This window comes from Netta rufina (assembly GCF_964035555.1).
Source record: "Netta rufina genome assembly, chromosome: Z".
Classification (NCBI taxonomy): domain Eukaryota; kingdom Metazoa; phylum Chordata; class Aves; order Anseriformes; family Anatidae; genus Netta; species Netta rufina.
Genome location: NC_140126.1, coordinates 11,851,715 through 11,995,893, shown reverse-complemented (window position 1 = coordinate 11,995,893; position 144,179 = coordinate 11,851,715). Strand labels below are relative to the sequence as shown.

Below are 144,179 nucleotides of genomic sequence, written 5' to 3'. Positions count from 1 at the left end.
AGTCACAGGCACATAACGTTGGGATCCTCACAACTAGTTTACACGATTTCTGCAATGTCATGATGCCGAGGTAAGGACAAGGGCAACATTGGCCAAAGCATTCTGCCACAAGACTGAGTACCCCAAAACTCTTGTGGCTGTACTCAGTTGCGTAGTCATACACTCCCTCACTCATACTGAGAAACAAGAAGGCACACTGAAAACTGAGAGCAAGGCAGGAAAACTCTGACTAAATTGACATACAGATTGCCAGTTGGTTCAACTACAAATTCTCAGAGGTTTTCTAACATGCCCTACCCTACTTAGCTTGTGAGATTTGGCAAGACTCCAAAAGAAGTTGATATAGGCATACACAGTCTCCATTTTAAGTTCTAGTCAATTGATATTACTTTCTTCATAGGAAGATTTGGACTAGAGATGTAATCGCAGAACACTTCAAACTAAAGTTTGCAAGAAGACAAATGTCTCCATGTTAATCCTAGAAACAATAACAACAAGAAAATGCCTTTGTCAGTTGTTTCCAAATGTTTTTTGACCTCTTAGTCCTAGAGATTATGAATTTCAGATGGTTGTATTGGATGCCAAATATATTAACTCAAATAATCAGTGCCCTGGGGACCCACCTCTCTAGGAGACAGAGTTCATCAGTAGAATGTGCTGCAGGACCTGATTTTGGCAAACGTTAGTATAAAATCAAGCCCAGGGGAAAGAATCTTAGAAATCACCTTAAATACATGTATGGAATAAATTCATGGTTATACATTATTTTTCTGGCTACAATACTGCTGTCATAGGATTTGTGGAATGTTTTGTTCCCTCCTTACTATGAAAAAGATGAAAAGTAGGTGAGAAACCACGTTTTTCAATAGGATGAGCTACTGAAGAGACCATACATCTTCTGGAAAGATAAATGGAGCTGTCAGTTCACCTACAGTTATGGGAAGACTCTACGGGGTAATATGCTGGGGTATTTTAAGTCTCTACCATCTGCAAAGAAACAGCTCCAACTCATGTCAGTGGTGAAATAAGATCTAGAAGAGCAAGGAAAAGATATAATGTAGTTTCTCAGAAAGAAGAATTTGAACTGAGCAGGGAGACAACAGGCTACTAAGGAGCAACTCTATCCTGAACACAGACTCACACAGAATCACAGAATCATCTAGGTTGGAAGAGACCTCCAAGATCAACCTCTGACCTAACACTAACATGTCCTCCACTAAACCATATCGCTAAGCTCTAAATCTAAATGTCTTGTAGAGACCTCTAGGGATGGTGAGTCAACCACTTCCCTGGGCAGCCCATTCCAATGCCTAACAACTTTTTTGGTAAAGAAGTTCTTCCTAATATCCAACCTAAACCTCCCCTGGTGCAACTTTAGCCCATTCCCCCTCATCCTGTCACCAGGCACATGGGAGAATAGCACCTCACTACAGTCTCCTTTAAGGTAGAGAGCGATAAGGTTGCATTTCTCTCCTAAAGCATTGTGCACATTTTCTCTGGGGTATCATTTGGTGTTTTTTTCCAGAAGGTATTGAAACATTGTTCTTGCCAATAGAAAATTTCTCTAATTACAGATAGTCCTCAGTTCAGTCCTTCTAGATGCTTTACTGACAGGGACTGTTTGCTGGCCCCAAAGCCAACTGGCCACATATAGAGCACTCTACATATGTCACATTCCCCATCAACCCATGTAACCAGGGTAGTATCACCCAAATCCACTGCTGGAATGCACTTTCTTCTCCTCCCCCTGGATGATCTCTGAGTTATGGCCAGCTCCTGTCAGTGAAAGTGCCTGTTGGTTTCAGCCACAAACAGGGACAACGCGTGCCATGTTACAGTTCCCTGGCCTTCTATATCCTACTAACATAGATAGAAATATTTAGCACAAGCTTGGACCAAATGAAGGCAAACAAGATCAACTTAAGGCACTGATGCTTATGAGAGTAGTATTGCCCCCCCTTAGAGGGAGATTAAAAAAATCTCCATAACCATCCTATAAAGTAGGACCAGAGAAATGACTGTCTTTAAAATCTTTTTCTGTGTCTAAAGAATAATTCCTTCCAGATCATTTTAATGGCAAGAGAAATATACCATTTTAAAACTCAAGTCTTTACATTCACAAAAATGAAATGTTACGGGCATCATAAATTTTATGACATTACTACGTATAAACCTGTTTTCATATTGAGGGCAGACTGTGCCCAAGTGTCACGTATATATTTTAATGAATATTTTTATAAAATCAGTTATGTCATCAGAGATGACTTATCAACATTTGAGAGCTGAGTTAATTTTTATTTGTATACCTACATTCAGTAAAATTCACAGAAATAAGATGTGATTTACTGCAGAGTGTAGACTGACAGTTTTAAACAACTGCTTTCATTGCAGAAGTTCCATAAAGAAACTAATCAACAGTTATGTAAAACTCCAAAGCCACACATAATTAAACTTTTTACAGAAAAGTTGAATTATACATAGAGCAAATAATCGTTTTAAATTAAAATACTGTCTTCAAAACTTCTCAGAACAGACTTCCATTGAATGTTTTTGAAATTAAGTTATCAGGTTATTAAGATTAGTATTTATTATTTGTCAAGTGTCTCAACAACCCATTTGACATTATGCAAGTCCATCCAGAATACGTAAGTGGCCTTCCAACTTGTCACATGTATAGTGTTTCTCAATAACTACTTCTGAGTTCAAATCATCTTTGACTTTTAATAAAAATACTAAAAGCTGTGTAAGTGTAATTTCCATGGATTATGGGGAGATGGATTATGTAGGTTCACTACAACAGAAAATAAATTGAATAGCTGTTTGCCATATGGACATGATCATGGACAACCAGTTCTAGGTGGCCCTGCCTAAGCAGGGGTTTGGACCAGATGACCTCCAGAGGTCTCTTTCGACTTCAGCCATTCTGTGATTCTGTTTATATAAAGTAAAAACTGGGGAAAAAAAAATCCACTCTCTGAAGAGACTTCAGTCGATATTTTGGATATTCTCATGTTACGTGGATTTTTCCAGGGTACATGATCATCCAAGCAGAAGGTAGCAAATAGCAGAGCTTTACTGATACAATTGCATGCAAAATGTTGACTTACCTCCACAGGATGGACTTCATGTAGGGACTATAACCACTGAGAGGCAATTGTGTGAATTTAAAGCTTTCTAACTTGAGCATTCTGATTTCTAGCAGGATTTTCACTGAAGGGATGACCACACAATTCAGTTCTACATCCATCCTAAAGCTGTACGGTTTCTCATCCTAGGACAGCTAAGGCAATCTATAACTAATAGCACAGATGGGAGCATTGTATTTGCCTACCTTTGTTTCCAGCATCTTATCTGGCCACTTGCACACTAATGCCTGGCTGTTCACTCCTGTATCTTGAAAAAAAAATTACTTTGGCCATTAAACCTCTGGCTTTCTACGTGAAGAATAAATTAACTGGTGTTCAAAAGAGATTCAATTAAATACTCTTAACATGAGTGAAGGTTCTCATCTAACCCACTGGAGTAACATGCCAGCTGGCTACTGGAAAGAGATGAGTATCCAGAATGCACCTGTTATCTGTCTCAACCACTACCAAGGCTTTAGAGAAAACTATTTTTGAAGACAGTCCCAAGAAAGTGGTTTGTTTCATTTAAAACTTAGTACATCTTAAACCTTATGACTAAATTAATGTAAACAATTGCTTCCTGTGTCCACATATACACTTAAGATGATATTGTTTTTAACTTATGGCAGTAGTTAGTTCTGCTGAGGAATACAGCAATTTTTTACAGAAATCTAATACCAACATTTTCCTGAGCTTAATAAATATGTAATTTAAGTTGTTATTCAGAATTTCTCTATGCTGAAAATACTAAAGATAATAAAAGAAAAATCCTCAGCTTCTCAGAACCTATGGTTATTTACATTTTTATATATTGCATATGTTTACATATCTACTTTTTTCTCTCTCTCTTTTTTTTTTTTTTTTTTTTTTTACTATTCTCTTTCCATTCTCGTTTCCCATTCCTTCTCCTTTCTTTTCAGTTTAAATAATCATGGACTATGTCAAGTTAGAAGGGACCCACAAAGATCCAAATCCTGACTCCACACAGAGCAACCTAAGAATTAAACCATGTATCAAAGAGCATTTTCCAGGTGCTTCTTGAATACTGGCAGAACTGGGACCACGACCCAATCACCCTGGGAAAATGTTCCAGTGCTTGACCACTCTCCCAGTGAAGAAACTTTTCCTAATACCCAATCTGAACTTCCCATGATTAAGCCATTCCTTCACCTCCTAATGAAGACCTTCTTCTCTGCTCCCTCTCGTGAGGAAGTTGTAGACAGCAATGAGGTCACCCCTCAGCCTTCTCTAAGCTGAGCAAGTAACCTCAGCCACTCCACATAAGTCATGCCCTCAAGACCTTTCAACACATTTGTTGCCCTCTTTTTGACACATTCTAATATTTTTATATCCTCACTGTACAGTCCAACCACATAGAGCACAACCCTTCCACCTTGCCTGCCTTGCCTATCTCACATGAAGGAGTTTAAAAGAAGTTTAAAAGAAGTTGTTTAAAACCTTTTCAAATCAGCCCTGCTATCTCATGAGCAAAAATACTTTTTCACTTTTTCCCCTTTGAGAAATGTGAATTTCATCAGGCCGCAGCAGGAAGGGTATCACATAGACCATGCTGTGATTGAAAAACCCTAAATTTTACTGGTGATACCATCCTTGGAGCCAGGTATTGACAGGTTAGGTCCACCTGTTTCTTTCAATACCATTCCCTAGAACTGGAAGGGTAGCGGAGAATAATACCTGTGCTCATTCCTCCACGAGTCCCCCAAATGCCTTGAAGTCTCCTGTGATTTCCCTTGAACTTATCATGACTACATCACTACTCACATGAATAAGAAAGAGTGGATAATCATCTGAGGGCTGTATCAAGCTAGGAAGTTTCCTGGACACGTCCTTAACCCAGGCCCCAGGGAATTAGCAAGCTTCTCTAAAAGGCAGGTCTGGTTGGCCCTCTGCGCACCTCAGGGAGTCACCTACAGCAATAAAGCACATTTTTTTACTTCATGGAGGTGGTCATGATGCAAGGAATCAGCTGACCTGACCTTGGTGGCACAGGTGGATCATCAACCACCTCATCATGTCCCTGTCCTTCCAATTCCAGAGCCTCACAGATGTTTTGTAAGGGCACCTGGGAAGCCAAAGTAGACAAGGAGGAGCTTCCGATGATGCTCTGAGCACCAACTTTTCTCCATTCACCTCTGTTCCTTAAGTCACTGCCTTCTGCCTGGTAGGGAGAGGTTACTGGATCCCCCTTGTCACCTGCTATACTCCTAGCTGACATTTCTGTTCCACTGCAGGCAGAGTGTGGTTCCAGCACTCTCCTTGTGCTCCCAGATGCCCTTCTACCTGTCCACTTCCCCTGAAGCTCAGCAATCCTTCTGTCTGGATGCAAATCTCACAGGTATTCTCACTACTGCCCTTGGACACCAGCAGAAACTAGGCCTGGGTGGCTGTGCATTCCCTGGGAGCTGTGTCAGGTGCCAGGGGTTGCTGACACTGAAGGGGACATGGAGGACACAGCTTTCTGTCGTGTGATCACCACTGCTTCAACTCACTGGGGGGCAGCTTGTGACCAGGACTGAGGGTGGCAGGCCCCAGCATCCCCTCAAACACCTATGGTCCCTCACAAGCCTCAGGCTCCCCTCACAGGCCCCTCACCAGGCGGAGTTGCGGCTGGTACTGGTTTCTGGTGGCTAGAACCTGCAACAGGGAAGCCGGCACTGCCCATTTCCCACCTATCTCTCCCCACACCACCAGGGGTGCCGGCACCTGGGAGCCCCTCCAGATGTCCCCCGTGCCTCGCCAGCCTGGTGCTGCTCTCCACATGTGGCAGCTGCTGCCCCTGCAAGAGCAGAGCTGGTTTTTGTGCTGCGCTGCTGCGAGTAAGCATGTAAGTAGCCTCCTAGTTGTATTTCAAATGAATATGGTTATCCGCACTTGAAATAGCCAGCATTCAAAACACAAATGAGCTCACTGCCAGTGACCTTAATTTAATACCTGTGAGCTAAAGACTTTAATTCCAACCTCTTGCCATTGAATCACATTCAGCCTCCACACAGGCTTAAGCTTTTGCTTAAGTTGCAAGACGACTCTTGCCAATTGTCGCATTTCAGTACAAATTTATATATATATGTATGTATATGTACGTATGTATATGTGTATTGCACTCTTTCAAACTGCCTTGAAGGAAGAAATGCCATAAGGATCTATGATGATCCTGGTAGGGCTTTCTTTGCAGAAATCTCATCCAAACCTCCTATGTCAATACTTCAGACTTCAGCAATGGTTGTCATCCCTGATCATAACCGGGTATACAGGGCTCTTAGCAGGCTGCACAATGTTCCATAAGAGAAGACACAGCTCCACGGCCCCCTTACCCTAGCCAGCTAGTCCTGCTTTATATCTACCTGACATCCTTTATTTGCATGCACTCTCCTTAATACATTGTTTAAATATACAGTAAGGTTGCTGCTTTTGCAGAAATGTAAATATACAACACTAGAGCAGGTAATCTCAGCCTCAGCTCTTTATTCAGCTGCATACACTGGAATACTGTAGGATTTCAGTTCAGCAACTGAGGAGGCAGGCAGCATTTTACAATGAACTTTTTAGTCTTGCATTTATGACAATTCATAAATGAAAGAAGAAAAGTAATGTCTTTCTTAGGGCTTCATTTTAAGGAGTGTTTTGAGACTGAGTGAATACATAGTTCATTCAAAATGGTAAAATTTTACTCAAAGGGTACTTTTATTTCTAATGTTCCAGTTAAATTTTAAGGGGGTTTTGGCTTTCTTCCACTGTCAGGAAGTATTGTTTCCAATCATCATTTATTAGAGCAGTAAGTCTTTAAAACGTACAAAGAGAGGCAAAGAGGTAAGCTCCATATTCTTTTTAAAAGTCTTTTATGGAATAAATGAAAGGCAATCCAGTCTCTATCATCATGCCTGGGTCTGCCTCCCTTCCATACAAATAGCTTTATTGATCTCCGTGTCATTACTCCTGGGAGAACTACTTGCATGCGTGGGAAGCCCTCCTGTTATGTAACACACCGTGACACACAACACATAGGGCAACGACGAGCTGCACTGTTATGCAATGTACAGTACTGTCTATGAATCAGGGCTCCCTTACAATGGTCAGTGCTTCACGGCAGTTTGTTTTAGTGTCTGCTGTAGTATCTCTCTGCTGGTAACTAAATATTTTAGAACAGTTTATATTGACTCCAGGGACAGCTGTTGAGGAGAAAATTCCTTTTTTCAAGCCAAATATGGAGTTCATGGCTTAGCTCAGGCGTTGGACAGTACCCAAGAATTTGTTAGGTTTTCTTCCCCCTTGCTCTGAATTGTCCAACATCCCCCTGCCTCCCCCTTCACATACACACACACACTCACACACTCAAACACACACAAAAAAAAAAACCCTCTACAATAATAAAATTTAAAGCATATCCAGAGCACTTACTATATGCTGACATTTTCTTAAAGGGACAGTGTCTGGATAATTTAGGTCTAAATTCTGGACTTAATAAAACCTTTTTAAACAAAATGTAAAGTTAATACATTTTTTAAGATGATTTTAAACTGTCTCAGTGAGAAGAGCTGTTCATATTTTAAGGGGCCCCTAATGTCATTGTATTTCTAAGAAATGTCTCACTCTATAAAAGCTAATATGTGAAATCAAACAGACATTTAAAAAACTGACACACTAGTCTGCTCTTACTGCCTAAGCAAAGAAAAATGCAAGGAACAATAGATATATATATATATACGTAATTGTCATTTTTAATGTTTTGTCTTTATATTATTCACATGCCATAGAGATATTAGTTTTCATTACAGCACTTACGACCTGGTAACCAATATCTCTTTAAAGGAAAATAAAAGTGTTGTCCTAACACTTAAGTTACAATTGGTAATAAAAACAATATATCTTCTATTTCCGCTAGCCAAGTGTCTATCTACTTTTCCTATCACCAATCATAACAAATAAATCAACAGTATTACAAAATATGAAATATTAATCAAACTCTTCTCCAGTAAAAAAAGAAAAAGAAAAAAAAAAAAGTCTATAAAATGACGCATTTGTTACAGAAAACATCTCAGTTTGAACTTATTTTATAAATCCTGTATTATACATTTAATTTATGTTTAGTTTTAGCTTGCTTCTAAAATGTAGGCCAACATAAGAAAGATACAAATTCTATATGGTGTTTAGAAAATGCTGTTTAGCAGGACAATATTACTCTCCCCACATCTTACACTTATAAAAGTCTTTTGGGAATGACATCTCATGTCAATAAATAATGTCACAAGTCTTTTGTGAATTATATGTTACATCATTTCCAATAGAAGAGGAACTCATTTGCAAGAAAAGATAGTTTTTCAATAAAAAAGGTACTGTCAAGAGGAAGAGCAAATCTGTATCTGATAACCTCTAAGGCATGGGTGAGTCAAAGCAAATAATGCTTAATCCTAGTGATATGTAAAGTATTTTAAAGATTTGGAATTGGGAGTATCTGTACAGTTAAGAGTTTAAGAAATGCTCTTGATCTTTATTGAGAATTCTTGGTGGAGACAGTGCACCTGTGTGATGTTATTCCAGCAATAACAACTTTATTGTGACCACTTGTCATGGGCTGGGGAGCTCTGCCTGCTGAAAGGATGGGTAACAGGAGGCCTGAGGTGCTTTCCTTGGTCATGTTCTGCAGCACCAGAAAGTGCCTTCAGCACCTACTGCAACCATCATCATTGGCAGGAGGGCTCTGTTCCTCTGGCAGGAAATGAACACTGGCCCTCTAGGCAGGCAGCAGTGGTAAACAGATCTCCTGCCTGCAGCTCTGCACAGCAAGGTATTAAAAGAAGGGCGGCTGCAGAGATACAGGGTCCTAGTGTGAGAGACCCATGGAGGATACCTCCTGTGGAAGCCCTCTTCACTGCTGCAACACACGCTGAGTTACATTGGGTAAATGGCTAAGGCTTAGATCTCCAAGGCACTAAATCCAGCTTACCTCCGGATGGATTTATATTTACAGGCACCTGCATAGATAGAAAGTACTTAAAAAGTTAGATTCCCAGTTCTAGATTGGTGTTTCTCTAGCCAAGACCCTTGAGAGGCTTTCTTTACCTTTTCTCAGGGTTAGCCTTATAGTTGCTTATTGGGTAGAATCAATTGAGGACATCTCCAGATGCGGTCAGCAGAAGCAATAAATGTGATTACAGAACCACACTCACCAGAGGAGAAGATCCAATTCCTTCCTCTCAACTCCCAAGTTCTCCAACCCCTTTTCTAGAATTTTGTTAAATATTCAAGATTAATTAAAAACAAAACAAAGCAAACAAACAAAAAGTGTATGTTATAGAAGCCCATGGTTTAGGGAGCTCTTTGGAGACGTAGTTTAGTTCTCTGAGGCAGATGTCTCCTCACATCTTATAAGCTTTACTTCCAGAAACTGTGTTCTGAGCACAGAGTGGGCTATTTTATGCAGACTATTTACTCATATTGTTCTGCTCATTTTGTTTTAAAACAGAGCATCTGTACAACTGCATTTCCGGAAGAATCCAGTGCTTTCACTGGGACCCTAGTGTTAAGCATTCTGGAAGAATTCCCAGTGGACTGGTATCCCAGGGGAGTGAAGCTTCACTCAGGCCATGCTGAAGGCCTTCACAAGAAGATAGGTATTGATTTTCACATTAATAAAGAGAATAAAGGCTCATTTTTATATCAAAAGGCAAATGCTTGTAGTACTAGGTAGAAGTCAAGTGAGGTTACTTCAGATTTGGCTTTTGATTTTGGTTCCCTGTTGCTAGATCTACATCTCTGAACAAAGGAAAACAGCGGAAAGACTCCGTATCAGGTGTTGTAAGAGATTTAGCTTTTGGCTGTAATGGCAGAGGATGTTCCATAATTCTGAATGCACCCTTACCTCCAGATCTTCCTGGTAACTGCTGGGTATGCCACCAAGCTAAAAGACTTATAGAACTGTTACTATAAGCCCTGTTTAGAAGGAGCTATGTTTTATTGTTATTATTATTATTTATTTCCATTGTAGGCGTTTAAAGATTATGGCTAAAGAATTCAGTGGCAGGTTGTAAGAGAATTCTTGGTACAATAAATATTAGAAGATTTGCTTTTAGTGTACTATGCCTCTCAACATTGTTAGACAGATATCCAAAAGAGGAGAAATAAGTTAAGGCTAGATGTGTTTCATAGATCAGGTAGTCCTACATTCACATCAAGCCTAAGTACCTAATTCCTGCTCTTGTCTGCCCTTCTAACACTGATGTGGTGAAACTTTCTTCTCTCTGACACAACTTGCACTGCTCCCGTTTAGCTGAATACTTTTCATAACACCTACAGGTTATCACCTAATAGTGCTTTGGCTTGTGTAAGCAGGGGACCATGATAAAAAGGTCACAGCTTGCACATGAGGGAAAAGAAAAACATGCAAGTGTTACTGCAGTTTTTCTAAAGTGAACTCCTGGAAAAATTCATGTAAACTGTGCAGAGCTGTAATGTGAAAGGGGACATTTGTTTCTTCAGAAGGAATTATTATGGTGCAAGAATTGTCTTGGCAGATACACAGAACATATTTGCCCAGTATGTAAATAACTTTTTCTTCTGTAAAACTTCAAGTGAATAAGTAACTTTTTGAAAGGAAAAAAAAAAAAAATACATCTCTTTACCTTCTATACGGATACACATACCTGTTCCTTAAAAAAATAATGTAAAAAAAAATAATGTTAACAAAAAGATAGATTTAGATTTTTAATTCTGCCTTTTGACCTCAGTGGTTTTGTTTGGTTTACTGATCAGCACAAGTTTCAAATGTCAAACCAAAGAGCATTGCACATGAAAAGAAATCTGTTGGCAAAGGTAACTCTCCTATTGAGGTCACATTCTAGAATTCTCAGTGTGGGAAAATTGATAGTTTTTTCCCCATTTTCCTAAGAGATTAGTCATATAAATATTTTCTAATTGCAAAAAACACTACACATGACTTTGCCTATTGAAATGTATTCATTTGAGTGTCTATTACGCAGATTCACTAGATGGAATGCTTGCCTTTCGCAAATTGCGTGCAAATGGGTCATTCCCAATTGGCTGACCTAGGGAGGAATGAAACCTCTCCAGACCATTGCAGCTACCCTGACAGAAATCCCTCTTGAGCTCAAACCATGGGAGGTCTGTGCTTTTGGAGATGCTGCATGCAAATCCAGTGTTACATGTCATTGAGCCATGAACTCTTCATCTGTATGCAGTAGCACGTTGGCCATGTTAACATCCTAAATTAATGCCAAGCAGAAGCTCTGAGCTGGACCAGCTCTGTAGAGTCTAGAGTCAATGTTTTCTGCTGGAAAAGGATCATTAAGACAAACTGCACATAGCCAATGCTAAAACCTGCCTCACTGGACAGCTTGGGAGAAGAGAACAGCCCAACTCAAGCAGAAAGACGCCCTTTTACCCTAAGTTACAGTCATCTCACCAACTTTGATAGTAGGACTCCAACCGCAAATGCTCTGACTACAGATGCAGATTTTTTCCAGTTTAATCACAATGCGTCAGAACAAAGAACCCAGAGTTTTATCACAGGACATATGTATTCACTGGTACACCACAAGTCACTCATCTGCTTGCCTGAACTCAGTGAAAAAGTCAAATCTTCTTGCCTATTTTCTTTGGAAAAAAAAAAAAAAAAAAAAAATTCTATCTACACTATTTCACCTAGTTTTTTTCTCTGTACTTACTTTGTGAGTTGTCAATGGCAGGAGTGTTACATTATTTTCTGTACTAGAAAGGAAAAAAGATTTGCATTTTTATCCTAACAGCAGCTTAAAGTATACAGGCACACAAGTTTTCAAAGGAATGAACAAAACAAAACTGAAATGACTTTCTCTCATTTGTCATTTCTTATCAAAATCCATTCTTTAATGGATTTTGACACTCAGCAAGTTGGAACTACTTGTATTTTTTCATGATTGCCAAGTAGGTCCATCATATACTTTAAAAGAATTAATGAATATATCACCCTGCAGAACACTAATGCATGCATTATTCATTTTACCTCAGCTTGTTTGAAATGTTTGCATGAAGAGAAACTCTAGTAGGTACTGTTTCATTTCATCACTTACAGTGTGTGCAACCAGAATGCCGTAAAATTTACAACACTGAGCTCTTGTATGATTAATATACTTCTGCCATAAGAATATGCTATAATTTCAGTATCATTACACAGATGGGTCTCTGTAGTCTTTGTGACTTTACATATCTTGAATTTAAATCTAGCAAATGTTTCTTTGAACTATGTTTTTAATAGTATATATCAAACATGGGATACATTCTATGAGATTTGTTAGAAGAGCTCCTTTGGTAAAAGCTGGTAGAATTCTAGGTAAGAAAGCAGCCTAAAACTAAAGTGTTCATGTCTACTTATCTGCAATTTAGAGATGGATTCACTGCTAACACAAAAAGACCCATAGGAATTCTTTGTCTTGGTCTTTACCAGTAAGACTGGCCTTCAGAAATCCCATGTCCCAGAGGAAAAACAGAATGGCTGGAGCAAGGAAGCTGTGTCATTAGTGAAGGAGGATCAGATCAGGGAATACTTGAACAAACTGGAAGTGCAGAAGTCCACAGGCCCTGATGGGATGCATCCCTGAGTCCTGAGAAAGCTGGTAGATGCAACTGAGAGGCCTCTCTCTATAATCTTTGCTTGACAGTGGCAGCTGGGAGAAGTGCCTGAAGACTGGAGGATACCAAGTGTCATTCCTATCTTCAAAAAAGGCAAGATGGAGAACATGGGGAACTAAAGGACTCTTAGCCTCACCTCAGTGACTGGTAGGTAAACCATTTCCAGGCTTTTATATAATGAAGTGACCAGCCAAATGAATGAAGGAGAGAGCAATGGGTTTTGTCTTTCTGGACTTCATAAAGCCTTTGACACTGTCTCCCCTAAGATCCTCACAGAGAAACTGTTGAAGTATGGGCTGGATGAGCAGACAGTGAGGTGGATCAAAAATTGGGTGAATGGCTGCGCCCAGAGGATAGTGGTCAGTGGGGCAAAGTCGAGCTGAAGGACAGCAATGAGAAGAGTACCCAAGGGTTCAGTAATGGGTACAGTCCTGCTTAACATCTTCATTAATGATCTGGACAACAAGTTAGAGGGTACCCTTAGTAAATCTGTGGATAACACCAAACTGGGGGGGGGGGGGAGTGGGGAGTGGCTGACTCAACAGAGGGCTGCACAGCCATCCAGATGGACCTTGACAGGTTGGAGAGGTGGGCTGACAAGAATCTCATGGAGTTCAACAAGAAGTGAAAGGCCTTTCACCTGAGGAGGAACAGCCCCAGGAACCAAGATATGCTGTGAGCCACCTATCTGTAAAGCAGTTCTTAAGAAACAGGCCTGGGGGTCCTGGTGGACACCAAGTTGAACATGAGTTAGCAATGTGGCCTTGCTGCTAAGAAGGCTAATGGTATTCTTGGCTGCATAAGGCAAAGTATTGTCAACAGATCAAGAGAGGCAACGCTTTCAATCTGCTGGGCATTGGTGAGGCCATACTTGGAGTTCTGTCTTCAGTTCTGTCCTCCCCAGTACAAGAGAGATAGACACACTGGAAAGAGTCCAACATAGGACAACCAAGATGAAAAAGGGATTGGAGCACCTCTCCTGTGAGGAGAGGCTGAGAGAGGTGGAACTGTTGAGCCTGGACAAGAGAAGACTCAGAGTATGTGGGGGAGGATTTTATTAATCTTACACAAAGGGCATAACAATAATGATGAATTTTTATTTCTTTGCATTTCTCCATTCATCATGTGAGTGATTACAAAAGCTGCATTCATATTTTTAAGTAAAATATTCAATGCCAGAAAGCAGCTACACTTCCCAAGACAAACTGCTTTAGCTCCTATAACCTGTAGAACAGTCAGTCCCTTAGGGCATCATTTACCAAATTTGGCCAATCTGTTTAACGATTAAAACAAAATTAGCAAAGGTTTGTCTTATACACTGTTTGAATTGTATGTAATCAAGACTAAGCAGGCTCAGTTGTCTCCATTGGTATCTTATGTTGTTTTACAATAACCAGACAGAGGCAGCCCTTCCTGTTTGGAAATTAATGCTATATACCATAGTGAAAACTGGGGCTGAAAACTATACCATAGAGTTTTAAGAAATAACAGAACTGAAAAACAAACCAACAAACGAAAAAAAATTACCCCCACAGCATATGGTAAAGATAACAATTATATTAAGCGCATTAACTAGGGGATGTTTGATATATATATAGAGAGAGAGAAAATTTGTATTGTTCATTTAGGCAGTTATTTTATGTATTTTTATGTATTATTAATATATTTAGAACACTATTTGCATTTTATTACTTTACATATTTACTAGAATGATGAAAATTTAGCCAGGAACAGAAAAGAAGCAATGGGACAGTGTGCTCTGGCAGAAAGTTACCTGCAGATATACATTGAGTCATAAATGAGAAAGACTTAATACTGTTCTCTGTGCCTTAGTCAAGAGGAGACTCTTGTTCCTTCATTCTGGGTTTTGATAATGTTGTCAGATGCTGTAGTTAGGACAGAAAAGTGTAACTGTGTATGTTGATCACAGAAGGACAATTGGAATTTAACCAGTGTAGGTGTTGTCCATACATTTTTTTCAAAATTTGACATGCCTTAACCAGATATTCTTCAGTGAATGGTCACAAATTCAAGAAAATCATACTTTTTGGGGCAAAACCCTTTTGGGGTTTGCTCTTTTCTTTGAACTTTTCTCTTTTTTTCTTTTTTTTTGGGGGGCGGGGGTGGGGGAGTCTTTTCTTTTCTGCCTTTGATACGTCTTTGTCAATGCCCACGTTTTCATCTCTAAGACGTCTGTAAATGCACAGAAGATCAAAAGTACTTCTTGTGAAAGCAACCATACTTCTGTTGATTCAAACTCATGGTGCAAGTAAATCCTAACACTACAGTGAGGATGGAGATCAGCATGGTAGTGGCAGAATTAACCCCTTCCTGGTGCCTGTCTCATGGTTATACATTACAAGAAAAGCCAACCTCTAAACCCCACTTAAGCATTACAGGATAACATAAGCAAAAGTCAGTGTCACTACAAAATAGTCACTCCTAATTTGCAGATGAAAAAGCACAAAGCAGAGAAATAAAAGTTCCTCATCCTGTGCTCACCTAGGCAGCATTTCTGTATACACACAAGTTTTTGACACCAGATCAACTTCGTATATGTATTTATGTGGAACAAGTGACATCTAGTGGCCGATGCTGTCAATTACTATTCAACTCTCGACTAATTTTTGAGCGAGGTGTGTGTTCCAGCATCTGAATTTTTCTCCCTTCCTTCTTCTGCTTACTCCAAGTGCCAATAGCAAGTCAACCAGCTGATTTAAATTAAAATTCAAAATTCTACACAAATTTATCACCTTAATACTTTTTTTACAGAACACTTCTCAAAATAACACCACATGGTGAAAATTTATCCATCAAGCAAGACTGGACCAGAAGCCCAGCTTTCCAACCTGGAAACACTGGAATAATCCCAAAATGGGAGATCTATGACAGTTTAAAGAATAAGGCTCAGGCACAACAACTGGACTTTAACATACCTGCTGTTCTTAAAACTGATATCAGAACACAAAGGAAAGGAACACAGCACAGAAAAGAAGTGAAGGTGCCATCAAAAGGCAGCCACTGACCATCTGTGCCATATGATAACTGTTAGAATCAATATATTATATGATTATCAAACAGCTTTGGGATAGCAAGCATTTATTTTATTTTATATTGGTTTAGTACCAATGAGAAAGACACAAACCGGAAACCAGTTAAGCAATAAGAGAAAAACTACGCTAAGCTATAAACTATGTAGAACAATGTAGTTTTGTAAAAGGCTGGAACATTTTAGTTAATTTCAAAGAAATCAGTGATAAAATAGTCAAACCAAGGACTCTGGTCTCAAATACATTAAAAATATATAGTATTTGTTTTTAAAATACAAAAAAATACTTTGCCTTTCTTCTCTGACTTGAAGTATTGTCTGCACCTGTTCACCATGTATGCACAACTTAAGTATTTGCTGTAGCTGACACTTAAATGTAAGATGTTTCCGTTTTTCTGCACTAATAGTAACATACATTTTATCTTAAATTCTTATCTAATGATTTTCAAGATTTTAGGATTTAAAGTGAGAAAGTAAAAACACTTCTGACAGAGAAAAAGATAAATATGGGATCATATAAGAATAAACTCCAGAGGGGGAAAAAATCCATGAAGTTCTAATACTACATTAATATTTAATATTTTAGATTCTCTATCATTAAGAAATGTTACAAGGTACATACACAAGGCCTGACACAGCACGGAAAACAAGTTTTGTAAGAAGAAATAATGTAAGATGAAACAATATAGCTGGGAAAAGAACCAGAGAAGCTTGCAGGCTGACACACCATTCAAAGCTGAGGACAAGGCCATTTCCGACTAGAAGAAGAAAATGAGGTCTGAAAAACGTGTCTATTCTTCTCTCAGCTACATCAATTGCCTAATAAAAGATGTCAACTCTCCCTTTCATTTTTAGTCTGTTTTGACAGCAACAAGCCACCAAACAATAGCAACGACCAAATCCCCAAGAAGGAAAGATCCTTTTCTATGACTGTGTCATAGCAATTCCATTACACAGTCTACATAAGGGTTATTTCCCAGTGGTAATGAGAACACATGCTAAGCCAGAGATCTAATTTTGACATTTCTGGAACAACCTCTCCAAAAAAAAATCTCTAAATGTGTAGCAAAGCAGGAGTGTACATATACATTGTAGACGTTTGAGCAAAAATGTGTTTGTAGAATAACTATTAGCTGAAACCCACTTTTTTTTAATTCATATTTATATACACAAATGCATGTACAAATAGAGCCTTAGTACCACTGCTTGGGCCTCAGTAGCATTTAATGCTACAGGATTTTAATAAATGATGACAAAATATTAGCTTTAAAAGACATGGGGGATTTTGTGACAACTCATATTATACATCAACACCCATGTGATGCTTGGGATGGCAAAGATCTTAACTCCTCTTGCAAAATGGAGGTGTTAACTTCACCGGGCAGTCATGAGGGAAACTAGGACTCTCCTTCTCCAAGTATTAAACTGCCCCTGGAATATAAAGCTCTGAATCATATGGTTCTTCAAAAGGCTTGCTTTTAAACTATCCCCTATTTTGAGCCAAAACTAAATTTATCTTCACAAGAAACACAATCCAGTAAGAGGATAATGGTTTATTTATCAGAAAACTTTAATGAGAAAACGGGATTTTTTTCATTTAAAAAAAAAAAAAAAAAGTGTTATTCATTCCTGTAAATATCTCCACATTTTGACAGCTTGTGAACGCTGACATAAATTATTAATAGTTCTTATTAAGAGCATTGATATTGGTGTATACAACATCAGACACAAGCTGCATAAAATGTCTTGTGCCTTTATTTTGATGGCTTCTTAATATATATAAAAAAAAAAAAAAATCAGATAAACAACAACCAAAAAGCTTTTAAATGCCCAGCTCCTATTTGTGTTCCATTCCTATTATCTTTGTATTCAAAACAATTTAATCCCTGCAAACCACAGTAATTCTTTTTTTTTTCATGTTTCCATTCCTGTTAATCTTGGCCAACTCCTGCAACACAAAATGCAAACAATTAAGAAAATAACTAAAAGTAATTTGGGAAAATTCATCCACAAAATGAACTCAATAAAAGTTACACTGCAAGTTTATCAGAGTAATTCCCAAACCAACTGCAGCTATTCTTAAAAGTAAAAGCCATGTGGGAAGCAATTTTTGGAGCTAAGCAGACAAAAGGCAGCTGATTCTATCTCTGCTTGGAAATGGAAAAATATTAATGAATTTACACTGTGGCAAAATGCTTTGGTATTTCCTGCAAAGAACATAAGTCTTCAGGTATGGTAAACTTAGTGTCAAACTGATCAAAACCTGAGCTACTTCCCTGTCCTAACCTAATATATTAATAGGTAAGTCTGGCTGAAAGTCAAATCAGTACATTCTGAAGATTTTTTTTTATTTTTTTTTAAAGTGTTTGAAAGGTAAGGCTCAAATACTGACTTCTGCACCTCAGCAAAATGCCTTTTTTTTTTTAAATAGAAGCGTTGCATGTGGGAGCAATTGTAACAAAACATCTCAAAGACATATCTTACAAATACTTGAGCTTCTGAATTAGAACGGACAGGAGGCTAACATTCCTTTACAGCTATTTGCAGTGAAAACTCATTCACAGAAGGATTTGATGCAAGTTTATTGAAAACTAACGGTGGGATACAGCCTAGCAGAACACAAAACAAACACGGAAGAAGTCTAGAGATGACGTGTTCCAGGTTCTGCTTGGTAAAATAACCAGCTTTTTTCTTTTTAAGAGCTGACAGTTTTAAAAGCAATTATTTTGGAAAGAATGCGCTCACAGGAACAATGTGTTGCTAAGACCACCACTTACTTTAACTTAAAAGATGGTTGCTATCTGTAAGCTATTGTACACTTTCTGAAATGGAACAATATCACACCCATTCAACCACAGAAATTTAACTGTTCAGTCCAAAGCCACAAGGCTGGCCCCTGAATAAAATGCCAGAGAAGTGATCATTAAAAAAGCCAAGCTCACTCCTCTTGAAAATATCCTCACTGCTCCTGTCATCAACTGAGAATATAGAACTTCAGATGCCTTCTTCTTATCCAGAGGGGTACACTGCAGTTCATCAGAGAGACCAATTCAGCACATCTTCAGGACCACCAGTGCGAGTCTTCTTACCTCAAATTTTTTATTATTTCTTATGCTGAGCTCTTTGAACCATGTTCTGGTCTTCACCATTACCTCAGCTTCATCCCAGTGATATTTTGTTCAACCATTTAATAAAATCGATTTTAATAATTCTGGCTTAATCTGAGGAATTACAACATGTGTCTAAAATGAGTATGACAGTAATCCAAAAGTAAATATGGGTGTGTTTTCAGACTAAAACTGCAGTTTCTCACTCATATCATCTCCATTCAGCCATATTCACTCAGATCTGAACATGATCATAAATGAACAATAATGAACATAAAGGAATTACACCTATAAAGGCTCGGGTGAGCAGTTTTATGTTTGAAAAGATACGTTAGATGGAGCAACAGAGTTTAGGAGCAACTGCAATAGTTAGTCTACAGTTGAGGTAGCTGAAGCTGCTTGTCTTTTACAGATTAAACGTAGTAAAAGAGGACAGTAAAATGGGTCTACTCTGTGGTTTCCTATAGGATCAGCTCCACCAAAAATGCAAAGGTGACCACCTCCTTCAAAGGATAACAGAAATTAGATTGCTTAAACTCTTGCAAATATCAGATGCCATAATGATTTCACACCAAAAGGAACAAGCAGGTAAAAAAAAGTAACTGATCCCCACACTTGCTCCATTGCCCTGCAGAAAAAAACATGGTTCTGAGATCTACATACAGCATTCAGCAGCTTCATGCATAACTTTAACATATTGTTCATGAATCTAATTTTCCAAGTAGAAAGAGTGGCTTATGATACCTCAGAAAGTCTAAAAAATAAAAAACTCAATGTTACATTAAGAATTCATCTCCTGCCAGGTTCACAAAGACCTTTCCCCAAAACCTCTTCTCAAACCGAGACAGAGTTCCATTCTGCAATCACTGAATCAGAAAATGTTAAGTAATGAGGCCAGAGAGGCAGCAAATAACCTGTCTGGATAACTGTACCATCTGATCACTTTAATGTAGGTGGTTACAAATCACAGCCTCTACGTTCACTCACTGCTGCAGCTGTAGCTCTGTCCTGTGCCATCCTCTGAACAGCAAGCAGCACAGGCAGAGAAGTCCCACTTAATGGAAGTAAAGCTATACATTACTTCTTCAAAAGAAGGATAAGTAAGTTCTGAATTCATGTAAGACTAATTGTAAGCCTAAGAACGGTAACAGAAACAAAGAAAAATCCCATCTATGATGAAGCAAACTTCCCAGCACAATGCAAAAATTATAGCAATAGTTTTATTTTGCATTATGTGGATCACAATCCTCTGGTTTTAAAATTCAGGTGTAATTAGATCACCTTGTACATTATCCTTCATTAAGCTAGCATTGAGTGGGTACCTTTGGGGACAGAATGTTGATGACAAATAAGGATTGTTGATATGTCTATAAATTAGAGAAGGGTCAACTTCCTGTATTGTGTCCACACATTAACAAATCTACCATAAAACATTTAAAAGCTTAAATTCATTGTACTATGGCCTATGACAATAATGAGCTTCTGCAAATGTAAAATCAGAAAACCAAATGGTTCTTCCTACTCACATCTGTAATATTTTAATAGGGAGAATAGGCAACTGCTAGTTATTACTGCACAAGACAGTTTTAACATCTGCTTGAGCTTTTTATGTTCACTAGCTGTTAGTTTCCATTCTGCTAGGAATTTTTTAAATTATGGGTTAGACTGACCATGTAACAGAATAACTTAATTTCATGCTGTGTTAAAGTTCAACCACAATCTTCTTTCAGAAGACAATTCTTACTGGGTGTGAAGCCCCCTTCTATCCTCCAGTTCTTTTACTGATTCCTTCGTTTAATGGGGAAAGGTCTGGATAATAACCAGTTTCATGGGTTTTGTCAGCAAGAGACAGGAAAAAAAGGTCAAGAGACACGCGAGGGCTTTTCCTGGTCTGATGCCTAATTGTAAAACATCACTGTTAGTAAGTATATTCTGCACATCTAACAGAAGTGTTATCATGTATAATTTTATTTTCAAGCTTGTGTTCACATATGAACAAAAGGTCTGATCTTTGCAGTATGACTACAGCTCTGACATAAAATTTGTCAAAACCTTCTCTAATTTGTCTTGTCAACTTTGACCCCATTTTCAAAACCTATAACAAATATATATTTTTTACCCCCTGTTCATGTTACATTCCAAACCATCTGTAGCTGGCAAACAAGGTTTAAAAATTATTTTCTCTACCCTTGACCATCTAAAACTGCTTTGCAGAAGTACAACCTAGAGAGTTCTAAAAAGTGGCAAGAGGTATGAATATAAAAACTAGCAATGTAGAATTCAGGTACATTTCCTTAGCAGGTGAGTAAAGCTGTGCAGAAAATTGGTTTGCAGCGTGCCGTGTTTCAAAGTTAAGTACAAGGGCTACATGCAGTCTTATAGTGTATGGAGAAAAAATAAAATTTACCTATTCTCATTACAGGAAGCACACTTCATATGCCTGCCTATGTTCAGTTGAAGGGTATGATCTTTCCCAGGGGAATCTATCTCCAGGGAAAAGGAAACTAGAGAAAGCAAAATAGTGATGTTTCCTCTAACACTTTTTTTTTCCCTCACTCTCTTATCAACTTGGCTCTGGGGAGTCTGAACCTTGAATACTGAGTTCAGCTAACATTTCTTATTATATTTATAAAACTGGAGAAAAGGCTCTTATTTTAGAAGTCATAATGATGACTGAAATAATGGCTACAAGTTAACGTGTTAATTTTGCAAATAATACTTTAATATTTTAGGTCTGTTTTTGTTACTTCAAACATCATCTTTGGGGAATTTGGAGCGTCAAGTATTACTAACCCCATTTATGAAAGTGTGCTTGTTGTATTCAGAAAGAACCATGTATCATGCTAGTCTAGTGTAGCTGGTGTAATATTATATCCCCTAGATAGCTACACAGCAGTTGGATTATGCAAATCATTTTTTTAAATATAATTTCATTTCTTTTTTTTACAGATTTTTTTTAAGCCACCCCACACTAGTGATATTGTTGGAACAATACTAATTGCAAGTGTCACTAAATGAGTATTTGAGCTGCACATCTTAGGTAAAGACCAGAGTGCCCAGATTCCAGATTTCCCAGTATTCAGATTCCTCCCTGTAAAGTTTTCCTGCAGAATTTGGAGGTTTACAAAAAAAGCATATATGTGTCTTTAGAGCAAAAAGCTTTTTTATTATTATTATTATTATTTATTGCTACATATAATTAAACCCTACAAGAGGAGGAAGTGAATTACACTATATAATCTCTCTCTTATGCTCTGGACATCTTGCAGTCTACCTTAGAAATTATTTTGGTGCAATATAAACACACCTAGCAAACAAAGCACTTGGTGGTAAGGATAAGAAATCCACACCTGTATATCTGAGGGTGTTTCATTGTGGACTACCCCTAATGTGGTCTTGCAGACTGGATATTTATTTGTGGCTCTAATGTATTTTCTGGTTTAGTTTCAAAAGAATCCAAGTTTGTGTGTTCCAAGACCACTCTGCAACAGAAACCAAAGCATATCAAGTGAATAAAATGGCAACTCACTCCAAAAGCCAATTTCTGATTCAACCAAAATTAAAAAGTAGGTTCAGGTTCCAATCTCCCTTTTTGAATGGACTATTATCACCCACTTTCTTTAAGGAACTGACACAATAGGATACATATTACTCATTATTGTAGGCAGGCCACTCAGGAGGACTACAAAGATATCACGAGGCTATGCAGGGAGAAAATTCGAAGGGATAAAGCCCAGCTGGGTCAATGGCATCAACCCAAGGGTACAGATGGAGCTGGTGGAAGTGCTCACCAAGCCGCTTTCCATCATTTATCAGCAGTCCCGGCTACCTGGGGAGGTCCCAGTCAACTGGCAGCTAGCAAATGTGACGCCCATCTATAAGAAGGGCAGAAGGAGGATCCAGGAAACTACAGGCCTGTCAGTCTGACCTCAGAGCCAGGGAAGCTCGTGGAGCAGATCATTTTGAGTGCCATCACACAGCACTTGCAGCACAACCAGGTGATCTGACCCAGGCAGCATGGGTTTTTTGAGCAGGCCCTGCTCAACTGTCCTGATCCCCTTCTAACCTTATTAGTGACCCTCTTAGTGGATGAGGAAAGTCTGTGAATATCTACCTAGACTTTAGTAAAAGCTTTTTATACTGCTTCCTACAGCATGTTGTGGAGAAACTGGCTGCTTATGGCTTGGACGGGCATATGGGTAAAAAACTGGCTGGGTGGTTAGGCCCAAAGACACTCTTCAATATCTTTATCAATTATCTGGACAAGGGAAGCAAGTGTACACTTGGCAAGTTTACACATGACACCAAGTCAGGCACAAGTGTGGATCTGCTCAAGGTTAGGAAGGCTCTAGAGAGGGATCTGGATGGGCTGGACTGATTGGCCAAGGCCAAATGTATTGAGGATCAACAGGATTAATGCGAGTGCAGTAACCCTACACAATGCTACAGACTGGGAGAGAAGCTGCCCAGTGAAAAAGCATCTGGGGGTATTGGTCAATGGCTGGCTGAATGTGAGCCAGCAGTGTGCTCAGGTGGCCAAGAAGGCCAACAGCATCCTGGCTTGGATCAGAAACAGCATGGCCAGCAGCACTAGGGAAGTGATTGTCCCCATGTTTGGCTCTAAGGAGGCCGCACCTCGAGTACTGTGTTCAGTTTTGGGCCCCTCACTACAAGAAGGACATCGACGTGCTTGAGCAGGTGCAGAGAAGGACCATGAAGCTCGTGAAGAGTCTAGAGAACAAGTCTTATGGGGAGCAGTTGAGGGAGCTGGGGTTGTTTAGCCTGGAGGAGGCTCAGGGGAGACCTTGTCTCTCTGCAACTACCTCAAAAGTTATAGTGGGCTGGGGGTCGCTTCTCCCAGGCAACAAGCAACAGGATGAAAGGAAGTGGCCTCAAGTTATGCCAGTGAAGGTTTAGGTTTAACATCAGGAAAAACATCTTCATTGAAAGGGTTGTGAGGCATTGGAACAGGGTGCCAAGGGAAGTGCTTGAGACACCATCTGTGGAGGTATTCAAAAGACATGTTGATGTTGTGTTTAGGGACACAGGTTAGTGGTGGACTTAGCAGTGCTTGGTTAATGATTGGACTCAATAATCTTAGTCTCTTCCAACCTAAATGATTCTAAAATTCCAGACCAAAGCAAGAGCTTTATTTTAGCAAGGTCTTTAACAAGGTTTCCCACAGTATCTAGGTTCATTAGTGTCATATAATTTGCATAGGTAGAATATTGACCAAGTGGAAAAGCGGCTGGTCCACCAGACTCAAATGGCTTGGACTGCAGAGCAAAGTCCAGCAACGGGTGAGGTATAAGTATCTCACAAAGGGGTCAGTGCTGAAGTCAATACTCTAACACTTTTATTACCGACCTGAACATTGGGAAGGAAAGCACTCTCAGCAAGCTCACAGATTTTAGCAAATTGCCAGAATAAATGATATACTGGAGTGCACAACTGCCAGAGGGACTTCAGCAAGATGTAGAAATGAATTACATGGAAGCTCATTATGTTCAAAGGCAAATCCAAAGTGTGTTATTCAGGACAGAATAGCCCCATATGACAGTGTGGGCTGGGGTCTGCCTAGCTCAAAAACAGCTCTGCAAAAAAGGGTGAGATTGTCCCACTGAACAAATCAAACATGAACCTGCAGCACAACCTTGGAGCAAAGGCCAACTGCATATTGGGCTGCAGACTGATAAGCATACAGCCAGGAGGTAAAAGAAGTGGTTGTTTCCCTGTACTTCGTCGTTGTGAAACTGCATCTGGATTAGCATGGCCAGTACAAGAAACTACTGACAAACTGCACTGGGTCAAACCACGAACCATCATGCACATGACATACAAGGAGAAACACACAAAAGGGAAAAAAAATAAAATAAAAATTGTCAGCCTTAGAAGTATAAGGAGAGAATGTTTGTGTTTTTTTCAACAGGAGGGTGGGGAAAAACCGTTCTCAGAGGGGAACAGTAAAAGGATTAGGCTAAGTAATAAACACAATAAAGAAGAAAATGCTGGAACAGGGAAACAGGCTGTGGAATCTCCAGAGGCCCGTGTGATCTTCAGATCAAAGCCTGGAGCAATCTTATCTAAAACTGGATCTGTTTTGAGAAGAGGGTTGGACCAAATTATCGCTAGAGGATCCTTCCAATCTAAATTCCTCTGAAACTTCAATAATGCAACGATTTCTATTAAAAACAAACATCCAAGGTGTCTCACAGCCATGACAGACACTATAAACTGGGAAAGTTCTGCCAGGTAAACAGAAATTAGTGCCCTTCATGATCTCCTTTTGTTCTTGCTCAGTGCTTTGCCATGATCTGATCAGAACAGGTTTTCATATTGTGTTTGGTTCAGGCTACAGTAAATACATCTTAGGTGATAATAAGGACCTGCAGACAGAGGATAGAGTAAAATCTTCGAACTAGCAGTCAGATTAAGGAAAGGACATAGGTCATAGCTTTATTATTTGTCAGACTGCAAATCTACAGTGTGGGTACGTGCTCCCTAGGTGGGCTACTCAATCAAGGGGAGAGATTATCTCATGAATCAACCCTAGACCACAGCCTCAAAGGCCTCAAGTCTCAGCTTGACCAAAGCTTGAAGAAAGCATGAGAGCTACATGTCAGACCTGTGTAACTATACAGCTGAACAGACTATTAGATGGCTAACATTATCCATTTATCACTCACTTTGAAGGTAGATGCTTAAATCACCACAACAACCAGCTTGACCATCTTGTAGAAATAAGAACGGAATTGTATTAGATTCATCTTGCACTTCAGCCAATGGAAAATGAGGCACTCAGCCAAGCCAGTTTTTCAGGTTTTCTTTAAGGCAATAGAGCAGTTGATGTCAATGTGTTGCCTAAAGTTGTCTAAGCCTCTTCTAGAGTTGTCTAAGCCTCTTCTTACTAGAATAGGTTACAGACAAGTTTCTAAAGCCAGATGATGTCATTCATACCTCAGACATATTTCAAGAAAAATCCAAATTTAAAAAAGAAGGCAAAAGCATGTTTCACTATATTCCTTTTCACTATACGCTTCAATCTCAACATCGTTGGGTGGATATTCTAACTCTCAGAAAGAACCTCAGATTACTTGCGTAATCAGGAAACGCAACAGGTGAGAAAAGAGACAGTTATCAATAAAGAAAAATAACTGACTTTTTATTAGCACTTCAACAATTACCTGGTGTTCCATGGTAAAGCACGGTTTTAAAGATAACACTGGTACCTCTGATCCAACTATACATTTTGTCATCAAAGGAAAAAAAAAAGTCTTCCCATCGTTTTTTGTTTTTTTAAAGAAAATCTAAGTCTGATATTAAGTACTTAAAAGCAAAGACATGTTGCATACTACAGTTAGATACCCGAAGTTTGACAAAACAAAAATTAATGCTTTAGGATGTTATATCCCTTCAAATCCCTTTTTTACCTAGTTGTGAGGGAGAGAGGGGATCATTTCTTAACTCTCCCCTTTCTCACATTTCACTTTTTTTTCTTTTTTGCAGACCTAAAAGAAAAGTTGAATACAATGAAATTAAAGTGGTCATTCATGCTACCTTTATACATAGCTGCCACGATGTTTTAAATTACAAATTAATTTCAAGTATTTTCCTGCAGTATACAACACATTAATGCTTATGTGGTAATTTTTGTTTTCAAATTATATACAGGAGATTTGCAAAAAGGGTAGCTTTCATATTCTGTTACATTTCTAATGCATTACCTGTTCAAAGTCTGCATTTTAAGTGATCTTCACATAAAAACAGAGGTAGCTACGTGGAAATACTATATTTTATACGAAGTCTCAATACATGGTGTAATAAAAAAAATAACATTTGTTCTGTCAGTCAAGATGGATTAATTTCAAGACTTACTTGATAGCAGTTTGACTTTCCCAGATATTAATGCTTTTTAACACAAGTACAACTATTTGTTTACAGCCTTTGTCACCACGGACAGTTGCTACATCATTATGCAAACATGATAAATTTGTTTTATTAGGCAAATATTTGAGTTCCACTCAAGTACACTTAACATAATAAAAATAAAAGAGCAATCTATGTCATAATTTAATTATTTGCTGAACTTATTGTGGGAATTTAAACAGTGCTTTCAATTGGATTAGGGAGAAGTCAAATAATCAAAACATTGGATTTTAAGTTTGGTATGTTTCTGTGCTGTCCAAACAATAGCTTATTTAGAAAAATTCTAATAAACTCCAGCATCTTAAATATGTTCAAAAGTGCCTTTTCCAGCATCACAAAAATGTTGATTAAGAAAGCATCACTAAAATTTAAAGTAGCAAATACATTTAAAAATCTTAAGTGAATAAAAACTGAAACACTGTGGTCCAGATTCTGTGAACAGAACATCTATGCAGCATGTTCTGTGCAGAACTGGACCTTTTTTTATATAAAATTTAAAAATGCAACAACTGGAAAAGATGGATAATCTAGCAGCTGCTGAAAATGGTTAAGCAGTACAGGTGTACATTTCCTTGTCAGGCTTGAAGATCACTTGGTAGGTCCCTGAAATCCCATGTTTCATTTTACATAAGTGGACACTACGAAAATGTGGAACTGTAGTTTAAAGGAAAGTAATTTTCCTAAAACGTTCCTCATCCACAGCATCCATATATCCCCAAAAGGAAGAGTTCCATTTTTTATAGAGATTTAATATAGTATTATGTTTAGAGTCTCAAATCATGCAAGCGCTCATTTGTATCTGTTCACAGCTGTTTGTAATTTTGCTTTATATTTTGATGAAATAAACAGTTATTTTTGTTCATACTGGCCAAAGAACAGCTTTGATGATAAGACAGAATACAATTTTGGCACAGTAATTTTTAGTGAATTTCCATGACAGAAGTATAAACAGTTGGAAAGAGGAAGCCAATAACCATTTAAAGATGACAAAGAGTAATTACTTCCTGCTTCCAACAACTCAATGCTAACCTTAAAAAGCAGACTTTCATATTCTAATGCATTGTCTCATAGGAGGTTTAGTGTGAAGAGCTAATGTGCCTATTCTTTCATAACAACCTAAATCCCTGACTCAACTACATCTCCTAGGAGTCAATGCTGTGTTCTGCAAATGCTGACTGAATTTTGACAGTAAGAAATTCTTCTAACTCGTTTTCCATGACCTCTGTGACAAAACTGTAGTTGCAATTATGAGTTGAACATAAATCAGTATTTAGCTTTGATATGATTCCCTGACTTTGGCCTGCAGGGCATCACAAGTCTTCTTAGCATCTCCCAACAACATGGCAGTATTGGGTTTGTAGAAGATCGGATTGTCCACAGCTGCATAACCGACTCCCAAAGACCTCTTCATTACAATGACCTGCATATAAAGAGCTCATGTTTGATACAGGAAAATACAGACATCACCCTTGCTCAAATACAGAAGACAAAACCATTTTACTTCACTCACATTTGTGAATAAAGTATGTTCATCAGGTTTTTTTTGACTGAAGTCATCAGTCTCTCTAAAGCACTCACCAATAATTATAGAATTATGAGCACTGCATCATATTTGCAGACTATTGACTGTTTTGTTGAACATCTGTTAGAAAAGCTTCTCATAGAAAATAGAATATGAAGAAGATCTTGTTAGCTTCTCCTATAAACCATATTTTTAAAAGCATACTCTCTATAGGTAGGCAGATGCTGACACAATCCAGTTAATCTCACCTGTTTGGACTTCCAGACCTCAAGAACTGGCATTCCAGCTATGATCGAGTTTGGATCTTCCTGAGCTGCTGAATTAACTGTATCATTCGCACCAATTACAAGGACCAAGTCAGTATCTGCAGCAAGAGAAAGAAAACAAAAATGAGAAAAAAAAATTACGTGAAACCTGAGCACTGAGGCACAGGCGTACATGTTTGTGACAAATCTGATCTTTAGAGGCAGAAGAACCCACTGTGGTAAGTATTCTACAAACATTTACGAGGACTCCATTCACAAGTATTTTACAAACTTAATCAGGCAAGTTACATGTGAGAGCCCAAGTGTGCTACCAACTACCCCCAGCAAGCCTGTAAGAATCCAGAAACCCGCTCTGACAAGTTCATTAGATGATTCTGCCACGCAAAGTTAAATCCTTCAATGTGACTTCATACATACATAGTACCAGCACTTTCAGGTTTCTTTGTGCCTGGCTTTTCCTTTAAATGTTCTTCTAAAAAATCTTTTACCAGCGACTTCCTGATTTTTAATTAAAGCTTTAATACATCAAATTTTCTATGCATCACTATTCTGACTTGCAAGATATGACAGGATCAAATCATCCACAGCATCTGACCTAAAAAGGTAGCTGTAGTTTTCCTGTATGGAGCAGTAACACAGAGGGGAATAAATAATAAAAAAGAAAAAAAGAAAAAAGAAAAAAAAAAAAAGACATAGCGTTTTCTCACATCTACAAGCAAGAAAAACAAAATAAAACTATTCTCTTAGTTCTGGAGGATATAAGTTCCACAAGCCTATTTATCCCTCCCTTCAGTGCCTACTCTTTTTCTGTACTCCTCCATTCAACACTGATCTTTGCTTTACCTGTCGGTACTCAGTTTTCTGCTTTTGAGTCAGGCTATTCTTTGTATTCCTCTACACTTACTTGCCACCAGCTGCGAAACCAGACAGGTTGCAAACGAAAGACCTCTGCTCACTGAGTGACTTTTTTCTATTTTTAAGATCTTTGTGCAACATAAAAACAATCAAATGAAAATTGGCAAGAACAAATGAAATCTATTAGAAGCTCCTATCTTGCATGGTAACCTGGGAAGTCTTCATTGATCTCGTCCATTTCCAGAACAATATCGTAGGGAACACCAGCTTCTGCTAGGAGTACATTCAGCTGGCCAGGCATACGGCCAGCCACAGGGTGAATACCAAACCTAAAAGAAAAGTAAGTCCAGTTCTATTAGTAAGTAGTGACCACTCTGTTTTACATAATAAAATTGCCACCTTTGACTTCAAAGGCCAAGAAGTTCTTCGAGTGTAAGTGCATGTGAATTAATAAAAGGAAACGGTTAAACCTTAAAAATACTAGTTTTCAAGGATAGCAGGGAACTAAATGGGTGGGAGTGGGAACAAGGCCCACTGATTTGACTCTTCACCTAGACAGCTGTTGTTCCTTTTCAGGAAAATTAGAAATGTAACTTCCACAACAGATATGCAAAAGAATCTGCTGAGTTTCCAGTAAATCTGAAGAGGCTAGGAGATCATTTTCAACCCTTCTGTCATAAGACTAAGAAACTCATTGCACCTGCAAGAAGAGCAGCTTTGGAGAGCCTGCTGCACTGACAATGCCACACACACTTCTAGCAACAACGCAGAAGCAACTAGTGGTCACAAATGCTGGGAAACACATCACTGCAGGATGGAACAAGAATGTTAATCTTCCACCCAGCAGCAGCTTATAAAAACAAACTTGGTGGGTTTTCTTCAATTACTTTTGAAAGTAATAGGTCTATTTTACCATTTATTAGCTACAGCCACCAGCCTGAGCTCACACAACAGGCATTCACATCCACCTTCCAAGATGTACCATATTTAAAAACTTGACTGACCTCTTTGATTCTTTATGAACCCTGCTTTGTGCAAAAACAACCCTTGACATTGTTTGCATGTCCCTTACATTACTGAAAAGTGAAAGCATCACGAAGTGAACAAGCCAAAATACAACACACTTCATGAAAAGTCTGACTGTGCAGTCTTCCTGAAATAAGAGCACTCCTACACCTAGAAATGTGCTTGGCAAATGACTTACTGAATCAGGTATCTCTAGAGCATGCCTAATGATCAGTAGCCTAACGCTGCAGTCCAACAGGAAACTTAACAGGGACTCCATGCACAAGACAACACCTTGCTGAATTTGGGTAACATGCCACTTTCTTCTCATGATTCATCTTGGGAAGGGAAAAAAAAAAGGAGGGGAAACACGAAGTTAAGCAGCTCTACCAGCTTAAGCATAACGATTTGAGAAATGTTTTCTGAACAGCTTAAAACCAATATATAGGAAAACACATTGCTTGTGAGTTACTAAATATTCAGACAGATGCACAGAGCGGCAGGGGGGACGTTAAAGCATGTAAGACTACTGAACTGACAAAACTCAGAACAGAGGTGTTACACTGGTTAAGCTGCAAATCCCACAGATGTTTTTGTTAGAAGCAAATCTATTTCTTGTGGGCAGAGTGTATACTTCTACTCATTTACTGTCCCTAAATAAACTAAGTGTGTGACAGTAGACGCGATCTGCACTTTCTACCTTTCCAGTTCCAGAGCAATCAAGCATAATGCTGACTCAAGCACAGCAGAAATGTCTGGGATGAATGTTGTATATAGATGAAGCTAAACGTTTAATACAGAAGCATGCATGTATTCTGGAATAGACAGAAAACACCCAGGAGAAAACTGTAAAATCTTGGATTTCTAAAGAAAAATTTCAGAACAGAAATCCAAGTGAGTCAGGAATGCAATAAAAGGACTTCAGACAGAATTCCTCAGAAAGAAATGAAAGACTGATAAATCAGCTTGCCATGTCTGAGGGATTGCCACATATTTCTATTTTCAACTCCACAGAGATGGAAGTGGATACCACATGACTGAGGGTCCACAAGTCAGAGTACAAATACATCCTTAAAAGGGCAACTGAATGCTCCATCAGCAACACAGCATTAACACAATGCAAAGATGAGACAACTGAAAATCCAGAAACAAAATTAAGGACATATGATTAATCCACATAATGCTAGATACACTGCAGCTTTAAGCTCCAGGTCAAAGAGTCAGCTTTAAAAGTCAGCTTTAAAAGGAACATTTCAAATAAATTAATAGAACAGAGTGTATTCAGCTAGCAAACGTTTGAGATTCTGATGCAAAGGATAATACCTAGAATCAGAGAAAGGACTGCAAATACACAGGACAAAACATTAACAGTTTATGTTTCAACCAATCTGTCAGTAATATAAGCCATGCATAAGACATGCAGCTAGTCCTAAACTGTACCAAATTCAAACGCTTTTAATACCCTAGGAGAACTTTTATTCTGAAGTATACTCTAGAAAAACCATCACTCCTCTGGCAATGAAAACAGATTTTCCAACAAAATTCTCTTTTGTTTCTAATAAAATGATTTGAGCTTCTTTGTGACCAAAGCTGCTTTGGCAATACACAAAACAAAATACTCGTGAGGTTTCTATTAAGTATTATATACATATACAATCTTATTTCATGAGCTGGAAAGCCAAAATTTAAGCTGCCAAGAGAATGAATTTCACCTTTGGCTTCACCATTCCTGGCAACAGGCAGAGAAAAACGAGAAAAGAAAGGGACAAATAATCTTCATTCAGGAAGAGTTATGGCATGAACGATCAGCAGTTGAAATCTTCTGACAGACTGTTTGAAACCACACACTGTGTATTCAGAAAGTTTGAAAAAGCTGCTCATACAAAAGCTTTTTGGACAAATATTGAAATTACTCCCAGAAATCTGTTTCTGAGAGCCTGTTAACCAAATATGACAGTAACAGCCAGTATCCCTTGAAAATCGACATGCAAGCATGTCAAAAAGAATCATTAAAAATATATGCTTATCTAAAGGCTTCTGTAATTTCCCAAGATATACACACAGTTGGAGTAAAATTACCTAGTCCAACTGAAAGCAGAATTCAGGTAAACACGAAAAAAGAGATAGCTAAAATCCTTGATGGCTCAACAGCATGCCCAACAAAAGCCACATATCTTGCTCCTGACTCAAAGCAGCAGCAGTTCTTCAAAGCTACGTGCTCTACAGCAGAAACAATTTGTCACATGTGCTCTCCCAGATGTTCAAAATATGAATCGCATTCGTATTTAAAAATTTAAAACATGAATGACTTTAAAAAAGAGATATGTTGTAAGGAAAATGTTTTGAAATGGAAAAATTGCTAAGTTTCTTTAATATGCTTTTAATATAAAGTCACATAAAAACTCCCCTAGCTATTTTTTCTTGTAATCAGAGCAGAATCTCACACTCTTGATTTTCTGTGTATCTGGCATTAACTTTTTGGTCTACACGTACTTTACCCAAAATAAAGATGCAAAATCATGTTGTGGCTGACTTGAAACTTTATTCTGGTAGTTCATGGAAACACAGGCCTACCAGGAATTTTCTTTCAGCCCTGACTCAGACTGTATAACATGGGACCTGCTTATCGTGCCAGTTGTCAGATACACTGAAGTTAGCACACACCTCTGTGCTACTGACAGACTTCACACCTAACAGTATGGGTACCAGGCAAGAATATACAGCTTTTTTTCAGCCTCTTTCGGATAGCTTTTTAGCTTCAAGAAAGACAACACAGCACAATGAAAAAATGAGGGCATACAAGAAAAGCTTCAAAGTAACAGAAAGCAACATTTTCCTTTAAATTTATACTAAAGATCTAAAACCTCTCACACACATATGGCATATCTGGGACAGCTCTTTCTAGCACAGAAAGCATTTAAATTCATCACTATTGCACTGAAATTACTGAAAAACTCAAGATCGAAATCCCATTTTCTACAGTTGAAGTCAGCATCTCTCTTTATTACAACTGGCTAGATAACATTCTTGTAATTAATACTGAAAGAGCTAACATATCTAACCCAATGCAAAAGTGTTTCAAGATCACTTCATCACATAAAAAAGGATTCCTGCCATTATGCCAAAGCCGGACAGAGTGATTAAAGTATGTAACATCTGGCTGGTGCCTGATTTAGCTTGGTCAACATTTTAGAAGCTGTATATACAGAGAATAATTTGCCCAAGAGTTATGCCTCATCCTCTCTCACCGCCCACCATCAGCCATTCATTCACTTTACTTATCCTTTGACACAGGATTCCTTTATTTCTAGTACAGACAACAATCTGTTATTCAAGGTAACAGGAGGCAACAAACAACATCTAGATGAACAGAGGACTGCACCATTCAGACAGCACGCAGCTTAAATCCTGACATATTATCACCTGCAGCGCCGCATGGCTTCGAAGTATCACAATATAATGCTCCGATCGCACATTATACACAAAGCACATAGCTAGCTCAGGTCTGATTACATGCCTCACGCAACAGATGACCCCAGAAACAGTACTTGAAAGGGACAAAGCTCAATGGATCTGCTGGAATCAGGTTAGCTAAATTGAAGCCGAATTGAATTACTTAAATTAACATATTAAAATGAAGGCTGGTACTGGCTCTGTATTTCCAACCATTCCGGTGAGAGAGTTTATCACAGCAGGGGCAAGATCCATGGCATGGACCTGGTTCGGTGCAACAGACCTCCCAAGAACCCAACAGTAGGGAAGTCTGAAAAAGCATCACAATATGACATAAGAAAGTCACCCAGAGCTGAGCTGATGCGTTGATCACTGACATACCAAGAATACACCCTGAGAATCATGCAGCCAAGTTGCATCTTTGCAGAAGCAGATCAGGTACTGCAAGGTTTGATCATTCTCTCTAGCTACACTGATACAGCACTTGAGCTAACAGATCTGTGAGACATCATTTGTCCCTCCGTCTGCAGCATTAATGACTCAGAGCTCACCCAGTTAATTTGACTACAAGAAACAGAGAACTGATGTACGCATACCCACTTAGTTTCTTCCTAGTGAGCATACTTCAGTTTCCTAGAAACTTGTGTTAACACAGACAATGCTGCCATTCAGCAATTTGACAGTAATCTCTCTCATGTACACCTGAGTTATGCAATGTCTAAAGGTTGATTAGGACAGCATCTTAACTGCTTATGCTTTACAATTCCAGCAGATTTTCTTGCATTACAAAAAGCAATGTTTTTAAATTGAAATAAGTAATTTTAGTAAATTGATTTTATTCGTTAAGTTACAAAGACACATGTAAGAGGTACCCATCCACATGTTCTATCACAAACACTTAGCACCACTAAATAAAAAAACAGAACCTTAAATACATTTGATTAGAGCTCAGCCAGAGGTAAAAAGAATTCAAAAATACAGATCCAACACTAAATCCATCCTGTCACATTTTCAAATATGTAAGAAACCCGTAAGTGTTTCCATGTGTTTAAAAATAATCAGATTCTCCAGCACCAGAAGACAAATGAAAGTCCTGCAAGACATCTACCTATACAAATTAGGTTTAAAAACATACAGCATTTTAACATCTAATCTAAAAGGGTGTTAAAGAAGTGATCTGTATTTTCCCCAACTATGAGAGGGAAAAGAAAACCATCATACCTTAATTATTAGTTAGGTTTTTTTTAAGTCCATACAAAGCATAATTTTAGAAGTCCTTTCAGCCTGGAATTGAATTTTTTTCTCAATAGTACTATGCAGGAAATTAAAACACACTGACTGAAAAGGTCTTAGGAAAGAGATGCTATGGCAGAAGCTCAGCATTTTGGTATGGACATGAAACTTGTCAATTACCCATCTACATATGAGAATACATATAATTTTTAACTGTACTATAATACTACAGAAGAATTATATACTCTATATATGGAATTATTATACAATTATATAAAAGAAATCAGCATTTCACAACTATGGGCCTAGAATCAACACAGCATGTAGTTGAAGAAGTTTGTGAACATGAGAACTTCCCACAATTTACTCACTTGGAACTTTGCAGAAACAAAACTAGTCATAAAACAAGCACCTTTTCCCCCAAGTCCAATGAATTCTGGAGACTGTGAGATTTAGACTATAAAACGTTTTGTTGTTTTGGCCATCCATAACTAGGTAACACTATAATTGAGGCTCAGCAATATCCAGTTTTGTATGTGATCCTACTAATGCATTAAAGATGTGATCTACTTGCAATACCATCTCAAGTAAGTGATGATGTGATGTTAGCTATGTCAGCAATTTAATAACTACAGCAGTATAAAATTTCAAACTCTCCTGTAATTGTGAATTCAAGCCCTAGTCATAAAAGGTTACACATGATTTTATACAATCTGTGCTCTTCACTGAGAATGCTAGGGCTATAAGCATAGTTATTTAAAACAACAGTGTCTCTGGATCAGTCATGAGCCATGAAGAAAAAAAGACCATATGACAGATGCAATTTTTCTTGGCACAGTATGGGCATTACAAATTGATGACAATCGTATGTCCATGCTGGCACTCTTCCACAGTGGATGTGTGAGAGTGTCACTACATCTGGATGGTGAGTATACTTAGGGTCCCGAGGCGCTCCAGCCCTACTGAAACCAGAGGGACAGCAGCTGTACTCAATGAACACCGTGGGAGCTCCGCAAAGTGATGAAAGGCCTAAATTACCACAAACTGTAAATACAGATTTATTTCATTAAAATGCTAGGTAACCACTGCAGTGATCCCTTCCTGAAATTAATTCATGTCAAGTATAAGCCAGTTATTTCAAGGATTCATTCATGTTTCTCCCCTGCAAAGCCACCATAAAAAGGCAAAACCAACAATCTTATTAAAAAAAAAAAAAAAAAAAAAAAAAGCTCCCCCACACAGAAGCTCTAAAAGGAAAACCAAAAGCATATGACACTGTCATCACATCAGACAAGAAGGTTCATCTAGGTTCTTTTGTTGCACAATTAACAGGTCTTCAAAAATTTTAATGCAATTTGGACACACATTCAGCTTTTTGCTAAACATGGAAAAATAAGGAGTGAAGATAGCTGCTCCAGGAAGTAGATACATGACCATGCATCTCACTTTTCACATATCCAAGCAAAAATACCTCAGCAAAGCAATTTAATACGCAGAATTGCAATGCTGGATACAAACTAACAAATATCTGTTGCTAAAACGTACAACAGCACAACGCATGCTGTAAAACACTACAAAGACCTATATGCAGCTTTTCAATGAGTTTGAAAAAATAGTGAAAGAAGAAAAACAAAACCGAAAAATCCCACTAATTGCTGGAGTATAGATTCCAGAGGAGAGTCACCGTCTAAATGAAATAAACACGTGGAATGCAGAGAATGAGTATGGCTAACCAGCATCTGTCCAAATATCTTGTTTCAAACGAAAGCTGACCCTTGACTAATTTTAAGATATTATGTTACCACAATTAGAAAATACTTTCCCAAACAATTAAGAAGGGAGGAACGATGCTAGCTTTTCAGTATTTTCAATGCCTCTAAGTATTTCAGTATTTTCTAAGTATTCAGTATTTTCAATACCTCTAAGGTCTACAAAAAAAAAAAATTGAGGGAGAAAAGGACTTGAGGCCAGTACTAGCACCTAAGAATTCTCTCTCAGCAGTGCAGCAGAATGAAGTAAAATAAATAAAATCTGGTAGTGGCCACGTGCTTCTCCAGTAATCCTTCCATGCAATACTCAATAGACTCTAATTACAGTGTCACTTGCAATTGCAAAAACTTAACAGGAACACAAAAAACTACGTCTAAGATGCTTAAGGGATTACAGTATCTGTCATGGGAGAAAGGCTGAGAAAGCTGGGATCTTTTAACCTGGAGAAGAAAAGGCTCAGGGTGGTATCACTGTGTAAGCACCTAATAGAGAAGAGCAAAGACACCACTGAGGAGAATCTGGTTTTGTTATCCAGTGAAAGGACAAGAGGCAATGGTCAAGAACTGAAATACAAGAAATTCCATTTAAACCTCAGAAAAACAAATTGTTTTACTCTTTCCCAGACAGGCTGTTAAGTCTCCAACCCTGGAGACTGAACACTCAAACACAACTGGACAAGATACTAAGCAACCTGCAACCTAAGCTGACTCTGCCTTTAACAAGTGTATTGCTTGAACTAGATAATCTCCAGAGGTCTATGACTCGAACCATCCTGCAATTCTGTGAAGGTTCAGGTTACATTAAAATAGTAATAGAAGTTTATACACCTTCCTGGTTTAATTGGCTGCCTTGTGAACAAGTGAGACTGTAGAAACCTTAGAATTGTGGTGTGAGAAGAGACACTACAGCCTTGAAGCAGGCAAAGGGAAAAATCAGACAGCATATCTTATGGAAGTCCTGCTGCAAATGTAAGAACACGTGGATTGATCTATGAGGATTCTGGAGGAATCTGGATATCTATGTATAACTGAGGGACTGTCTGCAGCATGTTTTAGTCCAAACATGGGGCTTTAAGCATCTGCAAGACACTTTTTAACAGTATGCACTGACCATCTTTAGCTATCCCAGAGCACAGAAAGTGTTACCAGAAGAGTACAGAAGACAGACTTCCTTTTTTTTTTTTTTTTTTTTTTTAAATTTAAGAAGGGCATCTATCTAAACATGCCCGTCAGAATTGGATTTTACTGTCGCTATTATTTACTACTGCTGCTGAGTAATCGTAAGCATTGCTACCATTAACTCAAGTCAGTTATCCAACAAAAGAAATAAATCCTGTATTCTTGGTGCACAGGCCACTCTACCCGATCTACTCTTCCACTTCACATAAGACTGACACAAGCAAAAGCAGTGTCTCCATACTGCAGAAGACCCACATTTCCTTCTGAGGATCCTCCGCTATTCCCACTGCAGCCCTTCAGCTATTCCCCAACAGTTTCACAACCACAGGGATGAATTCCCTTAGGAAATTATTTCCTAATATAGAGCCCAGCATAAGAATGATTGCTGAAAGAAAAATTAACCAAAACACACACTTGCTGAGGATTTTAATGGAATGAAAAGAACTATAATGCTTTTCATCACAGGAAGTACTTACCTGACATTTTTCCCTTGTTCTCTCAACATCTTCACAAGATCAGCTATAGGGTACTGAGCTTTTGCTGCACAGAGACCATAACCTGAAAGAAGAATTCCAATGTTTTAAGCTGTTTTCCTATTTCAGTGTAGATAGAATAGTTACAGGGAGTAAGCATACCTTCCACACAGACAGCAGCTGTCTACTCATATCATATACTATAAAAAATATGTTTTAGTTAATATATAATTAAAATTGTATATTTATACACAAACATATGTGAATGCATGTATCTCAGATACTCACATACTGATCAGGCTACCAGTCCCTAGGAATGTAATTCACCTCATCTTTTTGGTCTCCTGACCACTAATAATATAGTAGTTTGACCAGCCAAACTACAAAGTAACTTGTTTTGCTTTCTCTGAAATGTGTTCCCTGCTCTATCAGAAAAGGACAACTTTGTTTCTTGCATTCTTCCCTGTCCATTGCAAAAAATATGATTTCCATGATTTAACACAGCAGTGCCATTCAGTTGAAGAGAACATCTTCAACCACTCTTCATCTGATCTCTCCTAACAGGAAATATACTATTGAACCGTATGAACCTATGGCCAACACATAAGTTTAACAGAACTCATGGTTTTGGTTTTCAGGTTTTTTCCTATGTGAATTCCAGTATTTGTTGAATACTATCTTAGATTTAGATGTTTTCCTGCAGGTTTTCCAACAAAAACAATGCAGAATTAAGCAAGTATTTAATAAGCACAAATACTCTCAATAATGTAAATGATAGCTTATTATTAATTTTCTTACTGGTACCAATGGTACCTTGGAAACTTACATCACAACAACTGTACACAAAATTAACTGTAAGCATAGTTTACAAAAGACAGCCTCTGTCCTTATGAATTTAAAAACTACATAAATAGGACAAAGTGGGAAGAGATGCGCACACAGAAAAGTGAAGTGACATACACGTGATTACACAGAGGAATGATGACTAACCTGGGAACAAAAGCATCTCTCACAACTCCAGACAACACTGCAGTTTTTTGTTTTGGGGTGTTTGTTTTAATAATACATCCTCTCAACATCTTGCTCTATAAGTCAAGAGTGTCTTACCTGGAGTAATAATAATGCTATTAGCTTCCTTTATCATTTCAATTGCATTGTCCACATTGATTTCTGTGTGGGTTCCAGTAATTTCCATGGGCTTCCCACCAGCTGTTGATGTGGTGCCATAGCCCCCTAGAATCACATTTGCAAGGGAACGGTTCATAGCCTGAAAGACAAGAGGTTTTTGATCAGATAAGATGAAATGGAAAAATAAAGCAGAGGAGACATCCACAAAGGAAACGTCTGGAAGTATTAAAACCTTCCTAACAATAGTCTTTATCTGTTGGTTTTGCCTGCTGACTACTCAAAGTTCTTAAAACAGGCTCCTTGAAACAGAGACACAGATTACAACGATAATAGCCAAACAATAGCTTCTAACACGTAATACTACACAGATAATGACAGATAAACAGCATTTTCCCAAGGCAAAGAACAACACAAAACACACAAAAGACAGCTACATCAAATGTTGGTCTCTTTCTGTGATTAAAATGAAGGTATAAAAATACATATTTGATGACAGAAATTTTATATACATACATATAATTTTTGCAAAGTATTTCTCTAATTCTTGAGCAATTCAAGATGTAAGCACAGAACTACTGCATGGAAACCACATGGCTCTTACAGGTAGTACAGAAGCAAAGCTCCTACAGGATCACAACAGAAAAGAACAGGACAAAGCTAAGCAGCCACACAAAACTAACCAAATGCTAATTGAAAACAAATTTGAATGAACTAAAGGGGGCCATTAACTTACTGGCAGAGTACCAAGGGGGAACAAGAGATCTTAAACTAGGAGCTTTAAGAGAAGAACACATCCTGAAAATTCGGCTCTGTAGATACACAGCCAGGAAAAGCCACTGGCTAAATGCTTTCACTGGCATGTCTCCTTGTGAGCATGGTCCCAAAGCAATATCTGGAAGTAGGCAAAACTTGTAATAGCAATAAACAAAACTTCAGAAGCAGGGAAGGAACAGGCATAAATTTCTTTTTTAATTAAACATGTGTGTCATTCACCTGCTGTGCTAGCTCATAAATCACAGCAGATTTTAAGAATGGATCTGGAGAGACACACATACAAGTGAAAGAAAACACCCACACAAAAGTATGCTTCCAAGTCCATTTTCCACTGATATTTAATATGCAACTCCACGTTTTTTTCCTATAGCCTGAGAAGATGTGCCACTGTGAAATTCAGCATCTAGCAAATAAGCACAGCAAAGATGTTAGAAGAACTTTTGTTTATTCTGATACAGATACTGTAAGGATGGCGCACTGTAGGGCCTAAACGCAAGTTTTGTGAAATCTGCATTTTTGTACAGACTGCAGTAGTTTTATCCTTTAAGAACACACTGCCTTTGATGTGTATCAAAACACTAAACTTTAAAACGGGAGAAGAGAAAAGTTATCGCAGTTGTATCTGGTAAACAGTCTAGGCAGAAGAATACATTTTTTAGACATTGCACACTGTAAGTCTGCAAGAAGCTAAGCACTTTCAAGTCTTATTTAAACCAAAAGACAACAGTAAGACCAAGACAAAGTAAAAAAAAAAAAAAAATGTTCAAGTATTAGAAATCTGAGAAACTACACAAAGCATGCATGAGATTGTAGCACCCCTGCCTGGCTTCAGAACTACAGCCACAGAAGGCTTCAAAATGAGTGAAGACCTCATTAAATAAAATTAACGAAAGCAGCTAAGACCTACCCAGCATAGGGACAGTATGCTGTCTTCCACAGCCTCCTTCACCCTCTTTACTGCCACAAACATACACAAATAAAGAGCAAGCTTCGTCACTGCTGTTATTCAAAGATAACCCAATTACCAGAAGAAAACCCTTTCTGCTGCATATACATATACAGGTGACGCTGCCTGAGGCTTCCAGCCCAGGTAAAACCAAGCCCTTGATCCCTGATCCCTTACATGCTTACTGTGCCCCCATAAACAGCACAGCTAGTACATGTGAGGAGGCAGCATACAATCTGTAAGACTAACACAGTCTGTGCCTTTTCTTGCTCTGTTTCATCACCTCGGCTAATGGTTCCTCTCCTACCTGAAGCATCTTCCCCATCCCTAAGCATACTGATTCTAATACTATAATTGCAATCATCAAGTATTCACTCTGAAAAAAACAGGGAGAAAGAAGTGTTAATACAATCAAATGTTCTGTAAAAAGGCATGTTGCATTAGTGCTTTGAAAGAACCAAAATCCACAAGATGAGTGAACAGTACAGGCCTTTGCTTTTTTGTTTGAAAGTTAAATACTTTGTCCTCAACTCACCCTAATAATAGACACAAAAGGAGAATGGTTGGAAAAATCAGTCAGTAAAATATGAGTGAAAAATTTTAAGGGATTATCTGCATACATGTTGGCCAGTTTTATTAACCCATGTAAAAGCTGTAAGGGATTATCTGGATAGGTTTTGGATAATTAAGCTACAGTTTTATCACAAAAAGGCAATTGGAAATGTAAAAGGAAGCTTTCAGCCATTGTTTCCACAAATACCTGCACGTCTGCACTAGATGAGTTCCAATACATATCCTGTTTTGTATGGAAGTCATATTGGAGGTTAAAAAAAGGTAGGAAGAAACTGCACTGCTTCATTAGCACAGGTTACAACACCCTGAAGAAGAGACCTCTGTTGGAACCACTGGAACTCAGAAGCATTTTTTCTTCCTGAAACCCAGCTTGAAGAAGGCAATGATAATGAATCCCTTGATTATAACAAGGCTTTAGAAGTAATGATTTCCATTAAAGGAAGCAAAGCACAAAAGAAAAATGCTGGGAGAGAAACAAGTTATTCTGTGTATTGTACAGAAGTTATGCAAACTGATTTTAATTTTACTGGCTGATCAACTTTAATTGTCTAAGCTTATGTGAAGCAGCACAAGACTTCTTCAGTATTATCTGAAAAACTAACCTTCCTGAGTGTTAAGAAATACACAGAGGAAAAACCCCTCTGTCACTGCGTAACTGTTCTGTTAATTAAATCCCTAGGCTTCTTATTTACCTACATTAACCCCAAACAACATCAGCAAGTATCTCAAAATTCCAAGTACTGAAAGGAGCTAGCAGTAAAAGACAGAAAAGGGGCAGTAAGAGAAAAATTAAGCTGTAGAGAGACTGCGCCTGTGGGGAAATATATATCCAATAGATCGTATTTTCACCAAACCTAAAGGATCTGATCTTTAAAGAGATCAGATCTTTAAACTTTTCACAACTCTGTTGCCTCATAAGCATCATCTTTCTACTGATACAGCCTAACTTGCTGATTGTATATATATCACCAATTTAGGTGAACAGCTTTTGGTTTTTGTTTGTTTTTTTGTTTTGTTTTTTTAAGTCTCTGTCATGGAAAGTACAAAGAAGAGAGATAAAGGAAAACAAAGAGGACTTTTTAGTAAATGATCCCCCAAAAAAGGAAGTCTATTATTAATAGCACAGTATGATTACATGAAGAGTTAAAGCTCAAGGTTGCTCTGACACACACATTAGTATCAGCAATCAACTTATGCAAGGTTGCTGCCACCCTGTGGTACTTTACAGTAACTATTTTCTGAAGAAACTTCAAGCACTCTGTCCCACACTCCAAAAAAAAAAAAAAAAATTTTACTCTCTAACCAAATCAAACTTTTTTTTAAAAAAGGAAGTCACTATGTAAAGTATCTCCTCCTGCTGATAATTTAAACTAAATTTAAAGTTTAACAACACTGCAAAGTAACATAACTAAAAAGACAGTTGAGCATGAGCAATCATACCTATTTAAGATTCAAACCCCAAATGTGCAAGTCCAATGCAAAGGCTTTCCTTAGTTCTGAGGTGGGTCTCTCTCCAAATTAAGACGTATGACTTACATCAAGTCCAGGAGCTTCAATTAAAAATTCTAGCTTCTAGTACTTTGAAGTCTGGTCTTCCGATTGCTAATCTTTCTAGCAAACATTCTGAATAAGGTTTTCCAGTACTTGGAAAACAAGCACAATTTCTGCTCACTTACCACACACATGATGTAAGAGAGGATGGCCCCAGAGGAGCCAATGAGTGCACCAACAATAGTCAGCAAGTTGTTGTTCAGTAGGAAACCCTCAGCACACAAGGCCCATCCAGAATAACTGTTCAGGACAGTAATAACTACAGGCATGTCAGCACCTCCAATGGCTGCTGTTAAAGTGACACCCTGGAAAAGGAAAGACAATGCATACTTCCAGTATAAGCTATGACGAAAAAGAACATGCAGAAAGGACAGTCTGCCTGAAGCATTAAAAAAAATAAATACTAAGTTACTTAATAAAGAATCCAAGTATTTTTTATGTCAGAGACACCAAGGAGCAGGAGAGGAAGGCACTCCATTGTCCTGATCTGTGTTTATTTGCATATTTCTACACATAAAATCAACTGACCAGTTCCATGGCTTTTTTTTAGGAATTAACTTTCCAAAAGTCTTTTAAATGGAAAGGTTCCATTAAGTCATAGCTGCAAAAAGTAATTAGATATATCAATGCCAGTTCTTCAGAACATTTCTGTTTTACAGCTAGATTCAGGAAAGTCAGTTCAACTTGCTACTGAAAAGTCAACATATAGGCACTGTGTAGGATGATAGTGACTCAGAATGGTAAAATGTAATTGTTAAGAGTAGACTTGAGAAGATGAAAAACAAGCTTGTTATTTGTTTTGCCTTCTGTAATTACCCAACTTACCATTATGGCTGAGAGAGCTGACACTGAACCTAGGCAAGTAATTCCCGTAGTATAACTAGGATCAATCATGTATGGAACCATTCCACCAATGCTGGCAGCCAGCAACCCTGCATTCAATGCATGTCGACCAGGCAAAAGCAGTGGTGCAGAATTCAGGATACCTGCAATCAAATGCATGTTCAGAAATTGAAACATACATGTAGGACAATCTGTCTCTAGCCCCGAAGACTGAATACCTCAACAAAAGAAAAAAGGAGGGAGGGGTAAGGGGAGAAAAGACAAAAGTTAGTAGAAACTGAGACCTTGTACTGACTCAGTATTGTAATGCATTCAGGTGTATTCTAGATTCTCAAATATTCCTGTTTAAGCTCATTTTATTTCCCAATCTTTCTTCAGTGCTTCAGAATAACTTACCTAATCTAAATATCCTTTTCTCTCAAAAAAGCCTTCATTATGTTGTTTGTTTGGTTTTGATTTTTCAACTTACATTCTGGCCCCAAGACTTCACATGCTATTGTGAAGCTCTGTAATAGGAAGTCTCTAGCTGTAACTTCTTAGTACAGGTATTATCAGACTCTCAAAATGTGTGTGCTTACAAAAACATGACTACACAGATAAACCCCAAACATAAAAATACTCCTGCTAGAAATGCTTTAATTTCACCTCAGTCACACAGAATTCCCATAGCTTCCTATGTTGGCAGAGGCTTTACTAGAAAAAAGGGTTCTGTGATTCAGCTTAAAAAGACAAACATCCTTATTTTCACCTTAGGGGGTTGGTTTTTTGTTTGTTTGTTTATTTTAAATAACACAGCAAAGAGTCAGAATAATACAAGTTTATCCATTATTATCCATTAATTTTCATTTACATAATTAGATGCCAAGTGTCTCATTTAAATTTATGAGAATTCAGGGGAAAGAATGAACTGCTAGTCTCAGGACTTGAAGACAAAGGCTGTGACCTACTACCTCTATTTCAGTAGGATGGTGTAGAAAGGCTTATCATTATGATGCTGATCTGAAAACGGAAGGGGAAAAAAACGTGGGCTAAAATAGGCAGTGAAGCTCACCAAGGATGTGCACACATATCACTGGGGAGCGTGGAGGTGAGGGCAAAGATGAAGAAGTGGAAGAAAATCAAGAATAAATGATTACTACTTAGCAGAAATACATACTACTGACAAATCCTTCAAAAGATTATTAGAGAAGACAGCTTTCCATCAATGTCATGCTTCCTCCTTTAATGGTGGTCTGAAACACTGAAGAAAGCAAACAGATGTTTCCCAAAGGAACTACTGCAAGGCTATAACAGGATTAGTAATAGGAAGCTCTTCTCTTTTCTGGAAGTTATTAGAACAGACACTATCTGTCTCTCAAAAGCTGCGTGCTTACAGAATCACAGAATCACAGAATTTTCTAGGTTGGAAGAGACCTCAAGGTCATCGAGTCCAACCTCCAACCTAACGCTAACAGCCCTCCACTAAACCATTTCCCTAAGCTCTACATCTAAACGTCTTTTGAAGACTTCCAGGGATGGTGACTCCACCACTTCCCTGGGCAGCCTGTTCCAGTGCCTCACAACCCTTTCAGTGAAGAAGTTCTTCCTAACATCTAACCTAAAACTCCCCTGGCTCAACTTAAGCCCATTCCCCCTCGTCCTGTCACCAGGCACGTGGGAGAACAGGCCAACCCCCACCTCGCTACAGCCTCCCTTGAGGTACCTATAGAGAGCGATAAGGTCACCCCTGAGCCTCCTCTTCTCCAGGCTGAACAAGCCCAGCTCCCTCAGCTGTTCCTCATAGGACTTGCTCTCCAGGCCCCTCACCAGCTTCGTCGCCCTTCTCTGCACCCGCTCAAGCACCTCGATGTCCTTCTTGTAGCGAGGGGCCCAAAACTGAACACAGTACTCAAGGTGCGGCCTCACCAGAGCTGAGTACAGGGGGACGATCACCTCCCTAGCCCTGCTGGTCACGCTGTTCCTGATACAAGCCAGGATGCCGTTGGCCCTCTTGGCCACCTGAGCACACTGCTGGCTCATATTCAGCCGACTATCCACCATCACTCCCAGGTCCTTCTCTGCCTGGCAGCTCTCCAACCATTCCTCTCCCAGCCTGTAGCTCTGCTTGGGGTTATTGCGCCCCAGGTGCAGGACCCGGCACTTGGCCTTGTTAAACTTCATGCATTTTCATTACATAATGAAAAATACATATAATATGTATTTTTGTAAAATGAAACCTTCAGGTGCCTAAGAATCAAGAGTTAGTGTGCGTTTACGCACATTTACTAAAACATTAAGAGGCATGGAGTATGGAATTTGTGTGGTAGGTAAATAGTAAATCAGATGGTTTAAAGTAAGACAGTCTTAACTGACACTGCAAAACTATCTACCTAATGAAGCCTGAATGATACTAAGAACAAAACTTCACAAATATTACTAGCGCTCAAAAAGTCCAGCAACACAAGGGTTTCAATTAAAGTATCTGTGCAGGAAGATGAAGTTGCAATCATAAGACTTCAATAAAATAAAGAAAATGTCAGGTACAGTGTCTCAATAACTCTATGGCAACACTTCTAGATGAGATGAATTGAGAGAAGTGTCGTGGTTTAACCCGACCGGCAGCTAAACACCACGCAGCCGCTCGCTCACCCTCCCCCCTCCCTGTCTGGGACGGGGGAGAGAAATGGAAAGTGAAGCCCGTGAGTTGAGATAAAGACAGTTTAATAAGACAGGAAAAAAAATAACAAAAATAATAATAACAATAATAATAATGATGATACAATGGGGATAATACGAAAGTAATAATAGTATGTACAAACAAGTGATGCACAATGCAATTGCTCACCACCCGCTGACCGATGCCCAGCCTAACCCCGAGCAGTCCGGCCCCCTCCCCCCGGCTAGCCACCCCTATATATTGTTTAGCACGACGTCAGATGGTATGGAATACCCCTTTGGCTAGTTTGGGTCACCTGTCCTGGGTCTGTCCCCTCCCAGCTCTTACTGCACCCCCCAGCCTGCCCGTTGGCAGGACAGAGCAAAGGCTGAGATGTCCTTGGCTTAGTATAAGCACTGCTCTGCAACAATTAAAGCATCGGGGTGTTATCAGCACTCTTCTCATTCTAAGCCAAAACACAGCATTCCACCAGCTACTAGGAAGAAAATTAATTCTGTGCTAACTGAAACCAGGACAGAAGCTTATTACCACTGTTAATTACCAAGTCAGATATGTCCAAGCACTGAAGACAAACCTTTCATAAATAAAGCTGTACACAAGCAGGACCAGAATTAATTAGAAAACAGTACAGCCACAAGAATTAAATATATAAAATTTCACCTGATGCAAAACCCAAGGTTTCTTTCCAATTACATAGCAGTCTACAGGCAGAGCTAAACCCTGGCAGAGGGGGCAAGGGGGAGAGGTAGGCAAGCCTTTAATACTTAGTTCTGAACAAAAAGATCTCACCTTGCAGCTTTCCGTAAGCAATAAGAGAGCCACTGAAAGTCACTCCTCCAATGTATGTGCCAAGGTACGCCACAATCTTGGTGAGGTTTGCAGCTGGATCAGTAGCGAAGTGAGGATACTCTATCATGTATTCTGCTACACAGGTGAGCACAGCAGCCAAACCAACCAAGCTATGGAAAGCGGCCACTAGCTGAGGCAGATCTGTAATCTGGATGCGTTTAGCAATTGTCAAACCTATTAAAGAGTTGAAGACAGAAGGGAAGACTTAGAAGAACATATCCAATCTATGCAGCTAGAAATTGATACACCATGGTTCACCATGCAATGCATACATGCAAATACACACCTGCTCTAATGGAAAAATATGTTCTACATTAGAAATTGCTGAGTAGCAGAAGGCTGCAAATGTGCAATAAGGACATAATACAAATTAGGGAGATGACTAAAGTACTTTTTGTTCTGATAAGCCCAATTAAACATTAAGAAATTCAACATTTTTTGGTGAATAAAGCACAATTTGAAAAAGGGAATTTGGTAGCATTCAGTAAGCAGCTGAACTTGGCAAGTAAGTATGAACTTGGGCGAGTTCATCTGCTTCTTTATGTCCAGATTCCACAACATAGGTGTACTCCTGCTTTTCCACCAGTCTCCCTATTCTTTATCTCGATGCATTAATAATAAATGCCCTGGGACTTGTAATTTTTCATTCGCATACTTGCAAAATAATATAAACAAGCCATAAATTAGTCTATTGACCAAGTTTTAGTAGCAGAGGGACCGCACAGATGGCCTCTGAGCAGAGCCCAGCAGCTGCCCCTTGTTAGGTAGGAGCCAGCTCCAGTCAGCTCCAAAAAGGACCCAGCTTTTGTCCAGAGCTGAGCCAGAGAGTGATGCTGGTTGCATCTCTGGGAGAGCAGATTTGAGAAAGGAAAATAGGAAAAAATGCAGCTGGGAGAGAGAAGTGTGAAAATGTAGGGAGAAACAACCCTGCGGACACCCCCGCCTAGGGGGGGACCTGTGGTGGAGCAGTCTGCCCCAACAGATGGACCCCGTGGTATGGAGCTGTGTGGGAGCAGTGCTTGAAGAGCTGCTGCCTGTGGGCAGCCCCCACAGGCTCAGTTCAGGAAGGACGGCATCCATGGGAGGGAACCCATGGGGAGCAGGGGCAGACAGGGACCATGAAGAAGTGGCAGAAACAAAGTGTTAAGGAACAACCGCAGCCCCCATTCCCCTGCACCACTCAGAGGGAGGAAGTAGAAAAGGGTAAACAGGGGGCAAAGGTGTTTGTAGCTTGCTTTTATTTTCTCAGTGCTCTAATCTGTTAGTAATAAGCAATAAATTACATAAGTCTCCCTATATTGACTCTATTCTGCCTGCAACAATAACTGGTGAGTGATCTCCTTCTGCTTATCTCAACCTTTGAGCCCTTCTTCATCGTATTTGCTCCCCTGTTCTTTTGTGGAGTGGAAGTGAGAGATCAGAGTGGTGGAGTATATCTAGCCATTGGTGTGAAACCACCACAGTACATCAATTCATCTGTGACCTGTACAATGTTTTGTATCTACAGCTTGCATAAATGCATGCACGGAACATATATTCATTAGTTTATAGTATAATACACATACCTATGGTACCACCGAGTGCCATTGCACCTGACATCTGAGCCAACAATTCAGGTGAGGGTTTAAGGCCTCCAAGAGTTGCTGCTAAACCTCCTGCAACACCAATCATACCCAAAGCATTTCCAAGACGAGCTGTTCCTTGCGTGGACAGACCAGCCAGGGCACCAACACAGCATAAGCCTGAGCCCAGATACATCATCTTTAAAACAGGAAAAGCATAATAAGAATATATGAAGTAGAGGCATGTAGTGCAAAGCTGATGTCAAAAGCTTTCTGATTATTACACAATACGGTTTTCTCCAGAATGTGTGTAAGTCACCAGGTGAGTTGCTCTTAATTGAAGTAAAAATCAAAGGCATGACTGTGAGAAATTGTTGTAAGAGATGTGATTTTGACCATTTAAAATGTGATCTTTATTAAAACTTTTTCCCCATTTTATGAGCTTAGTTTATCTTCACCATGAATATTAAACTCAAGTCAATCCAACTTTCCTCATCAGTTCAGAAGCAAGTTTTTCTTCAGTACTACTCCATAGCTGAACTGTCCCATTCGTCACAGGAATGCTTTCAGAATTTGCTCACAGTGCCCCTGAACTCCTGCTTTTGTAAAGAATAAGCAAACTTAAATGAACTGAGCTACACGTAATCTGTCTAGATAAGTAAAAAAATGCAGCATATTACAAGCACCCAGAATAAAACCATGCTTGAGTTTACTTTTTTCTTCCAAGCATAAAAGAAAATACAAATTGATTTATTTTTATTATTGAAACAAATGCAAACAGAAGCCTACCATAAAAGATTCTATAGGTACTATCTCTGCATATCCCTCTGTGTTAGAAGAAGTACAGCCAAAAGGACGACAGACACCAGCAGAGTCAGATCATGCTCCTCTATTTTATTGCCCGAATAGCCTAACTTTTATAGTGAACTTAACAGGGGCGGACAGTGTTTCACACAAGATTATTGGTCAAAAGCACTCAGACAAACAACTACAAGAAAACAACCCCACCTGCAAGAAAACAACCCCCTTGTGATTAGCAGTCAAGAAAACAACCCCCTTTGTGATTAGCAGTCACATAGATCTTGTCCTTGAAGCCAGCTGCTGGTAACAATATTTTTCTGAATTCCTCAATTGGGTGACGTGGGAACACTGTCATGGGAACTTCTCATAGTTGCCCTGGTAGCTTGGTTTGCTCAGCTACAGCAGGCCATGGGATTTGCTAAGGCCTACTCCTGGTTGCTTAAAGCAAGCTCAGATCGAGCAATTGTTCCACGGACTCATGTCCGCGCCCTTTGTGCCCATTCCCAACACCTCTGTGCTGAAATTTCATTCCTTACAGACATCATACTTCCTTTAATTGTCATTCCAAGTTGAACTTTTAGAAACATTTAAACCAAAGACTGATTTCTACAGTCACTATAACATTTAAGGTATAACTTAGAAAAACTATCCAATAAATAACAAAGTATCTGCGGGTTCTTGAGTTTAAAAAAAAATGAAGCTTTTAACATAGATTCAGTATTTGGGGTATGACTGCAAGCTTAAAGTTAATCAACGTTAGCTTAGCCTTGTGGGAATACAAACCTGATGAAAACATGGTAGCTGATTTGCTATTTACACCTCAATAGAGTAAGCAGTAAAGAAGCACACCACATTGTGAATAGTGGGCTGAGTGCCGCAAGGTTTGTCTTCTTACCTGTTCAATACTATAGCCACCATTGAGAGCAGCTCCATAACCTCCTACAAATACAGCACCAGGAAGCAGGTACAAGTAGTTGTACTCAGGAGGATCGGTGGGACGTTTGAACATATCCAGCATTCTCTGTGTAACTAGAAACCCACCTAGCCAAAAAAGAAAGCAACAAGTTTACAAAAATAAAGTCTGAAATTAAGCACGTGCCAAGCTACAAGAGATATTTCGCTAAACTATTATTACCACACAAAGCTAGTAACTGACACCAACAAACCTTCTGGAAAGCTAGTAAGCTGGAAGACCACAAAGCTAGAATCAGGGTGAGATGTTGCTTTCTTTTTTTAACCTTTGGAGGGAATTCCTAAAAAGATGAGTTTGAAAGCCTGGAGGACTTGCTCTTACTCCATACTGTCTGCTGATTATAAAGTACAGTCTGGTTTATGATTCTGCTCTTTTCCTTTTCTATTCTAGCAAAAAAGGTATTTTTTTTTTTTTAAGTCACACGCTTTATCTTCATATCTTTTCATTATGAAGCTGGGACTTCTAAAGATCAAGCAAACAGAATTTCATTCTATTCCAGTGGCATATTTTGCAAGTGGAAAAAGGAATTCGAGGTTAAATGCAATACCATCTGAAGGCATACAGGAAAATATATTGCATATAGTCATCACACAAAGAATACCGAAGAATACTGTAAAAGAAAAATATACATTTAAATGCTTCCTTAAAAAAAAAAAAAAAAAGAGAGAGAGGTTACTTACATGGCATACAAGCCAGAAACACTAGCTACCATAAAATTTTATTTTTTTCCCCTTTATGGATGTTCTTAGACATTATTCCCAGAATAATATTTCTCAAGTCTATTCACTTAAAAATCTAAAAGAAATAAAAGAATTACAAAAGTACTTTAAGTTATCCTTAAAAAAAGGCTAACATTCATACCTGCAATATTGACTGAAGAGATAAAGGCTGAAAGCACTGCTAGACTTTGAGGAGCATTTTCAGGGAGATAGTTTCCACCCATCAATACCAGCCCACCAACCGCTGTTAGTCCTGTTTAAAAAAAGAAAAAAAAAAGTTACTGAACCTTAAAAGGTCCTGTATCTAAAGAAAGCTTTCCTCTAGCTGTGAAACTGATACCAGTCAAGTGAAATTTTGATCTTTTAATCAAAAAATCTTGATCTTTTTCACTAATACAAACATGTTTCGAAAGAAAACAATTAGTACACAAATGTAGTTTTAATGTACAGTACTTCAAGCACAGAGTCAGCCTTTGAACACTGGTTCAATAAAGAAACTGCTTTTAGTGGTCAAAAAAGATCAGGCTTCTAGCCTGTCACAAAGGTACAGACAGCCTCTCTTCCTCTCCTTATCTAAGATTTTTATGATGTTATCAGTCTTACAGATCACTGTTAGAATTTCCCCCCCCACACCTCCAAAGAATGTATTTTGAGGAGAGGAAATAAAAAAAGAAAAGCAAGAAACATTAAAGACAAGTTATATTCAGGTCAATACTTTGGACACAAGTGAGAAAAAGTGTGTTGTATGACAGAAGAGACTGCAGCACTCCTGAGTGAAACAAACTTCAAAGCGAACAGTTTAAGAACAGGAAGTTCGTTAAAAAGATTAAAAAAAAAATACACAGCACCACATTTGCCTTTCTTTTGAAAAAACACTCTTGGAAATAAGTTATCCTTGCAACTGATGGAAGTAGAGATGCTCTTTGCCATTTTAAAAGACAAATCAACAGACATTTGTCTAAAGCCCACATAAAAGGAGCTGTGCCTCCTTCAAGTAGAGAACAAGCAGCTGTATGACTGTTACTTACCTGAGATAGCATTAGTCACTGACATAAGTGGAGAGTGAAGAGCAGGAGTCACACCCCATACTGTATGGTACCCCACTATTCCAGCTAGGCCAAACGTCGTCACCATTTGCGTGAAAGCAGTATTAGGAGCTACAATGCCCAGTCCTAACATGCTAGCCAAGCCTAGAAGAAAAGCAGAGGAAAATTATTTTACAACTTTTGAATAGTTTCCTGCATTTAAACTTATGGGTATTTAAGTCTCACATAATACATTAAAGATTGAAGATTGTTGATTCCACTGCAAAGTATAGACAATTCCTAGCAAGAGTGCTTCAACAATTTAAATGTTTTACTGATATTTTAAAAAGAAAGACAAAACACATATACATACACACCGCATGAGTCAGCGCTGTTTGAAATGTTAATACTTTTGCTTAGATTTCTAAAATGTTATTCTCCTCTCAAAAGCAATTACAGAGCACTGATTTTGTGCTAGGATACATCAGCCTGGTCTCTGAGCTAGTTATTAAATTCCATAAGTAAAATGAGGAGTCACTTAAAAATACTAATTAAATGAGGAACAGTCTACACTGATTCTCCAACTCCAGAAATTGCCTACCTGCTGTGTATACAGAAGCACTAGTCATAGTTTTTCTAAAAGGTGTAATAGTAGCTGCTTTTTCCGCTTCCAGCTCTGCTACAGTCTTCTGCTTCACAGGAGCTCCTTGAGGAATGTTATTTGGTGGTGGTGCTGGGAAAATCACCTTGCCATCCTGACAAGAGATATTTACAATTATCCCTAATGTAGCAGATGCTTTAGAGTTAGAAGAGCATACTATTTTTAATCCTGTAACTCAGTGAAGTCTTAACACCCTAGAGCATCTTCCATTTTATGCGTCAGAAGTTTACAAGGCTGAAGGAATAGTAGTACATCCTGACTAAATTAACCACGCTGGTTCGCACATTTATCTGACACGATTTAATGCTGGGGTCCATGTGCACCAGGTAAAAGCACAGCACCTGGCTTGAAAGCAGGACCCAAGACAAGGAGGGAAGTTCTCTTAAATGGAAAACACTTTTTCAAAATAAAATGGGGGCTTGGAAAAAGCAAGTTCTACTACAGATCAGAACTGTAATCAGTCTGCCCAGACCTCATAAAGGTTCCAGGCATGTGTCTCACTTTTTTTTTTTTTTTTTTTTTTTTTTTTTTTTTTTTTTGTGTGTGTTCCCAGGTCTCTGAAGGAGTACCTACTGGACCTGAAGACTGTACACACCTACTCGGTGGTCTATAGATCTGAAGTCAACATAAGCCTTCTCCAGAGTAGATGTTTAAAAGCATTAAAACATATTGGTAACATTATCCAACAAAACTCAACAAAAATTAGTACCTCTTGTTATCTAATAAAAATGGAAGTGTTCTGCATACTGTCATTGCACAAGGAAAGCCCATACTGGCCCATGCCCAAAGCTTGTATTTTATTATTTCTTAGTAGAACTTAAACTATCCTGCATATTCTAGTTCACCTTTTTTTTCCTGAAGTTACTCTTATATAAACAGAAACATGTATTTATGTATTAAAAAAAATAGTAGTAATAAAGGAGGAATGTTTTTATGGGCCTGTAGTAGTATTTCTAAACTGTTTTAAATAACTACTTTTTATCACATGAAAACAACATCAAAATTTAGTATTTTTCTCTTTTTCAATAATAGACATAGGTATTTGTTTAACCATGGTAAGAACACAGAACCAAAAGGTTTCCCTTCACAAAAAAGGACAGAGGAATTTTCAATTGAATATAGACACAATTGTTCACAACGTCCACCGAAGCACCTCTGAAGTCTGTCAGCATGCAGTTATCTCTGAATACATTTTAAGGAGACAGCAATAATAAACGTGAAAATATTAAAATAATTAAAATTATTTTAAAATATTAAAATAATTAAACTATTAAAATAATTAAAATATTAAAATAAAGTACCCGCAAGTTAAAAAGGGAGTATTTATTGACTTACCTTCATTACTACAGTTCCTCTAATTACATGATCCAGAGTGCCGTAATCAAACTGATCTTTTGGATCAAAGTAGAAGTTCTCTTTGTCAGGACTAATTGCCTTTAGTAGTTTGATAATGTTATTGGAATATAGAGTACTGGCCTGAGTAGCCATTCTGCTAGGCAGGTCTGTGTAGCCAATGTGTGTAACACCCTGAAAAAGATTCAAGTAAAATATAAGGACCAGTCTTTCAGTGTTCTGAAAAAGCAGCATCTCCTCCAATACATCCTTCTGGAAATATGTATCCGAACAGTTTCATTTTTCTCTGTTACCTGCTCTCTAACAGAATTAGCTGAGAGAGGGTTACTTACAACAGTTAGAAAATTCAACACGATCAAAGCCAACACATTAAATGTTATTAGGAACAAGCCAATATGACAAAGTCATACTGGTACAAGAGATTAACTTCTCCAAATTAATACTGTTCTTTCAGAACTTAGCCTCTCTTAAAGCAACCAGGTAAGAGATTATCCTGCTCAGTGCTTGGCACCTTCTCAATCCTTCCTGAGGGCAATTTTCCTGGAGACAATTTTCTATACCACAGATGAGTAAAAGGAGCTTCCTCAGAGCTAGCTAGCTGTCCAAGAAGTATGCTCAGGTTCACACTTATGTAGAAATATAACACAATATATCCACACTGCTCACAGAACAAGTGTGAGTACACCTGGCTGTCAGACTCTTGAGCTTTTAGAAGATGTTGGAAATTGAGGCTGGCATACACCCCTCATGCTCTAGCAGATTCATGTTAAAACACTGCTCCTGCAGCTCACAGCTAAGAACTGTGCATACTTCTAGGAGCTCCAGCTTCTTGATGTAATGCTGTAGGACACCGCTAATAGTTCTGCACTGCTGCTCTTTTCCACAGCTCCACACTATATGCAGGGCTAATATGCCTCTGACTAAAAGCACTCCACATAAATTCTTCAAACAAGTATTTGTTTATTTCTGTTCTACACACTCTAAGTTCAGTTTTTAAACAGAGACACCAAAAGTCTTGAAAACCACAAATAAAATGTATGACTCACAGTATATGCGTACAGCCCTGTTTATATTAATGACAACCATGGTAGCAATATGTTCTAGAGGCTTCCCTAGAGTACAGTACTACTGGCATTATGCCCTTTCATTCACAGAATCAGAGAATGGTCTGGGTTGAAACGACCTTAAAGATAACCTAATTCCAACCCCGCTGCCATCAGCAGAAACAGCTCCCACCAGACCACGTTGCTCAAAGCCCCATCCAGCCTGGCCTTGAACACTTCCAGAGATGGGGCATCCACAGCTTCTGTGAGCAACCTGTTCCAGTGCCTCACCACTCTAAGTAAGAATTTCTTCCTAATATCCAATCTAAATCTACACTTCTTTAGTTTAAAACCATCACTCCTTGTCCCATCACTCCACTCCCTGACAAAAAGTCCCTCCCCAGCTTTTCTGTAGGTCCCCTTTATGTACTGAAAGACCACTACAAGGTCTCCCCGGAGCCTCCTCTTCTCCAGGCTGAACAACCCCAACTCCTTCAGCCTGTCTTCACAACAGAGGTGCTTGAGCCCTCTGACCATCCTCATGGCCCTCATCTAAACTCATTCTATTAGGTTCATGTCCTTCTTGTGCTGGAAGCCACAGAGCTGGACACAGGACTCCACATGTATGTTACCAAATAACAACCTGGGAAATCTGCTACCTTGAACAGATTTCAGTAACCACTAATAGATTTCTCACATGTACTAAAAATAAAACCTATGAAATGAAAACAAGCACTCAACTGAGTCAATAAATACTGGAGCAAAAACAAAGTAGTTAGTCTGGCGCAGGTCAAAATTGCATAATCTAATGCTACTTCTGGTTTGGTTAACAAGTGGTTTGGATACTCTAGGGGAGATACAGTCATGTTGGCGAGGCTGATGACATATCAAGATGACACCCTTTTGAAGCTTAAGCTGCATTGAGCTAAGCCAGAGACTGCACTAAAGTACACACTGATACAGTCTGAACCTATTTAGTTGTACCTGTGACATGGATTATAACCTCCAGTTGTGGGAGGTGATGAGCAAGTCAAAGAATCTCTTGCTACTGATGTCTCTTTAGGTAGACCAAGAAACTCAGACCACACTCAGCTCAGCAGAAACAAATCACTGAACTGGAAGTCTAAGAAAAAACGCTTCCTTACTTACCAGCCTACCTAACACTACAAAAAGGTATTTGTTTCTGTATAATAATTTGAAGATTTTTAAAAAGACATGACTTGCAACCAAATGCAAGTCTAAAGGATTATTTTAGTCCAAACAGACAAAATAGTTACTCATTTTCAGCATACGATTTATAAAATCCTATCTTCAAATTAAGTATGAATGTGAATTCATGCAAACTGAGAACAATGTGCAGACCAAAATGCTTACCTTATGAACATACAGTTCTCCAGGCTTTGTAGTCTCAATGTTTCCTCCTGCTTCTGCAGCTAAATCCACAACAACTGAACCTTCCTTCATCGATTCAATCATATCTTTCTTAAACAAGACAGGTGCTCTTTTACCTGTCAAGACAGGACAAAGCAAGTTAAAAAATACAGCTTTTTTTCTGCAGACAGTTTGTGGAGAAAAAAGGTCACTTTAAATACAGATGTTTATGAGGAAAGAGGTACATACACAGAAAGCATCTAACACTTCTGTTTCAACAGCAGACACGGCGCCTAAACATGCAAACTTACACAAGCAGTAAGAAAAACTAGCATATTTCGTGTAAAACATACCTGGAATAAGTGCTGTAGTGATGATAATATCAACGTCTTGGCACTGTTTGGCAAAGAGTTTCATTTCAGCTTCAATAAATTCTTTGGACATTTCTTTAGCATAACCACCTTGGCCCTCTCCAGCTTCCTTAATGTCTACTTCCAAAGGCTCTGCACCAAGAGACTTGAACTGTTCCAGAGCTGCAGCTCTAGAGAGAGAAAATTGGGGGGTGGGTGGAGGAAAACACTGCATTTTCAGAAGTAGCTCAATCCACCATGAATTTTAGGATCTTTTTAGTAGTAGTCTTCAGACATGAAATCCAGAGCTTATCCTAGTACTAAGGAGACTAGGACTGAAGTCAATTTTCTGCGTCTAGTGAAAGAAGTGTTTGCCTAAGTAATTTTAGGTCCCTAATGATGAGCCTCGGATAAGGAATGTAGGCAGCATTACAGGCGGGTTTCCTGTACAGTCAGTGGAGTTGCTCCAAGAAGCAGAAGAGCTGGGAACTTAGCTGTTTTGACTACATCTGCTCACCCAGTTCTGTTGCCTTGACTAGGTAAGTCTAGAGCCCTAACTTAGATGACTAAGGTAGGTGACTAATAAACACCATAGTTTGTGGCCCTGTCTTTAATCTGTGAAATGTGAAATACCAGTAAGTCTGGCTTTCACAGAGAGAATTGTTTTGAAACAGTTATTTGTACACTATTATGTTTTTAACGGTAAAACTGTAATTTACGTTGCATCATATTATATCACAGTAAAAAACATAATCCCAGTGAGGTGAAGATTCGCAACATGCAGAGGATTTACCACAAAAATTCTCACACAATGAGATAAAAATATACAGGATGCTTAAAATTGGAATTAAAAGAAAAATTTGAAATGCTTTAAACAAATTTTGTTCTTTTTATGACATACAGTTTTTCTAACAAACTAGAGTGAAAGTTTTTTTTAATAATGCACATCATAAATCTGGAGCATATTCATTTTTATTCTTTCATGTCAGATACAGCACTAGATGCTACTTCTGCATAAAAACAAACACAAGCAAGTAATTTAATGTAGATATAGTATCGACTATGGACAAATATAAGTCCACTTAACTGAAAAAAAAAATTAATCACATTTGCATTCTCTGTATCAGTAAGAATGCTAGTCTGTAATTTTTCCAGTCTATTACTCTAAAAATGGCCGCTGGACAAAATAATACTTCTGAACATAAAAGAGATCCCCCAAGAAATCAGCACCTAAAGCAGCTTCAGATGCAGTTCCTGCTCCTTCACTTTGAGTTTCATAAATAAAATAACTTAATCTTTTTCTTTCCTTCAGCAGGCTGAAAGAAGTTCACCTCAAAAATGTTCCTGGAGAGGTTCCCTCTGGGATCAGGAGAGTAGAGGGGAATGACAGTATGCAGCTATGAACCTGGATCAAAGCAAGCTATAAATGAGAGCACAGAGAGTCTTTCTTTACTCTTCTTCCCTGCAACCCAAAAAAACAGACAGATGCAATTCTGGACAAAGACCCCACCTTTATCATTTTCATAAAGTGATTTTTTTATATGCATATAGTTATGAATGATTTAATAAGATCTTTGTAAAGTTTCAATGTTTTGGGGAATAAAAATTGAAGATATTAGGCAGGAAAAAAAAGGTAAGAAGGTAATTGTGATTCAGTGCAGAAAGTGTTTTCACAGGACTACTGCTGCAAACAACCTTAGCCAAAAACCATTTCAGATTGCTATTTCTTTTTTCACACACCCACCTTGTATCAAATCCACGAACCACTGCACCCATCGATTTCGCTGCTCCTGCAGAAGCCAGGCCAGCAACTCCTCCTCCAATGATCAAGACCTAGAACAACACCATTATCCTGCTTTGAGCATAAGCTAAAAGTAAAGCTGATTAGATAAACAGCAATGTTGTACCACTTTCACAACAGCAGATAAACCTCATCATAAACAGTCATTTAAGTGAGTTAACATAGGACACAAAACCCAGAATGACTGAAATTGCCCTATAAAAGCAACAGTTTAAAAGCTCTTAACTTCATTTATCTAAGAGCCAACTCATCTGTAGCTAATAGTTTATGGAAGCAGATATGGGTTTTCCCCTTAATTTCTCTCACTTTTTTTTTTTAATCTTTACTTTCATTTCTCTTCATCCTAATCCAACTGCATGCAATTCCTTCAAGCAAAGCAACCACTTCAAGCACAGCCTTCAACACATCAGAAATTCCAGCATCTCTGACTTTTCCTAACTGCTTCCTTGCCTTCCCCTTTTCCACCCAGAAAAAAAAAAGTATATATATATAAATTGAATAAATAAATAAATAAATAAATATATATAAATATATAAATATAAATATATATATATAAATATATAAATATAAATATATAATTTATATATAAATTTATATATAAATAAATAAATGAATAAATAAATAAATAAAAGCATCCATGTATACCTAGTCTGCAGTTTAAAAGTAAGCAAACTTAAAACTCCAGTTACTTTATTCTTCCCCCGAGAAAACACTATGGGTAGTCAACAAAAATCCATATGGGAATACTAATGCATATTTCTGCAGTCTACAGAACTAGCCCCAAAGAAGCCTTGAACAGAGTTTTCAGAAGTGGTTAACTGTGATCAGGAACTCACATATTCCCCTGGCACAATATCTGTTTAATTGCACTTACCTTGGCCGGAGGAACTTTACCAGCAGCTGTGATCTGACCCGTGAAAAACCGACCAAAGTGATTTGCTGCCAGTACAACAGCCTTGTAGCTGTCAAGCAAGGAAGAAAACAGTCAGTATTTTCCCTGGCTCAGCACAATTCCACTCATGACAGCCATCAAAAAGATGCACACTTGACTAGAGCATACATGGGATGAAACAGGTTTACTGTTTTGCTCTTGGGCCCAAGTTTAACAGTCTTTCCATCTTTGCTCATGTTTATTGCCCTTTTTTTTTAAAAAAAAAAAAAAAAAAGTAAAAAAAATGATGCAATGCATTTTCAGAGAGGACTTTTGGACTGCAGAATACTGGATGTCCACAACTATTCACTATCTCAAATAAAATTTTCAATGAATAATAATGAATAATACATAACTTGCCAAAAGCTAACTGTTTTTCTGTGATGCTACTTTCAAAGGCTACAACCCAAGGTTCATTAGGGAAGGAACCATGCACACGCATTTGCAAAACCCAGAGTAATTTTGTAGAGAGCTCACTTAAACAAGCACACATTCAGGGGGAAAAAAAAAAAAAAAAAAAAGGACAGCTAACTCTTCAGATTTATATGGCTTAGGGCAAGGTGCTCAACTTTATTTCTTTTGCCCATCTGCTTTCATGGCCTTCCTGGAATGGGTGACTGGACACCAAGTTAACATCACAGCAGCTGTCTGAAAATGCAGATTACTATGCAATTATGTTTCTTATTAATAAAAAGTAAGTTTCATACCCAGCAATGTTGGCCATGGAGCTAAGTGCATCATATCCCTGAGCAATGGTGACCCGTGGAACCTGATCCATAGCCAGGACAGTAGTTTTTTTTTCTGCAAGTTTTTTCAGGAGGTCTGGATTTTGTGCTGGGTAGATAAAACTAATCAGGGTAGCCGATGTCTTGAAAAGGTCTGCTTCATGTACACCTAGAGCCGGGTTATGTATAGGAGCCCTAACCTGAAGAAAGAAAGAAGTTTCCAAATTAATCAGTGGAAATAAGTCAGTGCACACTCCACTTCCTTTCTACAGCTTGTAGTCTGTTCATTTCCACCCACAAAATACACAAGGAAGGAAACATATCAAAGGCTGTTTGCACAACTAAACTGAGTAACTGCATTTATTAGATGCATTCCATATATTAGAATTAGCTCCATGTAGGTGGCTGACAAAGCAATAATAGTCACACTTTCTGAAAGATCTCACAGCTTCTAACCAGCAGTTACTGGCTTTCATGACAGATGGTTTTCATGACAGACAGCTGTCTCAAAAACAGCCATCTGCAAACAAAATGAGTACTGAACATAGGTGAACATTACTCTACAGGATAAGAATCACTAACCAATTTTGCAATGCACTACCACAAACAGGGCATTACAAGCATGAACCCCAGCAAATACCCATTTTGATCTATATTTAAGTTTTCAATGTTTTTTTATTTTTATTTTTATTTTTTATAAACAAACCAACTAAAAATGGTTGTTCACAAACTAACTCACAGAAACTCTGTATTCAACCCTAACAGAATAACTTGAGGAAAAGAAAAAAAAACACTTAAAGGAAGCCTCAACATCAAGAAGAAGGCACATTTTTTTCCCGTCAGAACACAGAATAACCTAATAGCTATCAAGCAACTTCGCTTTTAGCAGTCTTCCCTGATCAACTCCAATTACTCTAATTACAAGTACTTTTGAAACACACTGTTGCTGCACAATTTTTGGATGTCTGATTGAGAAAACTTAGAAACCTGCACCTTCAAAATTCCAAGCAACATTCCCTGAAGAATAACCTGGAGTTATGTGTTGCTAATCTTGGATTAGAAGTTTCTTATGGATCTTGTCTGATTAGTGTCCTGAACTAGACTAGTCTACCTTTCTCTAGAAAACAAATCCTCCAAGGTAGTTAAAAAATTGACAAGAAATTATCCTCAAATTTTTCAATGCTGTTGTTTACTAGTTAAGTACTATAGCTGCACACATGAGCTATAAATAAAAAGACTAAATTAAAGCAGAACTTAGAATGAAACAACAAAAAAAAATGAAGGAACTTATTACTGAACTTTCAGTTGACTACTGGAAAAATTTGACCTATGTGTCTCTCCAAATAGAATGTAAGACAAATATATAAATAAAGCAATTACTTTGACAACCAAATCAGAAGCCAGGACTTCCTTGGTCCCCTGGATCTTTGCTCCAACTTCTCTGTAATGGTCATCAGAAAATTTGGAGGCTTCTCCAGCACCAGATTCCACCACAACATTGAAGCCTTGCTTAATCAAGGCTTGAACTCCAGCCGGTGATAGAGCCACTCTCTTCTCATTCTCAAATATCTCCTTGGGGACACCTACAGTCAGCTGTTTATAAGGAATTCCTGTAGGAGGCAGTAAGATAAGATAGCATTAGTTGCACTGAAGATTATTGAATTTATATTAACGATGCTCCCCAGTGTTGTACAGAGTCATGCACATGTCACATTTAATAATTCTCTTCAGGGAAACGGAAGAATTACTGTTTCTAGCAGTGCAGTTTACATTTCTTCAAATTATGCCATCTTTCTACATGCCCGTTCTCTCAGGTGTCAGCAGAGAAGCACAATCATCCACACAAGCACTAACAAGGGTTTACTGCAGTTCATATACATCTGATTTCATACAACTCTGGTTGTATAAATCAGAACAACAAACATACAATATAAGGTATTTTGGTGATAACACATTCAATCTGTTATAAGATGAATTTAAATTCCTCTCTAGTCACTTTAACTTTACTATGAAGAAATACAGAGATGAGTTTTAGTAGCAGAACTATGTTTTAAATAAACATCAGTTCTAAATGTCTATCAAAACCATATTACAGTTCTTAGGTCACTGCTAATGAATGTATCAAACATACCACAAAAGCAGATTGAAAGGCACTATTACATTAATGTACATCTTTAAAGGTTGCTAGAGAAAATGAAAAAATTAAGAGTTTTTTGAAATAGTGTAAGAATAATGAAATACCAGACTACTGGTTTGTTTATTTATACTTCTCTTTAATTTTATCTCCTTGCCTGAAGTTCTTCCAAGTTCTATTAAATAACACCAGGAAACCACAGAAGCTTCAATTTGCCAGTTTTAGCTTTGAATCACAGAATGGTTTGGGTTAGAAGGGACCTTAAAGATCACCCAGTTCCAACATCCCACACCTCCCACCAGAACAGGCTGCCAAAAGACCCATCCTGCCTGGCCTTGAGCACCTCCAGGGACGGGGCATCCACAGCTTCTCCGGGCAGCCTGTGCCAGTGCCTCACCACACTCTGAGTAAAGAACTTTTTCCCAACACCTAATCTAAATCTATTCCCCCTTGTCCCATCACTCCACTCCCTGACAGAGTCCCTCCTCAGCTTTCCTGTAACCCCCTTTAGGTACTGAAACACCTCTTCTGGGACTCCCCAGAGCCTTTTCTTCTCCAGACTGAACAACCCCAGCTCCCTCAGCCTGTCTACACAGTAGAGGTGCTCCAGCCCTCTGGTCATCCTCATGGCTCTCTTTGGACCTGCTCTTACAGCTCCACATCCTTCTTGTGCTGGGGGCCCCAGCGCCGGACGCAGCACTCCAGGTGGAGCCTCACAAGGGCAGAGCAGAGGGGCACAATCCCTTGCTGCCAGCCACGCTGCTTTTGTGCAGCCCAGGACTCAGTTGGCTTTCTGGGCTGCAAGAGCACATGGGCTCACACTGAGCTTCTCATCAACCAACATCCCCAAGTCCATCAGGGCTTCTCTCAAACTTAACGTTTCAAGTTACAAACATCTAACTTTGTTCTTTGTAGTCCTCCAGTCTGATAGTTAAACTCTGATCCAGCCAAGTGTTTAAATACATTTATAAATAGAGTCTCAGGCAGAATAATCACATATCACACTGCCACGTTGCCCCAGTTACACTAGACAGCATGCACACAGGCCCAGTTCTGCAACATCTTTCACTCATGTGTACGCAGAATTTAAATCTGGATTCTGACATTTACATGAAAGGCCTACACTGCATACGTGTTCTTGAAAAATAGCGTGAGCCACTTAAGCAGTCACTCGTATTAAAGGTCAAGCAAACAAACAACAATAAAAAAGCAAACAAAAAAAAAGGTGATAGGCCTATTTTAAATTGCAAGTTTGCGTTTTAATTGGCCACCAATACTCTGAATTTTGCTATAAAAACTGTGCAAGACTAGGAATGTGTTGCACATTTTAGGAAGGCCTCCTTTTCATTTTTTGTTTGACTGCGATAGAAACAAGTAAAACAAAAACAAAGTCATATCATACTATGAGACCTTTACAGAAATTAATTATTTTGATATTTTTAAAATCTAAGCCTATCTATGAAATAAAACTGGGACTGAACTGTGCATAAAGCTGAACATCTGAAAATTTTAGATTAACAACTCTCAAGATACTATCAATTTGATTGAAAATACAATAGAAAGAGTTGCTAAGAGCTGGTACTTAAATATTTACCTGTACTTGTCTTCCATTAGAAAAAAAATAAATTAAACACAACCACTAAGAAGGCAGCATGAAAGATAATGAAAGAACTACTTATTATTATTACTTTTTATTTTAGCTTTCTCTTTAAATTTCACTAATAAAACTGTAAGACAAGTGTTTTGCTATTTATTAAGTTGGAGAATGTTTAAAAATTTTTAAGGCAAAAATCAATTTTTAAAAAAACGCTATAAAGGAAAAGTAATACGAAGTATGAGAATGCACATCTAGAACAACAGACTCACAAAGACAACAATGCCTGGCAAAGATTTGCTTCATCAGCACACGCATCTAAACAGCACTGTGCAACTAAGGGCATCCTAATCACAGCATCACTAGATATTTGAAAACTATGGTAACTTTCTGTCAGTCATGCAGATTACATTATCATTTGAAGGGAACTTTCCCCTTATTTCTTCTCAGTACTGCACATTGAAGTCCCATTTATGACTTTCACGAAATCAACTCAATGCAAATGAATTCTGTTGTCTTTTAAAAGCAGAAATTAAACCAAAATGACTGAGATTTGTTGGAGTGAGAGATGAGCCATAATTTCAAGAAAGAAGTATCTCCAGGACTAGAAGCAAGAAGCTTTTCAAGAAGCACTGAGAAAATAAAAACTAGGGTGCTACACATTTGCATTCTCCTCTTGGAAGTTTTTTGCAGTGGACAAATACAGAGAGAGAAAGAAATGAACTAGAGCACATACAGGAAATAAAAGGATGGCTGAAAATTTAAATGTGCGCAGCACTTGATGAAAGCTTACTTCCCAGAATATATTTCTATCCACAAAGGCCCAATTTTTTATGAAAAATGACATTTTGACTTATTTTTGTTCACTTGCTTTTGTGTGGAGTGCCAGAGCAGAAGAGCTAACAGCTACAAAGGACATGAATATGTACTGTGTGCAAAATGTGTTTTCTCATTTCCTTCTTTCACATTATTGTGTTGCATGCAATAAAAACGTGAAGTTTTTTTTGTTGTTGTTGTTGTTTGTTTTTTTGTTTTTTTAATATAGAAAGCATTTGTACCTCCTCTACTAAGCAGAATGATTGGAGACCAACACTGAGGACTATGTCCTCTTCCAGTGCTTTGGGAAATCAAGAAGAACATTCAACAACTCTCATTGATCTATCCTCTTTTCTCCTCTGTCCCACTGCCAAATGTCTAGCAACCAGAACTCAAGTGAAAAGTGAAGCAAACAGGTGTCAGTTTGCCAGCCTTTACCCAGACCAGTTAAAAGACACTTTTTAACGACACTACCCTGAGCTATCATATCACTGAACACAAAAATGGAGCAGATGTCTACTATTTCAAAGCAAAGATCTATATTGAAACTTCAAGAGAGGATATGACGAATACTAGGTTTGAAGGAAGCTAAACCATTAACACAGATTTGGTTCGTTGAATCCAGCAGTTTCAGTTATAAAACTGGGACCCTGATTTAGTTTTTAACCTGAGAAAGCACATCTGCTAACTTGTCTTGGGTTTGAAATTGAATGAGTGAAGCTTCCAAGTTGCATTTTTAGGCCCCCACATTGGATAATCTCTTTACGGAGTGCCTTGACTATGTCTTAGTAACTTACTGCTTTATGACATCAAGAACATTTCTCAAAAACAGACCTCAAACACAGACCAATTTACACATACCTTGACCACTTTGAGTCACATGAAGACTTCAAATGTGCTGTTCATCCAGTAAGAGATACCCAGTACTTTTTCTGATATAAAGAATCAACACAAAAAGGATTTTGCTACTATCAAACGTAGAATCATTAAATTTCACAGGCCTTAGAATATTAGCATTAAACATATGTAAATTAGAATTTAGAAAAAATGAGAATACTGAAATTTTAAGTAAGACACTCATTATTATGCTTTCTCACCCCTCTTAAAATAATCTCCACAGTGTAAGAAGAACAGTGGAAAGCACAGTCTTGAACTTTGGGTAAACACAATACATGCAGGTAATCTAGATCTCCAAGCTTCAGAGATCAAACAATTAAGAAGTATTATAAAAGCAATCTTTTCCACTTAGCTTCCATTCACAAACTGGGTATTTAAAGAAGATCCTAAATTAAAGCTAACAAGAAAACCCAGAATATTTTATGCAGAAAACATGAGAAAAATACTTTTTTTTTTTTTTTTTTATCTCCTTAACCTGATTTCATGAAGTACCTTGTAGCAAAGTAGGATCAACAAGTATCACCGACTGACTCAGACAAAACAGAAGGGAGAAATAAGCTACATTTTCTGGAACAGGAAAAAAGGATATGAAACCTGCCTAACTGCTAAATTACTCTAACAATAGCTTTAAACAAACCATCTCACCTGTTCTGAAGATGAGGACAAATTCAGCAGAACAGCAATATGATGTAGGCAAAAAAAAAAAAAAGAATGATAAAGAAGATTAAACAAACACCTGAGCCCTGCCCTTACATGAGGAGAAGAGGTACACAGTTTATGAATAACATACAGATTAGCTTTAAAATTAATTGTCAACGAACTGTTATAGGTTTAAAGTCCTGCAAGATTTAGAAAAAAACACGAAAGAAGCATCTAAACAGAAAGGACATTACAAATCCCAAGGTAGAGGGGGTTGAAAGTCACGTATCTGTGGACAAGCCCATCTGGATGCATAATAAGAAACTTCAGTTGGTCACTCTGTAAGCACCTATTAGCATGGTCTAGGAAAGCTTTGCATCTGTTTCTGAAGAACCTGATATTGGCAACTGGTTGACAGATTATTGGAATACTTGTTTATTCCTGTATGAAAACACCTATGATTTTAAGAAAGGAAAAAAATAGCAGCAACATAAGCAGCTGTAAGAAACGTATCCATCCTCCAAGTTTACTTCTCAACTGGCTCCAAATCTCTTCACTGTGCAGGGAACTGTTATTCCTGTACTTACAACATCCTGGACTAAATGAAAGCTTATTTGAGATCATGGAAGTAATAACTACAGGCTTAAGAAGAAACACAGCACCGCTAGTCTTTTTGAAAAACTTGTTTTTCGTAATCTTACAGTGATTTCACCGAGCATCACTTTAAGCAATTTCCTAAAACAAAGAATAAAATGTAGTTATTTTATACACTGTTGAATTTTGATTCAAAAACACTTAAGTATACAAAGGCAGCACTACTGTTACTGATTTGTCACTCAATTACTGCTTTATCCTTGATTTGTCCTCTGCTGAATGACAAATCTCATGTTACCAAAATGAACCATAAGGACAGCTTAATTATCAACCATAAGACTTATGAAACTTAATAGCTGTTTAATACTGAGAATTATATCGCATGAATATAAATACTACTCTCCCTTAAACAAAGGCTTCCACATGAGAGATTGGAAAGGACAGCATTGAATGCTTAAACATACTACACTAACAAGATTTATCCCTTCCTGTAGAAAATTTTATGAAAATCAATTCATAAAAACAAGTAAAATATATATATATACACATACAGACACAGTGATTTTGGAAAAAAAAAAAAAAAAAAAACAGAAGAGATCCTTCGGTTTCATGACCAAATTTGCAGTCAAAGCCAAACACAAGAAGTGATTACAAATCCAAACAACAAGAGCACTTACCTGGGATATTTGAGAAAGAACTTCGAACCTAGTTCCCCACATCCCAGGTTAACATGCTCAACTAAAGGATAATTTGCAATATCAAGACAGACAACTATTTCTTTCTCTCAGATAATAAACACGGGGAAAAAAAATAGAAAAAAAATCACGGGATATCAAAACAATGCCCCGATCAGTTTTCACAGAACCTAGCTCCCTGGGCTGTCAGTCAAATAAATTCAAGAAAGAAGATTCTGAAATTCAAAGAAATTTCTCCATGCAACTTTGGCAAAAAGTCATGTGACAGATTATCAGAAGTTGTCAGAATAAGCAAACAACGCTCTTCTCCCACCACATTTCTTCAGAATCCCTGAACACCATGTCATTGACTTGTAAGGACCCCAAAACGGACCAGCCACTAATGCAGTTTGGCAGAAATTGTACATGATAAAGGTGTTTCTAAGTTATATGTTATGTGCTGTGTTTTCTCAGACATTTCAGTTCACAAACACTGCTGCTTTTCTAGACCTCAAGAAGATCTACTAACGTGGCATCTACTGTGCATCACATGTACTTTTTTTTTTTTTTTTACACAGGATAACTACAACCAGATACAGTCATGCTTTCAGATACTCTCTTTGTGAGGGAAGTACTTTCTACTGCATGCACACAAAGCAAAACTCAGGAGGAAGTCAGGCTTTTAGCTAAGAAAAGATTTAAGTACTACCCTCAAGCAAAATAAGCATCAGCAGGAGTTCTGACCACCTACCTGTAAAGAATATTTGGATCCATGTTATTCATAACGAAGACAAATACCTTCTGCATAAGCTCTGTAAACTAGCATAAAATTGGTAGCTAATTTTGAAAGCTTATTATAGCTTATTATGAAGTTTTGAAGTTTATTATATTGTAGCTTATTATGAAGTTTTGTCAACTTCAGCTGACTCAAGTAAGGTACAGATATGATTTAAGGGTGTTCTTTTTAAGATTGTAAAATAGACCGTATAAGACTGTCCTAGCCCATCCAAAAGAAAAAAAAAAAAATCAAGCTATCTTTCCCTGTTAAAATAAGAGATTATTTACAACAGTTTCATCAACTTACCTGGCTTTGGAGTTGCCTGAGACCAGAGCGCCTGGTGGGTTCTAAACATCCGCAAGCATGGCACTTTTGCTGAATGCACCTTAGGTGGTAAGACATTGCCGAAAACAGGAGTGGAGCACCCACTAACAGCAAAGCGCAGGAGGCTCGTCATTTCGCCCAGACCTCCCGGCAGACTCCTTGCCACGTATGGAATCCCTGCTGCGCGTGTGGAAACAGAGCAGCACCAGTTACTGATGATAGCAGGCAGCAGGTATGTAAACTGGGCAGCCTGAGCCCCTGCGGCTGCCACCAGCCAGGCGCGGGTGCTTTCTCCCTACCTCCTCGCCGCAGCCAGAGGACAAAGCCCGCTGTTTGTCAGAGCGGGGCGGCTGGGCACAGCTAGGAAATTAACACAAAGAGGAGGGCACCCAGGGCTCCCCAGGAGCAGCCCCAGCACCCCGCAGCTCCCCGGGGGGCGACCCAGGGCCCTGACAGGGCTCCCGCAGGGGGTCGGTGAGGGCGCCCCGGGGCCAGCGGGGGAAGAGGGCTCCTCGCCCGCCTGTGCGGGAGGAAGGAGGCAGCAGGGCAAGGCGACGAGGCACGGCCCGGGGCTGGCAAGGCACCGTCCCCGCTATTTATAGCCCGCCGCCCCGCTGACCTTGGGCAGGCCGCTCGCCCCCCGCCGCCACCACAGCGCCCGGCGGCCATGGCGCCCGGCCGAGCCGCGCCGCCTCCCCCTTCCTTCCCCTTCCTCTCCCCGAGCCCCTCAGCCAGGACCGGCCGCCGCCGTCCTCCCTTCCTCCCCTTCCCTCCCCGTCCTGTCCTGTCCTGTCCTGTCCTTTCTTTCCTTTCCTTTCCCTTCCCTCCCCGGCAGCCGCTCCGCCACCGCCCCCCCCCCACCACAACGCGGCTCCCCACGGCGCGGGGCCGGCTCCCCGCTCTGCGCCCCGAGCCCCCCTTATCCCCGCTGCGGCCCCGGCCCCGGCCCCGCCGCACCCACCGGCTGTGCCGCCGGCGCCGGCCCCGCCGCGGCACTGACCGACCTTGGGGCGAGGCGAGGCGGCGGGGCCGGGACGGGGGCGGAGCGGGGAGGGGGCGGGAGGGGGACGGGGAAGGCGGGGGGGGGGGGGTCCCGGCCGCCGCCGCCGCCGCCATGGCGGAAGGGGCGGCCCCCTGTGAGGGGAGGGTTGGCGGCCGGGGGGGCGAGGGGAGAGCGGGGAAGGGGAGGCCCCCGGTGAGGTGAATTGGGGAAGAAGGAGCCCGGAGCGTGGTGCTCGGGTGCTGGCGCGGGGGCTGTTGGTGTAATTTGTAACTGCAAGGTGCGGGATTAGGGCTGGGGCTGATTTACGGCTGCGGGCAGAGCGCTCCCCTCAGGCCGTCCCCTGGTGTCAGGCGGTGAATTACGGCTGGAAGTGAAGCGAGGCAAGGAGAGCGTGAGGCTCCCGGGGTGGAGAGGAGGATGCCGAGCGCTGGTTGTTCGGGAGACAGCCGCTTTTAAAGGCGTTTGTGAGGAGGATTCGGCTCGGAGCTCTGCCCACGGGCTGCTGGGTCCTCGGTGTTTGGGGCTCGGAAACCTGGGGCAGCAGCATACCTCAGTAATATAAATATATTAAATGTAAATTATAAATGTATCGATGTAAATTATAAATGTATCGATGTAAATTATAAATGTATCGATGTAACTTATAAACGTATCGATATAAAACAAATACATTAATACAAATTATATTAATCTTAGTTAAATATATTAGTATTGGTTTAATATATTTAATATTAAATATATTAATATTAGTTAAATACATCAATATTAATATAAAGCAAACACTATATTTCTAATTATTAGAGCACATTTAATTTTAAAACAGCAGCAGTCCCTCCTCCCTTTTTCTCCCCAGGTAGAAACATGTTGTCACCCCTAAAAAAAAAAAAAATGCGTTCTGAATAGTGATGAAGTTGCATTTTGTGGTTTCCCAGGACCAAGTACTGCAGGTCTGTGCAGGATTGCTTCTGAATTAAGTTTCAGGCTGTTAGGTAATGTGCTTAGGACAAAGCAGGTAACTCCTCTGATGGATATTTATAAGCGGCCATAGCTGCACTTGTTGAAAGTTTTAATCCAGTAGGATATACCTTGCTAATTTAGATATGCCAGATTTTCAGATTGTTCTCAATAGCTGAAGTAATCAACGGGACTTCAGTTACTCAGGCCACAATGTTGTAAGGAGAACTTTAGGCATTGTCTAAAGGGGTTGACTACTGCAGGTAATATTTGGGGATCGTGATTTTTGGACTTAACCACCTGAAAATACTTTTTTTTTTTTGATGTCTACATTAGGAAGGAGAAATTAGTCTCCCAGTCAAACACAACTATTCTCGTGCAAACTTCAGTTGTGCATCTGTAGTAACAAGATGGATCTGGGATCACATTCCACTCTACACCGTAAGTAGTTGCCAAACAATCACTATATTAAAATAACATGGAGGGTTTGCTAATTAGAAAGAACTCACATTTATGACCAAAGATGAAATTGTCTGGCATAATAATGATAACCTGAGGCATTTAATTCATTATAGGTATATACACTGAAAAAGAGATATGCTTTTTTGAAAGATTAGTGTCTCAAAAAGTGGTCGCAGGATATCCTGATGATTTTCTTAGAGCTTCTGCATCCTTAACCAATGATTGAGAATCTCTGCTTCCTTTTTCGTGTTGATGTAAGCTTTTCATTCTCCTCATGGTAAGATAAGGTTTATAAATGCAACCAGATGTCACAATATAGACTTTAAAACCAGGACTGAAATAATATAATATATATATATATATTGATTTTGTTATTTTAGCAGCTACATTGTGATCTTCCAAGTTTTGATAATACAGCTCAAATTTAGTTTTAATAATTGCTTACACAAGTGAAGTCTTTTACTTTTCTGAAAACTCATTAGTCTCCTATATTTCCTCTCATTTCAGTCGTGTAGTTTAGATTATTTAGTTTACCAGTCTTCACTTTCAGCAGTAGCTGCATAGGAACAGTTTTCCCATGAGCCCAATTAATTCTAACTGTGTCACCTTTATAATCTGGCCAACTTTGTCTTACTAAGAGTCAGTCCATTACATGCCACAGGAATATAAAAAATCTGCACTAAATTTTGTATTCTGTAGCCTTTATTAGTAATTTTAGAATAGTAAAATGTAAAACTTTGTAAATGTTTTTCCTGCTTATTATTACAATAGTCATATTTTCAAAAAAAAAAAAATACCGGACAGCACTGTTCCAATTTCATACAGCGTTTCATACACGCCTGCCTATTTTTCCTCCTCTCATGAGTCATCAGCGGAGTTTGAGCCAACAACACACAAGCGTTTGGCTTGGGCTTTGGAAATAACAGGTGGAAAGGTCGGCACAGGCCAGGCTGTTCTGGGAGACAAACCGCAAATATCACCGGCACAGTCAGCTGAGGTGGAACTCAGCTGAGTGTGGAAGCAGGTTGGGCTCTGGGTTTCGCAAAGCAAGGAGAGCAGGACTCTGCCAGGGCAGAACAAAAAACAGCGAATTGAGTTGCGAATGGAGGTGTGAGTTGAATCATTTTGAGGTGATTAGCAAAATGGGCAGTCTCCTATAGTAGGCTTATGTTAGTGGAGGGCTTTAGAAGTTGTATGCGAGCATTTAATGAGAAATCTCGTGTATAGATCGTGCGTGAAAATACATTATCACTTGAAAATACGTTATCACTGATAACGTATGTTTTAATACGGTTGGTGTTAAAAAAAAAATGCAGTAGCATTGTCTCGTGGGAGGCTTAGCCGTGGGATTACACTTACACCGCGGTTCAGCCCGCAGTTTGTGCCCCTTTTTTTCTTTTTTTTTTGGGGGGGGGGGAGTGGGGGCCGGCACCGCACCGCACCTGAGGCAGCGGGCGGCGCCGCGGGGCCGGGCCGAGGCGGGGCGAGGCCGCGGCGGCGTTGCCATGGCGACGGGCGGGCGGGAGGCCGGCAGGGGGCGCTGCGAGCGGGGCTCAAACTGAAAGTGGAGGCTGGGGCCGCGGCCAGGCGGGACCCGGCCGCCTCCTCCTCCTCCCTCCTTCCCTGCCTCCCTCCCGGCCTCGCTGCCTCCCTCCCGCGACCGCTCGGAGCCGCCCCGGCCCCAGCATGGCGGAGCACTTCGACCGCACTCCCGGCGCCGGCCGGGATCGGAGCCGCGGACGCGCGGCCTGCCCGGGGGGCGACTGCTCCCCCGGCTTGGAGGCGGCCGAGGCGCTGCCGACCAAAGCGGGCGGCCCCCCGCAGCAGGAGGGCCTGCGGCCTCCCAAGACGGCAGCGCCGGGCAGCAGTGGCGCAGGTAAGGCAGGTGGGCCCCCCTCTGCACCCCTACCCCCACCCCGCCCGGCCGCTGCCCCCCTGGGCTCCGGGGGCGGTGGTCGTGTGTGTGCCTGCGGCTTCCCCTTCTCCCTCCCTCCCGGTGCGTTTTGTCCGTGTGGTAATCCGGCCGCGGCTGGGCCCAGCCCTCCCCGTGCTGGAGATCCCCTGGCTCCGGCCTAGAGGGTTGCCAGCGCGTAAATACAAGCCTGCGGTAGCGCAGAGCCCTGTTTGTCGGCCGCCTTTTTTTATATATATACATACATATATATATATATATATATATTTTTTTTTTTTTTTTTTTCGGGTACGTGTCGGGGTCCCTTTTCGATAAACAAACGAGCTAATCTGTAAAGGCTGTAATCTATCTTTAGAAAATGTGCAAAACGTGGTTTAAAAACACGGTTTCATTGATTTTTTTTTTTTTTGGCAAATTACGCACTAGATGGACAATAGCTAGGTGTCTTTGGGGAGTGTATTAAAATTAGTGGTGCCTGCTATTTATTGACCTTTAACGTCTTGCTTTTGCATTTAAAATTATGAAAAACCCTCAACAAAAACAAGCAAGGAAACCATTGATTTACTGCTCGGGTTAGCTCACTTAAAAAATGTGTTGGGGGGCGGTCTCTCTTTCTTCTCTCTCTCTCCTCTCCTCCTCTGTTCCTCTTTCTCTTCTCTTTCTCTCTTCCATCACTTCCACATGAACATTTGTTCACTTTCTATAATGTGGAAAGGCATCTAGAGTTTCCAAAAGCCAAAACTATTCATGTTTAAGATAATCAACTAAAATGGCGTCTAAATAACAATACAAGGTATGTTTGAAATTATATACTGTGATTAATGTTGAAAAAATACATATTCTTTGTGTGCTCTGTGAGAATGCATACCAACTAAACAATGTCTAAGAAAGGTTGTTAATAAACACTTTTCAGAACACCTGCAACAAACAAGAATTCCATTTGAATCACAAGATAAAGCTTCAGTTCCTGATTCTGGACCAGAAATGGCTAAACCTCAGGTGGCTGTGGCTCCTGTGGTAGTATCAAAGCTGTCGGTTAAAGCACCTGAGTTTTATCCGTCAGGATACAACATGAACTTCACTCAGAACTTTGTGGTAAGTATTTATCTTTTCTTCTTAGTGTATTTTAATTTACTTATTTTCAATTTAACATTTTTTTTCTCGAGATATTATCTAAGAAATTCAAAAGATTCAGATAATAACCTTTAGACATAAAGCTGGAATATTAATCGACAGTGGGGTGAATATTATGGTGACTCTGAGAGCCTTTAGTGTGTTTAGTTTTGCTCACTACAGATAACCACATTCCTTGTTGATTACTCCAAGCGTTGACTTCACCAACATCTGAATAAGCAATCTTCTCGGAGACTGACTCTGTTGCATTTATATCTACAATGTATTTTAAGTAAAGGCTTAGCTGCGTTTTTGTGCTGATTTCTCAGGATTTTGAAGTACGTGTGGGAAGAAGAGCTTTAACTTAAGCTTTTGCAAATATGCTTCCACTTCTACAAATAGAATCAAATGATAATAAACAATTACACTGAAACAACTAGATTTTGAGTAACTAACACAAAAATAATTGATTTGAATCTTAAGTATAGTGTTTGATTTTTTTTTTTTATTTTTTTTTTCCTCCTTGCCAGCAAAATCATATTATCTGATGTTAACAGCTTTGCCAGCCCGCTGAATAAAATTACTGTCCTGGATAATACAAGTCCATGCCCATATACAACTGTAAAAAAGAAAAAAAAAAAAAAAAAAAAAAAAAAAAAAAAAACCATGAACATGCTTCGTGTTAAATGAATAATTATTACTTTGCCCCAGTACATTACATGTTCTCTGTAAATACTGGGTTTCAGTTTCAAGATTAAAAAATGCCATCTAGAATGGTATACATTTGCATGTGTGTAATCACAAGCTCCAGAGACCAGCAATGAATGTTGCTTTTCAGGTGCTTTGCAAAAACACACAAGCATGTGGGAGCTCCTCGTTGCTATGTTGTAAGAATATATTATGAATATGTGTGACTCAGCTATTAATAAAAATAACTCCAAAGTGCCAGCAAAACTTAGGCTTTTATTTGGATGTATTTGGTATATTGCAGGGACCTTAATTTAATCAGTGTATACTAGGCATGGAATAGTGATGTTTTTGACCACCAGTTTTAAATTGGAATAAAAACAAGTTACAAGAAACTTCTGTTTCTTCAACTTTGTATTTCTTAGCTTTCACTTGTAATGTTCCCTGGAGTTTTTAAATGCAAAAGCTCACATTTTTCTTACAAAATACACAGTGCTTTTGCTATTTATCAAACATGTATTATTTAAAAAATAATTCATTAATTCCTTGTGTGATAGTGCATTATTGTAATTACTATATGTGTCTATATAATATTCAGTTCATCTCCAGTTAGGTCATACTCAAAACTGTCAATTGCTATTCAAGATGCTCCAAGACCTGTTAGAAATTTCAGGAAATTCTGAAGAATTCTGAAGAATTTCCTGTAGAATGTAGAATTCCTGTGGAATTCTCTGTATACAGCTGTCAGTAGCATAGGAAGATCTGGACGTCTGCAGTAGAATTGGTGACTGGATTCAGATTTGGATTGCCAGTAGGAAATGTCAGACTTGTTCTTTGGACAGGGTATATGACAACAATACATCCTTCCATCCATCAGAAGGGCATAACGTCCACATGTCATAGTTCTAGTAGTAAAATTTGTGTTCCCTTGGTTGGAAGCTTTTTTTTTTTTTTTTTTTTTAACCCTTATTCTTTTACTTCAAAAAATTTCCAGTTAGAGGGTAAGCAGCCTCAGTGGCTGGTTTATTCATTTTGCCAAGCCTAAGAGTGTCACTTAACCTCATACATTAACTAAAATATGCAGCCTCATATATACAGCATTCTTTGTACTTAGTTTTTCAACATCATTGTAAACTTGATGAGAATATATAATCTGAAGGAGGAAAAGCTTGTTCCTAAGAAGTCTGAAGAGAAATCAAATCAATGATAACTTATTGGTAACTAAGTTCCTAAGTGGAAACATTTTGAGTACTTCCCAGGTATAAGACAGTGTTATTTGGCACAGTAGCTGAAACAGCCTGAGAGCGGCTCATGAATCTTTTCTATATACTTTCTGATTTTTACTTTTATGTAAACCAGATGGTACTACTTATTTAGCCTGTCCATTCTTACAGCTTTAAATTCATGAACTGACTCTTAGTAGAAAAGAGACAAACCAACAACTTTCAAGTTAGCGTCTCTTTCTTTTTTGTTGTGCGTAATCCAGGGTCTAGTCCTATAGCTATCAAACATAAAAGAGAGGGATTAGGCAGTGTTGGCCTGACTGAGAAATCATTGAAATTAATGGAAAATTTCTAGTTGACTTTCATGGCTTTGAATCATAAATTTGTAATGAATGTGTAAACTTATAGCCTTTTGTTCGCTAACTACTGTTTAAAAATAACCAGGAGGAATTTGCTTTGTTTTCCGTTAGTTGGTACAGTACATGGTGCTGTATTCTCTGTTAAATCTTAAAATCTGACGATGAGAAATGTAGTGACTTATTTCTAGAAGTTACTGAACTAAATCTAGTTTTTAAAGTATGGAACATTATTAATTTAGCAGTATACAACATACATTAACATTTTAATTACTTGTTTTTCCTTCAGTTTATTCTGTTCCCAGCATAGTTACTGAAACTTGGGCTGTCTTTGGAATTGTGTATTTAATATAAGTAGGTGAATGTGGTGTTGAGTTTAACATCTTAAATTCAGAATGCGAGAAGGAACATGAATACAGGGACACCAATTTACCCTTTCCAAAACAAGGACATTCTTTTCTGAGACTACATTCTTTACAGTGAGGATGAGAAGATACTTTCTCTGCTGAACGAGAGTGTATTACCAACCTGGTGGATGTCAGAACAAGCAGATGCTTTTTCCAGCTGCAGCAATTACTATTCCTGCAACCTGGCTGCAGAATTTCAAAACAGCTTGTTTGCAGAGTAGGTAGTTTTTGTAGGTGACTAAGCTGCACTAATTAGACAATAATGTCATGTTCATGTGGAACAAAATAGTTTTACTTTGTACAGTACTTTTTTCTGGGCTGTTTGATTTCTTTTAGAGGAACAGAATACTAGCAAATTATAAAGAGGCCTATTAGCTTTTACTCCCTGGTTCCTTAAGCACCAAATGGCTAGAGTCGTAAAATACCCAAGGTTGGAAAGGTTCTCCCAAGTTCATCTAGACCAATTGCCAGCTTAAAGCAAAGCAAACTTGTGTCAAGTTGTTCAAGGCTTTATCCTCATGTATAGAAACAACTAGCCACCCTTTCCTTAAAAACATATTTTTATACTGTTTCTGGTGTGCAATTTTAAGTAACATTGTCTTCAGTGTCATCCATTGGTCAAATACTCTACTGAGTAAAACATCACAAGAATGTGATGAGAAACTTTCTTGTTTCTCTTCTGTTATTTTCACATGTGCCTCATTAGTTTAAGTTGCATGCCCTTATGACATGGGGTCTCTGAATAATTTTGAAAATTATGCACTTTTCCCCACACGTTCCTCACAGGTCCTGAAATTAATGTCAATACTTGATTTTTAGCAATATGTGTCTGTATTTCTCCATAGTGCATGTACAGGGCTTTGATTTTTTGCAGGTCCATATTGCTTCTCAGTCTCTCCTCTACTGTGGCATTTTGAAGCCAGAAAGTAAAGGGCATCTGCTCACTAAGGGGGGTGGGGAGAAAGAGAATAGAATGATAAACATAATATATGTAAGTCCACTAAAGAAAGGAAGTCTTACTGCTTTACCTCAAAGTTTCATTATAGTGTATATATTTTAAATTCTTTTCTTGTTAAATAGCAAGCAGTTGAGAACACTGATATCCTGACTGTTACCCTCATGTCTTGAATCAGGCTCCTGCTTGGACATCTGAAATGTCATATGAGATGCTCACAATCCCTTGGGTAGTGTGACAAAGTGAATTATTTGTGTGTGTTATTGCTAGTTATGTCACAAAGTATGTTGCTTCCTATGCTATTCCTCTCATGTACTTGCACTGTAATCATCCTAGAACAGTACTGAACTTTAGTGTTACATGCATTCACTTTTGAATGGGCAAAATTAGCAGTCTTTTCTTCCATCACTGGGAGCATAAACACTGATAAAGTGCTATTGTGTTAGCCCTCCTCTTTCTTTAGGGAACAGGTATGTTTACTGTCTGCACTTTAACCTCAACATCTGCGAATCAATGCAATACCACTGAAATAATTTTATTTCATGTCATGTAATCTTTCATCCATTGCTAAAAGATATGCTTTGATAACTTCAGAAGATCAGTTTTCCTGACTTAATTTTGTGCATGGGAATGCTATATTCTATTTGTTATATTTCTGTAATTTCTTTCCCTCCTGCACATTTTGGAGCACTTTAGCACTTTCTGTAAGTGCAAAACATTTTGTTTCCTATTTCAATTTTTTTCCTTCTACGATTTGTTTATCTACAGCCCCGTGTGTGTGCATATGAAGTGTTTTTAATCTTAGTTGAATAGTTCTATTCATAACAGGTATACATGTACTTACTCGTGAGTTTGTTAGTTAATCTTACACTCACTTTGACAAACTGTTTAATTCTTATTTTTAAAAATATCTATATAATTGTCTGGGAGACCCTAATCTCTATAAAAGTTTGTGACTTAGTTCTTAAGTTGACAGGACTACAGCAGCTTTTTGATGCACTGAAGTTTATGCTCTCTAAAAACGTCTTTGTGAACCATGTACTAAAGACCACTGTGAAGCATGCATGCAAAACATCAGGAGTTATTCCTATCTAAGAGCTGTATGGTTACTTCTGGAGCTGGTAAGCATAACAACTTCATCTTAGGTTCTTAAATGTTGGTATGCTTCTTCACTGCTGTAGGAGTCTTCCTATGAAGATGGATATGAAGGCTATCTGACTTTGGCAGAATATGTACAAGACTTCCTAAACCAACTCACTGAGCAGCCAGGTTGTTTTGAAACTGAAATAGAACAGTTTGCTGAAACACTGAATGGCTGGGTTACTACTGATGAAGCTTTGCAAGAACTTGTTGAGCTCATCTATCAGCAGGTAGCCTATGTATTCTGTCTTATACCATGGATAGCATAACTCTTGTTACCTAGTGTCCAAGAACAGGCATGGTATTATTAGTTGTTATATAATTGTATCTATATAGCATTTTGTAGCATAATATACATGTAATATAGCATTTATAGCATATATGTAACATAACATTTGTAGCATAATGGTGTGAATTGTCTTTCTCTTTAGACTGAAACATATAGCAAAAGATTATGCTGGACAGATTGAAATGGTAGCTCAGTTGTGGGAAGCTTGCCTCATTGACAAGTTTCACCAGTTATCTCAGTTGCCTTTGCTCTGTATTTGAATCTCCCAGGTCATATAGTAGGATTGAAACTATATCACTTAATTTAAAGAGTTACACTTGAATTGCTGTATTTATGTAGTACAGATAGAAAGATGACTCTTAAGCCATGTCCGAGTTCCATGTTTTTGTTTTTTTCCTACAAAAAGGAATAATGCTTAGATGGCTTTTATTCCTTGATGTTTAAAAAACATAGCTAGATACCTATTGTACACATCTCCCTTCAGGAAATGTTTCTTCACTGACAGGCTTTGTTCTTCATTGCTGGTCTGATGGTAACTGGGTCCAGTCCCATTGATGGCCAGGGAAATGAGGACAGAGACCTTAAACTGAACTCTGTACTAATTGGGGGAGCCACTGGAAAGAACAGCTTAATCTGTGTTGCTAAGCAAATGAGCTGCTGTTTCTGTCTTTTGGGCTTGCTGCACAGAACAAAGTCACACTTGCACTTGCTATTTATTACGCTGGATGTCTCTCACTTTCCTGGGTTGGTTGCTTTCAAACTCTTCCTTGAAGGATGTGAACAGCTCTTTTATTCACCTTTTAAGTGCAGGTACTTGCTGAACTTTCTTTTTTCTTATTGTGGAAATAATCTGGGGTATGTAGAAGCAGCATGACTGGTTGGTTATCATACAGGACTGTAGAGTCTTCAGTTTCTTATTATCATACAGCTGCCAAACCTGTACTGTGTCTGGCAGCATCATTTTCCCTATATTTGGATACATGGAGGGTAGTGATAAAAGACTACAGCATTCAGTATAACTTTACTGAAAGAAAAAACAGGAATTTATCCCACTTACAAATTTTTGTATGCATTAAATAAATTGACTCAACATTTAATGCAAATCTTTAATGTTACCTCTTCCTCTCTCTCCCTGTTTAAAACAGGTCCAGTGTTGGGGTTGGCTGTACCTTCCTTAACTGAGAAGCACTAAGTGTAAACAATCTGAAAATCAACAGTTTATGTGGAAAGTGAAACTCAGCTCAATATTAAAAAAAAAAAAAAAAAAAGCTGTCCTAGTATACAAAACATAAGATTTTAGTTTTTTTAGGAGGTGATAGTGTTTGAGTGTCAGTCAAGTCTGCTTTATTATTTTTCTGTCTTAAGCTTCTGCTCACGTATTTGTGTTTCTTACTCGTAGCCTATCATAAAACTTTAATTGCAGTAGCCATAGTGTGTTTTTAAGCATCTGCCTTAGTGATATTAATTTAACCTAGTTGTGCAGATTTACAGATGCTAGACTTGTGAAGGAAAAATGCTAAAGTGAAAGAAAAAAAAGCCTGTGCAGTCTTCCCTTTTTTTGGGTGCCAGGTATCTCAAGCTGTCTGTAAAGAGTAACCATCTACTTCCCCCGTTCTTCCTAATCCTTTTAAGTATTTATTTTTCCTTGTCATGTTTTTGAATTCTTTCTCTGGGTATCCACTACTGCCAAACATAGATTCTAGTATAGATAGCGCTCAAACTGAATGAACATGGGTTTTTTGTTTATTTTATTTTAATCACTTACTGCTCTTTGAGAGAGAGTGTGTCCTTGAAAAAGCATCTTAATGCCCTTAATTGACTTCTGTATAAATATAAACAACTTGTAAGTGATTTTCAGACACTCTTTGGTATAAGCTGCAATGGAGAAGTAGAATTGAGGACACGTGGTGTAATGGCAGTTGTTTTCTTAAAGCCACATTATCACAGTAATACACTTCTGTGTGCCGAAATGCATGTAGCAAAGTGTTCATGAGATATGAAAGTTAATATGAAAAACAGTAGTTATTAATCTTCTACTCCTCAGTGATCTAGTCAACCGTTGTTAAACACCATTTTCTAAAATGCTTTTTAATACATTTCCCGATAACCTAATCATTACTTGTACAAATAATTTATTATTTTCACTTTTATTTCGGAAGGCAACATCTGTCCCAAATTTTTCCTACATGGGAGCACGGTTGTGTAACTACCTATCTCACCATCTAACGATTAGTCCACAAAGTGGGAACTTCCGACAGTTATTACTTCAAAGGTCAGTATCTGCATGTCACTTTAAACGTATTACTTTCTGAGGTTTCCTGTCTTCCTCTTTTGTGTATAACTCTTAAATTACATAGCATAGAGGAAGTACATATTTAGAATAGAAGTTTATATTTAGGGTTATTAAATCCTCAGGTACGTACTGCATATGGAATACATACATATATTTATTTTTTTAATATGAAAATAATGCTCAGTTCAGGTTCTGTAGTCTCTTCTGAACTCAGTATGTTAGGCTGATACCAAATTACAAGGTACATTTCAAAGCTAGTCAACTTCAAAAGTATCCTAAATGTACATATGTCCTTGTCCTTTGACTCATGCTAGACTTAATTATTCTGTGGTGTTTTTTTTTTCTTTAATTACTTTCCTGGCTGGAGATCCAGAGGGAAGTTCATTAGATCAGCTAAGTGACTTTACACATGTGAAATAGATACATAAAATGCAGGAGGATAAACTTCCACAGATTTTAGAATTTTGAGGTCTTGCAGTTTAATGATTAAGGCTTCATAGATGATAAAAAATACAGTGTTTTTAAATAGATATATTTCCTTTTAAATCTTACTGCATTACATTTGAAGGAGTAGTACAGTTTTACTTCAGGAGTCTTTACAAATTATCCTTTTACCTTTAAGGACTTCTGGCTTTATAAGCTTCAGATTTACTTTTAAAGTTTCACTTAGTCCATATATGTTTAGGAAAAAATCATAAGTTGAAAAGATATTCCAAATGAATTTGTTAATCAGGAACAATACTCTACAGAGAAGCTGAAAATACTTATTTTTTAACTTGTTCCAAAGCAGATGGGCCTTTTCTACCTCCAAACAACACTACAAATTATCACTTTTTATCTTGTCATGTTATCTACACTTCTTACTTGAAAAACAGCATGAAAGAAATCCCTGCTAATATTGGATTACCTGATTCCTGATTTTGAAGCTAATCCAATAGATAATGTTCTAGCACCCTGAAGCTGTAATATTAACGTAGTTTATTGTTTTGCTGCTAATATGGATGGAATTGGGGTATGGATAAAAAGGCCAACCACTGAAAACCACTCTTTCTTTCTAAGCCCACATCTTTACTTAAAATTTGGTATTTCAACTCCTTATATTTTTCAGTTTCCTAGATACTTATTAATCTGTTGCGTAAGCACTGAGAATAAATGGGAGATTGTCTTGTTCTCCTTTTGTTTTTGAACTGATATGCAAACCTGCATATTTTTGACACCATTGTTGAAGACTGAAAATACTACATAACTATCCTGTTATCTTAAACTATATTATTAAATGTGTTCAATTTTTTTAAAATGTTGGATTGTAACTAAATAATGCACAGCTGTTGCTTAAAATTGCTGGATAAAGAATTTATCACATAAGTGTAAAGGCATCTGTGGCAATGTGGGAAGCATCTTGAAACAGGAAAATATCATTTATGACTTTATTTCTGTTAACATTTAGCTGCCTTTGTTAAGCTTATTGCACCCATGTTATACTATGTGTACTTTTACATCTCGGATATCTCAGTGTTTGAAAACACAATCTTGTAATCATACCTATTCACCTATTGCATCCACAGTCTTGTAAAGCCCTCTCATGTCCTTCACAAATCATACTTCCCAGAATTCAGCATTTAACGATTTTAACACAATTCATAAGTTCTTAGCATTCTACTAAATAAGTAGCACGTTGTATGTGTTGGGATGTCAACAGATGATAACAATACAATTTTGTTTCAATTTTTCAGGTGTCGAACAGAGTTTGAAAACAGAGATGAAGCCGCAAAAGGAGATGAGGATACTCAAAAACAATTTCATGCCTTTGTGCTGTTCTTAGCTGAACTTTATCTTAACCTAGAGGTAAGAAGAAAGTTGTGTGTCAAATGGTTCTTTGTTAATTTTTTGTTGTGTTTAACTAAATGCTGAAATGGAGTATCATTTGAGGCGTTGCTTTTTTAATGTAGAGGTGAATAAGTCAAAGACCTTGAGGAAAATTTTAATTATAGTTGTGCATCAAAGAAACAAATAAGCAAAAGTAGACAAGATCATTAAAAGAGAAATGTAAAAAGATACTCTTAAAAAATTATAAGAATTCCCTAAATGAACCAACCGTAAACCACCTCTTCCAAAATTTGTGTCTGGTCACACATTTTCTCTGTTGGAAAAACTGGAATGATGTTTTTAGTATTTTCTTTTGGCTTGCAAAACCATTGGATTACTTCACTTAACCAATGTAAGAAATGTTACAACTTGCAGAAGCAGATCAAAATCAATAAGCCATGTAATTCAATATTTAGCCACTAACCAGAGCTATTGTAAAATACTTGAGGAAGGTGTGGGAATCTTTAAGATGAGCAATTAAAAATTGAGACCTTTAATGGGATTTCTTCTTAAAATTGAGTCTTTGGCTCATGCATGAAGCATGTAATCTTGTATTAAGATCAGGTTTTTGTATCTATGATGTATGTGTACACATTTTTTGTATATCAAAAAAAAATCATACCTGTGAGTTCAACAAATTCAGCAGCTTCTGAATAATTTTTTTTTGACTGGATTATTTAAATATTGTAATCTGTTTGGACACTATAAAAAAATATGTCATGAGGAAATAAAATAATTCTCCAACTCTTTCATGTTTATACGTAAGTGGGCCTTGAAATACACTTTTCACTTACTGAAATTAAAAGGAAGCTTTCTAAAGGGCATGGAAGGAGAGGAGCTTGCCTGGTTTTGTGAAGTATATCCTCTATTTATAATCCATTTTCTGTAATTCTAAAGTATATATGCCTTTTAGAAGCACACCACTCAACAGCTGTAGAGAGTGCCTAATGTAATAGAGGGAAAAAACAATTCGGGTTATTTGCCAGGCATTTTGCGGCCATTCTTAGCAATTTATTGACAAAGAAACACAATGCTAGAAGTGCATTGTTACAATTTTGTCAGATTTCTAAGAATGTTACTCAGTCTGTGTTCTAAAATAGTTGCAGTACTTGATATGGTCTTCCATCTGAAGAGTTCAACTATGTTAATCACCAACTAAATCATAAAGTATTTAAAAGAGAAAATGTGGCAATTTCTGAAACCTGAATCTTTTAACTGGTTTTTGATCTGATTCTATGATTTTTTGTTTTTTGATGTTTTGCAGATTAAAGGAACAAAGGGTCAGGTAACACGAGCAGAAATTCTTCAAGAAGGCCTTCGAGAATTACTAAATGCACTTTTCTCCAATCCTGTGGACAATAATTTGATATGTGCAGTGAAACTGCTGAAGGTGAGGCAGTTGTTCTGAAAGAAGAAGAAAATAATCAAGTTCTGTAGTCGAGGGGGAGAATCTGGTACTACTTATTTATGTAATTATATGTCAATCATGGTGTAGTTCAAACACAAATAGTAAGTTATTTTGCTTTTTCTTCATCTGGGATAACTAAAAACAGTGCATCACATGTAGTCATGTCATAATGATTCCTGCTGGTGAAATGGGGGGGGTATAACAAAAAAAAAAAAAAGACTGCAGGACGTGGGGGGCAAATCTCATGAAAGCCTATTTCTTTCTGCCACATACCGCAGTGGATTTCTAGGTTGCAAATATGAGATCCAGGCTAAGAGAGGTAGCCCCATCGCACAGTTCCTTTTATAGGTCAATGCTATAGTGTGTCGTTATTAGCTGTTCTTAAATAACATGATAAAGAGAGGTTTCTAATTGTGGGTAATTAGAAATTCAGAATTGGTAAGGTAAAAAGAGAGAGGGTAGTTTCCTTTCTTAGTCAGCACGAACATAATTGGAGTTAAGCAGCTGTCATTCTTGAATGTCCCTGTTATCATATTCTTCCATGCACTGGGAATACTTTAACCAAGTGCCTCAAAAGAGAAACGAGCAGTGCATAAAGTCAGTGGGATGTGCTTCTGTAAACACAAAGTGCAGGTGACGTGTCTTCTGGAAGTATTTCTTGTCAGAACGATAAGAATTTTGGTTATCTAAAAAAATGCTTGAAGGTTGGGAAGAGAAAGTGGATAACTGAAAAATAATACTTTAAAATGCCATAATAGATAAGGAAATGTATGCATAGAGCATTATATTTCTTTTTGAGATGATGGATGTACCATCTTCCTTTTGGTAATGGTAGGGGAGACAAAGCTGCAACAGAGAAAACGCTTGTAGGATTTTATGCACTACATTATTAGTAACACAATTACTTTTTTCATTGCAAACTTGAACAAACAAAAAAGTAAAGTACTGCTGTAGAAGTAAAGTGTGAGGCCATATACAGTAGCAGTGGAACTGAAGCAAAGGCAAAGGAGCAAGTAATTCTTTCAGCTCTCCTTTTCCAACTTGTGTTGTAGGAAAAAACAGTAACCAACTCAAATGAATTGTGAGCATCGGGGTATATTTTCTGGTTTGAAAGATGCTGAGAAGTTAGGGTCTATCATTTTCAAAAGTTCTTTGCAGCAAAAGGTTCTGTCCCACTTCCTACTGTATCATTTGCATCATTACCACAGTATAAATAGGTATTTCTCTTCCATAATGAAAACAAGTTTCTTTTGTCATTGCTTTTACTTTTCCTTAAAAAAAAAAAACTATACAGGGAGAAGCTTGCTTTCACAAGCCCTAGTAATATTCATACTTGGGAAAACACAGTTTATTTTAGGAATGAAGGTCAAAGTATATGCTCCTTTTCCAGAATTTTGTTTCAGTATTTTTGTTGCTGTTTTTTTTTTTTTTTCCTTGTTCCTTCCCTGTCCTCCCACTCTATGGTTTTTCAGACTCTTCTCTTAAATTCTTCTCTTAAGTTCTTGTGGCTTCTTTTAATACAGTGAATAGGGAAGAGAGCTTTTATATCTTCCTTAAAACAAATGTTTGAATGTTGAAAACATTGAAACAAATTTTGAATGTTTAAGCTGGTGGCTTCATAGCAAGTATGAGGCTGTATTCACTGAGCACATTCACTCCTGCAGCTGATCCTTATGTTCTGTGTGTCACTACTGCAGTAATATATTTTTCCTGATATATTTTCTTCTTCATATTCCAACCTTCCATTTAGGTTGGAAAGGGCCCTTAAGACCACCACATCCAACCATGAATGCAACCCTAAGCAGTAGACACAAAGTCTACCACTAAACCATGTTGCTAATTGTCACGTTTGCATGTCTCTTAAATACCTTCAGGGTTTTAAACCACCACTCCATCTCTTCCCTGGAAAAGCTCTGGTGGATACCAGAGCTTTTTACCTGTTTGCTCTGCAATGTGGTGGTGTTTTTTTTTTTTTTATATTAAACCTTCTTGATACTATTATCTAGTTATCTAGGATCAAGGCAGGACCCTTCGAGAAATCTGGAAATATGAAATAAGAGCTAAGATACTTGATTTTCTGTTGCATCTCATCATATAAGGGAATAAAATGCCATCCCAAGCATTTTGGATTCAGTGATACTTACACTGAGTAGACCAGAAATTGCTAGAGGTACCTTACTGTACGTAGTCTTAAATAGACTATTTGACAAGGTCAATTTTATTCTATTTAGTGACAAGATTTAGGAGATTGGCAGGTTCACCCTTCATATAGTTGGACAATCTTGCATGTTACAAATTGTCAACATAAGAGTTTCTGTAACAACTTGTTAATTTTTTCTATGATTTGCTTTAAATAAAAAAAAAAAAAAAGATGAGTGCTCATCCGTTGTCTTTAGTTAACAGGCTCAGTTTTAGAAGATGCCTGGAAAGAAAAAGGAAAGAATGACATGAATGAAGTGATCCAACGAATTGAAAATGTTGTGTTGGATGCAAACTGTAGCAGGTGAGAAGATAAATTTGTTCCACATGTAGAATACTTTTAAAAAAAATAAAGAATACTGAACATGTCCAACACACACATTTACCGGCCTAAAAAACTTACATTCACAGAAAGTGATGTAAGTATCACTTTGCATCTAATAAACAATATTTTTTTCAACTACAGGTGTTTGTTTATTTTGTTTTGGTTTTGTTTTTTTGCCTTAACAGAGGTGATTAATGACCTTTTGGTCTTAATCTCCAGTAAGTGGTTTAGGCTCTCAGAGCAAGTGTAAATATAATAGTTGTGATATCTCCTAGTTTATACTTTTAAATCATACTTAAATATATCTTAAATATGGTAGTTAAATTGCTGTAATTGTAGGGGTGAAATAGAATTTTTTTTTGCTGAAAAACATGCTGTTCTGGTAGGGTCTTACTACTGGTTGCAAACAGTAAAGGAAAACTGATTTTTTTTTTTTTTTTTACCTTTCTCAATGAGAACTCTTCTCCATGGACTTCCTTAGAAGAAGAAAACAATTTCTCTTATTTCAGGGAAAAATAGAAGATGATATTTAATGTATTGGAGAGATTAGTTTGCCTGTTGACTACAGAAATTCAGTGTGATTCAGAGAGGTAAAGTCAGGACTATAAATTAGATGTTTGAATATCTATAAATTAGATGTTTGAAAAATTCCCCACTACTATCCTTTTATAAGAAAAGGATTTGTTCCTCAAGTTGTGCTGTAGACTTGGTATCTTGATAAAAACTAGAGCTGTTTTATATTTCATATGGACAACCTACATCAACATGGAGGAAATTGAGAGTGAGTGTTTCATAATTGACCCATGGAGCATCTAGACTTGCAGAAAAAAAGACTGTAACTCAAAATTACCTGCAGACTGGACCAAGTGTTTTATTCCTTTTGGGGCTTCTTCTGTGATGTAACTGTCTAGAATTTGTAGGATAAGAGAAGCCATTTTATTGCTTAGCAGGAAAACATTCTAACTTCTGTATTGCTTCCCTTTATTTTAGAGATGTGAAACGTATGCTTTTGAAACTAGTAGAACTGCGATCAAGTAACTGGGGAAGAGTTCTTGGAACTTCTTCACATACAGAAGCCACCCCTGAAAATGACCCGAACTATTTTATGGTAAGAAAGTACTGACACTTTGGTTCTTTAATGTTAATTTAACTTGATCCATATACATTAATATTGCTGAAAACATATTTTGCTGATAATGTATCTGTAGTATATTTCATATTGCTGAAAACTACAAAAAAACTACAAAAAGATGCTTCTCTGAATGCATACAATTTACTGTATAACTTTTATTCTTAGAATGAGCCAACATTTTACACTTCCGATGGCATTCCTTTCACTGCTGCTGATCCAGGTACATCATAGGCTTAATATATGTCTTCTTTAAAAAAATTTAATTAAGTTTATGCCCTTCTGAAGTATACCTTAAGTTGTTTGTAAGATATCTGAAACTCATAGAATTTAAAAGGCAAAATAACATATGAATTTCTGGCTTTCAAGTGTGCAATGCATGCCTTACTCAGGGTTAAAGAATGTAAGTGTTTGAAATGGAGGATATGTATTTGAGTTCATACAGTTCATATAGAAGAATTTGTGCCATAGTCCTCAGCACCTAGTCTCTCCACAAGCCAATAAAACTTCAAGTGGTCCTTTGTCAGTTGTTGGAAACGTAGAATCGTAATTAGGCTGGAAAAAAGCTTCCAAATCAAGTCCAATAGTCAACCTGGCCTACCAAGTAGCATCACTAAACCATGCTCCTTAGTAACAAGCAGAAGGGTTTGTTTCTTTGTTTGGTTTCTATCATCTGGGCACAACACGGCATGATGTTTCAGATGAAGGTATCTGTGACTACCTTTGCAGTTCTGTGGGATCATGGGTATCTTTCTTATTCTTAAAGGTTGGTTGATGTCCTGAAAAAACACTGTAGTACTAGGTTTTTCTGTATTATGTTTTCTGCCTTTTATGGCTTCATTATGTAGGCTACTTTCAGACTGTATAGATCAATGTTAATTTAGAGGACTATCCCTATTATATATACTACTCAGTCTCATTTTTACTATGCCAGATTACCAAGAAAAATATCAAGAGCTGCTTGAAAGAGAAGATTTCTGCCCAGATAATGAAGAAAACGGAACAGATTTACCAGGAGCTGACTATCTGTATGTTTTCTTTTAGATACTAGTTATTTTTTCTGCAAACTTAAGAATCCAATCTTGACAAAAATGAAACCATAATAATACAATTTTTGTTTAGCCCTACAATAGAAGTTAAATGTTTGTTAAGGTGTACGTTGTTATCACACAAGTTTGTAACAAACTTTTATTCAATTGGTAATGAAACTTCAGCATTTCCACACAGGTACAAACTTTTTCTAATGTAGAGAAGAATATTGCAAGCAGAACGCAGCAAGAGCTTCAAGTATCAGAAAATGAGGCAACCTGTATTCAGTTCACTGATGACTATATATCCTACCTAAAGGTGACCACAAAATTTTCAAAGGGGAAGCTGCTAAATTTTTCTACTTAGGATAAATAGCATTCCCCCATGAAATGGCTGTTCAGTATTTTTGTAGAACAAGAAAAGCAACCTAATAGCAAAGGGAGAAGCAGTAGATAGGAATACAGTCTGATTTTCTAACACTGGCTTATAAGAATTTAAAATTTAAACCAGTAGGAGGAATGTGGTCTAAAGTAAATTGCTCTGAGTTTTTTATCTATCTGCTTAAAGCAGGACTTTCACATTAGGATTTGATACCTAAAAGTATTTTCGGTGTTGTTGTGTGTGCTAACAGGACTGGCCTGGATCAATATTTTTGTTAATAAATTAAAAGACTAAGATGGCAGCTAGCTGAGGCTAGTTGCAGAAGTTGTGGAAGGTAAATTAGAGATGTCATGAGGAATGAACAGGCTCATATTGAGGAAAAAATACCCATTTGAACTGCTGTGCTTAGAAGACCAAGTTAAGTGCAAAATGGAAAGACAGCATTTTAAAAAAAGAAAAAAGAGTATTTGAAGAGTGGCCTGTGGAAGACAGAGTTAGCCTTCCTGCAAAGTGACTATGGAACCTTTGTTTAAAGCTTAAGAAAAGCTTAGCCAAATACGTTCTGATCCTCTGTCAGCTATTTCTTGTGGCTGTCATCAGGGAAAAGGGTTCTGTGTCGAGTCCCTTTGCAAGTCTATAGTCCTACAAGTAAGGAGGAACAAATAAATATCTTAACTGCTTATTTAATGCACAATGCTCAAGAAAAAATAATTTCCTTAATTATACATTTCTTTTTGGCACTTACTGCAGTTTTGTGTGAAACAATTACGGCCACAGTGCAGATAAATCATGCTAATTCCCTTGTTAGGAACACAGGCACAGAAGATAATTTGGGCACCTGAAACAAAGGCACACTTACTGAGGGTCTATTTCTTTCTTTATAAGGGTGTTTAGAATTACATACCCTATCGTGTTCTAGCTACAACTCCATTGTCCTCATTTATAGTGGTGCATTGTCCTCATTTATAGTGGTGAAGACACCAGTTGGACCTACAGGGAAAAAAATGATGTGCAAGTTACTTAGCTGTGGGAAGGAGCAAAGCTGTTATGTGATCCCCATCACATCTCAGCTTTATTTTGAAACTCTTTGGTAGCCTCCCCTCTGTGCAGTACTGATTATTGTTAGCAGGATCCAGCCTTTTCTCTGGTCCAAATGTAAGAGATCTTCTTTTTATTAAAAAAAAAAAAAAAAGACTGCCATATAATAGGAGGTAATATAATGCAGATCCAAAAGGGGAATGAATTAAGGTTGCCTTCTTCTGAGTATCAACAGATAGGATAATGTATTTTTTTGACTCATGTATGACCAAGACAGTTGATTCTGTATTTGAACTAGGATGAACTAACCAAAAATTATGTTAATCAAGCTTTCGGGGGGGGGGGGGGGGGGGGGGGGGGGGAGAGTGAAAAAGTGCAAAAACATCATTAAGTTTTGGAAATAAGTTGTTTTGCATTGCATCATTGTTTTTTCTGTAATCTAAAAAACTCTTAACTGCTGGAGAGCATTAGACTGTCTAAAATGGTGACAAACATTATTGTGATTTGTATATGCCTGTGCTTTGCATTCTTGGGTTGTTTTTGTAGCCCTGATTTTGGTTTTCCCTCTTCAATCCCTTCTAGTAAATAGTTAGCTACTATTTTTGAAGGTCTGCTTTATATTTCTCATCTACATCAATATTTCACTTATTTACTGTTGCATAAAGTATGTACTTAATCTTATTTTTGTGTTTTTTTTGTAGGTATTTTGATGACATTGATGATGAGATGGATCCAGAAATTGAAGAAGCATATGAAAAATTCTGTCTAGAATCGGAACATGAGAGAAAAGTGTGAGATGTTAAACATAAATCTTAGTTTATTAAAGCAGTTTAGGCATGGTTAGAATACATGGGGATATAAAACTTGTAACATTTGTACCAAAATAAGGAAGTTGAGTTTCTCCAAGTACTAAAGATACACAATTTCCATTTTGTTAAACAGAATCTGCCAAAAATTGTAAACTTATGTCCTGTATCTTAAAATGTTGTGTATATATCATAGTTTATTTTATGTACAGGTATATGAACAATGTTTTGGCTGCAATAAAAATTGATTTAAAAAGTGTCATAATGCAAATTAAAGTTTAACTAAAGGGGATCTGTCCCATATTTCCCTTTTTGGGAGAAGGGGGAAGAATAACGTGATCTAACTTTAATTGCTTGCTTGCTGGTTCTAGTATACATTAGGAGTTATTCATCCTTTTTGCCATATACAAGCTATCTTTTTTTTTTTTTTCTGCTAAGGAGAGTATGGTCCAAATATGGCTTACCTGTTCTGTAGATCATGAGAATTGGTTTGTTAAGGTTTTGTATCGTGTGGGTTATTTTGTGGCTTCTTTCTTTCTCTTCTTCCTCTCCCCAAACCCATTGGGGTGAGGTCTGGACATTTTTTCCTGGAATAAACTTGTGATATGTTGATATTGTGAAAAAGCAAGCAGTATTTTGAAAGTCAGGTGCTTTCAAGACATGTGGTTAAGATAAGCTTATTTTCAACTTCTACATGCAAAAATGATCCTTTAAATAATTTGCTGTGTTCTTCAAGATTACCTGAATATAGTTATAGTTTAACCCATGCTCCTCAAAAGTATGTGCAGTGCTCAATATATTTTTGAATGTATCTAACATGTCTAACCTTCTGGAAACCCTTGTAACTTTTTCCATTCTAATTATTTTGTATAATTTGTCCTAATTTTGTAGTTTGAATACATTCATATATTTCAAATATGTTAACATTCTGAAGCCAACTACTCTTCTTTGACCCAATATAATCACGTTAGTGTCCCTAGGATATTCCATTGCTGTTGGTGTTGCCAAACTCAGTTGTACTGTTTCCTGTTATCTGTTACTGGTTAGACTAAGTAGAACCCCCTTGCAAAATAAAAAAAAATAAAAATAAAATAAAAAAAAAAAATCCCAAAAAGTAGCTACTGTAAAGAACATGTTGTAAATATGCATGTAAATAATTCTGTTAATATTTCACTGTACTACGTTTGGTTAAATAACTTGTGTGTCTGCTAATACAGTGAGCACTGACTGTTTTCTGGATGTTAAAACATTCGTTTAGGTTGGAGTTTTTGGAAAATAAAATTTAACTAGCTTTGTTTCCTTTGGTATATTTTCATTCTTTTGCCTTTTTTTTTTTTTAAAGAGGTTTTGGTCCATTCATCTTCTCATTTTCCTACCTCTAACACTCCTTTTTTCTTTAAAGTATACAGATACAGAGAAGATTATCTTTCAATATAGATCGGACACACAACATCCATAAAATGACAATACTAGTCATAATATTTATATTAGCACTGGATGAAAATCCAGAAACAATAGAAGTATAAATTAAATAATTTTCAGATAGAGAATGTCTGTGTGAAGTATCTGACTTTAAGTTGTGCATAATTTTCTTACAAAATTTTTAATTCAAATGTAGGTCAGTTTTCTTCGTTACTTCACAAGTAAATATCTTGTAGAAAACAGATTGCTGAAAATGGAAAATCTCGACAGTATGACCACAGAACAAGGATTCACCCATGCGTGATAGTAAGTTAAGTGTCTTGAAGGGGCTCTGCCTTTTATGTTTACTTTTACATTTCTTGTTTAGTGTCTTTCTATCAAAAGTAGCAGTCTGACTCTAGATGTATCTAGATGATAGAATCACAGAATATCCCAAGTTGGGAGGGACCCCTAAGGATCCATCAAGTTCAACTCCTGAAACATCCTGTGAGCTTTTGGGGACAGTTAATCTTAGATGTAGATGTAAGAAAGAAATATTGTAAGTCATCCTGTATAAAAATGTTTGAATTAGGAGTTGTATATTTTAAACAATTCAGATCAAGTTTTGCAAAATAGGCTTTTCCTATTTTTCCAGCAAAAATATTTAAAGCTCTGTTTTGGGATGTTGATTCAAAACAGTGGAGAAGTTGGTGTTCTATGTGCACATGAACATTTGTAAGAGCTGTAGACTTGCATTGCAGTAAGGAGAAAATGGTTTTAACTCTCCTCTATTGATTAAGAAAAACAAGATCCTGTTTGCTTTGAACCTTTTAACTATCTTTCCTATTTGTCTTGAATCTCACAGGAGACTAATACAAATTAGTGAGGATGGAATGAGATGAGGAAACAAATCAATGAAGCCGTTTTTGTATTGTAACAATCACTTTTTGCAGCTTGTCTGCCCACTTTTAACTGCTCTTCTGTGTATCACAGAGGTGAGTCTGGGGGGCTTAGGGATGATTTCAACTACACTAGCATTTTCAAGTTAGTGGTGCACTGTGCTATGGTGCTTTTCATTTATTGTTCTGATGAAAAACCCTTTGAAAAGATATTTTATTTTTATTTTTTTTTTCTTCATAATGGCAAGCCCATGAAGTCAGAAAAACAGGGCAATTAAACTTCAGGGGAGAAGTTAAGCCAACTTTTTAAACACTAGTTCTGCAAAGAAAGACTGCATTTGAGTTCATGCATGCGACTAAGCAGTTAGTTTCACACATCATGAAAAGTATGCACGATATTTGCCTCTATTGACAAATCAATTGTGAGTTAAAAATGTTTAATATGAGAATCTCACTTCGCTTAGTCACTTTATGCTGGGCTGAAAGATGGGTCACTTTGCATGCTGTTTGTTTTTAAATGAGTTACATATTCAGAAACCTTTACTCAGTAATTTCCTTTCACGTCTGCTAAGAGCTTTTGCTACTAACCTACTTTTTTATTAGGAAAAACATGATCGGTAGTTTTTTGAATATTGGTTTTAAGTGTAATTGTAGCACTACAGACAGAAGTAACTGGCTTAGTTACATCAGATAGCACAGATAATGTATAGTTAGGATTTTTTTTAAGCAGCATCCATTATGGCACTGAGCTTTAGTGACAGGTGCTCCAGATTGTGATACTTGTTTTTATTTCTCTCATCTCTAAATGTTCTGCCTTTCTCTCCTTTCTACACAGAACTCATTTATGCAATTAGCAAGTTCAAGTTTGCAACTTTGCTTCTCTTTAACACAATTATAGTTCTAATTATCCATGTTATGTGCATGGTTCCTACTAGTTGATTTAAGTACAGAAAAATGCCATTTCAGCCAAACATTGAGAACATTACTGTATGTGTATGTAAATATATTCCTGAGTTGCTTCTGTCACCTCTACTTCAGCCTACTTGACCTGCTTCCACAGCTAGCTTCCAAGTTTAGGGTTCCTACCTTAGCACTGAAATTGCCAGAAAAAAAATATGCATCTTCCATAAATAAAAAAATAGAGCAGAGAACTAATATTATTTGTGTTTTAAATGATTGAATACAAATAATTAAAAGCTCAACCAGGACTAGAATCTGCATTTCTGAGCCCTAGTCCAGTTCTATCTCTATCAAGTCTTATACTTGCTTACTTTAAAACCAGTTATCTTTACACTACTAGATTTTACAATAAAGGGGATAAAAATAATTCATAATCTAAAAATATACTCTGAAACTTGCTTGAGGCAAGTATAGTGCAGAAAAATAGTAATTAAAAACAGAACCAGATTTATTTCGGTGCACTCTTATTTCTGTAGCCACTTGACTGGAAGCTGACCTTCCCTCTGTAACTGCTTTTTCAGCAGAGGATGGAAATTTGTCCTGTATGCAATTCCACGGTTGCATATTGATCTAAGAAACATGTACTTTCAAAGGTAAGGAATTATTTTTACAGTAAGATGAACCATGTGATCTAGACTGCCATTTTATGGCAAAGGATCTTGAATTACGTTTACTTAGTGCTTTAACCAGGCATTGGTAATGAATTGTCCTTTAACTGCAAACTGTCATTCTATTTAAAATAGCTTTGATTAAACTGTAAAGGTGGGTGGTGGTGGTAATGTATGTATCTTCCAAAAAGGCAAACTAAATTATAAATTGTCCTTTGGGATATTAATCTGTCAAATCTTTATTCAGCTAGGGCTGCTGAGATCCCACTACAAGTAAGTATATGGATTAGATTTCAGTATATGTATGTAGAACAGCAGTCACAAGAGAAATAATTTATTTGTAATCTGTCTTTGGGCTATGTTGTAGATCGGCAACCTGCCTCCTCAATCCACCCAAGCCGCCTCCTCACTTTCCAGAGATGTTAACATGTGGAGGAAATGAATTAATGAATTACTCAGCCGCTTACAGGCCGAAGGGGCAAGGGCAAGGACGAACACCAGCAGGTACTGCTGCAACAGCTCCCCAGGCAGCTGTCCTCGGTGCAAACACAGGTGTCGAAAGACGCCTGTCTTAAAGTAGCACAGTTACCAGTAAGCAGTCAGGGCATCCACACTGCTAATTTTCATTTCTGGATTTTAACCCACGTCATTCTCTCCCCTCGTTATCGAAAGCCACGACTTCAAGCAGCAATAAGCTCTGTTTGTAGAGCTACCCGTTGCCATTCTCGTGTTATGTGCCGGCTTTCCTCACAGCCCCCCTGCCAAGCCGGCGCCTCAGGAACGCCACCACAAACACAGCGGGCGTGGCGGCCGCAAGCGGGAACCGCACGAAGGGGCTGTTACCTCCAAACAGCCATATTAAATAAATAAATAAATACATACATAAATACATAAATAAAGAGTTCAAGCGGCGGTGCACGCTGAGGGAGCTGGGCGGCCCTGCCCTGCCTTTCCCGCCCGGCGGGCCGCCCGCCCTCGGTCGCCATGGCGGCGTGGGGCCTGATGGCGCTGCTCGGGGACGGCTCCGTGGAGCTGCGCGGCGCGGGGGGCGCCCGCCTCTTGCTGTCGCCTTGCGGCTCCGAGTACCTGTACGAGGAGGCGCTGCCCCCGGCCGCACACCCCCTGCAGCCGGCAGAGACCTGCCGCCGACGGGTCGCCTTCGTCCTCAGCGCCCACAGGGTACGTGGCGGCCGCGGAGGGGAGGGGAGCGGGCCGGGAGGCGCCTCCGCGAGGAGCGGGGCATTGCACAGCCCTCCTAAGGGCTCGGTGTGCGAACGCCTCCAGAGATCCTGTGATGGCACTGTTTGCTTTTGTCTTCGTCTTTAATTAGGAACAAGTTGCACGAGCTCTGCATTTCCGGAACAAGTTTTCCCCTCGGCCGTACTTACCTTCAAGCCTTATATCCCCGGAAAGAAAGACTGTAAGTGTTACACACACAGCGCTTCTGTAAACTGAGCTGCCCTGGAAGTCTGACAAAGTGGGCTTACAGCATTGCACACGCGTGTGTACGAGTACAGGCCTTGAAAACTGACAGTGCACAGTTTGGTTCACGCATTTGTCATCTCACTTGGAATACTGCTGTTTCAATTTACAGTTTTAAATCTTGCTTAGTTTTTTGTCCTTAGTCCTGCATATCCTTAGCAGCTGAACAGTACAGATTTCACCCGGTCTTAGTAAGACTAAAACCCAGATATTTCATATTCTTTAAAAGACTGATGAATCACCTGGATTGGACTGGCATTCCATTAGCAGCACGCTTTGTGCTAATGTTTATTTGTTAAACATTGACTATCAGCACATACTTACAGCAGTCAGACCTTAACAGCCCTATCATGTATACACTATGCATGTACACAGAGCTGATGCTCTGCTGTGTGCAGTAGTGGGTAACCTCCCACCTTCTGGTTCAGGATCTTCTCATGGCTGAGTTTCTAGACAGTTCCTAACCATACTTTACACCTGCTCTACCTGCTTCAGGATGCTGAGGAGTAACTTTTGAAAGCCACAGTAAGTGGCTTTTTTGCTGGGCTCTTGTCCTCTTGATTTAGCCACAACTGCTTTCCTTAAAGCAAGAATGGTGTTTTTGTAGCTTCTGATGTTGTACTCCCTTGCTGACCAGTAATTTACAATCAGCTTGTTTTTCTGTGCCCTCTACTTTCCACCAGTGCCAATATTTTCAAGGCCTTTGCTGTTTGTCACACTTAAGCTGTACAGTATAGCAAGAGATACCAGCTGTCAAGTTCCAAGTACACACAGCGAGGTCTCATAATAAGGTGGTCACGAGCCTAACAAGCCATTCTGGGACCTGGAACAAGTTATCTTAAGGCACAGTTAGCATAAGGTCTGTGACCTGTTACTAGCAGTGATGATACTATTTTTACAGGGCTGCTGCATACAAAAATGCATCTACAGTTACACTGTATTACTTCACTTATGCATAAATTCAAACAAATGCCATTCACTTAGGCTCTGTTTGGCCATGCTGACCATCTGTATCTTTAGGAGGCTTGACAAGGGGGATCCTGTCAGTTAAGTGGACTGCTTAGAGCTGTACGTAGTTTTGAACATGCAGATTTAATCATAAATGTATTCAGCAGTAGTTGTATGTTTTGTTGTGTTTGTTTTTTTTTTTTTTTTTTTTTTTATGTTGTTTGTTTTGTTTTTAATATCTAGTTCATTTCCTAGAAATTTGGAGTATGTGATATCAAAGAGTATGTTACCAGTCAGTCATTACACCAGTATCTCATTCCTGGTGGAAATAGTCAGGTCAGAGCCCATCCTTCTGTATGTAAAGTTAGGATTTCTTTTCTTCATTTAAATCACACCATTTATCTCCACTAAATAGTTATCTGCAGCCTTACTGAGCAGTCCCTTGAATGTTTTTAGGGTCCTTTTGCAAGTCTTTATGGTCAATTTTAATTTTTAGCCAGCCCTAAATACCTTTGGCAGATGTTTTCACTTTGCTAATGCACTCGTGTTGCCATGTTTCATTTTTATTGGACTCTGGGCAGAAGTATGATCCTGGTTTGGTTTTAAAATCAGTGCTGTGGTTTAACCTGGCAGGCGGCTCAGCACAATACTGCTGCTTGCTCACTGTCCCTGCCCCCAGTGGGATGAGAAAGAAAATCAGGGTGAAAAACAAAGTAAAACCTATGGGTTGAGGTAAAGACAGCTTAATAGGAAAGAAATGAATGAATGAATACGCAAAACTCACGCATAATGCTGTTGCTCGCCACCTGCTGGCCGATGCCCAGACAGTCCCCAAGCAGTCATGTTGTCCCTGTTCCCCCCACCCTAGCTGACTCCCCGTCTTATTGTTCAGCATGAAGCCAGGCGATGTGGGACACCGCTTTGGCTAGCCTGGGCTGGCTGTCCTGTGTGTCCCCTCCAGCTCCTGGTCCCTGAGTCCCCTTGCTGACAGGGCTGCACGAGGAGCTGAAATGTTCTGGGCTCTGTGAAATTACCTCTCTGCAGCAACTAACACATTGGTGTGTTATCAGCATTATTCTCATCCTAAATCAAAAGCACAGCATCACGCCAGCTACAATGAACAAATTAACTCTGTCCCAGCTGAAACAGCAAACAGTCAGGTGGGACAAAGCTGATTAAACTGAATGAATACTCTTCTGCTAAGAGAGTTTTTCAGGCCTTATTTGAAGTGGGTTTGCATTTCTTTGTTCATGTAGGATCCAGTACTTTACCTGGAGTATCCAAATGAGAGCAGAGTAAGAGTATTTCCTGTGCAGTGATCAGGCATAATGACAATGCAAACAAATACATGTCCTTTTAGGGCAGAACATTTGTAGGTGCCTAGAAAAACACTTTCTATCTTGAGTTTTTAGTTTTATTTTGTTTTGTTTCTTTCAGAATGTGATCGGTGCATTTTCTAAATTCAGCTATATTTATTTAGCTAATATGTATTTATTTAGCTATATGTATTTAGCTATACCACGTCTTTGGTTAAAGCTATAACCTGAGGAGTGAGGTAGATGCAGTGTTTGTTTGGAGCAATTTGTAGAAAATCAGCTGCTTCATTTAAGAACATATTACATCTGCCATTGCACATTGTACATATTGCATATGCCATGGTACATTATATGCCATTTTACAGGCTTAATTTTATAAATAGGAGAATTCAGACTACATTGCATTTCAGTGTACACAATTTTAATGTGGACTTTGCATGAATTCCACTGATAACAGATATGATCAGTATAACGATATTGATCATTTCCTGATCTTGAGCTTTCTCTTCAGTGTTTCTTAACAAGTTTGAAATAGCTGTCAGTGGGCAGTTATGCCTGGTCAGTTGGCCATGCATCTTTCTGGTTTATGAATGGGTATTAAATTATAAGCATATTGCTAGAAATAATCCTGTTAGAACAGGAGGAAAATGATTTGAATGATAGATATTCTGAGTTCACGTGTGCAAATAAATAGAGACTAATGTTTCATGCCATACATCAGCATGCAGAAGACATGAATTATTTCAAAAAACTCACAATCCCTCCATTGTAATTTCTGGTAAGCATGTAAGTTTTATTTTGAAGCACATTTCAACCCTTTTTCTTGTATTAGATTCTTTTCAGTGATGTCTTAGAAGTTAGATGGCCTGACCCTGTTACTGCTGACCTGACAAGATGTATGAAGAATGGCAATGTGAAGATATCATCATTAGATGGTTATGCCCACCTTTACCTGTCAGGATTGCAGAAAGAATTTACTGTGGAGTTCTTATGCAAAGTCAGCCAACCATCTGCAGCATATTCACATTCCTCTCAAAAGAACAGCAACTATCAAAATGAAGATCAGTATGGAAAATCAAGTAAAAATTCTCTTCCAGAAACATCATCAAGACAAACGAAAGCAGAATATAGAAAGAATGAACATGGCAGTGCTGAAGGAAAATACAGAGAACCAACCAAACCAAAGGACCAAAAAGACAGAGATAGAGTTCCTATGTTTTACACAAACTGTTCTTATGAATACACATGGGTTACACAGTGTTGGTCTGTTTCCTCATACCCAGAAGAATGGAAATACCCTTTGTCTTTGGCATTAATGTGCTATAACTTACATACTGTTAAGACTGAAATGAAAACATGTGAGGGAAATGACCATACATCTATAGGAGCAGATGTTTTAATAGACCCCAAAGCATGTTCAACAGTATCTCGTTTGCCTACAGCTTTGCCACTAAGCTGCAGAGCACCACATTTACACAGGTAATTTAAACTGTTTGCATTTTAGTTGTTAACATATGTCTACAATTCTGAACTTCAACCTTTAGCAAAATAACTGAAATCTAACTATAAGAAATAAAAAATATCATCATAACCTATTTTGTTATCAGCTTCTTGAAATATGAAATTTGTGAAACCAACATTCTTTATCCTACTGTCAAAAAGTAAAAACTCATTAGTCCAGAGGAAAAAAACAAACAAACAAACAAAAAATATTTCTGATATGCTATGTAAATGAAAAAGAGAGTACTGAAAAAGAACACCGTGCTGGGATTAGAGTTTCTGTTTTTGTTTCGGTTCTGAATAGATGATACTTCTGAAGTGGGACAATGACATATATTCTTTGTCAGCCCTGCTAAAAATAGTTGAAAAAATAATTGTAGGTTTGAGAAAATAAATTTGGTAACTAGGAACTAGTTACTAGTTAGGTATCCTAGGAACTAGAGGACATTGGAAATACATGGCCTGTTTTCTTTTGAGTAGTTGTGCATGCATCTGTTTTGGTATAGAAAAATATTTTTGTTTAGGATACAGAAATAATTACCAGCCAAGAAAAAAAAAAAAAAAAACACATTCAATCTTACTGAAGCTCTTACTGTATTTTATACAGGTGGAGTTTCTGTGACTTTTTTCTACAAAAGAAGGAAGAGTCTGGAATGTATTCATACCCTCAGCTAATTGAAATTGTATGGTGCGAAGGTATTTTTTATAGGTATGTAGGAAGTCATGCATTTCATTTTTGAAAGACTTCATTTGTATGGGAATTAAACTTCAAGATAAAATGTCTTACTTTGTCCCTTTACCATTCCTTTAGAGGATGTATACAATCTTTATGGAAGATTCTATTAATGGCTGCCATTTGTTTGTTCTTAGAGCTTAAAGACAGAGCTTAAAATTTGCTTCACATTCTCTAATACATTGTAGTTCCAGGTCTGAAAGCAGGTATGCCTGAAACAAAGATTTTGAAATCATACTTAAGGCTTTTAAAGAAGTGGTCAGATTTCTTAAGAGACTTAAATAGAGAACTGTAACTTCCACAGACTTCATTGACAATTATAGTGCCTTTTTTTTGTTGTTGTTTTGGCAAATTACATCACTTCTATTGATGCTAAAGATTTCACGTTTAGAAATGCTTGTCTTGGTGACCTGTGTAATTCCCATGTTACAAGCAGCTAAACTCTACTGTGGATTTTCCTGGAAAATCAGCTTGCCTGTATGTTTTGGTTTGTTTGTATTTAAATAAGAATTTTGTAAAGTAGGCTCTGCAAATCTGTTATACAAACTTTGAAAGGGCCACAGTCACTATCAGCATTCAAAAGTTTTTGATAAAAATATAATCAGTCTTTAAAGCTTTCATCTTTCTCCCATACGCTCTGTGTTTTTTTTTTTCAGTTGATTGCCTAAATTTTTATCTAATCTGAACAAAATTTTTGTCAGTGTTTTCAGTTATATATAATAATAAACTTATTTATTTGGAAGTATGGTGAGTAGCCATACTTAGTCTTACAAGGCCCAGTAATATTTAAAGTCCCATTACTGAAGTTTAGGCATCTGACCACATGGTGCAGAACTGAGTCATTAAATAAGCGTAATGCTCCAAGATCACAAGAAAAAGACTGGCAATCTTAAACAAAACAAAACAAAAACCAGAAACAAAAACAAAAAAACACAGGTGCAGCAGAAATGAAGACTTTGGTTGTTTAGGAAGCATTCATTTCTACAGCTTTTTTTTTTTTTTTTTTTTTTTTCTGTGCACACCTGTGAGGGCTGGTCCCCTGAAAATAATATCTTTTCCTTCTTTTGCATTGGTATATTTTGTGTTCAGTGGAATGGGCATTGAACATCTTTTGTGAGATACCTACCTCAACACAAGGCTCTCCTTCTGAACATGCTAATCCTGTCCCCACCTCCACCCTGCAAAAGTGGCTTGGTAATGCTAATAATCAAAAAAATAATTGGTGTGCCCTACTGTTTGTGAAACAGTATAAAGTTTTTCCTTTGAGAGTTGTTGAAAATATGTTTAGTGCTTTATTCTGTACTGTCTAGTGATACAGCATTTTAAATACTTGTTAAAAGTCTTCTTATTTCTCTTAGATTTATCCATGGCAAAAGAAACATTGCAGAAATTTATCCTGGTGATGAATCATATTTGAAGTCTGAAGGAGCTTTTTTGGGAAACTACTTCGTGCATTATGCAATCCAGAAAGGAACAAACAAGGTAGGAATAAAACTGTTTAAAAATATGTTCAGAATTCCTTCAATTTAGCAGCTGTGTTTTAAGACATTTGGATATGTAGTCTAAAGTCAAGACTCCTTATTCAGGTGATTCTACTTTGCTTTCGAGTGATTAGTTTTTTTAGCATCGCTGTTATTCCACTTCTCTTTCTTAACTTTATTTTTTTTTCTTTTAAGTTTATTGAGTTGTGTGTGCTAATTTCAATGTTTTTTTCTTGGATATTTGTATTTTTAAAGCAGTATAAAGGATCAATGCTGCACCTTTTGAACCTGGCCTCTAACTTGTAGTAAAACTTAGTTACTCAGTAATGAACGATACTCTCTGATAAAATAACCTATTGGTCCATGCTGAGTGTATGAAAACTGTGAATGTGTCTTAGACTTAAGGGATAGATACAACTGCATTTTTTGTTTGTGTATTTGTTTTAGCTTTTAAAGGAGATACCTGTCTTCCGCGATGAATTTAAATGTGGTTAGAGTTGTCTGGGAGGTCAGAAATTTCATCTCTTTCAAGATTATAAATAGTTTTGTCATGTTACAGTACCTATAAATAACTACTGTTTCTTCTGCTGTTTACTGCAGAGAGAAGAGAAGATGTATTCAGTAAACAGTCTTCCTCCTGATGTACCAGGAAGTCCATACTCTATATCCTCCATCATTACTCAGGCAACCAAGTAACTTATTTTTCTCCTTCATTGTTGTTATATTAACTCCTCTAACTGTGAAAGGACAGTAATTAAAATTACATGTGATACTTATTATTACATATGAAAATTAAGCAAATTTATTATATCACTGGTGGCATCTGTAACTTACAGAACAAAGATCACAGCTGTGTAGGAGATAATAAAGTAAGGACAAAATTCTTAATATTTAATACGTTTTTTCCTCAGAATGCTTCAGTACTGCTACAAGACAAAACTATCATTAATTCATAACTATCATCTCTGCTGCTGGAAGATGGTATGTAGCTGAAGATTTATAAATTTTCCCATGTTACAAAGATGACTGAATGTGCTATAGGGAGTAGGACCAATTCTAGAGGGAAAAATCTTAGGCAAAGATGAAAAGGTATATAACTGAGAACCATCACCACAGACTGTTAAGGTAAATTGGTGAAGCAGAAAACAGTGAATTGCATGATAAAGAGAGCTGCTTATGGTCTAGAAAAACATGAAAATTTGGGAGAGATACAACCAGCGGTGACATTTCCTCTTTTTTATGTCCTTGTTTGGTTCTAGGTACCTGAGACAGACGGACGGGAAATGTTGCCTGTTTTGCTGGATGAAAAGGTTATTCCCAGCATTGGAAGACTTCTTGTATACTCAGACTATAAAGTCCATGCTACTTTTAGGGATGGAATCACCTTGAATATGGTTTGGGATTTCAGCTCTGGCTGTAGAAAGATTCAGGTAACTTATGGCTTATACACTACTCTTAAAACTCTTCATTAAAAAGTGTTATTAGGAATTTTTTTTTTTTCTTTTCTTTAAAGCAGAAAATTAATACTATTTTTTTTCCCTTTTAAGGTAAATGAAAATGTAGGTTGGTGTAAGCTAACTACTCCTGATGGGGTACAGCAGCTCATAAAAATAAGTCATCCTGGAATCTATGAAAGGTATAAGTAGTTTAAATAATTTATAAGTAAAGAACTCTAAGCAAACCCTTTTATATGTAGAAATGTTTTTTTACTGGAAATATATCAGAGGAAAAAAAAAAAGCCCAAATACATAATGATAAAAAACACATATCTGGCTAAGATTCAGGAACTGTATGACTCAGGATCACTGCATTCAGTCATTCCAGTATAATTGTTATGGAAATGTAATGTCTTTAAAAAAAATAAAATCAGCCAACCTCAAACTAGAGCTCCAACTTGGCACTTAAATCAGTGAGTAAGCAAAAAAAAAATCTTTGTGCTGTATAAAGCTGGCATCTAGAGCTGAAAAGCACTTTATCCAATTTTTGCTTTATTACAGATATTGACCTCTGCCTACAGACTGCTTTCTCTAATCTGCTTGCTCTAATTGCAGTCTTATTATGCAAATCATCAGAAGCTTACTCTGCTGCATTTCAGCAAGCAGATATGCACACACAAAAAATAACATTTGGACACTATTCATTTCAAATCAGATGGCTTTGTTATAATTTTCTGTGACTGTATAGATTTAAATATGAAGGATATTCTTTTTTAAAAGTGTGAATCCAAAAAGGGCAAAGAAACATAGAGAAAAGGCTAGACTTTTAGTCATGTTTTTTGCTGAATCCAGATTCATTGCTTAATGCTTTTTTTGTTTGTTTGTTTCTATCTTGAATTAACAGTGTGTTTCTCATCTAAATAACTTTTTTTTCATGTTAACAGATACATCACAACAGTAATAGAATGGTGCAGAAGTTTGAGTGAAAGCAAAGAGACTCCTGAACATACCGCACACTCTGTAACTGAAGAAAATTGGTACTCATTTTTATTCTAAATAATGTTGAAAATAAAACTCAAAAAGACTATAAACTCTGAATTTTATAGACAGCATTTCCTAAGGATCCAAAAAGAAAACTGTAAATCCTTTCATTTTGTGTGACTTCATATTTCTCTGTTGGAACTTAAAATGTACAGTAAGTTGAATTCTAGGTGAAGTTTATTTTATGTTGCTTCTGCCTCCCCTAAAAATAGAATTATGGTGACCTTGCCAAATATTACTATAAGATTAATGTTATAGAAATAATATCTTGCAAAGTGAAAATGAGAAACTAAACTAAGAAAGGCAACTTTTAACAGAACGGCAAGCTGTCCAAAATAGTACTTTGAACTTTTAAATGACACCTGGACCTGTTATGTATTTGTCCTTCTTAATAAATGCTACTGACCAAAGGTCTAGTGACATCATGTAGTTACATAATCAGATATTACAAATGTGATATATGAATCTGATTACAGATTCACTTATCACATTATAGCAGATGCAGTAGATGGAGTAGATGGTGAAACAAAAATGTTATCTATATATACACACATAAATATACAGCAAAGAGTCTATTTTTAGAGCTGAGCCTTGATTTTTAGAAACAAATGATTAACAAATGCAGCCATTAGCTAGTAGTATGAAAAAAACGCTTTTTTTTAACTTAGAGTTCTCTTTCTAATTTTCTGTATTTCTGAGAATTGAAATTAAAATCTGGTGTACAAAAGTACAGTTGAGAAGCTTTTTAGATACTATTATAAAAATCTTTATTTTCTTGGACAGGTCTGCTGATGCTGAGCTTGAAAAAATACAGAGATTTAACTGTATCCTTTTGAAAGCTGTGAAGATTTTTACTTTGATATTCTGTTGTTCATCTGTGTATCCAGACCTGCATTTTCAGAACATCAGAAGCTCTCTATTCTGTTCTCACCTGCTTTTTCCTGCTTTACCTGATTCTTAAAAGCACCTTTTTAAGTCACTGTTTTCTCATTAATCTTGTTCAATTCCTTTACAACAGCACTAGCAATAAGAACAGAGTACAAAACATAATAAAATCATTAACAAAATAAGGAATTCCCATAATGAGTATTGCAGTTCACCATTTATTATATGTAATATATATACTATTAATAGATTATATATTAATTCCACTAAAACCATCTGCTAATCTGTTCTTGAAAGAGGGATGGTACAATTGCCTTTTGGCATGTTGCTGCAGTAAAATACTGTCTTATTTATCACCTACCTCAGGATTGTCCAACCAGCTCACAAAGTATGCAGTGCTGCAGTGCTTTTTTTTTTTTTTTTTAAAGGCAGTGTAAAACTCTCTTTATGTTGACTTTTAATTTTATTAGGATGAAAAAACATACACGCTATGAAACTTTGCAATGTAACATCAGTTTCCTTTAAATTAACTATTCGGCAAATAGAAGCCTTAGTTAAAGACATTTTCTAGAAACATTAGCATTTTTTAGTTTTATGTAATTACTGTGGTATGAAATGTGAGCCTCTGTAATGGAGAATCATGATTATGATATGGCAAAGCGTTTTTCTCGTTATTAGGAGGAAGGCTTTGAATTTTTCTTGACAAACTCATGCTAGATATATTGGATAATAGCAATGTTCCAGAAAGGACAGCAGCTGCAAAAACCAATCCATCTACAATTGCTGTTGGAAAAACAGAAAATAGAACTGATACTGAAGAACTCAATGAAGGGTGCATCTTGGAGGCTTTGGAAAAAACATCTAAAATAATTCAAGATATTGAATCTCTGCTTGCTGCTTCTGGGAAGTGAAAATCTGTAATATGTTGTATCCTCCAAGGAGCTGTCCCAGCTATGTCTGACGAGGCTTTGAAGTATAAGAGGGATGAAGGATGAGACGGCAGCAATTAAATGCCTTGCCAGACAAATTACATGTGTAATTTGTTATTGTAATACCACAGTTGTATAATGTGGATAGGCAAAAATTAGGGGCCAAATAGTGGGGCATCACTTGGTAAATGAGAGATCTGATGTGACATTGCTACGTCTGAGTGTATGAATGTCTGTTCAAGTTGTGTAGCTTTGTAGAGGTTTGTGTGACCAACCTGGTTAGAACTTGCCAGGGTAACTTGGGGGGAGGCATTTTAACGGTAAAAACATGCTTTTGTCCAGAAACTGACACCAAGTATTAAAGTCACCCCAATGACACCATATTGAATAAAGTTGCCCAAAAGATTTATACCTATTGTTTTCTAATAAAAGGCGTGGTTTTAGTCAGTACTGTTGTGGTTTTTTTGTTGTTGTTTTATGTGCGGTCAGTCACTAGCCTTTCAGCATTAGGTTTTTGTTTGTTTTGTTGTTTTTGTTGTTGTTTTACTCAATCTCATCAGGAATACTCAAAAACCAGTCAGTAACCACTCTGGGTTTCTCTGCAGCCCCAGTTCCCACTCCCTTCACCCCAGCGCGGGGCTGGCTGAGGAGGAGGAAGAAAAAGAGGATGTGATATATGGAGTAAGGAGGAAGGTTAATTGGGAAAAGTCTCATCACCACAAATTTTAGTAAGCCCTTATCAATCAAATTTGATGTATGTGATGACTGTAATCCAGTGAATTTTACTATTTTGAATCTGGATGAGTTAAAGCAGAGGAAAGAAAACCAATATTGAATTGCACTTGGAGGAAAGGGAAAAGATCCTGGGACTACTAACAATCCTGTGCTTAATTCCTTGTATTACACTCCTTGTACAGAGAATAATCCAAGGAATGCAGTTTATCACAATCCCGGTGGAAAGTCCTCAAGAAGACAGAGTCTTTCTTATGGTTCAATTGGCCTCGGCCAAATTTGAAGCCAAGACAAGTATTAATGACATTCAAAAGAAGAGGAGGGAGTGTGATCTATGGAGTAATAATTTGTGTCAAGAAGATGGTTGATGTTAATAAAGAAGGGGGAGATGTGGGAGTCTGGCCATGGGGGTCGGCAAGCCCCATGGTTGGTGGTAACATCAGACTCTTAGCAATGAGACCATCAGGAATGTAAGAGTTTAGAGGGCGCAAAGAAGGGTGATTCAGGAGAGGCCATGCCTTCTGGGGTTGCTTGTTCTGTAGCTGTTAAGGCATGGAAGTTGCTGGGGGTTTGCTGTTGCTGGGCAAAGTTGTTTGACCGATGGAAAGTTGTTGGAAAAGGATTGCTGCAGGGCGAAGGGTGTTAGAGGGGAGCCCGTCCTCAAGATGGAAAGGCAACACGATGTGATGAAAAAAGGAATGAACAGGAACAGGCTGGCAGAAAGGAGACCAGGACAGGAACAGGCACACACTGATCGCCTCATGAAGATAGGTTCAGCCAAACTCAGCAAACTGCTCAGAGAGGCTCGCACAGAAAGTCGCTGGAAGCAGGCACTGGAGCTGGGAAGAAGCTCAAGCTGAGACAAGTGGAGCCACGCACACAACTGACCCTCTGGTAAGTAGCTGTGCATTATGAGGAATCACACATCCTTAGGAACATGGACAGTCCTGGTAACCTTGCAGCTTATTTCCTTTATTAACAACCAGACAGTTTATGATCCTGAAATATGGGACCAAATTGATATCAAGGTGTGGGACCTACTAAAAATGACAAGGTTGTGGTGGGATTGCTTGGCACTGGGGAGCAGTCTCTGGGGCCTTACAGAGCCCTGTGGGGCCACAGTCAGACATGTGTGGGTTGCCAGGCTGTGAGGGAGCTGCGGGCTCGGCCACCGATCCTGCTGCTGCATCATCGGCCCCCGCCACTACTGCCACTGCAGGCCTTCGCTGTTCCCACAACTACCCCTGGAATTCTCCGGTGTTAGTAATCAAGAAAAGGAATGGAAAATGGAGACCATTATATGGTCTGAGAGAAACCAGTGAAGTCACGGAAGATATGGGAGCACTTCAACTGGGATTACCAACCCCAACAGTGCTCCCCCAGTCATGGACATTAATAGCAACAGACTTAAAGGATTGTTTGTTAAACACTTGCCTTTTAAAACTTTGCCATGCTTATGTTTCAACTGATACCTTTTCTGACTGTACATATGTACAGGCGTACTGGGGTTTCTTATGAATACGTAAGAGCAATGTTCTGTATTTTTAGAAGGTTTGATGTTCGTGTGTGCGTGTTGGTAGAGCATAGACTCCCCGCGCACTCAGCGCTGTTTAATTGCCTTTTATAAATATGACTAAGTGCAGACTGAGTTGTAGCTTCGTTTGTGACAGAGGAGAAGGAGAAACAGAAGGATGAGAAGGAGGAGGAGGAGGAAGAAGAGGAGGAGGAGGGCGCCGCGCTCCCAGCCTGCTCCTCGGCCGCGCATGCCCGCGGGCCCGGCGGCGGCCCGGCGCCCGCCTCCGCTTCTCCTCATGAGGCGGAGGCGGGACGGGGCGCCGGGGGCTGCCGGCGGCCGCCGCTCCTCAGGTGGGCGCCGGGGCCGGCGGGAGGCTGGGGCTGCTCCTCGCCGCCCCGAGGCGGGTTGGGGGGTCCCGGTGTGCCGAGGGGGCCCCGCGGGCAGCTGCCGGCCTTTCGGAGGGGGCGTCCCCGGAGGGAGCTGCGGTGTCTGCGGGCGGCTCGTCAGGCGTGACCGCCGGGAAGGCAGCGGGAGCCGCCCGGGCTCCCAGTTTGGCGTCCGTCAGGCTCCTGACTGCGGGGTTTTTGCCCTAAAGGTGGCTGCATTCGTGTTCCCTGAGGGCCGAGGAGAGGTCTGCGGGGAAGCTGTGGCTGCTCTGCCGGGAAACAAAAGGGTGTCCCCACCTCCGGGCAGCCCTCTGGCTTGGCTTGTCGTCCTTCCTCACTCCCAGTCCCCTTACACAGCACGGCAGTGCTTTAGTCTTAAATTGGGTTAGCTGTTTATGGCCCAAATGGCATAGTTGTAATTAATTAGGGTAATAAATAAACCGTACTTTTTTTTTTATTATTATTTTTGATGCCGGATGACAAATGAAATTTTCCCCCGCTGTCTCGCACTGCGGTTTGTCTCCAGCTGCTGCATACTTTTGGGATATTCCCTTCAACTCTTTCCTTCCCCTCAAATTCCTCTCAGCTCCAAAGTGCTGTTGGAGGAGCAGGGATGCATATTGGTAGCTTGGGAGGGCTCTTTGCGAGCACTTTGACTTATGGTCCCTGAAAGAAACAATTTAATTAAAAAGTGCTCATTCCTCGTTTTGTGTTTTCTTGCTTGCTCACTTCTTTGCTTGTTTGTTTCCTCCTTTGTTGCTTTCTTCCTTCTTTGTTGCTTTTAATTCAGTTCGTTCCTCAGTATCGTGGTGGAATTCTGCAGATGTCTTGTGAGCTTTTGTCTGCTTTCCTCTTTGACCTGCTCCAACCCTCTGAGCCCTATCATCCACTATAATTATCAGACGCAAAATATTTGCATTATTAGTCCTTCGCAGATCATTCTGTGCTCATACCTGCTTTTCCAGGAGGTAACACGTTAGCAGTTTGAGCATGTGTCTTAAAGGGTAGTACTATTTTATGAAGTTTTTCATATAGATTAATATCCGCTATTAAATGATATTCTTGAGATTATGGAATTCTAGGGGATCACTGTGATCTTTCGACTTCTTGTATAAAACAGACAATAGAACTTTAGACATTTAATTCCTATTTGCATTCATGTATTTCATTAAATTGTAGCAAAAAATTTTGGAGAGCAATAACATTTCTAAATGCTACTTTTAGCCATTGGATTTTTATTTTGCTCTTATGCCAGGAGGTTGAAGGCATTTTAGTGTCAGGTGTTTCCCTGAATGCATATTTGCAGCTTTAATATAAATATCTTATTGCGTCAGTAATTTACAAAGACAACTATATATTTGTTGAAATTAGTTTTTTCATGTTTCCATAAAAGAAATCAAATATATCTGTAAAATTTAATTTGGGGAGTATAGACAGATTATACCGAATGCTGTATCCCATATAAAAATGTCATGAGCAATGACAGCTCGAAACAGTGGTACTATATCAACTGTCATGTGCATGTGTTTCGTGTAGACCCACCCTAAATCTTCAGCATGTTAGCTGGACTGACCACGCATAGACTTTATTTAATTTATTGATTTATTTGATTTATTTATGCACAGAAAAAACTGCATTTTGTCTTCCCTGCACTGGATTGGACTGGATTCAGCAAGCGGAGTACACTCAACTCTAAGGCATAGACCACATTTTCTACTGGAATAAAGCAACTGCAATGGGAAAAAATGTATTCTCCTAGTTCCATGGTAAGTTTGGCTCTGAATATCAATGTGTTTTTTTAAGGCTATGTTGCTACATCAGTTCTCACCAGATTGTATTCTTTGTATTCTAACACGGATTTTATGATAGTTTTAAATAAAATCCAATCTGTCATGGTACCTTTGTAAAAGAAACATTTTTTGAGGATATTGTGATTTGTTCCTTGAAAAATAATTTATTCATAAATATGCAGTATATTGTAAATCACTCCTCAAAAAATGACAGTTCCAGTGTTTCAGGAAATATTTTGTATATTTATTCAGAAGAGGCGTAGTCATGGTTAACAGGCTCTAAACTTGACCCACTTCTTTTCATGTGTGTGCAAAGACCATGTATTATTCATGCTTTCTTTTCTCTTTTTAACCTTTTCCAAATAAATCCTTCAGTGACTTTTTTTTTCTGTAAAGATTAATGCCAGTAGTCATGTCTTGTGGATAATTTTACAATAAACAGGCATGTAAATAAGCCAGAAAAAAAACATTTTATATTTTCTGGGGCTTATGATTAATAATGATTAAAATTCTAAAATACTGTCAATCGATGTTGTTAGAAGTGTTCATTTATAAAGAAGGTCTGATACATTCTGAAAACGCATATTTAGAATAAAAATGTACCTGGTATAACTACTAAGAAAGGAATTATCAAGATTTAATGTATTGCAAAGAAATAGCAGTGTCTTAGGATGCAGGCTTTGAAACTGCTCTATCACAGAACCACAGAGCAGTTTGGGTTGGAAAGGCACTTAAAGATCACCCAGTTCCAATGCCCTGCCATGGGCAGGGACACCTACCAGCAGACCAGGTTGCTCAAAGCCCCATCCAGCCTGGCCTTGAGCACTGCCAGGGATGGGGCTACACAGAAGTAGAGAACATTATAGTAGTTGGATAGTTAGAATTGATACTGTGCTTTAAAGTCTGCTTTTCGGTGCCTGTTTAACAACACAAAGCTAGGGAATACATCAATTATATGTGGATATACATGTATGTTTCTTTTTTCTTTTTCTTTTTTTTTTTTTTATTTAGTGTTATCATTAAAATGAGTGCTCTGTCTTTATAACCCAGGTATGTTGTAGTTGCTTCTTTGGTGAAATTTCTTTTGAGGTGTCAACCATTTTTTTAAGGTCAGGGTAATTATTCCCAGAAATAGTCTTGTGCAAGTGGGTTTCATAACAATTACATAAGCATAAATATTGTTTAAGGACTTTTAAGTGATTATTAATACTTATAGCAATGCCTTTATTTTCAACTTATAGTGGTCAGCTCTTGAAAGCTAAAATGATGGGGATTAGTTCTTTTATAAGTTCTGCAGAAAGAGCTGTTCTGAAGGTAATGTGACAAATAATAGAGGAGTCCTAGAAGTATCCGTAGAGTTTGCTGCTGGAATGCTAAGGAGGTAGAGGAAAAGCATACGTAGTTTCACTCTGTAAGAAGTTAGTTTTGGTTACCTCTGCTTGATTGAAGGGTGTTGTCTTTTTGTGTTTATTGTCAACAGTGAGGATATTACAGTGTTTCTGGAGTTCTTAATGCTTATTCTAATTGCGAATCTTATTTACCCTGGAATAAACAAGGAATAGCTCAGAGAGGTGTACCATGGCAATAATAAATATGTTTACAAACTATGAAAGATATTGAAAATATAGATTAGAAATTTGTTTTTAACTGTTCTGGCATATTTGAGATTTTTTGAGCATAAATTCCAAGAATACTTTAAACTGATTTTTTTTGTCCTATTGTTATAGCGGAACGGATTTAATTTGATGAATATCATGAATTTAAGGCCAGGAGGAATCTTGAAAGATATTCAGTGTCTTATCATAGACACAGCTCAAGTTATTTTGTGAAACTGCATTTCAAAAAGCGGAGTTAGAGCTTTTTGTGTTACGAAGGTGTGTGTGCTGACTGGAACAGGACAAGCATTTTAATTCAGAGTTGTCACCTAAATGAACTTGATTAAAATCAAAGCTTCCGTAGGAATATTAAATGCAAACATTGTTTTCTTGTGCTTATTTGTAGCTGTGATGACAAATGCTTTCTACTAATGACTTTTTTCTTCAATACTTTTTTCTTTCTGACATTTGCAGAACTGAAGATACGTGGGACAATGCACAGTGTATATCCTGATGACATTTTGTGTGCTGTGACGTGGTCTTTGCCATGGCGTCTGAGACTGAAAAGGCCCATGCTCTCCTCCAAACTTTCAGCACAGCTTCAGTTATTTCTAGTCTAGGTTTGGGAGTATTCTGCTTTGTTGCAGACAAGCTTCTGCAGTTTTCCTTCATTCAGCAAAATGACTGGCTCCGAGCCTTCTCTGATAATGCAGTGCATGGTATACTAGGAATGTGGTCCTGGGCGATAGTGATCGGACTCAGGAAGAAAAGCGACTTCACGGAAGTCACCCTGGCTGGCTTCCTTGCCTCCGTCATCGATGTGGACCACTTCTTCCTTGCTGGCTCCCTGTCATTAAAGGTAAGTGAATAGATGGGTGGCAGCTTAATTTTATTGTTCATCTACCGTATCCTAAACAACAACAACAAAATGATACTTTAATTAGATGCATTTTAAAAAGATATACGGGAATTCATATTTTTATAAAATTGTTATGATTTTAAAATGAAGAAATACCACATCCCCTGTTAAGTTCTACCCCTTACGAGGCTCTGAAAAAGTTCTGAAAGCCTCTTTCCATGGTATCCTATGGTTATCCAAATATGGTTGTTTGGTTATCCAAATTAACATTTAACTGCTGCCATGCACGCTTTGTGTATGAAGTGGATTATTCCATTTCTGTGTACAGTAAGGAGTAGAAATCTAGAAAACAGATCATCCAGCTGATGTTTTGTTTCATTCAACCACTCATACTGAGCAGTAGGAGGTTTGTTTTTAGTCAACTCTATAAACGTCTCCCACAAACCAGCAATATGTATATAGCATGTTCACCTTTAAAAAGAAAAAATAATCTGAGATTGTCCTTAAATATAGTTGGTTGTAAAAGAAATCAAGCAAGTGTCAAACTTGTTAATAAAAGGAAAAATGTGAATTGGCTCCTGCTAAGGAATATATGTGAATATATGCCTAACAGACAGTTTGCAGAACTGCCTGTTAGGACACTGTTTATCAGTACAATGAGTTTACTAGGTTGTGGTGTTTTTTCTCAGGGGTTCTCCTGTGTTTTTGGTGTGTCGTGTGCCCACTCCCCTGCTGACACACGTACATATATCCCTGTGTGCTCCAACCACCTGTTCTCAGCTTCCCCTGAAACAACACTCTCTTCTGCAGGCTCTCCAAAACATTTGCTCCGTCCACAAGCTCTGGCTGTACCAGCTCATGGTCCCCACCACTAGAGCCATGCCACTCTGCTTGTAACCAGGCATTGCTATGGTGTTGCTAGCGTATATATGCATAGGTGCTACTTTGTACAGAAGGGGAAACTTTTATTTATTCAACCAGAGCATAAGTTGTTCCCTGGTGTCCTGTTCTTTCTTCTCCTGCTTGCTCAGACTAGTGTTAAGCTGTTCACATGGATGACAGAGGACATAATTCTTAGGACACAGAGGCAGGAGAGGAAGGAAAGAGGTGGAGAGGAAATTGCTGTTCTTTGTAATCCTTTAAATAAAGAACTACAATCCAAAATGTTTTACCTTTTGTTAAAAAATATGGACGAGAGAGATATATGCAAGAAACATAGTTTATAGTTGAGATGTAAAAAAATCAGACTTCCAGTGGGAAAACAGGTTTTTTATTTGTGTACAGTATCAGTATTTATTGTAAATAAAAGATGTTTTCCTACTGGTAAGTTTGATGGACCTTCTGATATGATCAGTTCTATTCCTCTTTGACAAAGAGGATGTTTTCACAGCATCACGGGGTGGCTGAGGTTGGAAGGTGCCTCTGGAGGCCACCTGGTCTGAACCCTGCCCAGGAAGGGACACTGACAGCAGGGTGCCCAGGTCCGTGTCCAGGTGAATTTTTAGGAAGGAGAGTCCACAGCCTCTCTGGGCAGCCTGTGCCCAGGCTCCATCACCCGCACAGCACAGAGGTGCTTCCTGATGTTCAGAGGGAGCCTCCTGTGCTCCACTTTGTTCCTATTGCCTCTGTTTTTGTCATCCTGGCACTGAGCCCCACTGAAAGAGTCTGGCTCTGTTCTCTCCTCACCCTTCCTTCAGCTATTTTTAGACCTTGATGAGTGAGATCTGCCCCCTTCAGCCTTTTCTGCTCCAGGCAGAGCAGCCCCGGATTTCTCAGCCTTTCCTCCAGCGGGGAAGGCTCCTTCAGTCCCTTAGTTACCATGGTGGCCCTTCATCGGACGTGGTTTTCCATAGCTCCACCTCTCCCGTGTGCTGGGGGGCCTGGAGCTGGGCACGATACCCAGAGGTGGCCTTACGAGTGCTGAGGGGAGGGGGCGAATCGCTTCACTCTGCCTGCTGGCAGCGCTCCTCGGTGCAGCCCAGGACACCTCCGGCCTTCTCTGCGGCACGGGCACGCTGCTGGCTGCTGCTCAGCTCCCTTCCACAAGGACACCCAGGGCCTGCCCTGCAGAGCTGCTTTCTGCGCCGGCTGTACCCACCCAGCAGGTGCTGGTGCCTGGGGTGGTGCTTCCCTAGGTACCCCTGCTCCTCCCCTCTCCTGTACTTTTTGCAGGTGGAAATGCCATAAAATTAGAGAACTAGATAAAGAAAAGGAAAGTTTGCTTAATGAGTCCTGTAATGGCGACGTTTTAGTACAGCATTTAAACATAATTATTCTCACATTTATTCTTTATTTTAAAATCGTAAGCACAAGTAATGAGGGACTAAAAACTTATAAAAAAAAACATTAAAATGTTCTTGCAACTTTTTCTGGTACTCATCACGGGTATTTCTTCTCAATGACGACTAGATGGCGCCCTTCATCAGTGCGAGTTGAGAAAATCGGGCGTTGTGTTGTGGGACTGGGAGGTGACCTGCCTCCTTGCTGCCCCCAGCGAGGCAAGGTTAAATATGCTCACATTTTCTGTGATGGAGAATGTTTGTGTAGGCTGCCCCTTGTGTCCCAAACAAAGGTAACTATTGGAATTATATCAGTTAATTTCTTCCTGTGTTTTTTCAGTTTCCAAGCAGCTATATGTATTTTTTTTATCTAGTATTGAACCTAAATTACCGATGTTGATGGTTAGATCTCGTTTTCTTTAATACCCGTGTAGAAAAGATGTCCGGTTGCTGTGCTCTCTTCATTTTTATTTTTATTTTTTTTAAATTAGGAATACAAGTGCAGCATGCAGAAGAGTAGCCCTTGAGTAGCCACACTTACATAGATGAAATAAGGAGAAGGCAAGATGCCCAAAGGCCCTGTCAAAGTCCCTTGCCTACCTAACTCCACTCTCCTCCGTATGTTAATTGGGTTAATAAGGGATATTTACCTGTAAACTGTGTCCTGTTTAGGTTTCTAAATCAGGGATGTAGATCTGTAACGGTGTGATTTTTGCAACTTGAATAGACATTCTGCTTTACAATAAGTCTCTTAACTAAGTAACTCACTGAGTAAAGGCTGGAGGACCTGGATTTATGATTTCTAAATGTCCTGCCATTTTTCTGATCTCCTCTGGATTGCCTCTTGCTTAAATTGTCTTTAAAGGGCCCTGTCCCAAACCACATACAGTATTTTAACAAAAATAGCCTAAATTTGAGCTAAGTTGTTTGTTTAATTCTTTTCGCTTACAAATACATACAATTTTGTCTTTTTTTTAAACAGCATAAAAATCCTGCTATGGGTTTTGTGTTTTCTTGCAATGCCAGCAGTCTTTTTAGTTTGTGATCTAACCTAATCCCCATAAACTTCTCTGCTGTGTTGTTGCCTGGCTAGCTAGACCTGATTTTAATGTGTGATTTTTTCTTTCCTCAGCTTAATATGATGCGACTTTTGGTTTCGTGTTGTAATTTCAGACTGTTGCCTGTATGATTTATTACTTACTACCTTTTTACTGCTTATTTGTTAGTCCCAGTCTCATTCTCCCTTACCAGATTGCAGGACTGAGAGTAACTGTTTTACGAGACTACAGCGTTTGTTGCTTATGCAACTGAGAAACTAATAAATTAAGAAATCTAATTAACTAACCACTCCACTGTTACTAATTTATAACAGTAGTACTTTTTACATAGCTATACACAATTAATTATCATGCTCTTAATCACAACTATTAAATCTGATGATAGGTTACTTTATTGAAGTAGCTCTTCAGTGCAGCACAAGGCAGTTTTGCCATTACTGCAGGTTGCTACCTACAGACTCCTCCGCTTGTTCCTGCTGACACTGCTTGTTGCTTGGACTATTTGGCTAGTGGGCCGCTTTTCACAATTTCATCATTATTTTTTCTGGAGTATTCAGGGTAAATAGTCACCTGCGGTCCTTACATTTACTCTGACAAATACTTGTGTACCGAGCAGCATGTGATCTAACCTTTTGCCCACATTATTTTTGGCAATAAATATGAAGTCTACAAAGAATTTGCTGGTTGGAATTTGTACCTCTGTGTATTCCAGATTTGCACGCAAATGTATAAAGTCTATGAACCAGTGCTCAGCCTCACTGACTCAGGAAGTTTCTGCAGCCTGCCGTTGCTTTCAGCTTGGCTGATAAACGAGAGTGGCGTGAAGGGTTGGATGTGGTACAGGTGTGTCTTCAATGACAAGAGTCCCCCAGGCCTGTAGTCCATCCACCTGGGGATGTTGTACTTTTTGTGGGGTGTTTGGATATTGTAAGGCAGGAAAGGAATATACTATTTTTTATTTTTTTTTTTTAAAGATCTCATCATGATTTCTAAAGGGTGAGCAATTTGGTAGGAGAAAGAATGTAATCGCTTATATTGCCAAACAGAACTACATCTCCCTCTCTTGGGCTTGGCAACGTAAGGATGTGAATGTTGATCTAGTTACAGAATGTAAAAGAGAAAACAGGCCATCCTTTCAGAACTTGGGCAACAGCATTTTGGAAGCCTGATGACAGTACTGCAATTACAAAAATATATATGTTTTAGCTTCTTGCTGACAGTAACACAAATCTGATTGTCTTTGTTGGGTAGGTGATAGACAGTTTCACCATCACAAGATTTTCTACCTTTAATCCCTGAACAATACGCTCATATGAAACAAAAACAGATTTGCTGAAAATGTACCCATTGCAGCAACTTAAAGGAGTTGGGTTTATACCTCTAAAGTTGTTGCAATTTCATCATTGTTGGTTTTTTTTTGTTTGTGATCTTTTTAGTCCTGTCACCTAAACAGGACTAAGCTTAGTCACTACCTTGTGACCTAAGAGTCACAAACAAGCATGTGGGAATCTAATGGAGCAAAGCTTAGGCAAGTGAAATATATGTAACTTCAGTATTTTTTGCTGAATTGGAAATTTCTGGCTTGACAGCATTTAACAGAGAACAGTACGACTTCACAGGTATTAACAAAAGTATAATTTTTGAGAGTAAATGCCAATGAAGCACATTAGATGTTCCAAGTGTATCGTATGGTTGGTCTCCTTCCCACTGTTGTGAAATTAAATATATATAATCAGTGCAGCACACTGTGCGGGTTCCTGTTTGCTGTGTGACTAGATGACAAACAGCATACCTCATCCCCCTCGCTTCCTCTCCTGCTGCTAGTACTGCTCAGTAGGGTGCATGATTCATGTCACAAAATAGAGAAAAGCCTGTCCCAGCACCCTCAGCCCTGCTGCTGACAGGACAGCACGGAGCTCTGACACATCTGGGTGTTCGTATGGTTGGCTTTGAATAGCCACAGCGGGAAGGAATGGTATGTTTATCTTTGCACTTCCACTCAGCCCCTTGGTAATACACCTCTAAACATCCACGAAACCTTTTTTTTGCTTGTCGTGATTGTAGCCATTGCCAATTATATTTTTCTTCTCTGCAGGCTGCTCTGAATCTTCCCCAGAGACCACTTCTCCACTGTTCTACTGTGATTCCTGTTGTGGCTCTGACATTAAAGTTTATTATGCACCTTTTCAGGCTTAAAGACTCATGGTGCTTTCTTCCTTGGATGTTGTTCATATCCTGGACTTCTCATCATGTTCGTGATGGGATTCGTCATGGCCTCTGGATCTGTCCATTTGGAAAAACTCCTCCTTTGCCATATTGGCTGTATGTGGCAATAACAGCATCTTTACCTCATCTGTGTTCATTTATTATGTATTTGACAGGCACTAGAGAATTAATGTCTATAAAACACGGGATTCACATTGATGTGTAAGGATGATAGGTCTGAAGTTTTTCGTATTAGCAGTTGAAATGAGCTGTGTTTGTCACTGATATGGTTTCCTTATGTTCCCTGTTAATTCCAAGTTAGGCATTTGAAGCCTGTGAAGCCAGTTACAGCTCCCGTGTCGATTCGTTGTGGTCACAGAAACCTACTCCATAAATGCTAATAATTTCATATTTATACATTCCCCTTGAAAAATATGTGGTCATTATCATTCATGTATAGCTAACTTATTTATGAAGCTCTTGGTCTCTCTGTAGTAACTATGTTACACTTCGCTGTCATCGTGCCATTCACCTGATCACCATTCACTCCAGATTTGGATTCTGGCTACATTTTGTCTGGACAGCATTTGTATAGCACTTTAAAAACGTGAAGTACTATATAGATGCTAATTATTATAGCATAGTAGTGTGTGCCACTTCTGAAAAACATCAGTTAGCCTTTTGAGGTGATTTATTTGTTTTTCTGCTGGACCCTTGTATTCAGTAGGTTTTTTTTTAAATGCTTTTTTTTACTTCAAAAAGTGAAGCTGTGAATCTGCACCTCGTTCAACACGAACTGCCATAATACAGTGTTTACACTAAATTCTGTTCTTCTATAGTTGCTTGATACTCAGTTTGCAGACAATTAGACAACGGAAAGAAGACAGTTTGATTACAATGTTATGTGTGTCAACAAGAGTGCTTGATTTAAAATACATTAATTATGAATATTTAATTTGGAACTAAGGAATTCTAGTAAATATTTAAGGACTGTTTAAAGGCAAACTTGCTAATTACAATAATGTGTAAGCTTTACAGAAGATTCTGGAAGGTATAAGAAAATAAAAATTGCTTAAAATGTGAGTTTGGTCTTACTACTGTACATACATAGCATTTTTCCTGAAGTGCAACATCATCCTTACTGCAAAATAAAATGCATTATTATTACACTGAAATCGAAATTTCATGGAAAAAAAAAAAGTTTCAGAAAAAGTCACAGAGTAAAAGTTTAGTTCTCGTCTAGTTTTTGGTATACAACCTCAGCGAGTTTGCTGGTGGCACCAAGCTGTGTGGTGTGGTCGACAAGCTGGAGGGCGGGGATGCCATCCAGAGGGACCTGGGCAGGCCTGAGAGGTGGGGCTGTGGGAACCTCAATGAGGTTCAATAAGGCCAAGGGCAAGGTCCTGCACCTGGGCCAGGGCAATCCCAAGCACCAGTACAGGCTGGGCAGAGGATGGATTGAGGGCAGCCATGAGGAGAAGGACCTGGGGGTGTTGGTTGAAGAAAAGCTCAGCGTGAGCTGGCAATGTGAGCTTGCAGCCCAGAAAACCAACCCTGTCCTGGGCTGCACCAAGAGCAGTAAGGACAGAAGGCTGAGCAAGGTGATTCACCGTCTCGTTGTACTCATGAGGCCCCACCTGGAGTCCTGCACCCAGCTCTGGGGCCCCCAGCACAAGAAGGACATGGGGCTGTTGGAGCGAGTCCAGAGGAGGGCCAGGAGGATGAGCAGGGGGCTGGAGCACCTCTCCTGTGAGGACAGGCTGAGGGGCGAGGGGTTGCTTTTGGTTTTGTTTCACTGAGCTCCATTGCCTGCTAAGGAGATGGGGTATTAATTTCCCCGGTTGTTGATGAATAGCTGAAAAAGGGAAGTAATTCCATGGAAAAGCATAGATAGGCTATCAGGTGCTGAACTTATCAAACAGTGCAAAGATCAGGTGATGTGTTTATGTTTAGCATTACTTAAATTATACTACATTTACGTTAGTAAATACATATTAGTAAAAAGTACTAAAAATAAGAAACTATGACCTGTGATGACTGGCTTAATGGGTACCAGGGACCTTCTGTGCAAAGTTGTAAAGGTTCTCTGCAGCACACTCAGCAATGCATGGAAAATGTTACACCATCTCGAACTGTGCCTTCCCTCAACAAGAATAGTCTGCCTGTTTGTTCTGTGTTTTGAACTACAGGTTGGGAAATGCCAGTAATAAAAATCTTTTGTGCAAGAGTACAAGTCACTGTAGAAAGTTATATATTCTTGTTTCATAATATATGCGTAGAGTTTTGGGCTTTATCCAGATTTGTTTCAGAGTTAAATGTGCATAGGAATAACGTGGAAAATTAACACTTTCTCATTTTTAGATTCTCATTTAATATTTTTGGTAACTATATCCCCCATCAGTCCTTCAGACTGGTACTGTACCATAAGATGCTTGATTCTTACTTGAAATGATTTCTCTTTCTAGCTGTGTTTAAAGGTCGGATAATGGGGTACTTCTTCAGTACTTTAAAAATGCACATACTCTTCTTCTGCATTTCTAGCAGTTCTACCAAAGAAATGAATATATTGAGGAAAGCAGCAAGCACCTGTCACGTGTGACTTCTGTCAGTCCCTCTCCAGACAGGCACCTTAATCTTGTGCCTCTTCCTGACATTTAGACAACTTTATCTCAGGCCATGGACAGCTTTTTAAGGTAAAGTGACGCCCAGTTTGTGGGTAGCCAGGTTAAAGAAAAAAAGAAGTCAAATATTTGTTTCAGCCCACGTCACCTAGGAGATGCACCTCCCTATTACAAATGAACTGCCTAACATTTTCTTACCAGTGCATTTCAACTGCATTGATTTTTCCAGCTATGCAGTGATATTTGCCATGTGTAGAAAAAACATAGCAAAAATAAACCAACCCTAAAAATGTATCTTAATGAATTTGTGCTTTACTGCAGCGTCACACTTGAATTAATATGAAATACAAAAAGTATGTGAATTACACACAAAAAAATTGTTTACTCAAGGTAGTAACTTCATGCACAATGTGCAATACATATCACTAAAATATTACTGTTAATTCATACATTTCATATACCAATTGAAACTATTTCCACATATTTTCGAGTCTTACAACTTAAAGTCGAAGGAAGTGGTTGTGCTGATTTTAATGAATTGCGGTCTTAAAAAGTAGGTTCTTATAATTGCCAAGTTAAAAATGTTTGAATGTTTGAATCCGCAGTTCCCCCCTTTTCCCCCCCCCAAAAAAAAAGTAAGATAAAATTTATTTTAATTGCATGTTGGCCTTAACAGAAGGAAAGAATGCATTTTCTATCAATTTATATTCTAGTTCAGAATGTAATCTGTATTTTGACATAACTACAGGTGCTTTTTTTTCTGCAGTGAAGTACATTGTATTAATGATCGTCTGCCTTTAACCAGATATTGATAAGTGAATTATTCATAATTGATGCCATTCTCCAAGGAAAATGTTGGTGAGTTTGAATTAAATTGAAATAATTTTATTTTTTGTGGTCAGCCTATTGATAGTGGCTTATTATTGGATGGACATTTCCTCTGCTAATGGAAATAAAGTTCCAGAAAGAGACTTAGAGGGAAGGGGTTAAAATTTAATCTAAGGAATTGTTAGTACAATGTTCATTTTGAATACAGATATATATATATATATCTACTCCATCAGCCCGTCTCACAATGAAGCAAAGTGATGAAATGCAGCAGAAGAGCACATTTCAGTTTAACTATTTGAGATGATCTAAGTTCTGTCACTTATGCAAATTTATTCACAGCAGTAGAAATTTGTACTGTAAGCACTGCATAGTGTGGGCTTTAATCAACTGGCAATTTGAGTCCACAAGTTAGGATTTGTTTCCCTGCTGCGGGCAGACCTTGCTTTGAAGCAAAGAAGTGCTGTCGGGGTGAAGTACCCTTTGCATTCATTAGAGAAACAGTAGTAAGATTTTCCTCAAAACACTAAATTGGTACCCTCAATTCTGTGTTCTCCACATTGAAATGTACATTTGAATGTTGCACCGTAGAACCACTTCCTGTTGTTTATAACAGAAGAGTAACATTAAAGGTAAATTGTACTGGTATTTATGTGTATCACACATCTTTCCTTTGATGCTTATATAATCACTTTCTATTTCTGTAACCTAAATTTGTATTTAATTTTCCTGAGGGAAGGAGGAGTGTTTGAATGTATAGGAGACCCAGACATCCTGCTACTTAGCAAAAAAAGCTTTTATGTTAAGCAATGTTAAGGAAATCTTCAGAATATTGAGAAGCAATTAAAAGAAATTTTACTGTATTCCTTTTGACAGAAGTGTTAAATAGATTGCATTTTGTAAAAACATGTGTTTAATCAAAACCAGATGACTGAAAACATTTGTATTGAGCAATCTGTGGAAGTGAATTTGAACACCGCAGCTACGGCAGGGGTATCTCCCCACGTCGGGCTTTATGCTGTGTTGCCACATCCACCACAGAAACAACTCCTTTGCCCAAGGAGTATTAGCATTCTTCTTGGAGCCTTCCTCATGCTTCCAAGTAAACCTGATCTTACTTTGATCTTAGACATTCTTCGCCTTCAGAATGCACAGCATTCAGTAAAGATTCCTGAAGAGGCGTGGGGTAGTTTCCTTAATCTGCTCGCTGCTCATTCGTAACAAGTTTTTCAATAGCCTAAGTTGGCAGCTGTGAGTTTCAGTGCAGGAGCTGTGGTACAGAAACAAAGCCAAAGATGTCAGACATAATGATGTCAGAAGGAATTTCCAGCATCCACAATGTTCAGAGTCACTTTGTCATTTACGTCAGCAGACTGTTCAGTCCCACAAGGACACTTCAAAAGTTTGTAATGCTGCTGGTTTCACGTTCACATTTCAATTTAAATTGCTGATAGCCAAAACCAGCTTCTTTTCATGTATTCCTGCCAACAACTTAGAAGGAAATCTTATCAGGACCCCTCTTAAAATGCGAAATGTTCTGGGACAAAGGAGTACCGTAAGATTCAAGTAATAAGGCTCCATCAATGTAACCTCAATGAATACCCTATTTGTTCGTTTAACTATAATGGATAGAACCAAGCATTCAGTTGTACCCTGGGTCTTACTGTGGATTCATGGGTAGGGCTTGGGGGGTTCTGGTACAGAATACTCTAGCTAGCAAAACCTTTCAGCATTAGCTGTTTTTGTTTCATTAGTCCTCAGAGAGACAGGTCTCCTCTTCTTCTAGACACATGTTGAGGTGAAAGTTTGAATGATTTGCAAGTATGTTCGGGTGGAGGTTTTGTATGTCTTGTGCATCAAACGCGAATAAGCAACTAAATGCATGCTACAACTTCATACCATAAAAATGTATGCACATAATTCATTTGTACATTACTTCCCCACAGTAAGAACAATTCAACATGCTTTTACATCCTAGCTATCTGTTGGGCAACAACGTAGATCCATCTCACAGCAAACCACCACGGACTGCCCGTATATCCGCGTGGGGCCAGCCAGGCCGTGCAGTGGTGCACAGATCACCGTGGAGCTCTTCCCACAAGAGACCTCTACTGGCGCACAGGGTTGCACTCCTCGTGCCATGGTTTGCCCTAACCCAGTGGCAGCTGACTGAAATGGGAGCAGGGGCAGGTAGCTCTGCTGCAGGCAAGGTGAGATGAACCCCACGTTCCCCTTTAGGTACCTTCTAACCCTTCTACGATACCAACACAGAAGCTGCAGTAGGCCTGGTGGCCGTTCGTCTCAGCAGTGGGCAGAAGGGCAGGTGCGTGCTTGTCCAGAAAGTTATGTTCAACACTTGAGAGTGAGAAGGGAGGACAGTGGAGGAGGATAAAGGCCAGAAATGTATTTGTTTGTGGTTTGAACAGGAAAACACTGATGAAAAGCCAGAACACAAAACACCAAAGGCAGAGTTGCTTTGCACTGTTTTTTTCTCCATCCAGTTGTTCTGCCCCTCCAGCTTGCAGAAGCACTGCTCTTCCAGTCAGCCTGCTCGCGTTGCCACACAGAGTGCACATGCCCTGGGCCTCCGTGAAGGATCACAGAAACACTCGGGTTGGAAAAGACCTCCAGGACCACCTTGCCTGACCTTTACCCTAGCACTGAGCCGTCCCTGAGCAATGAACAGGTGAGAGGTTTCAAGTGCAGAGGTGAGGGTGAGTTACATGATCGCAGCTGAACGCTCTGCTGCTGAGCTGCTGATGGCACCTGACACCGGTGGTGCGGGGGAAGCATCTCAAAAGCAGCAGTATTGATCGAGGTAGAGAACAGGCTATTTCCCTGGCACCGATGACGTTTTCTTAGGCAAGGATATCATGCCAGTTTCCCTGGCAGAAGTTACTTTATTGATGGAGATAAAAGCTTTAGTTTTCAGCTCAGCTTCCAGCCAGTATGGCAAACTGCCATCATTACTTCTAGAGAGGTAATGAGCACAGATTTACTCTGGGTAATGAGAACAGCTTCTACTAAAATCTCTGAAATATATATTGTATCCAGGCTCGAAAAAATGTGGCAGAATAATTTGTATGTAAGACATTGTTTGGAAACACTCCTATCACATTTGCAAAGGGAATTTGGTATTTCTGCTTACTTCTGTCCCAAAGAAACACATACTTGCTGGCATTTGGGGAATAAATTAATGGCCTACTTAAAGGAGAAGGCGATGGCTTGCAGAGGTAAACGGAGGAGAAAGTGTTTTACCAAGCTGTTTGTTTATCACCTGCTTGGCCTGGTTTTCTGTTGTGCCATGAGAGTGGCTGTGAGGTTTGTTGTGTTACTCAGGCCTTCTGGAGGAGGTAGCTGCTAGGCTTTCAGAATCAAAACAGGCAACAGAAGTGTCCCGTGACATGCACGAAATACATTTTAATGCTATTAGGTGTTACATCCCTTCGCAACTTATCAAAGCAAAACTTCTTGCCTGACACTTGTTTTCTTCCCTCTACTATTCCTATCTCCACAAGTCACCTGCTGGTAACATTTAGCACAGATACCTTTATCTCACAAGTGCTTTGTAAGTGTTGCTTAATCTCACTAGATCCTTAATTAAGCTTGTATATATATATATAAAACAAACAAAAAAAAAACAAAACAAACAAAACCCAAACAAACAGGGAAGCTGGGCCAGATAAGTGTGTTCAAAGAGAAATTCTTCAAAGGTGAAGAAGTAGAGCTGATTGGGGAATGCTGGGATGAAATGTAGTTTTTCAAGAAAAAGACAGCTCCAGAGAGGAGCTCGTTTCAAACCTGGCAATTTCTAGCAGGGAATTTCACGGTTAAAAGACACAGCAGTCACGTCCAGCTGGCTGGCCTGAAACGATGAAACAGTTTGGGTTTTAGAAAGAGAGCAGGTTATTGCAAACCACTTTCCAAAGCCAGCAAACAGGCTTTGGAATAGCGATGAGGAACTAAGGCAATAAATTCACTTGCCAAAGTAAACCTCCTTCCTGCCCCAAGTACAAACGTACAACGGCGTTGTTCCATCCAAGTGTCTGAGGGGCTGGAAACCATCGGGTAATTGGAGAAGAGGGAGCAAAGGGACTGTGGTGGTGAGCAGGGCTCCCGGCAGGGCACACAGCCCGTACCCGCTGCACAGCCCCGTCCTTGCCCCGGCGTTATGCCAGGGGTGGGCTGGAGCCTGCGGCCGGGGGTGCCTGAGGGCAGAGACGCAGCGTGGGGCAGTGTTTGCTTGCCCGACTTCCAGTGGTCAGCGTAACCTGGGAGAGGTTTCAGTGCAAAGTCGATGGTGTGTCTTCCCAATTTGGGGGTCAAATTGTATTCTGACAGCCCTGTGCAGCCCCAAGTAGTTATCTGGGAGATGGGTTTGCTTCGCTGCGCCCATTTAACAGCATCACCTTTGTTGTAAGTGAGGAATATGTGGTGGTGGTGGCCACGTTTCTTGAAGTGAAACGCAAAAAAAGAAAAAAAAAAAGCCAAATCCAGCAAACAAGACACAAAACTCTTCCTGGTATTAGTGAGTAAGAACTGCAGAAGCAGGTGTATCATTAACAACATCCTTATTAATAATGTATTTGTTCTGGGTAGTGCAGGAAGGTTTCAATCACTCGTCTGTTGTGTAACTATGACACAATCCCTTACCAAGGAGTCTCCAATCTAAATAGTTTGTTTTACATCTTGTAGGTAATATTTAACTATAAAAATGTAAATGAAAAGAGAGGAAATGGTCCTGGTCTTGTTTTGCTTCAGGTAATAGACTTGCAAATTATATATTATATATTTTTTCCAAAATGTTAGCATTTTCCATTTCTCTTGGACTTGTGAAACTCATGCACCTGGTCATCCAGAAAGAGAGCTGCCAAACCTGCCCCACACAATTGATTTTTTTTCTTAATTTCTCTTTAAAAAAATAAAAATCTCAAGTAGAATTTTGCACCAAAGTTTTTTGTGCCCTTTATAAGAAGGGGAACTTAAAATCAAAAAATGCAGGGCAAGCAGGTTTTTGGATGAAGGCTCCTCACTCAGTGGAGCCCCATCTCCACCAAGCTGCCTGGCAGCTTTGACGCAGGATAAGCATTGTGAGGAAATTCATGCACGGACCTGGGGTAAAAACACAGCACTCTGGCTCATGCTCTGCACAGAGCCACGATCAGGGCCCCAGCACCCTTCAGAAAGGGAAGGTCCTTCACCAAAGCAACCCTCTCCTGTCTGAACTCTGGCTGTGAGAAGCATAAACGAAGTCGTGAAGCTCTTTTTCCTCTTCTCCAGTTTCCATACTTACACTGAGCACAGGTGAAGTGTGCATTTGATCCTGTGGATGCATAACCAAGCACACCACGCCATGGCCCCAGAGCTGCGAGGGACTCTGTTACCTGGCAGGCAGGAGACCACGAGAGGCAGCCCAAAATCCTTGGTGCCAGCTCAGTAACGAAGATGTAATGTGGGCGTGATGGCTTACAAGGCAAAATTTAATTTCCCGGTACAACCAGTGGCTGCAAGAGATCATAGTTCAGGGTTGATAGTGACTTCACAAGCCATGCTAACAGTCAGTGAATTTGGGTTAGAAAAGAGGGAAAATCACATTTATTCCCCGTAGAATTGTTGCAAGTCTGTTGATCCTCACGCTTTGATGCAACGTCTGTCGTGCACTCCTCTCAGCCCCTGTTAGTATAACCTCGTGCCGTGGCTGTGTTTGCGTTTGCCCCTGCGTAAGTCTCCTGTGACCATAAACATGTTTTTAGCCAACACGTAAGACCAGAACATCTGTATTTATTTATGTTTGTGGAAAAGAGCAACAACCTTTTTTTTAAAATTTGATTTGACTATTTTCCATTGAACGTTTGTCACTTGTGTTATGCCCCTACACATACAACGTTGGGGTTTAAAAGATAGGGACATGCAGGTAGATTAGGGAAATCCAGGTAGGCTGAAAAACAGTCTCAAGCTCCTTCAGGCTCAGGAGAAGTAGGTTAGAAAAAAAGCATCATGCTGAACCAGACCGCTGGTCAGATATTGTCTCTAAAGGCATGCATTTTCACCGACGGTGTGTTTGCGAGCAGTCCCTCCCACAGTCTGTTTTGTGCATTTCGGAATCCAAATTAACAGACTCATTGTCTTGTCAAAAAGCCAGTTAAGGCCTACGATGAAAAATATGCCAACAAAACTTAGGAACACCTGGCCTTTGGTACTCAGCCTTGTCATGGGAAGCCCTTTGGGAAACAGAGTTGGGAAAAGTGTGTGGACAACTGATGTAAACTTTGCATTTTGGGCTTGGTTTGGGAGAATGAACTAAGCTATGTAGCCAATAAAATCTTTCAAAAAAAGAACCTCTATAGGAAAGCATGCAGAATTGTTTCTATCAAGAAACACAAATACCGATATTCTTATTTCCCATTTTATATCTCAGCATCAGGTTGTCACCTGAATAAAGCAGCAGCCAGCCATGGAAAACCTCCACTGTCCGTTCTTCTTAGTGCATGCGGGGCCTCTCAGAGCCTCTCTCACATGGTCTTCCTCCGCAGTAAGACTGGCTTGTAAAGGGCAGAGAGGTTGAGAGGGGAAGTGTTGTAGCTGCTAGCCTGAGACAGGGACTTCACAACTTCCACAACTTCCTGAGGACTTACTTTGCACTTTTTTTTTTTTCTCCCTGACCTGGGAGATTAATAACATCCTCTGTTTCTCCCTCTGTCCATTTTTCCAGTGAAATAGGTCATTTGTCTCAACCTCCATAACAGGATGTCAACTTCTAAAGTCACATTGGAGATATGGAAAGGCTTTAATGTGGACATCCCCAGGCGATGGAAACACTCTGCTGGCAGCCAAGCCGTCCAGTCCACTGGCAACGATGGACTGAATTTAGGACTCTGGCAGTCCTAAAGAAAGTTTGTGAGGTGAATCCTGGGCTCTGCTCATGCTTTCTCCATGCTGTTTCCATTGGGGAAGAGAGATGCTACCACAGTAAGAGCTAAAATCCAGTAAAGGCACCTGCCTGGCTGTTGCAGAGTATCTGTGGGGTCAGCTGCTTCAGATGCAATACCTGTAAAGGACATTTTATTGAAACAGACAGTAGAAAAAAGGAGGCGTTTCTCTGCACTTTCGGCACTGGAAACAGAGCTGGCACCACACCTTCGTCTTCCTGGTGTGGAGAGCCTGAAGCCTCCTCCCCAGCACAAAAGCCTGCATTATTCCACTGAGCTCTGCTTCCACCCCAGTCTATAATAACCTACTGCTCAGGAGGCCGCTGAGGGAGCAGGGGATCCAGGCTCAGGCCCTCACCCCTAGGTGCCAGGCAGTGGCAGAGGCTGGGACAAGTGCCCTCATCTTCCCCCGCCGGGGCCGCAACTCCTGCACGGGGTCCTGAGCCCCAGCAGGGCAGTGAGAAGGAGGCACGGCAGCATGCGGGGACATCGGCCTGCGGGGAGGGACTGGGTGCTCCAGTGCCTCCTCGAGGTGCTTCTCTTTTCCTTCTGCCTGTGTGAGGCGTGGTCTAGAATCGGGGCTGTCTGAAGAGATCGTGGTTTGGGATTTTGTTACCTACACAAGCAATTGGAGATATCTCTAGGAAGTCCAAAGTATGATTGTAAATTATGTTCTCTGTTCATTCACGATTTAAGCCCTTCTAGGAAAAAAAAATAGTTACTGCAAGTTGATTATTGTGAGCCTCATCAGTGTAATAGGAAGCGCTGAAGTAACAGAGTCTAAGTCCATTACTTCTACCAGTAAGCCGAGAGCAAAGGCTCAAGTTAAGTCTTGCTGAAGACAGCAATGGTCCAAAGTTGTTTTAACAGGATTTATCCTGATTTAACAAACGGAATTGGAGGTTTTGTTCTTTGCCAGTAATCAGCACTTCTGTTGGAAGTCTGGCTCCAGAGACTGGAGGCTGTCAGGCCTCGGTGCCCTGGTGCACGCTGCACAGGACTTCTTGGATTGGGGTGCAGGTACACGGGCAGGGCAGAAGCTTGTGTCTGCTGTTCCCCGTGCCGTACCTTTCACTGCAGAAAGCTGTTCAAGGGCAAGCAGGGGGTTAAAGAAGGGCCGTCTACTCCTGCCTGTGCCTGTGTAATTGGAGAAAGGTGTGAGACACCTTACAGTGCATTTTAGCATGGAGAAAGTCGCAGTCCTCTGCTCCAAAAATTCAAGGCTTTGCTCTCAGACATAGCTTTTCCAGCATTCAAAGTAGAACAAATTCAAGACAGAAGTTTAAAAATGACTAGAGCAAGAATTTGCTTTGTTTCCCAGGGCAGAGGAATGACTGCCTTCTCATTTGCAATACTTCTGCCTGCAGGTTAGAGCTTTCATTTGAGGTTTGAATTCAGTCCAGGTGAATATGTCAATAAAAGCCTTCACGTTCCTCCAGCCGTAATTGCAACTAATGCCATTGTCAACTATGTCAGTGCAATTCTGGGAAAAGAATTTCTGGCTACCTTGTTCTTTCTCTGTATGCTGGACGGCTGCCTGTGTGTTTAAGTGGAGTCATAGCACAATATTTGCCATTGTTTCCTGGCTTTATTTTTATTTTGAATTTCTCAATGTCATAAAATGGAGTTATTTTCTCAGTTTACATTTTGCCCTGTTCTAATAGGTGTAACATTCTAAATTGTTGGCACATTACACAGCCTCCATAAAGTGGAAATCATGTTCCGGGTCTGCCATAATCATCGTTTCCTTGCTGTACTTTCCCATTGAACTGAACAAGCATTCATTTTGTTATGGAGCTGTAAATGTCACTGTGAACTCTGAAGGCACAGAAGATGTAAAACTTGAGCTAAAATTGAGTAATCTGACTGCAGAAGTGAGTTGCATTCAGCATGCCATAGCATTTTGTCAGCAGCAAGGAAATGAATGCCTGCAGGTATCCGCGTTTGTTCTGTTTGTGTGACACAGGATGTGTGTGTGTGTCTGAGCAGCCACCTGGGAACACTGCATTTCTCGCACGGGGTGCTTTGGTTTTTCTATGTATTTTTATATGTTTTTTATGTATGTCTGAGCAGCCACCTGGGAACACTGCATTTCTCGCATGGGGTGCTTTGGTTTTTCTCCCACCCCATCGCTGCTCCAGCTCGGCATGCTCTACACTCTTACTGGACTGAAAATTTTGCGGTCTGCACCAGGCGTTTAAAACTGCATCTGGAGAACCCGTGCGAAGCATTTGTCAGAGCAAAATACTTGGTGTCAGTACCCTCACGGACACAAAGCACCCAGTTTTGAGGAGACAAAACCCCATTAGTACCGACGGAAGCCATTTCTTTAGTTCTTCAGTAACACCTGTTTTATTCAGCCTATTCCTCTTTGTGCTACGTTGAAGTATATTAACACTGCTAATAGCCTTGTCCTTACCTAAGTTCATATTAATTAAGGTGCTGTGAGCTGTCTTAGCTTTGCTAGAGGCAGTTTAGACTTTTTAACAGATTTTTCACTGTAATTAAATGCCAGCAGTGAGTCAGCTTGTTGATTTCAACACAAACGACTTCCCCGAAATCATACGTGAAGTGGCACACATTATCTTCTCCTCTTAACACAGTAGAGCCTCATTTGAATGTGTAGTACTCTGCAGGTGCCTTATTCTCTTATCCTGGTAGATAACAGTGTCAAGCAGGAACCAAGAGCTACGAAGTAAAGCTGTAATAGCCGGTCAGTTTGATCGCACGATAGTAATTTATTATGAGGCTGAACTGTAAAACTGGTGTCGGGATAGTGCAAGCATAGATTAAAGTCACTGAGGCTAGCAATTTCTTATATCTTGTGCTCTGGAAATTTAGGAATGGTAAGAACTGCTGTAATGAGCCAGAGCAAAGGTGAGCCTGGCTGAAGAGTCCATGGACTTCTTGAACTGATTCTTCAGGTTCGGTCTTAGAAAAAGTCCCAGCAGACAGCCTGCGTGGCACTGGCAGTGGTGGAGGGTGGCAAAATATGGAAACCACCTGCTGCTGGTGCACTCTCTCAGCTCAGGGAGACACCACACGGTAATCCTTCCAAGCATTAGAAAATGTGAACCTGTGACCTATGTCATCTGTAGCAGGAAATTTCAGGTGTTATTTTCCCCAGAGTTTTTCCCCTGCATGAATCAGGAAAACCTTCTTTGATGCCATTCACAGACCAATTATAGATATTATCAGCCTCCAAATACAAAACTTTACTTTTTTTTTTCCCATGGAGAGCCATACATTTGTTCAGATTGAGTGTTCCTCTAATGTCACAGAGAATGATTGACATGGCTGCAGAAATGAGAGTTATGAGACAATGGAGGGCGATACACCAGGTATACCATTCCCAGCTGTCTTTTGCCAAAAAAACGTTCCTGTCTCTTTCACGAACAGCATGGCTGCTGCCCTACCAGCGGGTTGGAAGGGGGCTAAGGCATGCTGAATAGCACGGCCCTTGTTTAGGGTCTCTCACCAGCTGAAAACACGAGACTCGAACACAAAGCTGGTGCACGGCAAGCGGCTCTGTGGGGCTGAGCCTGTTTACAGTGCAGCGGGTTTGGCCTGTGTGGTCGCGTGTTTAGCTTTCACACAAAGGCAATATCTAATAACAAAGGTGCTTGGTTTTTTGTCCTCCTGATTTAATCCTGCAAATGTTAGTTTCCGAGGCATTTCTATAAGCAGCACTTCTACTGCTGAAAAGCCTCCTCAGCGAGGAGGGCTCGGGGGATGCAGGGGTGAGGCAGAGCGGCCTCAGTGCTGCCGCGTATGCAGAGCCTCCTCTCCCACCTGTCCGAGACTTCCCCGTGTAAGCAGGGAAGAAGGGGTAAGAAGAGGAGGCCACCTGAAGCCCGCTGTGCTGCACAGGACGGAGCCGACTTCGAGCTGCTGCCCAGGGTGGGGCTTGCGATCACGTTCTTCCCCAGCAGCCGGGAGGTCGGGCCACAAGATATTTCCTGTAACTCGCTGCCGGCTCCCTCAGCGCACCCCGGCTCCTGGGAGGAATGGATGTGAACTTAGTCACTGTTCTTGCTCTCCTAACAGTCGCAGTTAGTCGGACGTCTGAGAGTAAGTACCACTGTGCTTTATCTCTTTCTATGTTTTAATTTCCTAAAAGTAAAAGGAAAAAGAAAAAAAAAATCTCAAGGTGTGTCTACCTGGAATTGTGTCTCCTTAAGTCTCTGCAGCTCTGCAAGGGATCAAAGATGATAGCTTAAAGGTCTGTGCTGTAGCATGGGAAGGTTTTAAAACTGAAAGCTGGCTCTCCTAACCCGCGTAGAACAACTGGAGTTTGTTTCCCTGGAATAAGTTTCACCTGAGCATTCCTTCGTGTTCCCTTAACAGATGTGGGGACTTTGTCATTCTGCAAAATGGCTTAAACGAGGAAAAGCCGTGTGGGTAATCTGTCATAGCAAATACTGTCAGGAACACTGCAGCTGAGAAATTTTCATTGCTGAAGGTGTAAGACCGTTAAAGCAGTAATTTCCGACAGAACACGTAATAAAATTTTACTGTTTGTTTAAAGGTATCTCTCCAGTTCAGCTGTGATTTCCTACTTTCTGAGCTTCTTGAGAGGCAATATGCTAGAAAATCACTTGTTCTTTTTCCTTTTATGTTCACATGTCCTTGGTGGCAAAGATTTCAAAATGCTTGTAAAGACTTACTTCACATAACCAATTTCTCATACGCAGAGAAGAGGTTTTCACAGCTTTGCTTCGCATTCACTGCGCATCTCAAAGATCCATGAGATCTCCTAATGCTTGCTCTTTTCTTCCTGTATTTCCATCAAAATAACTTTCCAAACAGATTAGCCAGTGCTGTGCTTGAATTCATACTTTTTCTTTGTAATTTACTACTGTAAAATAAGCTGTGTTCTCAGAGAAGATGACTCAAATTCTGGAGAACTTCATCCTTTGCAATTTCTTGCAAATATCACTTGCACTTTCCTAATTTTCCACTGGTTACAGTAGGAGTGGGAAATGCTGAGTTCCCTGGTGATTTAGAGAACACATGGACAAAATGTGCCTTAACGTTTTGTCCCATTAAAATGGCCACTGCACCTGCTGGCCTGAGAAGACTGTGTGAGTTCCTTTCCATTAGATTTATGATCTGGCCAGTCAGCAAGGTCTTGCACAACAGCAACGGCATGTACACACACACACACACAGGTCAAAGTAAAGGTTTTCTTAGCGCTCATTCTGTCACACTGAACTACCTGGGGCAGGGGAAATACCTTCATCGTCTAATTTACCTTACACAAACATGTTCCACGTTTACCAACAACATTCGAACAGCAGAGCCCGCAATAAAAAAGGCAGAACTGCATCTGGTTGTATGGGTATGGGCACGCCCTACCCTCATCTGAACCAGCACTCGGCTTCCGCTGGCCATTATGCATCTGTTCATTTCAGTGGCACGGTACAGAGGCATGAATAAGTTTTGGGCTGCTACATGCCGATTTGCAGAAGTTTCCTTTGCTCGTGGCTGTGGATTGGTCGCTGTTGAACAGACGCCAGGTAAGCCATCTGGTGGCCAAATTACACCCAGCCGCAGGCAGGAACGTGTCTGCCAGGCACTGCCAGAAAACGAGCAGAGCAAGACTGTTTTGAAGTGTGGCAGGAAGGGTTTGCTGGAAGTTTTTTGTTTTGTTTTTGTTTTTTTTTTTTCCCTTAACTTCATTAAAAAAAAAAGGCAATATTTCTTTGGAAAAAAAAACACACACATAAGAAAACAACAACAACAAAAAAAACACTATATTCTCCTATCCACTCATTGCTTTCAGCATGATGGCTTTACAGTGTCAGACACTGTCACACCTGCTGTGGCAGTCATGAGAGGCTAAGCAGCAGGTTGGATAAGGAACTTATTTCAAAGGTGGTTGATCTGAATTTCAGATTGAGAAGACATTTCTCTTTTGAAAACTCCCACATATATTCAATTTTGAAGATATTTAGACAGAAACTTGATAATTCTTACATAATAAAAGCATCCAAAATGAGTGCTAAATGCTGCAGGGTTGGAATAACAAGTAAATAAGATTGTCTGGGTATTCCTGATGCAGTTAGCTGGAGTTATTCCAGTCAAGTCATTCTAGTAATGCTGGTCTGGTCAGCATGAGGGTCATCTGTGCAGTGTGGGAGATGGGTTTCTTCTCATTAAACTGCATTTCTTCATAGAAAAGTAAGAGATGTATGTTAATACGACAACTTCTTGTTGCATTGCAATGTGCAAGGCATTACATGTTTTTTTTATTTGCTAAGAAAAGTAGGAATTTCACCTTCTGGTAAGGCACTAGATAATAGTGTTTCTTTGACCACACCAGTATGTGGCCAGAAACATAGTGCTTGCCGATTTTCATCCTGCATCAAGGATGCTGCGTGGGAATAGAAAGCTTCCACACTGATGGTGATTTGATGGACCAAGACATATTTGCAAATCATGGCCTGCGTGGCACACCCATCTGTCAGCCTCCAGTCAGCCCTCCTGGCTTGAAACTGGCCATATTAACAACATTTAACAGCAGAGCAGAAAAGGCATCACTAAATGACTTCATTTATATTTATTCTAGGCCAGAAAATTGTATGTTATGGTTTATATTTTATTAAATATTATTTTCACCACTTTGGCAGATATAGCTTAGAATCCCTTCTAAATCTTTTCTTTGTCTCTTTTTCAGTTCTGTACTTCAGGTTTGTGTATTCTCATACAATCAGAATAGAAGGAAGGGTTTAATCAGGCACAGTTCAGCATCCAAGTTCCCCTCTCAGTGCCAGCTGTTGAGCAACCTTCGTGTTTTAACAGAGTACAACTACGCCGCATTTGCCAAGGATTCTAGCAACCTGCTTTGTTCACTTGCCAAGCAGGATCAGAGCCTTCTTCATAATGAAATAGTTACTGACCTGCTTTGTGTTAAGCTAGGAAGACATGCTTTAAGGTACTGAACTCTTAAATCAGCCCCAAGTTTGTTTTAGATGAAAGAAACATTTTCTGGCAGCTTCATTAGCAAATGAGTACTAAATGATCTGCCTTACAGAAGTTAGTATAAAGTGTAGGTGTTCTGAGAGAAATCTTCCTTCTGAGGGCTGAGCCTGGATTTTATGGTCATAAATCAACAGCACTGGATTAAGGTGGGAAATTTATCTACGGGAACGGCTGTATTGAGACTAGAGCATTTTAATACTTATCATGGTCTGACTAATCAAGACATTAATCCAGTTAATCAATGCAAGGGCTTTTTGTGCATATGTACAAAGCCTACTTTGTAACCACAGAAGAATTCCATTAGGGAACACTAATGACTGCTGCTGATAATCCCAGCAGTGCCGAAGTTGTGCAATCAGTGCAGGGCTGCATCAACGCATGATGAACTTGAGACACTTTAGCAGCAGAGCTCACATTTCGGTTTAGACATGGAAAGAGCCCCAGGTTCCCAGATTTCACCATGCAAGATAAGCTGCCTGTCTGAACACAGGGCACGTTGGGAGAACCTGTTCTGGTTAACAACTGTGTGCATCTTTGCAGGACTCCCTTGGTCTGTGCAACTGCAAGACCTTCCTATTGGGTATTTGAGGTGGGGACCAGAAATGTCTTTCCCACTGTTCCCACCTACAGCCCAGCATTTCTGTTGTGCTTGGTTAAACGGAGCAAAAAGGCGCAGGGGTAGGGAATGCCATGGCTCCATCACTCACTACCTATTTCTATGTGGCTTCATCTCCTTAACAGGCTGCCCAGGGAGGTTGTGGAGTCTCCTCTGGAGATATTCAAGGCCCATCTGGATGCCTACCTGGGCAGCCTGCTCTAGGGAACCTGCTTTGGCAGGGGGGTTGGACCCGATGATCTCTTGAGGTCCCTTCCAACCCCTACAGTTCTGTGATTCCATAATTCCTCTTTTTTTCTCCACCTGGTCCCCTTCAGCTAAAATATGAGACAATGACCTGTCCTGCTGTGATAAATTTCCTACAGAAGAGCCTGGCTGAGCCAATGGCTGCTGTGTTTCTCCTCCCCAGTGTCTACCCACAGGGGAACATTTATGTAGCCCTGCCTGCCTAAAAACTGCAGCCAGAGACCAGCAGAATAGCCATCTGCTACTGATGCTGTATTCCACAGGAAGTCCCTTCACCAGGCACTACAATTTCTTGTAAGTGGGAAAGATCTAGGGTAATCAGCCCAAAACTGGAGAAATGTTCATGGCTGCTCCAGAAAGTGAGCAGGAAGCAGTAACATTTCTTGCCTGAACTCTAGACAGCATGGCCTTCCTCAACTGCTATCCTGTGGCTCTTGGGTTTGAGACTGATGACCAAAGAAATTAAAGCAGAAATGATGAAAAAAGTTTCTACATACTGAGTTTGGCGGGGTAGAGGATAAGAAATGGAAGCTAAGACAAGGCTGTCCTTCCTCTCCAGTACTTCTGAAGTCAGTAAAGCTATCCATAGCATGTTAAATAAATCCAGCATAATGAAAAGATTAGTAATAGTGTATTCCACAAGCCACAGTGGCAAAGTATGTATCCATAAAGGAGGTCCTTCCTAGGCATCCTTGAGAGAGAAGGCTGGGTGAGTGAGGGTGTTTTCCAGTTACTCGTTTGCCCTGTGCAAGGGTGCTTAACTTGCTCCAGTGGAATTTTCCACAGGATTTGAAGTATTAGAGGCTACCCCAAAGTAGGACACAAAACATTTAAATAGCAGTGGATCTTTCCTAGGTGAGTGTTACCAAGGAATAAACACCAAAGCGAGTAATATCACCTGCTGAAATAACAGCAGAGCTGAAATAACAGCAGAGTGATCCCTGAGTGGACCTGTCTCAAGATGATTGCTAAGCTTGTTGATCCTGTCAGCTGCTCCTCCATTGTCCTCATTAAAGAGGCTCAGTGTCACACAACAGGTCTAAACAGTTTTTGGTAAGCAGCCGTGGATTTCTCATTGTGTCACTGGGCCACTGAGACAAGTGAAATGGGCAGCACTGAAAAAATCTCTTACAGTGACAAAGGGCAATAAAAGACCTGGCCAACATCTGTGTGGAAACACAGTTCTTTTCTTTTAACCACTGTGCTGACCATTGATTAACAACTAACGAGCCTGACCTAATTGCTGAAGCCCAAACATATTTCTGGTATTGGGTTGGGCTGAATTCATTAGCTTTGCTTATTACCACCTAGTTCCTTCCCACTTATGGGATCAGAGCACAGTTATGTTAATAAATCATCCCAGTGCTCCAGAACAACAGGTCCCTTTCCTGGGGCTTGGGGGAGATACAGGAGTTCCTTGACTCACTGCCCTGACTGTTCTTTAATTTCTATTAAACTTAATTTCTATTAAATTCTAATTAATTTCTATTTGCCATATTGTAACTGTACACTCATGTACAGAACAACAATAACATAAAAAATTACATTTTATTTAAAAGTGATAGCTTATTTTTTTGTTGAAGAGCAGTGAAGTTGGAGCAGACTGGAGTTCCTCAGGGTCAATAGCCATACAAGCCTATGAAAGCAAGACTGCCGCCTTAAGCACACACCTCCAACAAAAAGTTACTAGCAGGTTCTCAGTCTCTGTAAGACAGGGAAATAAGCACCACCTCATTCACACTCTACTACAAAATTGCAGTCTGTTTTCTGTCCATGTATTCACCAGTTTCATTGGAGTCTGTTGTGTGTTCTCACATGTTGAGGCATATTTTTTTGCATAGCTGCATGATTTAGAGAGGATTAATGCTCCAGTCCAAAGACTGAATGAGCATCAGGTAACTGAATTCATTCTAAAATTGCTAAATTTTAATTAGCAATTAATTTTGTTAATTTTTATTTAATTTCCTCATATGCTTATGCAGCTCATACAGCTATAAAAGTACATCAAAAATAATTTATTAATTTTCGGTTATAAAGTGTGTGAAGGACAGTTCAATACAATCCAGATCAAGGAAACAAAGCAAGTGATGCTGGTAAGTCCATGAAGTGAATGTGGGCAAACAATGGTAGCCATGCAGCAGGGAGGACAGCTGCCTCACCCTAAAACCTTCTGTAGTATCTGGTGATTCTGCCCGAGGCTGGCGGTGCTGGTCTTGCAATGCTTTTAGTTTACTAGACCTCAGAGAAGCACAGGACTGGACCTCAGATAACATTCAAGATACTATTGCCCTTCCCTGAGCTTTTTTTCCTATGTAATTTTTCTGCAAGGAACCAACTGGCAACAATGAACACTCATACTTCAGTCACTAACAGTCATAAACCCTCAGAAAAAAATAAACTTAGTGGTGCTCTGTGAGTTGAATTCCCGTTTGCAAACATGAATTAATTGGCTTCATGAATAGCATGCTGTTTTCTCTCTTCTCAAGAGAGAAAAGAAAAGGACATCAGGGAAATAATACATGTAACATACAATACTTAATTAATCCTTCTGCACCATACAATTATTTATAGCCTCCTCTCTGGGTTGCCAAGGAGGTGACTATCAGAGCAGCTGGTGCCTTTCACCCTCCCTTCTGACTGCGCAGTCCCAGGTCTCTGTCAGCTACCCCACCGGGTACTAAAACGTCCTGCAAGCTGCAGCAGGTAGCGTGACTGGCCTTCAGTGAATTTTACTATATTGCTAGCTGCTTTAGCTCCCTGCTGCAGCTCTGCCAGCCTTCCCTGTTATTCTAGCTCTCAGAGAGAATTCTTGTGAGAAGCAGGTCACACAGTCTTCATAGGGGAAATTTTGTAAAGAGACTTCTATTTTCTTGTTTACAGCAACCATTGAAAATGGATTCTCTCACTTATTCTTATCTATTCACTTCAAGGCTGAATGGTTACTTAAGAAACAGCATGACTCTTTTCATGGCCAGGAAAAAAATAAAATCAAATAGGAAGATTCCTTCCCTACCTTACACAGATTGATTCATTGGCTGGGACAGAGAAGTCCTTGTTGTGCTCACTTTGAAGCATGGGTTTGATCCCAAGACTCTCACATCCGAGAAAAATCCCTCAACCACATAGCTCGGCTTGTACTTGAACTCTCGGAGTGAATCCCTTTTAGAAGGTGTACACCTGTGTTAGCAATGAAGAAAAACAAACAGCAATGTGTGACTATTTGTTACAAAAAAATCTTGAGTTACCATCTGATTTTTAACCTCTAGTCTTTTTTTTTTTTTTTTTTTTTTTTTAAGATGGTATTTATCAAGCAGAAAAAAAATCTGCAGATCATTCCCTAGCAGAGACACATTCAGTCATGAACCCACAAGCCCCAGGGGAAAAAGACAACACAAAATCCAGCAATAGCATTAATAATTTCAAAGACAAACGATAATGAGGCTGATTCAAGATCTCAGGACGAGAGAGGAGGGTAAAAAGGAAGAATGCAATAAAACATTTTTTGCTGTGAGGGTGGTCAGACACTAGAAGAGGTTTTCCAGAGAGGTTGTGGAGTGTCCATTTGTGGAGATGCTCAGAGCTCAATTAGGCACAGTCCTGGGCTATCTGCTCCAGCTGATGCTGCTTCAGCAGGAAAGCTGGGTCAGATGGTCTCAGGAAGACACTCTCAACCTCAACTAGCATGTGACTCTGTGAAGTTAAGCTGTGGGTTGTCCCTTCATATCTAAGCCATTTCTAACTTTGTTATTACTCTTTTTAGCTTTGTTTCCCGGGGCCTTTAACTGTTGCACGAAAATTTCAGATGAAATTCCCAAAGGAATTCTCCCCAGAGTGGAGAGGTTTGAGATCCAGAAAGCTGATGGCCTGTGTCACCTAGAAGCTGTTATGTAAGAAATGTTTTGGGTGCTTCACTGTGAGAGGGGTACTGTCAAATTGAAACCTGTTAGGCATCATTTTAACAAGTAGAATCTTAGTTTGCTTACAGAAATTCATTGAAACATAAGATTGTGTGTGATCTAAGAATCGTCCATTGTTGTGCTGTTTGAACTTAAGGCTGCTAAAATTTAATTTCCTTTTCAATAAAAATATTGATCTTTATTCAGCCTGCACTAACTTTGACACGTGCTTCATTTTCAGCATTGAAAAAGGACTTAGGCACCTTAGGTTCTCTGATTTATTTATTTTTATTATTTTTGTATTACTATTCCTGATCCCCTACAAACCCTGCCTAAACTCAATAGTTGGCTTTACTTTTGCACATAAGCAATTTCAATTATTTTACTTTTTTATTATTATTATTTTGGCTGGTACAATATTACAATGTTTGGGTTAAACTGGCAGTTTTGTATGTAATACTGAAAATTTTTCATTTCTAGACCATTTCCATGATGATCACAATAGTAATAATAAAGTGATCTACATACTTTTTTTTTTTTTCAGTAGAAATGTAGGGTTTTGTACTGTGGTTCTGTTCAGAGTGACTGAAGCAGGAAAGTTTTTTCAGACTTTGGAAGACAGTGTAATCATGTAAACCTTTGGTACTAGCAGTTTCCATATCTGAAAACAGACAAAAGGAAATGGACATACTATAGAATATAAGATTAAGCATGTTTCATGATGCTTTTGTAGGTGAATGATAAGTATGATATTTATTTATTTATTCTTCATTTTTTTCTTTGATGACTGATTTCTGCTCTGGCAGTCTCTACATAGGAGACAGAAAGTTCTGTGTGAGCCCACAGATTAAAAGAGTTAAAAAATGGATGAAGAAGAAGAAGCACAAGATTGCTGGGAAAAAAACTCATGGGAGAAAACAGAGAAGAAGCAAAAATAATAAAAAAAGCGAGAAGCAGCAGTAACATGATGAAGCAAGTCCCATGATGAAGATACCTGTGGCATACAGCACTCTGAACAGACACCAAACTACATCAATGAAGGATGATTATAGTATTAAAATAGCCTTCCAAATATCTATGTTCTAGAGACAGCAGTGGCAAAAAATCATCACATGTATTCAACAATGATGCTGGGCCAATTCCCAACAAAATGACTTGATGTTCCTGACAATGTCTTGCAGCATGTGCTCTGCTGTACCTCCTTGATTTATGGGTATACTTAAATCCCCCTCCTTTTAACACTGCTTTCACAGCTACCTCCCTGTGATTTTTATTTAATATGCCAACAATCCTTCTCATTGTTTTATTTATCCCACTCCCAATCTTTGCTCCGTTTCTTCCCAGTTTGCAATCATT

General features: G+C 39.1%; 5 protein-coding genes across 9 annotated transcripts; 4 read left to right on the top strand and 1 right to left on the bottom strand.

The window, feature by feature from the left end:
- Positions 1-26,064: 26,064 nt before the first annotated feature.
- NNT (nicotinamide nucleotide transhydrogenase) lies at positions 26,065-70,716 on the bottom strand. 2 transcript variants are annotated; one of them, XM_084304872.1, is made up of 22 exons: positions 70,651-70,716; positions 69,672-69,869; positions 62,620-62,849; positions 61,222-61,439; positions 60,458-60,545; positions 59,527-59,615; positions 57,786-57,973; positions 57,436-57,569; positions 55,001-55,192; positions 53,606-53,759; positions 53,008-53,169; positions 52,122-52,232; positions 51,183-51,328; positions 49,490-49,685; positions 47,865-48,098; positions 44,402-44,562; positions 43,702-43,881; positions 39,712-39,871; positions 38,608-38,689; positions 29,703-29,821; positions 28,620-28,735; positions 26,065-28,269 (listed from the first exon to the last, which is right to left on the bottom strand). In XM_084304872.1, exons 2-22 carry the CDS (start codon positions 69,820-69,822, stop codon positions 28,120-28,122), a joined length of 3,261 nt encoding a protein of 1,086 aa, XP_084160998.1. In that variant the 5' UTR covers positions 69,823-69,869; positions 70,651-70,716; the 3' UTR covers positions 26,065-28,119. The 2 variants fall into 2 exon arrangements, with proteins under 2 accessions (XP_084160998.1, XP_084160999.1); XM_084304873.1 differs by having other exon boundaries at positions 69,672-69,866.
- Positions 70,717-70,871: 155 nt separating this feature from the next.
- On the top strand, positions 70,872-93,962 carry PAIP1 (poly(A) binding protein interacting protein 1). Of its 3 annotated transcripts, none has more exons than XM_084304875.1 (12): positions 70,872-70,969; positions 71,983-72,087; positions 74,934-75,115; positions 79,943-80,131; positions 82,350-82,462; positions 84,217-84,328; positions 85,614-85,739; positions 88,154-88,260; positions 89,272-89,389; positions 89,579-89,633; positions 90,345-90,438; positions 92,560-93,962. In XM_084304875.1, the coding sequence occupies exons 2-12, from the start codon at positions 72,057-72,059 to the stop codon at positions 92,651-92,653; spliced, it is 1,221 nt and encodes a 406-aa protein (XP_084161001.1). In that variant the 5' UTR covers positions 70,872-70,969; positions 71,983-72,056; the 3' UTR covers positions 92,654-93,962. The 3 variants fall into 3 exon arrangements, with proteins under 3 accessions (XP_084161001.1, XP_084161002.1, XP_084161000.1); XM_084304876.1 differs by lacking the exon at positions 70,872-70,969 and adding an exon at positions 71,225-71,245; XM_084304874.1 differs by lacking the exons at positions 70,872-70,969; positions 71,983-72,087 and adding an exon at positions 73,680-73,984.
- Positions 93,963-97,516: 3,554 nt separating this feature from the next.
- Positions 97,517-108,265, top strand: LOC311221265 (uncharacterized protein C5orf34 homolog; the record flags this gene model as incomplete). Its single annotated transcript, XM_084305131.1, has 12 exons — positions 97,517-97,711; positions 97,863-97,952; positions 101,111-101,757; positions 102,386-102,487; positions 103,870-103,993; positions 104,593-104,684; positions 104,904-104,973; positions 105,252-105,422; positions 105,540-105,628; positions 106,373-106,465; positions 107,253-107,293; positions 108,072-108,265. 12 exons carry the CDS (start codon positions 97,517-97,519, stop codon positions 108,263-108,265), a joined length of 1,908 nt encoding a protein of 635 aa, XP_084161257.1.
- Positions 108,266-110,802: 2,537 nt separating this feature from the next.
- TMEM267 (transmembrane protein 267) lies at positions 110,803-121,747 on the top strand. Of its 2 annotated transcripts, none has more exons than XM_084304690.1 (4): positions 110,803-110,881; positions 112,543-112,683; positions 114,777-115,161; positions 120,594-121,747. In XM_084304690.1, the coding sequence occupies exons 3-4, from the start codon at positions 114,850-114,852 to the stop codon at positions 120,927-120,929; spliced, it is 648 nt and encodes a 215-aa protein (XP_084160816.1). In that variant the 5' UTR covers positions 110,803-110,881; positions 112,543-112,683; positions 114,777-114,849; the 3' UTR covers positions 120,930-121,747. The 2 variants fall into 2 exon arrangements, with proteins under 2 accessions (XP_084160816.1, XP_084160815.1); XM_084304689.1 differs by lacking the exon at positions 110,803-110,881 and adding an exon at positions 110,965-111,126.
- Positions 121,748-135,088: 13,341 nt separating this feature from the next.
- Positions 135,089-143,786, top strand: CCL28 (C-C motif chemokine ligand 28; the record flags this gene model as incomplete). Its single annotated transcript, XM_084305130.1, has 3 exons — positions 135,089-135,152; positions 142,688-142,809; positions 143,697-143,786. The coding sequence occupies 3 exons, from the start codon at positions 135,089-135,091 to the stop codon at positions 143,784-143,786; spliced, it is 276 nt and encodes a 91-aa protein (XP_084161256.1).
- Between the last annotated feature and the right edge of the window lie 393 nt (positions 143,787-144,179).

Coding starts and splice junctions, on each gene's coding strand:
- PAIP1 (XM_084304874.1), top strand. CDS start 73,795: ATGGCGGAGCACTTCGACCGCACTCCCGGCGCCGGCCGGGATCGGAGC. Junction 75,116..79,942: donor ACTTCACTCAGAACTTTGTG/GTAAGTATTTAT, acceptor TCACTGCTGTAG/GAGTCTTCCTATGAAGATGG. Junction 89,390..89,578: donor ATGACCCGAACTATTTTATG/GTAAGAAAGTAC, acceptor TTTTATTCTTAG/AATGAGCCAACATTTTACAC.
- NNT (XM_084304872.1), bottom strand. CDS start 69,822: ATGACGAGCCTCCTGCGCTTTGCTGTTAGTGGGTGCTCCACTCCTGTT. Junction 57,570..57,785: donor CACTACAGCACTTATTCCAG/GTATGTTTTACA, acceptor CTGTCTTGACAG/GTAAAAGAGCACCTGTCTTG. Junction 43,882..44,401: donor CAGCTCTCTCAGCCATAATG/GTAAGTTGGGTA, acceptor TTCCTTTTCCAG/GGTGTCACTTTAACAGCAGC.
- TMEM267 (XM_084304690.1), top strand. CDS start 114,850: ATGGCGTCTGAGACTGAAAAGGCCCATGCTCTCCTCCAAACTTTCAGC. Junction 115,162..120,593: donor CTGGCTCCCTGTCATTAAAG/GTAAGTGAATAG, acceptor TCTTCTCTGCAG/GCTGCTCTGAATCTTCCCCA.